General features: G+C 36.9%; 4 protein-coding genes across 4 annotated transcripts; 2 read left to right on the top strand and 2 right to left on the bottom strand.

Annotated features, from left to right (window-relative positions):
• Nucleotides 1-22,938: 22,938 nt before the first annotated feature.
• LOC132122594 (homeobox protein Dlx4b) lies at nucleotides 22,939-28,949 on the top strand. Its single transcript, XM_059532972.1, has 3 exons — nucleotides 22,939-23,528; nucleotides 24,712-24,905; nucleotides 28,480-28,949. Exons 1-3 carry the CDS (start codon nucleotides 23,225-23,227, stop codon nucleotides 28,729-28,731), a joined length of 750 nt encoding a protein of 249 aa, XP_059388955.1. The 5' UTR covers nucleotides 22,939-23,224; the 3' UTR covers nucleotides 28,732-28,949.
• Nucleotides 28,950-34,981: 6,032 nt separating this feature from the next.
• LOC132121998 (homeobox protein Dlx3b-like) lies at nucleotides 34,982-38,381 on the bottom strand. The gene is made up of 3 exons (XM_059531788.1): nucleotides 37,888-38,381; nucleotides 36,901-37,085; nucleotides 34,982-35,914 (listed from the first exon to the last, which is right to left on the bottom strand). Exons 1-3 carry the CDS (start codon nucleotides 38,204-38,206, stop codon nucleotides 35,681-35,683), a joined length of 738 nt encoding a protein of 245 aa, XP_059387771.1. The 5' UTR covers nucleotides 38,207-38,381; the 3' UTR covers nucleotides 34,982-35,680.
• A 21,350-nt stretch (nucleotides 38,382-59,731) lies between these two features.
• Nucleotides 59,732-102,219, top strand: LOC132121997 (integrin alpha-3-like). Its single transcript, XM_059531787.1, has 25 exons — nucleotides 59,732-60,114; nucleotides 75,015-75,151; nucleotides 76,920-76,996; nucleotides 82,954-83,200; nucleotides 83,301-83,405; nucleotides 84,508-84,712; nucleotides 85,202-85,395; nucleotides 85,911-85,999; nucleotides 86,189-86,325; nucleotides 88,880-88,963; nucleotides 89,097-89,164; nucleotides 89,243-89,379; nucleotides 90,648-90,794; nucleotides 90,869-90,966; nucleotides 92,285-92,441; nucleotides 93,481-93,561; nucleotides 93,747-93,826; nucleotides 93,973-94,050; nucleotides 94,244-94,346; nucleotides 95,667-95,843; nucleotides 95,933-96,247; nucleotides 96,332-96,430; nucleotides 97,896-98,021; nucleotides 98,837-98,997; nucleotides 101,367-102,219. Exons 1-24 carry the CDS (start codon nucleotides 59,942-59,944, stop codon nucleotides 98,945-98,947), a joined length of 3,225 nt encoding a protein of 1,074 aa, XP_059387770.1. The 5' UTR covers nucleotides 59,732-59,941; the 3' UTR covers nucleotides 98,948-98,997; nucleotides 101,367-102,219.
• A 743-nt stretch (nucleotides 102,220-102,962) lies between these two features.
• ace (angiotensin I converting enzyme (peptidyl-dipeptidase A) 1) lies at nucleotides 102,963-133,508 on the bottom strand. Its single transcript, XM_059531786.1, has 25 exons — nucleotides 133,166-133,508; nucleotides 124,310-124,480; nucleotides 124,139-124,226; nucleotides 120,210-120,353; nucleotides 119,939-120,130; nucleotides 118,928-119,025; nucleotides 118,674-118,846; nucleotides 117,528-117,751; nucleotides 117,314-117,458; nucleotides 115,677-115,775; nucleotides 115,459-115,581; nucleotides 115,132-115,343; nucleotides 114,083-114,219; nucleotides 113,850-114,008; nucleotides 113,500-113,587; nucleotides 112,126-112,269; nucleotides 111,760-111,951; nucleotides 108,854-108,951; nucleotides 108,255-108,427; nucleotides 107,114-107,337; nucleotides 106,883-107,027; nucleotides 105,465-105,563; nucleotides 105,245-105,367; nucleotides 104,932-105,119; nucleotides 102,963-103,398 (listed from the first exon to the last, which is right to left on the bottom strand). Exons 1-25 carry the CDS (start codon nucleotides 133,373-133,375, stop codon nucleotides 103,199-103,201), a joined length of 3,849 nt encoding a protein of 1,282 aa, XP_059387769.1. The 5' UTR covers nucleotides 133,376-133,508; the 3' UTR covers nucleotides 102,963-103,198.
• Nucleotides 133,509-144,179: the final 10,671 nt, after the last annotated feature.

Below are 144,179 nucleotides of genomic sequence, written 5' to 3'. Positions count from 1 at the left end.
GGCCAGTGTACAAACATCTATGATGTCACGGATGCAAAATGATGGCGGGTTATGATACTGAGTTTTTAGGGAGTTTATTTGCTTCGGCTGCAGGCCACGGCAGCTCCACCCTTCCTGACCACAGCTCTGAGGCCCGATGGACATTTTTCTGTAATCCCCAAAGCCTCGTGCTTTGTATCGGATATTTAGTTGAAGGGGCAGATCAGACCTATTCATGTGCTTAACTTGTATAGGTGGACTAAACCTTACCTGAGGATAGTTCCAAATCTACTGCTTTAACACCTGCAGGCATCTGTAAAAACACATCTCAGTGTACTGATTTCAAGTGAAGCAGTTTTGTACCTTGTCTGTCAGGATTTAATAAAAACTTGAGAGGTGTGAAGTACCTGTTACTCTACCTTGCGAGTATGATTTTGAGGAATTTGTAGCTACTTTATTCAGGCACAACTGAAAAAAATTTCACCCATCCACTTATTTGCAAACTTATTTACTTACTTGTTTATTTCCATCTTACTACTCTGAAAAAAACGGTAGTAGTACGGTAGTATTTCAAATATAATACTATTTTCACATATAATGTCATATATAAATAATTACAGATTCAGCAAGTAACACATTGAATTAAACCTGAAACAGCATTTATTTGTAAAACATCCTCCAAATGATCTGTTTTATTTACAACTTCAAAAAATTTTTTACTTTCACAGTCAATGAAATCTAAGCAACATAGAATGTAATGACCTCTACTATTATTATTCATCCCTTGTGAACAGACAATATTCTCATTATCTTCATTAATGATGCCACTCATAACACAGTATTAAAACTTATAAATTTTTTTAATAATTATTAAGAACTCCCCTTCAGTAGAAATTTCTGATTCATGTGACTCAAGTGCACTCCAGTGTAAAACGGTTAAAAATCCCATGCTGATGTATTTAAATACTTACAGTTTCAGTATATAAGATTTAATATTATATATAGTGAGGATATAAAAAAACACTTATTTTATAAGTTGAATCCAAAAAAAATCAGACATCTGATTTTGAAAGTACAATAAAATACACGTTTAAATCCCCAAAAAAGCTTTTAACTTAAATAAAAGTGTACTTGATAAATACACACATAAATTGCAAGTGGACAAGGAAACATCACTCTGGTATAGTATAGAGGCTAAATACAAAGTCTTATCAACATTTCTTCAGTTCCAGACTCCATTCCAGGCATTTCCTTTGCTCTAAGATCAGCATTTCTCATCAACAACTTGGTGTTCTTTGAAGGTTTCGCATTAGTGTGATGATGGATGTATTTGAAACACATATGCTTATGTGGATGATAGAAAGCTTCACAATCTCAAAAGAAGCCCCATCTGACTCTTGGCAATTCAGACCAGCAGAGTCCATCATTTCTGACAAACCTCAAAGCTGAATTCCTGAGCATAAATTGCCATGGGCCATACAATGTTCAAAGTTCATAAACATTGTTCTTCTTATTACTCTGTAGTGTAATTTATGAACTCTTTCTGGCACGGACACTTTTTAGGATCTTGAATTGAATTGTATTTCCAGAGGTCATAATCACCTGCAATGTGGGGTGAAACAGAACCGTTCTGCATCATTTAACCCCCCCCCCCCCCCCCCCCTCTCTCTCTCTGCCAAGTTCAATGTTTTAATGCAATAAAAAGGCCTCTTCTCAGTTAAGGACCTGCTACAATAAAGTCAATCAGATAAGAGTTTTTTCCATTTGCCTTGAGAATTACAGAAAGAGAAGGTTTTCTCTAGCATATTTTAAGTTACCTTCTGTTGTTTTTCGAGTTTGGCCCTTGGGAGCCGATAAATGGGTAATGGGGCCATGTTAATGTGACTGAGAGCAACCGCCCTCAAAGGGGAGGCCGAAAGCTTATCAAGCGATCTCACTGTAGCCCAACTCAGAAAGAGGAAAAAGACAAACCCTCTTGGTACATCAGGGACATATCTTGATGGTAAACACAGGCAATGTTAGGAAAGAGAGCGAAGACCCTGATACAGTACCACACACATACTATTGTTTATTTGCCAATACAAAGATTTCAGTCCACATCCCTTGTGTCCTACCCCAAAAAGTAGAATCAAATGTACATTTGCACCTTGAAATAAACCAGCTTACCTGAAAGTACTGATATATGAAAACGTTACATTCACAGTCCCAACCGTTGCTGGTCATCTTTTTCGTTTGCCAGAAGCGTTTGTGTTTATTTCTTTGTGCTAACCACTGAATTAGCCCTCGAGAGATTGAGAGGTGACATATGTCAAGGGGCTTACAGCATACATGTGGGAGAGGAGAGCAGCAAACAGGTGTTGGGTTTGATTGGAATAATTATCATGGGCAGAACACACCTGTCAACTTCTTCATTTGGCTTTTGGATAGGCAGTGTACTGTATCTTTGTGTTGAAGACGCACAGTTGTAAGGAAATCAAAAATCTTCAATCGAAGCAAGAGTGGCAGGTTGGATCATACAGGCATGATTTTCCATAGCACAACAATTAGACCATTTTTCTCCATTCAAAAAAGAAAATAAGACCAATCTGTAAAAGTAAATAATACTCACTGTTTAAATATTATGGCCACATTAAAAAAATGCTCATAATAATTATTTCTTTGTAGTTATATTCAGTTTTATAACTCTTTTGTCATGATGATGTCTGAAACCCCCAAAAATACCATTAAAAAGGCCTTAACATATTTTACAGCTCAATGAAATGTCTAGTGAGTCGTGCTAATAGGTTAATACTCTAGGAACTGTGCAAAAATAAGTGTTTATTAATCACCTAATCACTTAAAATCTGTCCCACAATCATAATTTGTTCAAAGAAGCAACAATTTGAAGGGTTTTACTGCCACCTGTGTTCATTTCAACTGGAAACTGCAGTGAAGGTTTTCTGTATAGTTACTTTTCTGGAGTTTTCCCAAAATTTTTCAATTCAGTAAATGCATTTTTTTTCTCAGTCCAAAGTTTAAATCATTTAAATCAATTGATGATTTGGCAGTTTGTGGCTTTCCGTCATTTTTGAAAATGAAACCCTGGGGATTTTCTTCATGCTTTTTCTCTTTTTCACTCTGAAGAGGACTCAGGTAGCTTGTAAGCTAGCAAATGTATTATCTCATTAGTCTTGTTTGTGGTTTGTGGCTGACTCTCTCTCTTTGTCTCCACCACATCTTTTTGTGATCTCAACAGATCTTCCCTCTTGGTAGATCATTAAGGCTAATCAAAAGCCACAAAGGCTAGCCACATTCCTCACATCTTCAGACGTTCAGGATTTGGTTATTGCCAAAGATAATAAAAGACAACTTCCTTTCTTTTGAATATAAAGCATTACATCTATAATCCGAACTCCAACATTTCTATTACAGGAAATGTGCTGGATTCTATTCCTCCATGCTAAACCCATGAGGTTAAGATTATGAATTAAGCGCACTATTGTGTGCGATAATGATTTCTTGAAATAATTGTGTTGACTCAGGAGGAACAGACAACAACAGGTCCCCCAGCCCTAGATCATTTATCTCACAAATTTCCCCAGTCAGCATCACAGAGAGACCATTCACAAAAACTTCTGGGAAAAACAGGTGTTGGAATGATGTAAACATATCCCAGTTTGCATTGCTTGTATCGCCGAGCTCTTTACGGGACAGCCCACTTTGTCTGACAAACAGCAGAGCTGCACGATTATGGCATTAACACTCTGTGTTTGCACAGCGCAACTATTTAGACCGGCAAATATGGATCTTTGACGACTTGTTCCCAGAGGAAAGTGATCCAGCTCAGCGAGATGAGGTCTCAGTGGCTCTTCTGTATGTGTTCTGGTGTTTGTTTCATACAGTGGGTGTTCTCAGGAGAGTCTCTGAGCTATTTAGTGGATTTTCTCAAAGTGCTTTTTTGTTGACTAGGATCATGTCCCAGTGCACGTTTGAGGAGCTATTATTCCAAATGAGTGCTTTATCTTTGCCCACTGAAAGCTGGTGATTGGCAGACAATGGCGAAGCAAACCAAATTATGTTCATCAGATTTTGGTTTAGCTAAACTAATTAAACAGTCAACTGAATATTGGCATACTTCCTCAGTCCAAATCCCTTAACTTTCATATGGCTAAGGTGGCACCAAAAAGTTTCATCTTATTCTGGTCAAAATTAGAGTCCAAAGGAGATAATCTCTAAGTGAAGTCCCATGGAGGGATAAGTAATAAAATAGGATATATATTATTTATTTATTTCTTGCATTGCATATAAAGGAAAATTGGTTATTTCAATTTTTAATAGTTGGAGTTTAAAGTTTTGTGGAGTTTAGGCCAAGTTTATGACCAAAAACTGTTAGCATAGCTTCAATGTGTCCTTGATGAAGACAGGATGATTGAATTTGAATGGTTGAAACTGTGCATTTTACAAGTCTATGATATAATTATTCAATACAATACTAGGATACATTCCCGGTTTATCAAGCCCAGGCTTTATCTGCAACATCAGACTAAATGGGAAAACATTACAAACAACAACCTTTAAAAAAGACACTTTTTAAATCAATGACATAAATGAAATAAAAGTCTATGCAACCTCTCATTCACACTGCAATAAATCCAGTTATGGCAAATGGAGGCTTGGTTTTCTTTCTATGCTTTTCTGGGGGTTTTTTTCATTTATGATGCTTCAAAAGCTCTCACATTAATACAGTCAGGATTGTTTCGTTTTTTTTTTTTTGTATTATGTCCAAATCAGAACAGAAAACAACATTATAAACATACTTTAATTTTGTATAATTGTACACTTCAGTATTAAGCCGTTTTCAAAAAAAAAATAAAAAATTATATATATATATATGAAATGAAAATTCACTCAGTGCATGTTATTTACTGCGAATAATTAATCAATGCTTCTCTTTCATTTATTAAACATTTTGCCATTTTCTTGCAATCAACTGAAAGCTTTCAGATTTGCAACTATTTATGAGTGTGATCTTAACCAATGGACAGAACTAATTTCTCGTCAAAAAATTTTGTTCTCCTTTTTCCGTAATCTGTTACATTATGTCACAACTCCTTCATTTCATTGCAACCTTGAGGTTTTGACCACCGTGCCATTGTGGGAAACTTATTTTGTGTGTGGTAGGATTTCTAATGAAATCAAACTTAAAAGCAATCATTACCTAGCATTCAGATACTAGCTTTTAGTTGTAAGATGTTATTTTAATACAATAGACGTTGTATTAGTAAATAATTCTATATAATACTTTTTAATTCCAAAGAATCACCAAGCCAATCCTCTCCAGATTAAAGAATCCTTTCTTTATTACAGTAGATTAATGTGTATTTTGACCACAGCCATTTTTCATAATGACTGATCTCAGTGCATGCATGTAATCATATCTACAGCATTCACCGCGAAACCCGACTCTAGAGGGATACAAAGTTCTCTGCATTCCAGGTGATGTGTGGGACGGTGTATCATCCTAACTGGCTGCATGCCTCAACTTCACCTGAGGTGCATGCAATAAGAGAAACATGCTTTGATCTGCTGCCCCACCCATGCACAGCCTCCTCCAATAGACTAATTCATTACTGGACCAGTCGATGGCTCTGGCCCACCTCTTCAAAGCATGGCCTGTTAGTTGGGCTGAGAAACTCTACATTCTGAGACAGACTTTTAAATACTTGCCCTCCCTTGGGCTATAGGACTGGTATTTAGCGTTAAAGGTTAAAGTGAAACACCTACAGTTCCTCAGGTTGTGGAGTTATTATTGTAAGAACAGCGTTTATGTAGTTCCCACGGGTAATAAACTTCAATCAGCTGACCTTCCAACTTCAGAACAGATTTTTTTTTTTTACTTTTAATTTTCTGTAATTTATTTTCAAGCCTGCATGGCTTCATATTGGTTGCTCATTGTTTTATTTGTTTTCTCCAGATACTCAGTAGCTTTTTACATCTTGAAGTTAGATTTTATTCAGCATACAAATTTGCCACAATACTTGCAAATTTGCACTTCATATCTAGGTACATTTGTAATTAACAGTGGGCTTGCATTGAGATTTGCCTCCATTTTCAGGTGGCAAAACATCTTAACGACTGGACAAAACCAAGTCCCTGTCCCACGTGGCTTTTTAAAAACGTATTTCTATAATTTCCATTAGATTACTTTTTGGGTCTGCATTGCTTCACATTGGTGGTTAGTCATTTATTTATTTTTTTTTATTTTCTTTCTCGAAAGGGTCAGTAACTTTTAATATTTTGAAGTATTTTATTCAGTTCTATAATTATATTACTATCACTCAATACCGTAAAAAAAAAAAAAACCTTCAGTCTAAATAAAAAATGGCTCCAAATTCAACAAAACATTTTTTGCAGTCTATTCCCTTTGGGAATTACAGATGTGGTAATTGCCCTCAATGCAACTTCAAAAAATAAAACTACCACCTTCAATCACCCATGCACTGGAAAACTCTATGACGTCAAAGGTGTGATCACCTGTAACACAAAGAATGTTATCTATTTACTTAAATGCCCATGCGGCTTGGCCTATGTTGGTAAAACGACCAGGCCACTGAAAACAAGAATTTCAGAACACAGATCAAATATTCGCAACCATGACATCAAAAGTCCAGTAGCGGTGCATTTTTCACAAACCTCTCATAACGTTTCCTCTCTCAGATATTGCGGCATTGAACTTGTGAAACAGCCCCCCCACGGAGGAGATGTTAATTGTCTGCTACTCAAAAGAGAAGCATTCTGGATCTATACCCTGGACACTTTAGCCCCAAAAGGGTTGAATGAAGACATTGACCTGAGGCCATTTCTGTAAATAACTTCTGTAATTTTGTTAATATTGTAATATTGTTTTGCTGACTTGATATATGTAACACACTTTTGTGGTACCCCTTATGTATCTACATTCTTGCTCATCTATTACGACTGGCTACAGTGGTAGAGACATTTTTTTTTAAAAACTTTCTAGGCTATGCTTCAAGCACTGCAGGCCTTTTCTTAGCCACTTAATATATTTTTTGTATTACAAATGTCGGTTTATATATATATATATATATATCTGTTTTCCTGATGTAATTGCAATTTAACTTGATTGGTCATGTGATTAATCATGGATGTATGTGATCATGTGATCATATATGGCTGTATATATGGAGGTGTGTCTCCCCACTTGTTTTCATGTCTGATGAAGGGCTTGTGCCCGAAACGTTACACGTGGTGAGCAACCATTAAAATTGCTAAGGAGCATTTTCTGGTGAGCGGACTCATTGTTTACCTATGGTTCCATAACGAACCTTTAACATTTCCACTACATGAAAGGTTCTTGGAAAAGGTGGGAAAGGATCTTAAAAAATTTTATGTCCTTTACACTAAGAAAACATAGAAACATGGAGAACTGTTGACTGGAATGTTCTTTTGGGAACCAAAATTGGTTCTTCTTTGAGATTGCTGCGAAAACCCCCTTTGGAAACATTGACTTTTAAGAGTTAGTGGCACCTAAGTCATTCTTTTACTCTGGAGCCGTGCCTAAGAGATACTTCTTTTTCATCTTGCTGTACTAATAGATCTTCTAGTTTTTTTGTCCCGATTGCCTATAGGAAGACATGAAACAAATGGTATTCTTAAACATGGATCAAGTTGTGTGGAATGTCTTGACCTCGGGCTTCTGGACCACAGTTCAGCATTCAGACTTGCACCCCCCTCAATCTCACCCACGCAGACCCACATCACCCATAACACTTGCCAAGTCTGATGTCAACCTGCTGCACACAAGTCCCTAGGCTCATGTTCCATTTCTGTTTTGACACCAGGCCCTAATTACTGATCTAAATGATTGATCACCTAGATTATGCTGCAAGGGTGTATGGAAGTCTTCTGCCTATCAAGTGAGACTGAGTCTGTTGAACTAGTACGGAGGTAAACAGATACCCGGCCCATCCTAAGAGATGGGAGATTAGGTTCTGAGCACCTGCAAATTGGACCAAAGGCTTTTCCCATTAGCAGACACTCCACTGGCCACAGTACCTGCACAGGTGTTGGGGGATAACTGTGGCCCTTTTGTTCATTCTAATCCCACTCAATTCTGCTATCTGGTTCTCTCCTCCAGGTCTAAGCCCTCTTTTTGACACCTGAAGGATTTGACCATTGGATGGTAAACTCAAGCACTTTTGAAATGTGATTTGGCTAATTGGGTTTGGAGTGGAAGGCTAGAGTGCCTTTGGGGAAATGCTCCAGATGGCTGAATATCTGCAGACCACAGCGTCTAAAGAAACGTGAGATTTCAAAGTTCACTTCTAAAATGAAATCGCTACCCTGGCTCTACCTTTATACTTTCAGGTTGGTTTAAAAATACAACATCATTTTGATCATCATGTGCATTTTCATGAAACTCCTAACTATGTTTACGACTGCTCAGATCAACCCAGGCTCATTGGAAATACCGTATGTGCCTATAAATACATTTCTGCAACACCGTTATTACGTAGTTTCAAAGTAAAATACCAATTAAATGGTGCTAAAACGCGGTTCAGTACGTATTTCTTGATATAGGCATGTATTGCTTTGTTTATATTACGTTGCTTCAGTTACGTGTTGTGGTGGTTGATTATTCAAATATCTGGGGAGTGTTACTAAAAGTTAATGCTCTGTTGTGTTGGAAATATCCCCTGCACCTAAAACCAAGCCCAAACCTAAACATACACAATAGTGTTAATAAATGCAAAAGTGTTATAAAAATGGATTTGTTGATGCAACCATGCCATTCAAACTTCCTTATATGCAGGTTTGAATGTTTAGTGGAACCGTAATTTCACAGCATTTATGCCTGAGCTCAACCTCAATATTGCATGTCATGAGCTACCGAACAAACCTACTGAATATAAAAACCCATGCATATATAGCTGGATATGTTATGCTAATGTTCAAAAGTATCAGTTTTCAAATGTTGCACGTTAAAGCTGTTTTGTATTCATAACATGTAGTTATGTTACAAGTAGTTGTGCGAAAATTATGCTTTATTAATTGAAACTGTTGAAGTACAAATCATACTTTGTGTGAAAAGGAACAACAGTTGCCGGAGTCTTACTGCCTCCAGTGTTTATTTTTACTGGAAACTGCAGCAATTCATATGTGTAGGTACTTTTTTTTTCAGATTAGCATGAAATGTATTTAGAGGCACGTATTTCCAATGAGCCTATGTTGGCTCAGATGGTGGCTGGGACATGATACATGTGACTCATGAAGATTTATGATACCTTAGGATTTATTAAATATTTTAACTTGCAGTAAGGACACTCACAGTGTAAATATATCCCAGCAAACAAAGAATATTACCCTAACATTAGTGTATGATTCCCTTTTGGTTACTTTTTTTGGAACCAATGCCTAGTGTTTTAGAACCCTTCTTTTTAGGTTTTATTATAGAGTAACAATGCATCTGAATGTGACTAGTGTCATAGTATGTGGAAAACCGTACAACAAAAGAGTACTATGCCCAATTTCAATGACAGTTGGCAAAAAGTACCGGATGGCCTACTACTTCCATCGAGATTCTTGTGTGCACATTAGCTTGACACTTTACCACCCATGAAGATATGGAAGAGGCAGTGAAGTGACCCATGTCACATGACAGTGACAACATACCAGATATAGTATGTCCAAATATCCATATTCATACTATATCAAATAAACTTTTATTGAAGGTCAATAGAATCCCCATCTGTGGTACTATTATTCAGCATCCCTAATCCAATATTTTTGCATCATCGTTATAGTCTTCATCAATTTTTCCAGCACAGTCAAACATTTATGTGACATTTTAAGACAAATTTCTTAATTACTAAAACTGATTCAACACGCTTAAAATGCTTCAAAGTTTAATAGTTAAATGTCATTGCAGAATTTCTGTACTTGAGAAGGTGGAGAAAAGTCAGAAGAATAAATATTACAAGGCTAGGAAATATAATAGCATGTTCTGGATTATGACAAAACTATACTGCATTGACCCACACCCCATACTTATCCCAACTTTACACACACACTAACACACCCTTAAGACTTGAAACCCCCATTCATCTGAAACAGGTATGAAGACAATCTTGCCAGTCTTTCTCCTAGGGGCCAGGCGAGGTTTACCTCAATCTTCTCATTTTCCCAGACACACATGGCCCTTGCAGCTGCAGTCCAACTGATCTAGGTGCTGCGGGGAGATAAATTGGAGGGGAAATGGCTTAATTGACCTCACTCTCACTGCTGGAATGCAATAGCTCTTTGTTACCCACCCGTAAGGCCAAATCTTTGCACGTTTAGGTTGCTCCTGTTATGTAGTCAGCAAGAACTTTAATGTATCAGTGGTTTATTGCTTGCTGACAATCTGCTGTGCACTAAATAACAATTTTTGGTTCGCCAAAGAATCACTGAGTAAACAGTTCTTTAAAGAACCATTTTTAGAATGTTCTTAATAATCTAAAGAACCTTTTGTGGAATGGAAAGATTAAAGTTTCTTCATGGAACAATCAATTCCAGTAAAGAACCTTTATTTTTGAATGTTTCCAACAGGTGCATTATGTTCTAAACCTGTTTAATAGCACCTCAATTAGATGTTCATTTTTTGTAAAAGAAAGTATGCAGGTGCATCTCTCAGGCGTCCAGCAGTGGGCTGGATAGATAAACAGGCTCGGGTCATGACTCCCGGAGCTGTGCGAAGATGAAAGAGTTAAACAGGCAGACGTAATGTAACCTGTGTGGCTTTGATCTTGTTCAAAGGTCACTGTTCCATTCACACCAATCTTCATGTGACCCTGAGCCGCTGTAGAGGGTGCTGTCCTTCACTTGAACAATAGGTCAGTTCTTTGTGTGGACATATTAAAATGTGACAGTGGAGACATGGATATCACAGTGAACACACTCACTCAGACATCATAAAAGATCAATCAGTGCAAAATTCCTAGTTTTGATGCACATCTAACTTTGCAATAAACAAAACACTGCGGCTCTGTTCCAAAACCTTGTGAGCTGTGATCCTTTTCAAATAAGCAGCTGCTTTCTAAGATAACATCCTAATAAAAACGGAACCACATTAAATGCACCGCAGACTCAAATAGCAAAAATATTGGGTGAAATATATATTTTTTTTCTTTATAACATGTATGTGTGTGTTTGTGTGTGTGTGTGTGTGTGTATATATGTATAGAAAATTGTGCGTATATATATATATATATATATATATATATATATATATATATATATATATATATACACACACACACATATATATATATGTGTGTGTGTGTGTGTGTGTGTGTGTGTGTGTGTGTGTGTGTGTGTGTGTGTGTGTGTGTGTGTGTGTGTGTGTGTGTGATTTATTGTTCATGATTTATTTTGTAAATGTAAAAAATACAAATTCTATAAATGATAGACAGACAGATTTATAGATAGATATCAAATGTATTTTAAAATTAATTAATTTTTAAATATTTAAAGAAAATTAAAACTGACTAAAGTTGTATTTGTTATCTTTACATGTTATTTTAAAATATTATTGAATTACAGATAATAGAATTAATAGAATTACAAATTATAAAAAAATTATTTACAAATAATAATTAAATAATACAACATAGCCAATATTATTGACTATTTTGTGTTATTATAAATATATCACTATATATGCTACTGACATTTGTTTCACTTTTCTTTTCTTTTTTCTTTTTTTTTTTTTGGATTGTACCTCACTAGGTTTTGGAACTTAACCTACATACACTGTTAGACTCTAGTGCTTGAAGTTTTAAAGAGTGTATATTATTTACAAGCGGAAAGAGACGGATGTGTTTTTGGAGGTTGTCTGAAGTGTCTCATGATGTTCAAATATGACAGCAGAAAAACTGCAGATCCTTTGAAGTCAGTGGTTGTCCCTAAAATTGGAGACAATCTGACGCTTAGCAGAGGGAGGGGAATAGCACCCCCTCTCTCCTTCCTTCTCTTCTTCCACCCAGGGCCAGGCAAACAAGCTTTCAAACATCACACTCCATCCTAAAGTCACCTGATGTTATAGGAGGCACCTTTAACATTGCAATTTATTTTCATTGTTCTGTTTGCCTTGTTGAAAGAACATTTTGCCCGTGTATTTAGCGTTGTGTTGCACATGCTGTTCTGTGGTTTATAGAATGCTTTCCTGTGTTATATGACAAAGCATAATTTGTTTGTTTGTTTTCACCACCATTGGTTAATTTAATTAAGATTTTCTTCACCTAAATGTAGGTGCAGCTTCCTTCTTATTCCATTTGTGGGTGTTTTGCCTTGCATATTACACACTGTCATATACAACAAAAAAATGTATGCTGTCATGTCAAACATGATTACATGAGATTACAAGAACATTTGAAATGTCAGCTCCATCTTTATACTGACTGTGATATGAAAATATCCCATATGAAAATAACCATATTTTGCATATTTCATCTGTGTTAAACATAGTAGATCTGGACATTATTTTGGTGTTTAATTTAAAAATAAATAATTCCCAAATAATTGGATGATGAAACTGATATCATGGTTGTGACATAAAACATGATTACCTAAAGCATGATTATCTAAAATTACATCACCAGAGCCTCGATGACGTTACTGAACTCACAGCTGTTTAAATATAGAAAAGGGAGCTTGTAGAATGTAGAATTTATATATATAATATATAATAATTTTTCAAGTAAATTTTAAAGCCAATGTTTGCTGAAAAAAGCCTCAAAATGAAGACAATTTGCATTATTTTAGCAGAGTAAATGATTGATTGATTGATTAGTTAGTCCATTTTACAGTCGATATTGTCATTCTGTTCAAGTCTATTGTTCACATAGAACACAGTCCATCTGTAGTAGCAGCACATTACACACTGAAGGGATCGTTCAACCAAAAATGAATATTTTCATTTTCTTATTTGAATTTTACTCAAACAATCGACAGTAGCCTTTGACTTCCATAGTATTTTTTTTTTCCATACTAAGGAAGTCAGTTGAGACCATCAACTGTTTGTTTACCAACATTCTTCAAAATATCTTCTTTGGTGTTCATCAGAACAAAGAATGTCATACAGGTTTGGAACAACATGAGGGTGAGTACATTTTGACAGAATTTTCATTTTTTTGGTGATCTATCCCTTTAATTTCCTTGATTTTGTCAATTGTTCAGTGGACAGCTCTAAGTATTGATGGGGTTGGAGTTAATAGGGATAATATAATATCTTAACTTTAATAAAATAAAGTGACAATAGTATGAAATGGAACTTTGTGTGAAGAACTTTCTAGTAATCATCTCTGATTAATTAGTAAAAACGTTGTTCTTTTCTGAACTGGGACAGATATGTGGTCCCATATCTCAGTGATCTGATAACCTGTCCACATCCAGGGCTCCTGTGTTATTCATCAGGCAGCAGGGACAGCCTGGGTGCTGCGAGGGCCATTGTGTGCTATTGTAGGTCACAATGGAACTTAACACTTGACAGAGCCGGGGACTTCTTGTCAGGAGCTGAACTTGATCCTGGTGGTTTGTTCCTATTGAGGAGCTCTGGAGAGAGGGATTTGACCTTGGGGCAGGCACTTTCTTAATATTTGATTCGTGGGAGTGAAAGGACGGAAAAATCATATTCGCCGATTTAGTCCCAAGATGTCTAAAGTATCAGTCGTCATAGAGAGGCGTTCGTTGTTGAAACGCAAATAAGTGAGAAAGTCTTTCTCATGTTTCCCGTGCAGGAAGTGCTCTTGTTTTGCTTAGACAGATGTCAGATTTGCTGAATCTGGCCATACAGATGGACTAAGCCGAGATGGTTAATCATAATGCTCTGGGCAGAGTATACCACAATACCTCGGGCTAGAGGAGTTCACGTTACTGAGGGGTTGGGTAACCCCAGAAGGATAATCCCTGGACCTGGTAAACCGGTCTTTAGAAACTCCCTGTCTGTACCTGGAAACCTCAGGCCGTGTTGCATTGTCTGTTGATTGGATGTGCATGTGCTCTGCTCCAATCCCTTGGGATCAGCCTTCAACCGTAGGCTGGACCGTTTCTCCTCCCGTATGCCGTCCTCGTGTCCTTCATTCTGCAAAGGACAGCACACTGTTTCTAAAAAAGCGATGATGAGATGTCTTGTGAATGGTGCTTAAATGTTCTGTTATATTTGAAAATAACATATTAAGTAAATTTAGCCCTACCCTAAACCTAACCAATATTGTTAACTAAAGCAAACATAAGATAATAACACATTTGCTAAAACAACCATGTAATTTCAGCTCGATTTTATAAGTGTTTGAGCTCTTTTATTGTGACTTTGCACTTCAAGTGCAGTGCTTCCAGGTGCGCTACCAAGCAAGTTTACTATGTTAGAAAAGCTATACATATGCAGCTGATGTGACTCAAGAATCACAATGTGTTTGTTTAGAAATCATGTACTACATATTGTTTAGAATACATTTAAGTTAATCAATAATCTGTCCCCATAATCATAATTCATGTCAAAAGGATTAAAAGTTGGTGTTTTATTGTCACTATAGTGTTCGTTTGTATGGAATACAAACTTATTTTCATGGAATAAAAAAAAAAAAGTAATTGTGACTTATTTTAGTCCCGCAATTCTGAATTACAAGATACTAACTTTCAGTTGCAAATTTATAACTTGCTACTGCGAGAAATAAATCCACAATTCTGAGAGGAAAACTCAACAAACAAAGACACAAACTCAGAATTGCAAGAAAAACTGAATTGTAAGATTAAAAATTGCAATTAACTTAATTTTTTCTTTTTTTTCTTTGTGGAAACATATAATTGTCAGAATTGTTAGATGTAAGCTCACAATTGTGTGAAAAAATGGACCCCACTGACATTTATTATGTGAAAATAGTACAGACTTTTTTCAAAATATGTGTTCCATAAAATATAAACATCCATACAGGTTTAGAACGACATGAAGGTAAATTGTTCCAGATTTTCAGTGTTGAGTGAAGTTTCTCTTTAATTGTAAGCAAAAAAACTACTTTGACATATAACTTATTTATATTGGATTGTTTGTCACGGTGGTTAAAGGAATTATAAATGAATATTTTCATCTGGGTCATTTGACAAATAATATATATAATGTGTGCTGTGGAGTTGTGTTTCAATGTAAATTGTAAACTCTGAAAGGCCACCTCTCATCTCAGAACGTGCCGCTCTGTTTTCAGTGACCTCACCTGATCTGTGCCCATCTCCTCCAGAAGCCTCACTAAAGCGTCCCAGAAGCATCTTCTAGACACCCCCCACCCCGGTCTCTGCAACGCCCCACCGCAGCTCTTAGCTGATCTGAGCTCATTTCTGAACACCATGCTTTTTTTGTGGTCCATGGTGACATTTACAGTGGAAAAAGCCCAAGCCTCCTCCCCCGTGTTGTCTCGTCCTCTGGAATGTGTCTTTTGCTCTGCTGGAGTGTCAAAAAACAGCTCAGTGAAGCTTCTGCGCTCGCTCAACTTCAGTTCTCCTGCCATCCAGATGTGAATGTTTAGCGAGTTGGATAAAACTCGCTCTGTCTGTCAATCTTGTTCTGATTCTTTCTCCTTTATTTTCTTTTTGGTATTTCTCTTCTTTATGTCCTTCATTTTCTGCTGCCCTGTACTTTAATGAAATCAAGTTCTAATGGGATTTTGTTTTGTTTTGAAACTATTAAAACATTACATGTAGTTGCCACAGTACAGATATATTCATTACATACATATATATATATATATATATACTAGATTTGCTACATGGATTAATATGAATTAACTTTTGTGGTGACATTATGTCCAATTTATCTAATTAGCCACTTAGCAGTCAAATGCAAACTATACATTGAACCTTGTTGTCTTTTTTGTTATCAAATCTCGGAAACTGTGGTCACACACATAGACAGTCATTTAACAGTTGGTCATGTCATTCGTGCAGAGAGATTCCAGCACCTTCCCTCACATTTCTGTCTGGCAGCAATTATTCTGGTGATGAATACAGAGCCCAAGCCAAAAACCAGACACACACACACATTTGCGATTCCCACAAAAAGCAAGAGAGGCTACTTTTCAATGGCTTTTCATTGCCTGAAAGGTTTCCTACTGTTTATGTTACTCTTTCGCCTACTTCTGCAGGTGCCCATTGGCTTTTCTTCACTCGAATTAATGAAAATAAAAATATGCATTTAAGGAATGTGATAGGACTATTAACATAGCTTTCATTGCAATAATATGTTGTATTCAGGTTTATTCTATCATATTAGATCATTCATTTGCCTTTGTAGGTCTAACATTTGGAATAATTATTCTCACCAAGCCTGCATTTATTTGATACATTAAAACGGTAATATTGTAAAATATAATCATGTATTCTAATGGGATATATTTTGAAATATAATTTCAGTGATGCAAAGCTGAATTTTCAGCATCATTACACATGATCCTTCAGAAATATTTTCAATATGCTAATACGCTGCTCACATTTCTTATTATTTTCACTGTGGAAAACTGTTGTGCTGCTTAATATTTTTGTGGAAACCACATGGAAACATTTTTTTCAGGATTTCTTTTTTGACTAGAAAGTTCAAAAGAGCTGAATTAATTTCAAACAGAAATCTTTTGTTACATTGTAAATGTAGTTAATGTGACTTTTGATCTATTTAATGCATCATCGCTGGATAAAATTATACTTTTAAAATGTAGTGTATAACGGTTTCCACAAAATATGAAACAGGACTACACAGTGTCTGTTTTATTTGTATGGCAAAACCAAATTACTTTAATCATTATCTAGAATTTAGAAAATTATCTGAGGTAAATACATTTCAGAAGAATTTGAAAGTTACAGTAATATAGTCCTACAAGTTTCTGGTTTTTTTTTTTTTTTTCACTGTCATATTTTTACTGATCATAGTTAAAGTCTTGATTCTGATATGTAGGTCTGAAAGAGCAAAATCACAACAAAACTGAAATGTATGGTAATTCAGTAATGAGCATACTGTTTGTATTAGACAGACTTCACCTTGTCAACAATTAAAATGAGCTATTATTTTCTGCCTTGTGCACATCTCTATTAGTTTCTCCTTATTTCACAAAGGTGTTAGACATGTTTCATATTCACATTTCAGATTCTTCTCTCTCATCATCTTACTGTAATTTTTAACCCTGTAATCCGTTTTAGTCACTCTCTTGCGTACCCGTCAGTGCTGAGTGGTGATTGGACGAGGAGTGACAGCAGACACTTCTTTGATCATTCCAGCATATTATCTCAATGAGTGCTGGCAGCTAAAACAGCATGTTTTTCACAACACTGAAACATGATTTCTAAATCAGTGATCTTCAAGATCTTCATGTGAATTGTCATATATGCATGCAAAGGGCCCTGCCAACATATGAACGCAAGCACGCACCATCAATGACCAAGGACTGTCTACACAAGAGGAATGAGGGTGGACCACAGAAAACAGTCCCGGGTCTTCCAGTAGCCTGGAGCACAGATTAACAGTCTTTATCCAACAAAGCACACCTACCTCTTCCTCTGACCAAGAATCCCCCCTGGCCAAAACATGAGTGGAAAAAGACAAATCCTGTTGTAAACATTGCTGTTTGCAAGATCCAAGCACGTACACTACCTGTCAAACGTTTACAATAATTACGATTGTTTAATGATTTTGAAAGAAGACTCTTATGCTTGCCAAGCTTGCATTTTTTTAAATCAAAAAAATACAGTAAATATTGTGAAAATACCGTTGTCTATTTTAATATATTTTGAAATGAAATTTATTCCTGTGATGGTAAAGCTATTTTTGTTTATTCTATTCTCCAGTGTCACCTGATCTTTCATAAACTGTTTACAAAATAAACTGTTTTAGGTGTTTTGAATGGTAGTGTATCACGGTTTACACAGAAATATTAAGCAGCAAGATCTGATCATTGATAAAATATTAAGCAACAAAATCGATAAAAATATGAAAAGTTTCTTGAGCAGCAAATCAGCATATTAGTATGATTTCTGAAGAACCGTGTGACACTGAAGACTGGAGTGATGGTTCAAAAATTCAGTTTTGCATCAAAATAATAAATTACATTTCAAAATATATTTTAATATAATCACCATTAAAACCGTTTAACTGTATTTTTGATCAAATAAATCAAGGCTAAGTGAGCACAAGAGACTGCTTAAAAAAAACAAAGAACTTTAAACGGTAGTGTGGATAACCACTGGAAATTTGAAGCAAAAATTCTGATTAGAAAATGTAGTAAAAATGCTAAGTAATAGTTCCAAATATTTCTGAATAATTTTGTAAACATTTTGTACATTCCCAGAGCAGTCTATTGAAAGTGTTGAAAAAACCAGTTGATGTTGACGTGGCATGAAGATGGAGCCAGAGGGATAAAGCACAACGGATTCGAATGAAAAGGAATGCCGTCACTCCACATCACTGGACAATGATGGACTTAACAGGACTTTAGCGCTGTCCAAGATTCACACGCACACTTCCACGCTTACCTAGGAAGGTTTTCCATATTTTCTGGTCTCACACATGCACATTCACAAAGACGTACGTGTGCAGGGCAGCAGACGCCAGCCAGTCTGGGCCACGTTCTGGTGTATTGTTATTAACGTTCAGTCTCGTGTGTATTAAGGCACTGTGAGGACACATCCCTGCACTATGACTCCAGGGCTCCGCTTTGTTCTTCTCCGTAACACAGGCATAATTACAGCCTTAAAGAGCGTCTACCTTTCCTTCTCACCCTCTCTCTATCCCACACCCCAGACCGTAACAACAGGTATTCACGGGGATCTGCTCTGGCTACAGCTTAGCTCTCAAGTTCACTTTGCTGCATTGTACTCATGCATGTGATTTGTGAAATACAGTGAGTTCATCAAAACCGCTCTTGCTTAACTTAGAATATGTACAGTGCCTATGAAAAGTGTTTGGACATTGAAGAAATAAACTCAATTTATGAATGACATTGCATTAAATAAATACATCTCAAGCCAGATTGCATTTATTTTCAGGTTTTAAACTTACTTTTGAAAATTAAGATTACTTGGACGTGAAGAAAAGGTCATCATTTTGTTTATATTTTATTGTCAGTGCATACCATGATACAATTGATTTTAACTTATGTTACTATTTTTTATTTAAATATATACACTACTATTTGAAATAATAACGGCTGCATTTATTTGATAAAAAATACAGTAAAAACAGTAATATTGTTACATTTTAATACAGTTTTAAACAGCTGTTTTCTATTGTGAAATATGCACTCTAATTATATTTTATTCCTGTGATGGCAAAGCTAAATTGTCAGCAGCTTTTTTCAGCAGTCAATTTAATGCATCTTTGCTAAATAAAAGTATTAATTAATTTATTTATTTTATATATACCCCAAACTTTTAATTGGTAGTGTATTGTTGTTGTTGTTAGTTTTTTGTTTGTTTTGTTTGTTTGTTTTGCATTTTAAACATTAATAATAAATCTTTTTGAGCAACATATAAGCATATTATAATGATTTCTGAAGGATCATGTGAAATTAAAAACTGCAGTAATGCTGCAGAAATTTCAGCTTCGCATCAGAGAAAAAATTACATTTTAAATGATATAAAAAACCTGTTATTTTACATTGTAATAATGTTAGTATATACACACACACACACACACACACACACACAACCTTGGTTGTAATTAAAAAATAGTAATTATTCCAAAAATTTGACTGGTAGTTTGTAAAAATTTTACTTGCAACAGAACTGATAAAACTCTCCTCTCGATGAAATGGTCATGTTGCATCCTCACTGTAACTTCAGAGAATGTGGTTTAGCCATGACAATAATTTGTGGCTGTGTTTTGGTCCATTGGCCTTGGAGACCACGAGCTGTCATGGCTTGGGTCTCAGCCCACTGTGGTCCCCTTCGGCCCTGGAAATCGCAGCTGGGAAAAATGAACAAGTGGCACACCAGCACTTCTGCAACATATGGAAGTTGCTTCACTTTAATGATCATACTCTGAGACAGATGAAGAGGGAGGTATCGCTGCTGTCTCTTGCTTGTGATGCCTGGGATTTTCAGGGTGAGATTAAAAATCACATGTACTGCAGGTTTTTATAGAAAAGTGAGCAATACAGTAATTATGTCAATGCTGGATGGTTTACCGAGCAACAGCAAAGCGGAAAGATTACAGAATGATTTTGCTCATTGAATCTCTTTTTTACTTACTCTGTTTCTACTGCATGCATGGGACTGATTTTGGATGGTGCTTGTTTTTCAGGCAATTCTTTAATATCTACATTGTAAACATTTATGATTTCCAAATGTTACCTTAAAGAGTTATTTCAACCAGATTTAACACATAAAATGTAGCTTTGGTTGTATAATTCATGTATTTAGGTTGATTCCGCTACAGTGGGGAAAATATTTAGTTGATCACCTGCTGATTTTGTAAGTTTGCCCTCTTACAAAGAAATGAAGGGTCTGTAATTTTTATGGTAGGTTAATTTTAACGGATAGAGACAGAATGGCACAGAGTGGCACAGGAAATTATTTAATTTAGTAGAGGAAAGGAAATGTGCAACCTACTACTGTGTGGTTTTCTTTTGGTCCAGTAGCAGAAGAACCCTGATGATATTTGATATTTCTGTTTTTTGTTGTGTGGATGTTTGCCTACATATAAATATATATAAATATATGTAAAAAATGGTTCTGTAATGTAACACCTAATAACATGGTCACAAATCTGGGCATGAGATTTTAGTACACTATTTTTAAATGTACACATTTTTACACAGGCACCTAAAACATACTGACACCTCATGTTGCCATTTATGGTAATTATTTCACCCCCATGGTTCATTTAAACTGGTTCAGCTGAATCTTAGTATCCAACCCGTCTACAGTTCCGCTAAATTACTAGGCCTGAATTCAAACAAAAATAACTGTAAAAAAATAATAATAATAATACCACTAATAGCATAATAAGATCTAAAATGTCTCTTACAAAGAGCTTAAAATAATAGTGTCCGATTTTGCGTATGAATTCTTCATTGTTATCGGTGTGTGTGTGTGTGTGTGTGTGTGTGTGTGTGTGTGTGTGTGTGTGTGTGTGCTGTCACGCGCTCAAAGGCTTGTCAAACTCTGACTGGATTACAAAAAGCTTTCATCCTCCGCAGAACACACCAGCTCCACTTTTACTGGAGAAAAACCAATGAGGGGATTCCTTATAACTATTTCATTCGTTCGTATTTTAAAAACAGGTTTTATCTCATTCAAAATAGGCATAGGCTATTTTAAATGAATTGAACCTGAATTGAATTTTACGAGGCCTATAGCATTTATATTATACCTTCAACTTAATCAACAATTTAGCTAATTTTGCCTTCGTGTAGATTAAAATAACAATTGCCGACGTGTTTGATTGCACAAGGGAGATCGGGGCAGGTTGTCGGATCTAGGCTCTATGACAAGTTTTAATAGCTCTTAAATACACTCATGAAGTCAGTCAAAACGGGTTAATTTAGGAGTTTAGCTTTAGAGGGATGAGTCCGAGAGGTCACCGGTTCACTTCTTACTTAGTTAAATGTTTCTTTTTCTAATAAACTTTTAATAAACTTGTAATATTTACAGCAGTGTTCCAGTTAATTTATCAGCGCTTGGTTGCATTTTGTGATTTCACGGTCAAATGAAGGAAAACAGCTGCTGTATGACCGTAAGGGAACTTTGTCTGCACTCTTGGGTGATTTTAAAAATCTTAGAAAAACCAGCAGGTCTAGTTTTAATTTATTGATTATTATACAATTAAAATAGTTCGTTGTGTCTATTTGTTTGAAAGGTGAAATTTGCCTGATTTTTATTTATTTTGTTCCTTCTGTTTGACTTATTTCACAGGCCTTTAAATTTAAATGTATTTAAAACAAAACCTAAACTCTAAATTCTTACGTAAACTAAAAGCACACACACTTCCAGCTGATTCGATATTATGTAGACCTGTAGGCCTATAATTCGTATTTTAATTAAACTAACCGCCGTACCCAATACTTTCATTCCCTACCTGTATAAATATTTTAAAGCACACTTCGGAGTTTCTCCTTTTTTAGCGGGTCCACTTGCTAAAAGTAGCAGGAATGTGTATGCTGGAACAAACAAATACTGGACTGGAGGAATGGAATGGAATAACAAACAAACTTCCAATGATTTTAGTTTTCTGAATGGAAGGTGGAACTCCATTCCGGCCAAATATCGCAACGGACGCAATCCACTCAATTTGTTAAAAGTTTTCCTATAAGCAACCACAGTCAGGTGTACCAAACTGATTTCAGTAAACATGGAGAACGATCACATAATCACATTTTCAACAAGACATGCTTTAATAGAAGCATGCATTAATATATTAACATGCATTAATATTTTTATGTATTTTTTGTCTTTTATGGTCGTTGCAGATTGAATGTAATTGAAAAAGAATTCATTTATTTATATTATTAATATAATATAATATAATGTTTAGTAATCAACCATACAATGTGACAGCTTGCTCTGCTGTCGCCATCATGTTTTCATGTTTTCACAAATTGTTTTTACTCATTTTCTAATCATTCTAAATACTAATAATTGTAAAATGTATCCAATATCTTTTTAATTACAAATATTTGTATTAGAGAAATAACTAGCCAACCTTCCACTATAGGCCTATGCAAGAGAATGACTGTAAAGTTGTATTGGATTGAGCCAATTATTGCTGTAAATATTTCTCAGCTCTCTTTTTGCATGTGGTTTGTTTCAAATAATTTATGTTAAGGTAGTGTTTAATTCGAAGATCATTATTATGTGACATGATCGATATGAAGGCTCAGCATAATTCGATAGCAAATGCTCATCAACTTCATTTAGCTCTCCCCAGTGTCGCGTGACACACCAATCAGCGCGCGTTCTCGCGGAGCGCGAGTCAGTCTGAAACACGCAGGACCGCGAGCCCGAGGTGACTTAGATATTGCGCGGTTCGGTCATGATTTAAGAAAGATAGACTCATATTCACCTATGTGATTTGCTGCAGTGACTTTGGGGAACACGTTTTTTGTTTAGAAATTCGTGGTCGTTCGTTTTATCCCGGATTATTTTGGGATGGATCCGGTTCAAGGTGTTTTTCGTGCACAGTGAACATTCAATGCAGCACTCAGACCATCCTCGGGGTTTATGGACTTGACTGTTAATGATGTCTATGAGTTTCATGTCTGATGCGCTGAATAGTTCAGATCCTTCCAAATCAGCATTTTTAGAGTTCGGCCAGCAGCACTTATCCGGATTCGCACACAATATTTACCCAGTACATGGATTGCACTCAGGCGGACACCTCCAGCACGATGCTCCATACCCTTCCACCGCGTCCCATTACAGCCGGCCGCTGGGATACGCCTACCCCGGGTCGGTGAGCGCTCCTGCACCGGGTGCTTACATGCCTTACCAGCCAAACAACCACAGCAGTACTCTGGCGCACACGAGGGCTGAGGAGACGAGTGAGTATCCTCATTAAACAAATGAAAAAGTGTGAGGTTTTGAGACAAGATACTGTATGGGTCTGTTTTGGCATTGGTAATCAAGTTTGCTAATGCACTTTTCAATAGCCTATATCTACAGAATGCAATTGGGGGGAAAAAACGTTATGCATGCATGTTTCATTATTTGATTCATATATGTCATGGCTAATACATTAATTTATTGCATTAATTTATTGCATTTATATCAGTAGCTAATTTAATGCACACTACATTTTAAATAAATAACAGATAAAGTTAAAGAAAAAAGCACACATGGTCTAATTAATTTTAAAGACCAAGGGTTTCAGTGAACTCGGAGTAAATCAATTGCAAATGGCAAACACCAAAGTCTGTGTATTGCAAGGTCCTGCCCCTTTATTTTAACAACTTTCATAAAATATATATATATTCTTAAGCTTGTGGGGGATTTGTATTTTTAAGCGTAATTAACCTCGTTTTTCCTGGTAGGCCTCGAACTTGATTTAAAAACAACATTAAAACGTTTATTTCTTAAAGGCAACATAAGGCTGCCATCAAAGCAGTCGTCAGAAATGTCATTTATATCGAGATTGCACATTGTTCACATTGTTGAAGTTCATTGACATTAGAGCTATACACACAATATATGTAGGCTAGGGTATATCCATTATATCAAAAATATATATGTTATGTAGGCCTAATTACGCACGTAGACTGCTAGATTATAGCTGCATATGTGCACGTCCACCTTTGCCATATAGCGAAGAAGCCTTTCAAATACTTTTTCAGGAATATTATTGAATCTAACAAAAATGACGTTGTTGTTATAATTATTATTATTATTATTATTATTATTATTATTATTATTATTATTATTATTATTATTATGGCTCTTGCAGATTGCCATTGTTTGCTAGGTTCAAGTTTAGGCTCGTAAACATTAATGACTTTAAAGCGACATTAATTATGCTTTAGGCTACTGATGTTGAAAATGATGACCCAAAATATCAATGTTCCCCCTAAAACACCTGATAAATCTTCTATTTGGCAGCTGTAAATCAAACAGACAGTTACAGCTCTGGTGCGTCATTATTTACGATTTTACTTGCTTGTTTGCAGACATTTCTCCTTAGCGTTTACTGTGTCATAATGCTGTCGTTTTATTTCGTCTGCATGCCCGAAGACCACGAAAAGCCAGCGGTCATTGAGAATGGTGAAATTCGCCTTAATGGCAAGGGGAAGAAGATCCGCAAACCGCGAACCATTTACTCCAGTGTTCAGCTGCAGGCTCTGCACCAGCGCTTCCAGCAGACCCAGTACCTCGCGCTGCCCGAGCGCGCAGATCTAGCCGCCAAACTGGGACTGACGCAAACACAGGTAAATGTCCAGCATCTCCACTTCTGCTTGGGACCATATGACTGTAGCGTGTTCCTCCTGCTCGCCACGAGGCCTTGTTAACACGACAGGTCGAATTCTCTGTTGAGGAGAGCAGATGTGGAACAAGATCACGGGTACATTATATTAAGTTATGTACAGTAAGATCTGTTGAAGAACCTCATTAGGGTGAAGTCGGCATTGGGGGATTTGTCATATGCCCAGCTAACAGTACAAACGTAACATAAATAGAACGTACGTTCAATGATTGTCTTTAAAATAATTTTCAAGCACAAAAACATGATCTGTACATCACTGGATATATTATTAATTTTTTCTCAAACGCTTTAGTTTTTAAGTTTCAGAATGTTCATAGAGCATTCAAACGTATAACGTTCCCATAATGCTTGCAAAATGATAACATGGAATGTTTACATAGCCTAATGTTGACAAAAAGCAGTTTTTAGAACATTTTAAGAATTGGACGTTTCGAATATTCAGAAATAATATTTTCTAACAAAATGCTCGTAGAAAGTATGCTGGGTGCAAGGGCGCCGCTTATGAACCACGGGAAAACCGGAAAAAATAAATCTGCATTTGAACATTTTCTGTGTTATATGTTGTTTTAGGGTTGTGTCCAAAACATTTAGACACTTGAGCATGCGAGTTTAAATTATTATTATTATCATTATTATTATTAATATTATTAATATTATTATTATTATTATTATTTTTATAAAATAAATATTGCTTTAAAATATCAAACCAAGTGGCATTTATAAAGAAATAAAGCACTAACACCCTTGATATTATTTGGAAATTATTCAGTTTTTGAAAAGTACACTTGGTATTGGTATATGTTCATAGTTAATAATTAATGTGATTACTCTGATAGGACACCTGTGTGAACTTGAGAGGAACTGACCTCATACATCCACAAGAAATCACCAGTCATATTGAAAGTTAGTTCTGTGATAAAGGTCTAGCGCAATGCAACTGCAAATGCCATTTGGTTTGATATTTTCTATATAATTCAATAATGTCCAAAAGTTTTTTAAGCCAGGCTCAAGTGCTCAAATACCTACAAATCTGTCTGAAAGTAATTATGCTGAGGTGAGGCTTTAAGTCAGTATTATACTGGATGAGCATTCAAATGAGACTATGATGAGTCATTCAATACTGGTTTCTGAGCATTTATGTGCTTTGTGTCATGTATACGCAAGTAGGCCGATTTGTTTCACTATATTGTTAAAGCTAAGTGAGGATTTCGTTTAATCCGACCTTTACATTCAGTTTGCAGTTAGTACACTAGCTTTTGTGTTCTTAGTCTTTACAGTACGAGATAATATTTTATCCCTAGAATGATTTAGTCTTGATTGCTTAAGCCTTATGCTAAATAATAGATATCCAACCACACACTCATGTGATTGATTTCACAAAATGCGGTCATTTCTGGGCCAGCGGATGAGATGAATGAGCGTTGATGAGTTTTAGGGCCATTTGCTCAGTCAGAACCTTTTGTATGCGTTCTCTTAGTGAAAGCTAATTGATTTAAAAGTCATATGCCTTTGCTTGTTATGTTGATGTCACACCCTTTAATGGGTTCCTGTTGGGTGGTGTTAAGGACATTGATTTATTTTTATAAAAATCCCTTCTGTTGACACACACACATGCAGGAATGAGAAGTAAAATATTAAAGCATGCATCTGAAATGTGTATGTGTGTGGAGAAATATGGAAACCTAACATAAGCCTGGGTGCAGCCATATTACCCATGAGCATTGCCATTATTCCTGTACTGTTTTTCATTCACAGCTTTCCTTCTTCGTTTCTGTCCCTCCCTCTATATCTATGTTAAACACTTGCCACCCTTCGTGTGACAGGTTGCACCTCATTTTTGGCCATTGGACCCCTCGGTTTTCATCAAAGTCACTGGTTGAGGAACGCTTCTTGCAAATGGTTGCATATTCACTGTTTGGAATTCAAACCTACTACAGTGATACAAAGCGTATATATGCAATATCAGTGGCAGCGATTTGAAGTCCAGAGCATCGCTGCCAGTTTCCATTTGATCCATAAATGTGACTGAAAGCACATAAACAAGTGCCACACATCATAAGTCCCTCCTTGTGCATATAACATAGGTCTGGAATCTATCACCTCACCATAAAAGCTGTTTGGCAAACCTATCTTTGGAAATAAAAAAGAAAATCCTTTTTACATGTGTTTATTAAATCTGTTGACAGCCAAACTAATAACATTGTGTAAAAACCCAGTGAATAGATTGTGATTGTCTGAGGTTATGGAAACTCCGTTTGGTGGGCTCTCTGACTCAGCCTTTCAGCGTGGCTGGTGTTTTTCACGCACACGTTCAAGATGAATTCTTCCGAAGGCACAATTTCGGGTCTCGCTCTTTAAGGTGTTTCTAAATTAAGTCCATATTCTGGCAAAGGAACCATAAACTCCCACATCATTAAGGACACTTCTCAAACATTGTGTGCGAGTGTATTTGCAGTGAAATAAATAGATTTAAAGTTATATGTTATATTTCAATTCCAGAAAACCTTCACCACTATAACCATCTGGTAAAAATTATTATTTTTTTTTTTTTATTGATTAATTAAAACCTGAAGTGAAAGGGGTTAAATGAAATGAAAAAGCACATTGAATGAAATGTTATGTTTAAATATGCAAAGCAGGCATTATTTCATTAAATCTGCATTCATTTCCAGAAGAGAAATCCAGAATTTCATTTTGATGACATTTTAACTGAGGCATGCATTGCCGTTTTTAGGAATAACATGTTGTATAAATCCAGCAAATGAACAAACCTCTGTAAAAAACCTTCAGAATGTAGATAGGAACATTTGGTGTGTTTAAGTGCTGCTGAAGTGAGTAAATGATGACTGTCATTGTTTACTCCTTCTCAAGTTGTTACAAACCTGTATGAGTTTCTTTGAAAGTATATCCGTAACCAAACAGTTGACGGTTGACATTTTGACCATTGTATTTTCCATAGTCAATCGCTACCGTCAACTGTTTGGTTATCTTCTCTTGTGTTTAACAGAAGAAACAACTCATGCAGGTTTGAGAGTGAATAAATTATGTGAGAATTTTCAGTTGTGGGTAAACTATTTCTTTAACGTTTGGTGGGTGGCTTTAGCATCAATATGAACCAACTCCACGCTAAATGTATTCCTGATTCTTTTATCAAAATCTGCCAAGCAAACTCTCTGGAAGTCATTGCAGTTCAACTCAATCTAAGCATTTTTTTACGCTGTGATAGTTGTTGTCAGACACACACTTCACAGCCTTCATAAAAATGGCAGGGTGGAACAATTGCTGAGTACGTGTGTAATGAAACGCAGAAATGTCACTGAGTCCATCTCAACAAAGACCGTTCAAGCTGTCTGGCAAATTCTTCAGAGTTTCAATATCATCCTAAAAAAGGGGGTGTCATAAAAGCAGACCTCTGTTGTCTTGAAAGCTGTTTGATTGATTGTAAAACATGTGGCCTGCATTCTAGTTGCAAGTATTGTAATGTACATTTTTTTCTCTCTCTCTTCTGTTTGCTGAAGGTGAAAATATGGTTTCAGAACAAGCGCTCCAAGTATAAGAAGATCATGAAGCATGGCTCCAGTGGACCTGAAGGGGAGCTTCTTCACACCACCTCCTCATCCTCTCCATGCTCTCCAAGTCTCTCTCAGCTCTGGGAGGTCTCTATGGCCAACAAAGTGCCACCCATGCATCCCAGCAGTTACATGAACAATTACGGGCACTGGTATCCCCCGCACCACCAGGATCCTGTGCCCAGACCTCAGATGATGTGATTGAAATTGGAAACACAGAGCCAGAGAGACTCCATTCCGTGTTGACACCTGCCTAACCTGTGAACGGTTTTTCCTTTAAGGTGTTCGTATGTGTTTTATTGCTTGGTGTGTTTGAAAAGGACTGTTTAACTCCCCTGACTCCCCTATTACACTTCAGTAGCTTTTCGACCTTTTCAGATCTTTTACAATGTGCTTGAAATAAAGGATTTATGACTGTTTTGAATGATTTCTAGAAATGTTGATATTTAAATTATTACGTTTTTAAAAAAGGCCTGGTGCCTTCATATGGTATATTCAAAACAAAATTAACGGTGTTTAATAATGCCAATCATGTTTGAACAGCAGTTTTAATAATATTGTTAATAATAAATGTTAGTTAAAAATAAATCTATGAAGGCCTATAAATTAGCCTTCTGGAATAAATAGAAAAAAATAGCACAGAACTAATGAGATTTTTGAGATTAAACGAAGCTGCCGAAGCTTTCCCTATATGTGCAGGTGTGAGAAAAGCAGAGGTTGAGATTTGGCTATCAATTAATTATGATGAAGGCACATGAATGTAAGACGATCTGTTTTACTCGGCTCTGACTAGGATTTTATATATGTGTGTGTGTGTGTGTGTGTGTGTGTGTGTGTGTGTGTGTGTGTCCACCTGAAGCACGTCGGGTTCTGAGCGCTTGTTATTTTACTTTAAATATAAATGGAATTGTGACTTGTTTTAAAATTTAAATGATCCTATGGTTCTGTATAGACATTTCTGATATTTTTTCCTACAAAATAGCAAAAATATCAGTATAGATACAGCGCTTAATTAGCTGTATCTGTACGGGAAAGTACGTAGCCTACACAAAAATATTTCGGGTCACGAAGGTCCGATTTAAATCAATTTAATTTTGGAATATTCGGAAATATTGCCAATGTAATTGTTCTGCTTTCTTGCAGAAAGAAATTGCGCGAACAGCTGGATAAATGAGCTAACAGCTAAATTATAAATAACCATTAACAATTAGATGCTCAATGCAGCAGAAAATATGAATTCTGAAATACGTGTTTCTATTCAAATATCCTTAATATCTTATTTAGTCAGAATCATGGAAATAAAATTTGATCAGTTCAATTATACGCGGCTAGTTGTTGAATTCCAAGACGCTAGTAACAAATCAGAAAACATCTGCTTTTCCACAGCTTGTTTTCCTCTCTTTCTAAAGTAAAACTAATTCAAAGTACTGATTGAGGTGATGTCGTAATGCCACCATGATAAATCACCACAACATTCAATCAAATACAAGAGAGAAAACATAATTAGGCTAAACGTACATTCAGTGCTTAACTATCTAAATACCGCAAACAAGATGTTTGTTACGCATCCCAAATTACGCTGATGCTTATTTAATATGATTCCACCATGATTTATGCTGTGCTCATTCCTGTAGTGGTTATTTAGCAGGAGATAAGTTTCGTATCCATTCATTTTGCGAAAAACACGACGCCACTTTTTGATATTAGGGTCCCATTTTTGGTTCCTCAAAGAACCGTTCAGTCAAAAGTTATTAAAAAATAACCAATTTTGTAGGCTATATATATAATGCTAAGTCTAAATACAGGTTTTTGGCCTTTGCAAAGCAAAAACGTATCAATAAAGCTCATGAACCATCACAAAATAAAGGGTGCAGATTTGTTCCACTGTAACGATGCCACCTGGAGGAATGCGGGGTCCACTTGACCTGACTTTGACCCGGCTTACTCAACAGGGTCATGTCTAAACAGCCTTGTTTAAACAGCCATATAACAAAGCATCTCTGTCATTTCAAGCTCTTCGGATCCCACACAATTCAGAACAGTGTGAGGCTTTTTTGCAGCTTGGAATAAATCTGTTTTAATCAATCACAAACTCCAAATAATGTAAATTAAATTGCTGGGTAGATTTTATTATATGCCCTATTATAAGATAAAATAATGCATGCCACATGCAACTCTCATGCACAGAACAATAATGACAAAATTCTTCCAAAACCTTCAACTGCATGAAACTCTTAATATCTTGTACAATAATACGCATTTATGAGCCTCCGCAACATCTGTGGGAGATTTACTGCGATGACTCTACAGTCCCACCATCAGTATTTTCTTGCTTCCTTCCACAGTCCTAGTCAGAATCACTAGCGCAGAGGTCACTTACCTGTTCTCCCTCGATAGGTGACAAGCCACCCTTAAAAATCCACCACTCTTCTGTAAATGGAAAACATCTCTCTGCACTTAAACCATGGAATGATTTTAACATGCACCTCTTTATATACTCCCATCCCAGAGTTTGATTTGTGGAGTTTATGTTGCTCCGTTTAGATGACAGTCATGGGAAGAGAAGACAAGTGTTTTTAAATGAAGTAGCGAGCCCTCACAAGGGAAATTATGGGCAATTTTACATCTCAAGATTAGAATAATGGGTGCTCAAGTCGGACAAGCAGAGAAATGGGCTTTCAAACAGGGCAATTACGTGGGAAGCTGATTTGGGAGAGCACTAAAGGGCGATGGGATGGACTGATAGCAGTTTAAAGAGATTTCCAGCACTTCGAGGTGCCTGGCAAGATTTAATTGCAGTGCATCAGCGTTTGCAGAAAAAATCTTCGCGAATGGATTTGGAGGCCTAGAAGAGATTTGAAGGACAAGGACGAAACCGGTTCCCGAAATCTTCCCTGGTTTGTGGGGTGAAAGAGAGTTCAGTGGTTCACAGCTGTCAAGAAAACCTCTCTCATTTGATCTTATTTACATTTGGAGCAGAACGATGCTGCTGAGTGAAGCCTGCGGAGCTGGGCTTGGAGCGGGTGTCGGGCAGCTGCCCTCTGTCTCTGCATGGCAACACATGCATGTCCCAACCGCAGTTGACCTCCTGTTCAACCACCCCAGAGGCCTCCAGTGCCATTTTTTGGATACGGTTTCTCGTCAAAAACGTAAAGATTGGCCCTGCCTATCTTTATTTAGGTGTTGCGGTGCACTGAATCATAGTATCATGTTCAAGTTCAACAGTTCAGGCACGGACGGAGCACACGGGCCGAGGTGACCATGTCAGCCCACACACCCAGCTTCGCTACGGGTTTCTCTGAATGAGCGATGCGTCCCAAGACGACGCCACCTAGATCATAGCCCGTAATTGAAGGCCACACACCACGAACAAGCCCAATGGAAAACAGATACTTTACACATGGCCCAACTACAACTGCAAATATTGTATCAAACAGATAGCAGCCCTTTCTTTATGGACCCTATGACATAGCTTCCTCACACGAAAGTGGTAAACACATTAGAGGGGATAAAATGTCTTAGGGTTTGAACTTTGGTCATTGTACACAGATGACGGGATTATCATATTTTAAGGAGAACTAAGTGGCCTGACAGGTTTTAGGTGTGAATATGACTCTTTCTTCTCTATTGGAGGTAGGAGAGTAACTCAATCGCATGCAACAGCAAGGCGGGTATTATAAGATCTTCATGACTAATTCCACAGCTATGAAATGCCCAGAAAATGACTCGCAGTTAACCAACCAACCATCTTAACCATCTCGATCTGTTATGCTATTAATCTAACTATAGTGGCATCTCACGTGTTTTTCTTTTCATCCCTGTCAGCATCAGCATCCACATCCACCTATGCTTTGGATATCACAGCAGTATTTTTGGATGCAAGATTTACAGTGCTGGTCACGCAGATGGACTGTTTATGCTTCTTGTTACTAAAGCCACAACGGTTGCTGTTAAACAGAATGACGATTTCCATGTGAAACACCTCTGAATTTTTGAAAGTATTCAAGCTACTTTATTTCCATAAAATTCCAAATGGGGGTTTTCAAACCATTTTTGGTTCCTTGAGGAACCTTCATTAAAAAGTTCTTTAATGAACAAGGTTTTTTTCTGGTTCCTTGAAGAACCTTTCAGTGAAAGGTTCTTAAAAGAACCATTGTTCCTAGTGTGAAGAGCATTTTAAAAATCTAAATAACCTTTTCCGTTATAAAGAACCTTCTGTGGAATGGAAAGTTTCCACAAAGGTTCTACATGGAACTGCCCATGCCAATAAAAGACCCATTGTTAAGAGAATATTTGACTTTTCCCAACGTTTTGTCCTAAAGAAGCACTGCTGTGATTGCAATGAAGTCCATGTTAGTGCCCAAAAATTACTCAACTCCATATTCATATTCCCAAGAGAACGGTGAATACATTGATATTCCAATAGCATTGCCTACTTTATAGGAGACATTGAAAATACGTTAATTAATAACCAGCCGTAAACACGTCAAAACAATCTATGAAAAAAGTTTGTTCTAAAATACATCACTGATGAAAACATACATAAAGCTCTATTTATGATTCCAGTCATGAAAATGCAACTTTTTTTCATGTTGGATCACGTTTTAGTCACAGTCCTCGTAAGGAGAATGAATGATGAACCGCATTAGCGGTTAGTCATATGATTTCTGCATGAAACCAGATTATTTATGGTTTCTGTGGTTAAAATTATGGTTTTGCGCCCATTCTGCGTAAAACCAAAGGGCATGTTCCACGACCTACAAACTTGAATTGAGTCTGTTTTCCGTTTTTCAAAGTCATGATACAAAGAAGCCTAGATTTTTAAGGCCGTTCATCATACCGTCCCTTTTTCTGTGAAGTGGCAGATTGGTTAATTAATGAAACTACATAAAGCACAAGGTGTTCAGACAACACCTAGCCTACAATTAAACATTTAAAAATGTCTGATATGCTTATCCTACCGTCTGTACCTTATTTGTCAGTTGTAATAAAAAAAAAACACACAAAAAAGCCGACAGTAAACAAGATGTCTGAGACATTAAAAGCACAACACAAGAAAGAGAACACTACGTGCTATAGGCCTACTTACGTTTAATTATACAGGCATGACGCTTCAGAAATGCATGCATCTCTATCATTTCGCCATCGTATTTTTTAGTCGTGGTAACACTTTACACAATAATATCTTTTAAACATTAACAATAAATTTTCCATTATACGATTATTAACAGATCATTAATGTCCACTTAAATAATTACAAAGGTCATAAAACCGATTTCCAGTTTCATAAATGAATGTAGCCTACATGGTAGCCTAACGTTTGTATGATGCAGTCTTTAAGTTAGCCTACTATAAATTGTTACCCAAAACTTTAATGATCAGTTATGAGTAACTGACCACTATGTACGTAGAGCACATAAAACGACAATTATCTATTTTCACTTTTTCATTGTATTTATTCCATCTGATTTATGGCAACCTAAAAAGCCTTTAAATCCTCATGACGGATAATATAATTTTTCACACCTAATTTCTGCTTGATGCTTTGGCATCGGCTGAACGATTTCCAGCCAACTTCCCAGAATAAACATCAACAACACGTGTTTTCAGTAGGACTTACAGGAAATAAATTCTTCCAGAAAACATCTGATGCTGGTAAACTCGAGACCACCAGAAACACAGCGTCCCAGCAGACATAGGCTACCTGAGACCATGCAAACCATTTCACATGCTAATTGAATTTGTGGTCTAAGAGACAAAAGCATAAAATAAACATTCTATTGCTTCGTCTGTCACGTGGAAGTTGAGTTTAAATAGTCTAAATTCGAATGGACCTTAACTTTTAATGTGTTAGCCTAAAGGCTATTTATGTGGATATTTTACATGCAATATTACATAAAGTCGTTACACGGTCTGAAAGAACGATAATATGTAGGCTATTGGTACGAAAAAGAAACCAAAACCGCGGGAAGGTGGAATCTGGGAGGGAACATGTTAAATGCCGCTTTGAAATACCGTCGCTCTGTAATTTGCATATACCTGTAGGAACCTCTTGGGGTTTTTCTTGGCTTACGTCTGATGTCTTTGTTTGCTCTGTCGATTCTTGTTGTGACCGACTATGCCTAAAGCTCAAGGCTTTATTTCAGTAGTCACCCCCTCCTTCGCTGTAGTCTATCTTGTTATCTGCCAACAGAATACTAATAAAATCCAGTGACTCCAACATGTCTGCTCGCCGGTCGCCTCCTACAGCCTCTTTGCACGCAGCCCTACCAGGCTTATGCATGCAAACACATCACAAAATAACGTCTGTCTGACTTAACCCTTTCCTAAGAGTCCAAACAGTGCGATATCATTGCAAACCTTAGATTTGTAAATCATTTGAAAAGGAATTTAGCAAATTCGTTAAGATAGATAGGCTGTGAAGGAAAGACAAACAGAGGAAATGTTGAAATATTTTCAATTCGCATTTATTCATTTTGACAGCATAACAATAGAACTACTACAACAATAGATAATAATAATAATAAAAAAATGGTTCGAGCACCCGCGTGCAGTCTCTGTCTTAAGTAACACGAATTTAGTGGTTCTGCTTTATTTAAACACATATGTACAGCTTTCAACATTTTGTACAAGTCTATATAACTTATGTCCTGAGTCTCTGACGCGCGCGACACCAGCCCACACTGTGGGTGGTGAGGCTGATAACGAAACAAATTGGGGTTCAATCGTTCTTTAAAAACATTTTAATATTCGCCTCAATGAACAAAACATGAAAATAAAGAAAGTCATAAAACATAATAATTTAAAACCACTCTAAACCTCCTTTACATTGTTTCACCTACACCTATGTGCATATGAGTAGCCGGGACACATTGAAACATTGTTATTATTAATATTACACTACTGTTATTTCAACACAAAGCATTCATATATCGACATATACGCGTTTAAACAGTACACAGAACGCCAACACATGTGTGCTGTCCCACTCCAGATACTCGCGGAGCATCTCTCAGCTTATTTATATTGAGTTTTTCAAAAGTCTTCCTCTTATATTAAACTCTTCCATCAGTGTCTATTAATACACGGCCCCCACGCTCTGAGGTGGTCCTGGGTGGTGCACTGGATGCTGTAAATGTGATCCCTGCTGCTACCAGTGATTGCTGTAATCTTCCATGTAGGGGGGTGTTGAACTGAGGGGTGTCTGGGGGATCTGCCCCCGGTTGACCTGGCTAGAGTGCGCGTTATTGTCCCAAACAGCCGGGGATGGAGGCGAGTTGCAGGCCATGGAGTCGCTGGCGTTCGGGCTGTGCTCCAGCGGAACCTCGCCGTTCTTGTAAAGTTTCTTGAACTTGGATCTCCGATTCTGGAACCAGATTTTGACCTGTTCAAAAAATTGAAAATAAATAAATGAGTAAATTGCTGCCTAACGATTTGGAAAACTAAAGTCGTGCTACAGTTTCTACTTTGAACTGGTTACGACAGGTTTGAGGGGATATAACAACACGTTGGGAGATCTTGGTAGCTACATTGTTTATGTACTTTTTTACATATAAAAAACAACACGGTTTGATAATTTCAGTAATATTTCAGAAACATAGATTACAAGTTACATTTCAAAGCACGTTCACCTTTTGATAACTAGAAAACTAGGGGTAACTTCTGATCATTTTTGACCTTTTATTTTGCATGTAACATAATTATACTTATACAGATCAATTAATATGCGACAAACACTTTGTGTACACACAAACACAAAGACAGACAGCGCCATGAAAATACCTTAAGGCTTCATTTATAAAATGAATATAATTTTTAAATCCTCAACAACCCCCAAATGATTTAAAACAGTCGCTGTGTAATGTATAAACGCTGATATTTTGAATCAAATCATTAAATAATTTATGAAGAAAACTGAGATGAAAATTTCTTAAATGAATAGAAGCAAAGATGTCATTAGAAAATAATGATGGCAATATTTTTGACAGTGCGCATATTGCACATATTTTTGCAGACAAAAATAAGACGTCGATTTGTAATTTCCTGTAAGCTATAACACTTTGCATGAGGAAAAAATAACGAAATAAAGTGATTTACAAATATTTTCGTTGCAAATACTGCAAATAAATAACTATTATTAATGTATTATTATTAATGTATTACTTACGGTGGTAAAAATATGAGCAATAACATTTCAACACATCTGACATGAGAAATGCTTTATGACCTGATAAGATTGCTATTTATCCTTATCTCAGTGTGCTCAGTGTCAGCGATAGCTGTGCTTTAAGCTGTAAATGCAATAATGTCAGGTGGCAGCCCATTAATTATGTTAAGAGTGTTGTAAATGAATTAGCGCTCCAGTGTTACCTGTGTCTGCGTGAGCCCCAGCTGAGCGGCGAGCTCGGCTCTCTCCGGCAGCGCCAGATACTGCGCCTTCTGGAAGCGGCGCTGCAGCGCGGCGAGCTGGTAACTCGAGTAAATGGTGCGCGGCTTGCGGATTTTCTTGGGTTTTCCGTTTACCATCCGAACTTCAGTCTCTAGTTCCTCTTTGACTGGAAAGAATAAAAGTATAGACCACGTTATGGCAAAGTGGGTTGGTTACAGGACCTAAAAGAAAGCCGAAAACCGACTGGTTTCATTTTGGCATCGTGACGCAAATTAAAAAGTCACTGAAATTCATGAATTAAACAAATCTTCCTCTTGAGAATTAAACAAGCGACATCAGATGAGTAAAATAAAATGTATGTCAGCCGTGGTAGGCAGTACCTATATCAGAAAAAGAAATGCTAGTTTGACAAATAGCTAAATATGCTATAGTTAAATCATCTTCAAGTTTGTAGGAATGGCTGTAAGCATATCTAGTGATTTATAGGTCTACTTCAACAATAAAATATAACGTGACATCTAGCCTAGACTCAGCACTATGTAATAAAGATTAATCGCGTTACATATGCAAAAAAAAATGTCTTAATTGTTTTACAGCGACCGCGAATGTCTTGTGATAGAGGCAACTTTCTACCCTGCTAAAATAGATTTAATGTGTAACAACCCTTTAACTAAATGACTTCAGTGCGATAATAATACAATTAAATGTTCAAAATAATAATAATAGTGATAATAATAACAATAATAATAATGTTTTTTTTAAAAGAGAATCGCGAACTTATGCTTCTCAGTTGGCTAATGGAGCCTTCAAAACACTTTTTTTTTTACAATTTTATCATCTTTAGAAGATGCCTATTTTACCGATATTAAGAAGAAAAATTCTGCCGATTATTATTATTTTTGAACTGCATATAGCCTACCTCTGGCATATTTAAAAATAATAATAATAAAAATGCTTCAAAATCTCACCTCCGCTTTGAGGTGGCGTCTGCAGGTCTCTGTTGTAATGTCCATACTGTCTGTAAGTATTGTAAGGGTACTCTGTCTTAGTGGGGTAAGGTCCGGCTGATGCCCCCATCCCTGCCAGATTAAACTGATGATATGAATTCATGTGTTGAGGGTATGGAGGACTCTGGTAGTACTCGTGATGGCTGCTGTAATAACCCATGTCTGTAGCCGAAGACTCTGGAAGAGTCGGAGAGTCCTTGGAAGTCGGATGGCAACTCATAGAGCCTGAAAGATCGGTTGAAAAACCGGGTATCTTCCTGTCATATGTCGGTCCACTCATCCTTTAGAGTGGGGGATCAAAAAAGCAACAACGATCTTCCACTTTATTTCCAGGGCAGACTTGAACAAAACATGCAGACGTTTAGTTCAGGACGCTGCCTGTTACACAAAATCCTAGACGCGCTGTTTCTCGAACTCCCTCGGTAGAAGCACTGGAGGTAAATGGCAGGGATCTAGTATGAGAAACTCTGAATTATAGGGCACATGGGTGGACACTCGGCTGCTATTGGCTCCTCGCTTCTCTGTTTCTTTTTTTCTCTCTCTCTCTCTCCAGCCCTGAGGGCGAAGCAAAGGCTGTTCTCCGCCTCGCGCCTTAACGTCTCCAAACTTTCAGCATTTGTGGATTTGGGCTTTTATAGTGATAATGAAGATATATTAATGAAGATTATTAGAGCTGCAGTGGAGTAGGTTGCGTGTATGTGTAAGTTTAATTCTAGTTTCATGTACATTCTGTTATTTAATATGACTGAATGCACTAAGTGTATCACACACCCTTAAAAATAAATGTTCAAATTAGAAAGAAAAACTTTATAAAATAACTGTTTTAATTTTCCCAACGAGTTGTATGAAACAAACCAGTTTAACAGTGCTTTAAAGAACGAGAAACCAATACATATATCTGAAGAAGCAGTAATGGAACGTAATGGAACTTTTGAACCATCCAGCAAACTTAAATTAGTTCTTGTCCAGAAAATGGTTCTTTGGTGTACCAAAGCTGTTGCAAAGAACTATTCAGTAATATTGTAATATATTCGTGTATGTGGAAGGCCAGACGTGGCTGTTTTAAATATTAAATGCATAAACAATAATTGATTTGTAAATGTAGTGAAAACCACTGTACTGCGCGACACGTTCTGATCCCATCAGTTTGCTCTTTTCTGATTCAGAGTGGCTTTGGTGAAAGAGGCTGGAGGAGTTTATCGGGTCCACTGATCACCCCCGAGGCTCTCACTGGTGTGCCCTCTTTATTAGGACAGGGCGTGGTACCAGAAGTACGTCTTAACCTCTAGCACCCAAATAACCTTTATCAGCCACTGCCCTGTAAATGTAAACGAGGAATAGAGGATAGGACGACATGTTTACTGCTGCTCGTTATCAATTGTCAGTAGCATATGCAAATGGTGTGCAGCTGAAGGTGCTGGTTGACGGTAAACGTGCTCCTCCCTGTGTGAACTTCTGCCGCAAGATATCGGTTTGTCACATACCTGATGTGCACAGTCGTAGCTTGTAGTCAAATTCCATAAAGTCTTCTGAGAGACATGCAAACCATTCTTGAGATCTGGAACATTCTGTCCAATTTGAGTTTCTGGTCTGGTAGTTTTATTAAAATATAAAATAATCGTCCGATTTTTTATTTTGTCAGTCAATCGGCTTTGCAGAGCTAATGCATCAAACACTTTCAAATTACCATCATTACTTACTGTATTTCTTTTAAATGGGTAGAGTGTTCATACATTCTCATTTAACAGTAAAATCTAGATTTATTGGATACATAATGTGACATTAATATTGTTTTGTGGCAGCTGTGTTTTCAATTTAAAATCCTGCGGGTGAAGTAATGGTACAGTCTTTGGTAGTTTTGGTGTGACACTGCCTCCTTATGGCTATAGTGCAATAATTCATTACTGTTCCTGATTGAAATTAGTTCGAATTATATTCCTCCTTAAGTACAGGAGACTGAATTATTGTATGAAAGATCCCATTTCTGCTGAAGGCCTTTATTTGCAGGAGAGCCCTGATTTTAAAATCAATAAGCATAGTCTTTTAACTACCTTCATATTTTAATTTATTACATTTAATTTATATGTATTATTCTTTATTAAGAATGATCTTTGTTAATAGTTAATGATGTCCTATTTATTGGTCAGTTTAAAAAAATATTTGTATTATTATTATTATTACTAATCTACCTCACTACACAGTAAAAACCAGAGTTATCATGGTAAAACATAAAAATATACTTTTTTTAATGTTACTTGGAATTCAATAAATGTTATGTGAAATATAATAAAAAAATATATTTTAATTCAGCTAGTTGCCATGGTAAAATTATTATTTTCAATTAGTTTAACTTCGTTTATGTAAAATAATAAACTTAAACTTAACAATAACTTAAAACTGAATTTATTCATTTTTATTATATACACGTTAAAAACTAACATTAACAAATTCAAATGACAAAAACACACAACAAAATTACTACAGCTAACCTAAATGAAAATGAATAATACAAAAATAAAAACGAATTCAAAATTTTCTCAATTATGCAAACATAACACTGGCAGAAACATTTTTTAAACAGCACTAAAAAACATGATTGGAGTTCATCATTGGAAAACACTATTTATTTATTTATTTATTTATTTATTTATTTATTTATTTATTTATTTATTTATTTATTTGTACATCAAAATGTAATGTTTAAAATTTAATATAGGCTGTAATTTCCTTGTAATTATCTGTGAAATTTACTAACAATTTTTGAGTTACAATTTTTTAAATTAAATCCTACACCCAATTATTTTCAGTGTACATTGTTACAAACACACACACACACACACACACACACACATACACAAGAATAGAATAAAATAGAATTTTATTTATTTATTTACTATTATTTTTATTTCTATATTATTTAAGCTAGGTCTCAGGGTTTTTTATATATATATATATAGTTTTTCTATATGTAGATCATTGGTCACCAGACAGCCCTGGAGTTCCAACCCTAATTAAACACATGCACCTGAATCAGCTAATCAAGGTCTCACTGTAGGTATACTTGAAACTTCCCGGCAGGTGTGTTGAGGAAAGCTGGATCTAAACTCTGCAGGACACCAGCCCTCCAGGACTGAGTTTGGTGACCCCTGATGTACCGTAGACTGTAAAAAATGTGTGATGTAATACTCTAATCAGCAGGTGGCGCCAGTAACGCAGTTTCTCTGTAATCTCACCAGCACTGTTTTATTGTAAGAGTTTTAATTCAGGAACTATGAATTATGCTTTATCATTATAAGGAAATTTATGATATTAAGGCATAGTGGTTGTTTCTGTTGTAGACTTATTTGTTCCATTACATTTAAGAACATGAGTAAAAAAAATCCTTTCCCTTCTTTACATCGGTGTGGCTGTTATCTGAGTAAAGTAAATACACACACACACACACACACACACACAAACGTTAGCGCGCGCCTGGAATGAGACTGGCAGATGATTAAAGATACATTGTTCACACTTTCCCTTTCTCAGGAAATCAGAGCTGGGGATTTCTCTGATAAATCATGAGCCATGACATGTTAAAAAACGCAACACAGACTCTTTTGAAAGTCCTGGGTGCTCTCGTAGATCTTCTTTGTTTGATGTCGGAAGTGTGTAAACCTCTCATTTGTGGCCTGGCCCAAGCATTGAAGTTCTCCGGGAAAGCCTGCAATTACATGATGAGTGTACAGTTGCACTGGTCAGTCAGGTTGAGCGCAGTCTTTTGTTGGCACGATTACAAATGGTTCCGTCTTTCCTCAAAGTGCGTAATTTCCATTAAGCGCTCGCAAATCCGCCGGAAAATGCGCGCAGCTGCGGCCTTTGGAAGGTAATGGGTGTTAAATTGTTGATGAATTATTAAGCAGTGCTGTTCAGATGAAAACAGTCTCTCTGGATGCTTTAGAAATATAAAACTTTCTCCAAAGTAGGCTACATAATACATGCATGAAATATATTAGATTACAATGACAATACGTTTTAGTTAGGCTATTGTAAATGTTGTCTACATATGTCTGTATTTACATATGTATACGTATGGCTTTTCGAAATTTTCTCTATAATAATGCGTTAAAAAGTGTGTAAAAAGTAGAAGTGAGTTGTTCTTCCTTATCTAACTAATGAAGGGAGGACGAGAGGAAGTTTGGTTGCAAAGGCAGGCAACAATAGCCCTCCCACTTGTGCTTTTCCCTCTCTTTTTTCTTTGAGTAAATCATCAGAGAGCTCTCTGGGGATGATGAAGTTCAAGGTTCCCCACACAGACTGAACAACAGGAGCTCTGCACGTCTCTCAGAGCGCGCTCATGAGGGAAGCATCCCTCAGTCTCTGAGCTAGTGTAACGCGAGGGTTCGGTATGTGGTGGTAGATCACTCTTTATAATAATGAACAGCAGAATGGAGACAGAAGACTTCAGTCAAGCGGCACTTTTACTGAACACCGTCACATCAACAACACTTTCTTCAACACAGCCTTTCACGTGACATCACTAACCAATCAGAAGCAAGGACTTAGACTGAGATAAACGTGAGTGAATCAGATAGGCAGCTTCAGCAGAATATCCTTACTGCATTAAATATGTAAACACATAAAGGTGTAAATAATTAACTGACTAAACATTGTAAATATACTTCTAGTATCTTAACTCAAATATAAATCATATTAAATTCTAAGCATTACAACTTTCCAACATAAAATATGAACTCCACTTCTAAACCTTACACTAGCATTAATTCAGCTATGAAGATATTTGAGAAATGTATACAACATAAAATATGTTATATCTTTTAAATGAATTAACCCAACTGGAAAACAACATATATATATATATATATATATATATATATATATATATATATATATATAGTACAGACCAAAAGTTTGGACACACCTCATTCAAAGAGTTTTCTTTATTTTCATGAGTATGAAAATTGTAGATTCACACTGAAGGCATCAAAACTATGAATTAACACATGTGGAATTATATATGGAATTCTATACATAACAAAAAAAGTGTGAAACAACTGAAAATATGTCATATTCTAGGTTCTTCAAAGTAGCCACCTTTTGCTTTGATTACTGCTTTGCACACTCTTGCCATTCTCTTGATGAGCTTCAAGAGGTAGTCACCTGAAATGGTCTTCCAACAGTCTTGAAGGAGTTCCCCGAGAGATGCTTAGCACGTGTTGGCCCTTTTGCCTTCTGTCTGCAGTCCAGCTCACCCCTAAACCATCTCGATTGGGTTCAGGTCCGGTGACTGTGGAGGCCAGGTCATCTGGCGCAGCACCCCATCACTCTCCTTCTTGCTCAAATAGCCCTTGATGCCTTCAGTGTGACTCATAGTCATGAAAATAAAGAAAACTCTTTGAATGAGAAGGTGTGTCCAAACTTTTGGTCTGTACTGTATAAATATATATATATATATATATATATATATATATATATATATATATATATATATATATATATATATATATATATATATATATATATATATATATATATATATATATATATTCAGTTCATTTGTTTTAATAAACTTTCAAAAAGCATGTTTTTATTGTTTTTTGTGTTAGTTAGCTGTATTATGTGGTTATTATTTAATCAAAACAATCCAACTGCAATTTGATTGTGATTAATTGGAATGCAGGATTAAACAAAAAATTGTTAAAAACAAAGTTATCTACACTTCATATATGTATGAATGTATGTATGTATGTATATGTTTGTGTGTGTGTGTCTAATGAACATAAAATGGTGAAATTGTGGACTATTGGTCAGTTAAAAGATTGGATGGCAAATACTATATTTCACATAATTTTTTTGCCATTAAACAACAATAAAATAATTACATGTTCCATTTTTTTACTTGTTAAATTACTGTCAGTAGATATTTAATCATTCAAAATATATACCACACACACACAAATATATAATATTATTAATATTCTATATTTTTGAGCTCATATTTACAATATATTTACAAAATATAACATGCATGCTTCAGTATTTTATATAATATCTTCATGCTATTGAACTTTTTCACCCTTGTATTAGAAACATCAACAAAGAAAAAAAAGGAAAAAGAGGAGAACTTTATACTATACTTACTATATCTTTATGAAAGGGTCAAACTTGATGTGAAAGCAGAATCTTTAAGTGTTTCACATAGACATCTCTGCTGTTTCCAAATACAAATAATATCTGTTGGTGTTCTTTTTTCTTTTATTGACATCTTTGTTTCATTCATGCTGTAAGGTAGAGTGTTGTAAGGCTGCTGTGGGAGGCAGTGCTGGGGTTATGAGCTCAGTGCATGGGTGTTAAAGGAAAAGCCCCCAGTAATTCACTCCCAGAGGACCACAGCTGTCAAAGGAGTCAGTTAGCAAATGACTGCCAGCTGTGGCTGGATGTTGTGAATGAAGCCTTTGCTTGATGCCACAAAAATTGATTCACCCTTTTGCTTTTTTATCCACAAGCACATATGTAGAAAAATGACGAGTGTTTACCATCTGTTTACAGTAATCTAATAATTTCTGGGGATATTTTGCATCTCGTGCGTTAATCTTTAATCCCTTCATAAGTACAGCTGACCTCTGACCTTTAGCCTTACATCCTCTCCACCGAAGGATCCCAGTTCACAGCAGGTGCAGCTCTATACTGCTGCATGTGCTTCTGCAACAATAAATAACTCTGCTAGATTATAAATTCACTTCTTTAAGATCAGAAACTGATTTTTATTTTTTAAATAACATTTTTGGTGCTGTAAAACATCATTTCCATTACTCCTTAGAAACAATGTGTTTCTTTGGTTGCTCCTTCCCAAGAAATTAGTTTTTTTCATTTAAAGGAATATTTCACACCCCAAAAATAAACATTTGCTGCAAATTAACTCACACTCAAGCCATCCAAGATGAAGATGATTTTATTTCTTCATCAGAACAGATTTGGAGAAATGTTACATTACATCACTTGTTCAGCAATCTCTGCAGTGAATGAGTGCCATCACAATGAGAGTCCAAACAGCTGATAAAAACATCACAGTAATCCACAAGAAATCCAACATCTTGTGAAGTGAAAAACTGTCTCAGGTTAGGAATGTAACCATAGTTCCCTGAGTAGGGAACGAGACACTGCGTCCTCTAGTGGTCGCTTTGGGGAACACCTCGTCGTGACCCGTGTCTGAAGCATACATTCTTCGTCTGAAGCTTGCGTCCGAAGCACGGCAGGGAGCTAGAGGACGCAGTGTCTCGTTCCCTACTCAGGGAACTATGGTTACCTTCGTAACCTGAGACAGTTCCCTTTCGAGTGGGCTTCGAACTGCGTCCTCTAGGGGTCGCTTTGGGGAACAGTATACCCACGCCGCCATGCTGAGGGGAGTGCAGGCCAGAATCATGGCAAACACTAAGTACCAACTCAAAGGCCTAAGCTGCATACCCAGTTTATTTGTTAGGGCCTCGGCCCATGGTAGAGCTAAAGGCTTTGAATCAGGAGGGATTCCTTTAAAGGGATACGGCTAAGAACCCAGTATTTATACAAGGTCTTGCCTGTCACACAGGGGCTACCGCTTGTTCTCGCACAAGTTTGCTGAAGGAGCTGTCTCAACAGATCCCTGGTAGCAATACCCTGCTTAGATAGGTATTCGAGGATACATAAATGGAGTGGCGCCCAAGATGAACGGGGCTTTTCACCAACTCAAGAAAGGGCACGAAGCTTACCATAAAGGATTTTTAGAAAGAACGCAGAGCACTAGCGTGCGAACTTACCACGGTGTGGATTTCAGAAAGTGCGCAAAGACTTCACGTGCACACTTACCATAATATGGATTTTCAAAATACTGTTCTAAGGAGGGGCTCTCGTGGCACTCTGATTGAGCAGCTCACAGATGGAATGATGTATGTCAAAAAATATGATTTGAGAATATCAACTCGATCTGTGGAACTAATGGTGGAGCGCTCTAGGGAAAAAACAGAGAACGCAGTCTCATATGAGAGGAGAACTCAGAATTTAGAGTAGCGTACTCATACGTGACCCTTCCTGGAAAGGGGACCGCTGTAAAACTACTGCGAGAATCGCCCAGATATCCCTTTTATGTTGAGGGAAGCAATGCTTGAAGTGTATAAACAAATACACTCCGGCTGAATGTAGCCAAAGGAACCAATGTCTAACCATCTCGAAAAGGGAACGAAGCTGAGCACGTAACCCTTACCGTACAAGATTTCAGAAAAGTGTGTAGAGTCTTGCGTGCACACTTACCACTTTAGGAAGTACACAGAGCATAGCGTGTGTACTTAGAGGTTCTGCAGAGGCGCTGAACCGCACGCGAGAGGCAAGCTCCAATTTTACAAACCTCTGGCGAGGGGAGCATCACCTGAGGCAGTATATACAGGAAGAATTCTGTAACTACCACCTCCACCTGCCCGCTGGATGTGACAGCGCATATAAGCTGCCAAGAGGCCCCATCAGGGTGACCTTACCGGACATTCATGAAATCCCCTGCAGTGCTGTGTTCTAGTTCTGATGATCAGCGAGGATCCCGCAGAAGCCTGTGATCTCGGCCGCCTAATACCAGAGCACGAGTCCGGAAGGTCGGTGCTGACGGGTGTTAGTAAATGCCATGACTGAGCACTGTAAAAGAGACTCACAGAGTGTTAGTAGACACATAACCATCAGCAATTTAACCCATAAGTATATACAGAAAGGGTTACATACTCACCCACCCTCCTGTACTGGAGCCCCGCTCACGGGGCGCCTCCTTATAGTCCGGACCATCAGTAAGGTGGTTACTATGAATATAGAACCAACCAAATACATCATAGGTCCAGCATAGGAGACTGTTATGTGAGAAATTTTTCCACCTAACCTCAATCAGGTGGAGAGCTGGTGGTTACAGGGTAATTAGGCAAGCGAGGATAAGAGCAGAAGTTAAAAACATCCAAAGGGCCTGCCTCGTCTGAATCACATCCCTCAGGTCCTGCTTACCTCCTCGTGACCCATGATTTCTCTTGCCCCTCCCACAGGTGGGGGAGGAGCACGAGCCACAACACTAGCCTTCTGCGCCGTCTTTGATCCTCAGAACGAGTCGGGCCAGGACCCCTATGTTGTCCTTTATCCAGGTCCTTCAACAGGTCAGCATGATAGGCCTGAAGCACTGCCATCGTGTGCAACGAAGCCACAGCCTGACCTGCTGCTGTGTATGATCTGCCATTTAAGTGGGATGTATCCTGGAGGGGCTTAGATGGCAAAGAGGGAGATTTAAGAGAGGATGTTTCCCCCACAGAGAGATAGCTAGCCAGCGTTTCTTCTACAGGGGGCATCTTCTCATAGCCATTTTCGCGCATGCCCTCGATGTTAGCATAACTCGTATGCTGAAACCGATGGATGTGAGAAGAAAATTGCCTCTTCCATTCTTTTTTGACTTCTGCATGTAAGTCAGGCAAGAATGGAAGGCTCCCCTGGGCTGGAGGGCTATGGTCAGATAAATAATCGCCCCCTCAAGGACATCGCGCACGTGCTCTTCGCCCAAACAAGAGACGCAAAGACTGTGATTTATCAGGTGTCAAATAATGCAGACACAGATGTAAACACTGTTAAAACGCCTTGCTAGTGGATGCCATGATAAACAAAGAAACATTGCTCTTATCGTGGTCGTTTCTCAGTTGCACGCCTCAAACAAAACAGTCAATGAAGACGAAGAAGATGATGTGCTCTCCGGGCGCTTATTTATAGCACGGGTAGTGACGTCAGAGGCTGTCGCCGGCCAATGCGTTGGTGTTTTTCAAAGTATGCTTCAGACACGGGTCACGACGAGGTGTTCCCCAAAGCGACTCATAGAGGACTCAGTTTGCAGTTCCCTCGAAAGGGAACTGCATGTTTGCAATAAACTAATTCATGATTAAGAAGTTTTTAATTTCAAAATGTGGCAGAAATATAAGTTCTCTATCCATAATATTGTTTTCTCCAAGTGGTCTTACCTGACACATTTTATAGCTCAGATAATAGAAAATGTAATAGTTTGTTCATATTAAGATCTCAAGAGTATTGAATATAAAAATCTGAGCAGAGTTTGAGAGATTGTTGTGAGATTACATGCACTATTAGCTAGAAAAATTAAATCTAAGAAACCGAAGACCTCTTCATTTGCTTTCTGTCCAGGGTAAACAAATGAGATGTTAAGGAGGTCATATATGTGATATTCCTTTATCCCATATATGTGATATTCTTTTCTTTTCTTTTCTTTTCTTTTCTTTTCTTTAAAAACTTAGCTGGCTTTAATAACTACAGATCTAAAAAAGCCACAATCCACATGGTTGCAAAGATTTTTTTTAAAGATATTTGATATGCATCTAATCTGAGAGTCTATTTATTAATAAATATCACATGTCCTCTCTTCAGTAAGAATAGGATCTGTTGTTTTCTCTGAAGCTCTTCTGTACTTGTGTTCTATGCTCTGGTTGTCCAGCTGGTGTCTGTAGGAATGAGCGACACAGAAGCAGCTGGTTTCTCTGGGTGACGGGAGCGGGCTTCACAGGAATGTCTTCATTTCGCAGGACAGACTTATTCTGAACTGCTGGACAGAACAGCTGTGGTGGGAGTGAAGGGGGTCCCTCTTCTCTTAATGAACTCCATCATTGCATTCAATCTCTCCTCATTCTTCAGCGCCTCTCAAGCTCTCAGCAGCTACCATGGTGGCATTCTGTGCAGCAACCGCTATACTGAAGAGCTAAGAGTTCGAACTTTTATTATAAATGAATTAACAAAACCTAGTATAGAATAAAAACAGAGTTTTTATCAGAGTATTTATTCAAAGAACAGGAGTTACAATGCCAAAAAATAAATAAATAAATAAAATAAAACTAGATAAATGAATAAAAAGTGCTAGTAAAAAATATATAAATAATAATTTTTGAAGGTTAATAATAATAATAACAATAATAATAATAATTAATGTGTTTATTTAGTTGTTGATTTTGTTAATGAAATTATAATAAAAAACAATATATTTTGTAATGCATAATAGTAATGTTAATAATAACAATAATAATAATAATAATAGCCAATATGATAGTAATGTGCATGCTAGTTAATAGTGAGAATAAGTACCTAAACTAAGGTGCTACGGATTATTATTATTTATTTATTTTTGAGCACATTTAGATATTTATGGAAATATAATTTGCCCTGTAATAGATTCAGCTGGGGAAGTATTATATACAGTCTAAATAATGTCTGTTTCCTGCTAAAGATAATAAACGTGTTATTTGTAGAGTGTGACATCTGGCCTCCCAGACTGCTCTGTTGTGTTTGCTTTTTTCCAGGCTTTGGCCTGTTCTCCCGTGCTAATGAATGGACATAATTATCTGAATGAGAGATTCAACTGAGTGTGAAACGTGCAGGTTTGTGGAGCGCTGTTCTTTCTCTTCAAAGAGAACAAAGACCCTTTCTAATACGTAACTCTTTCCTTCCTTCTCTTTTAAAAGCACTTCAAAGTCCTTGGGATTTCTCAGACCTTAAATCTACTTTTGCTGAAATTCCACCTCAAGCATTACATCAATGAACATGGAATTGCCCCACTTCAAAACAGAGCCAAATACCTGCTTTTACATCCCACAGACATTCTTTAAACTCCCAGCTAACGTGAACCATTCTACTTGAGAAGAGGTTAGCAGTGCAAGAGATACCTGGAAACAACACACACAGAAAGAATCCCCTGGAACATAAAGACAGCTGTGATAATGCAGGAGAGCTGGCAGAATCAGAAGCAAGCAGTTTTGAACTGTTTTCGGGGGAATTAGGCTTACTATCAAAAACAGGTTTCTGCTTTTATTCCACCAGTACTATCACTGGAGTCGTTCCTAAATCACTTTTGCCATTATACAGTCCCAAGTATATCATTCTTACTGTCCCAGCAGTCAAAGAACCTGTTTCCAGCTCTTCTATGAAGTGAAGCATGCCGTGATGTCAAGCTGTGGTGGGACTCGATCACTCCAGTGAGAAACTACAGTTTGATTTATTACAGGACAAGCACACGGATTGAAAAGACACACTATTAAGGATCTGTGATCTACGTCCGTGATTCTTAACTCATTTTTCTTTAGGAGACAGCTTTCTCATTATACTAAATGTCCATATGATGGAATTTTCAGAATTGCTTTGAACAGATGTTGTGTTTTGCAGTTAAAGTTAATGTCTTTAAACTTAACGGATAATGTCCTGGCAGAAAATTTCCAGTACCTTTTACTTTTTATTTTATTTTTATTTTTTAAATGTAAGCCGACATTAAACAAAAATGAGAACATAAGGAAATTGAAATTAAAGCACAAAATATCAAGTCAAAACAAACTGAGCTAGTGACTAGAGTCTCAAATAAGACAAAGACACCAACACTTCAGTTTTGCACTTAATGTCTTTGTTTTTAAATATGAAGGTCAGACAAAGTCACCTTTGTTATCAACACAATAGAACGTGCACAACATGAGATAACGCAGATCAAGATTTTATTATTTTAACCCAGTACTGACACTGTAAATATTGGTAACAAGTGATTGTTATTATAAAGTGCTTTTTTGGTATAATAGAATATATTTATGTTGATTCAGTGCTGTTAAATAATATTGTAAACTTTAATAAAACCAGTTAATTCAGATCATATTTAATAAATAATGATGGCTAATTTGAAATGCATTTAAAATATTTTGTACGTGACTAAAATAAAAAAAAAAGAGTCAATCCTCCCTCTCATTCAATCCGTATTGAATAATAATGACTATAATTCATTATTAATGTACTAAAAAAATTATTCTGAAAAGTACTTGGGTCTTTGAGGCTTTAGCAGATTACATCAAATTATGTATGAGATCATGTCTTTCGTAGTGCCTACATTCCTCTCTAAGTGAAGACCCATACACCGATTACACATAGAGGGGGGCTGAGTCGGAAATGTAAGGAAAGTGGGTTGAAACAGTGTGATGTGATTTTCTCACACAGTTCTTACAACATGTATCACATAACAAGCCCCTATTGTCCAATATCTGATATGTTAAACACATGTTGCACACACCCAGAGCTGAGAGCCGGTGGGAAACTAGTCCAAGTTACCACCAAAAACATCAATAGGTACATGTATGATTATGAAAACTTTAAAATGTGTTTTTGTTGTTTATTTAATGCTTGATTTGTTCGTTTCGCTCAATGCATTTTTTTATTGCACTAGATTAAGTGTTGAGCTTAAGTTTTGAAATTGTTTTATACATATATACAAATAGTTTCAGATCATTATAAACTGACCAGATGTTACTTAAACAAATAGTGGTTAATAGTTAATATTAAAAAATATCTGTGTTGTTGTCGTGAACTAAAACTATATATATATAAAAAAAAAAAACTTAGAACAAAAAGTAAAAATGAAATAAAATGAGTATGAGCTGAAGTACTAAAATTACTAAAAGTAAAACGATTATTAAAAAGTTGTAAATTGAAATGAAGGTGAGGTAAAACAAAATGTAAATATTAGATGAAAACCAAACTTAGAAAAAAAATTAAACAATGAAATAAAATAGATGAAAATCTTAAACTTAAATCTTAACTAAAACGAAAAATTATTCATTGAAAAAAGATAAGATGAGATTTTTTCAGGAAGGTTGTATCAAAATTATAAAGAGTCATAGTAAATAATTACATTGTTGGAAAATATTTCTGTTTTGAATAAATTATGTTCTGGCAGACTTTCATTCATCAAAGAATCCTGCAGCACAGCTGCTTCCGATAATCAAAATCAGTATATTGTTATATATATTAAAACATTCTATTTGTGTATTTTGTATTTTTCCTTTTGTAGGAAACACAGCTGGTCAAAGAGGAACTCAGGAGCATTTCTTCTTTGATTGACTTAAGACCTATCTGATAAAGACAGTTTGAACCAAAACACAAACTATTTTCCAAATAGAGCATTATCTTTCCCATGCAGAAACTTGAAAGCCTCTAAGCTCTGAAAACACTGCTGACATTTTTGTGTTTTGCCTTCCTTCACTGCCTTTTTTGTTCACAAATAAAAGCATGAATTAAGACACGGAAGACATGGATTAGACATGTCAGAACAAGAGCTGTACCATCAACAAAACCTTGTGTGTTCATAATAAATTATGGTTGTGCACTTGGATTAACTGTGAGGTAGCATATGCTCAGTTCCTGTAAAGTTGCTCACACAGTCAAGCATGGCACTAACAACTGCACAATCAATGGCATGCGTTTGGGAAAGGACTGTCTCACTGGCCAACCCATAGCAGACCAAGTGAATATTCAGGAAACCAATAATAATAATAATCAAGGAACCAGCATTATTTGAGAGCTATTTAACTTATTAATATCTTATTTTCATTTAAAAAATAAATACAACTTCTCTCTCCTCCTATGCTTCATAAAATATTTTCATTGGTCCTTCATTTCTTTGATGCTTGTTTAAACTATTTGCATTGAGGGTAGGGGGGTGATATGATGTTACAATTCAGTGAGGCAATATTTTTGAGATTAAATCAATGCTATCAAAAGTGAGAATTCATCTCTTAATTCAGAATAAAGCGCAACTGGTTGGTTCTCTTTTAACACGATGCAGAAGTTGTTGTTTACACAAACACACAGAAAGGAAGCACAGGTATTTATATTATTTCGACATTGTCTACATGCATATGTGAGAACTTTTTGTCAAAATAACATATGAGTAGCACTCAGTCAAAAGTCTTTGTCTTTAATTCATTGGATTTATTAGATTTGATACGACTTTTAGATTTTAAGAGCAAACATTTCTTGCAACAGTCTTAATGTAATGAATTTAGGCCACAACATCTGTTTTTAACAGATGATACTGTGTATCATATTACCATTAACATGTTATATATTCTGATATATTATCCAGAAGTTGCCATACTGTTTCTGTGATCCAGCATAATGAAGCAGTAAATGTCACACTAGAGCTGGAAAACTTGGCAGGGCTTTAAAAGAACTGAGTGTTGTCCTCCCCTGACACACATTTGGAGAGCATTGTGCACATAGCAACCAGGGTCTCCATGACAACAGCAGGCCTTGTCATCTAGGTGCAGAGAGGAGTGAAGCCACGGACCGAAATCCCAAAAGCGTTACGCACTGCAGATCTGCTCAGTGAATCTGCACTGTAATAGATTAGTCTCTCCAGCACTACATCACTGATTTGCACTTGAAAGAACTGGACTAAAGTCAAGCAGGTTCACACAGGTTATTTGCACTTCAGCCGATCCAGACTATGTTTGCTTTATTATTGTTTGAGAAAGCCGCAATCTGTCTTTCTTTTAATAGACATTATATATTGTTCTCGCAAATATTTACTGTGGCGATGAATGATTGCTCAGTCTCGAGTGCTTTTGTCAGTATTCATACTCTTTTGTTTGGACAATGTTTGCCCAGCCTGTTTACGCCGACTGACAAAGTCTGAAACTGATCTAGAACTGATAACCCTTAAAGACCTGAAGAAATAGTCAGAGGCCGTGGGGTTCAAGAGTTAACAGGACTGTGCCGTTTAAGAACAACTTAACAAGCCTTCAAGTGATCGAGGATCAGATTTTGCGTTCTCATGTCCATTTATCTTTAGTGCCTGAGCTGAGCTGATTGAGTAAAGCCTTGAACATTGCAAATCAATCTTTATTTTGGGTGGACTATGCATACATAAGCATCATCATATAGTCCACGTATGCTAATTTTGTCACTAGAATAGTATGTGCACACTGTACTGTATCTGATTTAGCTGGAAGTGCTGTATGGCACTTCACACTCCAGACCAGTAGGTCCTCAAACACAACAATCATATAATCTCAGAAGTCTAAGGTCTGTACACACAAACATGAATGTTTACAAAATTCGGTCTGATTTTTTAACATAATTAAATGGCAGGTTGGCTGAATGAAAATGCAGATTTACGCTTATTGAAAAGCAAAGTATCTTGGTTACACAGTCTGTTTTTTGAGCACCAAGTTGCCCTTTTATGCAACAGCAGCAGCTCTCTGGCCACGTGACTACAAGAGCAAATCTTATTGGGTGGCCAACATTTTTTTGTAGTGTGATGGAAAATAAATTCTGAATAGATGCATTAACAGAGATTAATTTGTAAAAAAAAAAAAAAAAAAAAAAAAGTTTATTGCTAATTTGCGACTGAACATTCATTTTGGAGTGAACATGCCTGTGTTGCTTTGTCACATTTAAATTGTTGTGGTGCATGAAATGATTTTAAAACTTTACTTTCGTGTTCCTTTTGCTGGTGTATAATGACAATATTTTATTTTAGGGGTAAAACTGATTTGTTAATTTGTTGGCAAATAGCACTGTTCTATTGCATTTGCATAGTTTTGAGTTAAAAAATAAGTTAAATAAGGAATATGGGCTCTTTGGGGTATACTGTATCACACATTACATGTGAGTATGTACTGTGGTTGGACTGAAGGCTTTCTGTGGTGAACCTCAGGGCACTAGGGGGCTTTGTTTTCCATGAGAAGTCAGACTGGTGTTGGTTTACCCAGGGTCTCGGCCTGGAACACATACAACTGATTTTGAAATCTATTGTTACAGCACCACAGAAAAAAAGGTGATATACCGATCTATATAATTGACATATTACTATAATATCCCACTTTTTATCTCTCCAGGATATAAACCCACGAGTCATTTGTGTCGGTAGGTCTCATTTGCTGTGTAATATTCACACTCACGGATCTAGCTCAGCGCTCCCGTCATGCATATGTAAAAATATTCATGTCATGTACAAGAGAAATATCTGTGTCCACAGAGAGAACAGATCCTGACTAGATTTACAGAGCTCATGGTATCGTCTGTCAGGCTGAATTGACGCAGATATATAAGTGTGGTTGCTTCAGGTGTGCTGAGGAGCTAGAGGGGGTGTACTGTATGCTTTACTGACAAAGACACTGGAAATACAAAGCCAAAGGATCCAGTATAGGGGGAAATCCCACCTGGAGGAAAATAGTCATTAAAACAAGATTTAAATGTGATTTTCTGAGGAAAACGTTAGTTACCAGCACAATGATGAGGCGGCTGCCAAGGCATTGCGAGAGTGTACAGGGGGGTTTCTAGGGTGTTGCTAGGTGGTGCCTTCCAAGTCTCTGGGATATTCCCATCTCTTGTTATAGCTCACGTGCAGTCTATTGGACGTTTACAACTCAATTTCAGCAATTCATAACTCTTTTACATTTTGGCAAATAGGTGGCTCAATTGATGAATCTAATCTGTTTGGTCTACTAAAGTATCGTTTGGTGAACTATTAATTGCAGCTCTTATCTCATTAAACTCCAGATTTGCTGCTTATTGAAGGTGCACTAAGCGATTTTTGTCAACTATGTTGATATTTGAAAGCACCAAAACAGACACGTCCATACCCCAACAGGACCTCACCCTTATTTTGAAATCTCCACCCCACACATACGTACACCATGGCAATGATGATCACAGAAACAAGTGAAGATGACGCACAAGCATATTCAAACAAAATCCAACAAGGATAAGTTGTGTGAAATGAAACAAAATCAACATTACTCACCTTTTAAAAAGAAATAGTCCGATTCCAGACCTTCCTGCTCACTAAGTTCTCTCCACTGCTGGGAAACTGCTCCAAAATTTACTCTTGCCTGATCGTAGAAGACACGCCCCTTACTGCTGATTGGCTACAAGTGATTCTGTCCGACTCTGTGGTCAAAACCTTTTTTCAGAAATCACTTGATGCACCTTTAATACAACCCGAATTCCGGAAAAGTTGGGACGTTTTTTTAATTTTAATAAAATGAAAACTAAAGGAAATTCAAATCACATGAGCCAATATTTTATTCACAATAGAACATAGATAACGTAGCAAATGTTTAAACTGAGAAATTTTACACTTTTATCCACTTAATTAGCTCATTTAAAATTTAATGCCTGCTACAGGTCTCAAAAAAGTTGGCACGGGGCAACAAATGGCTAAAAAAGCAAGCAGTTTTGAAAAGATTCAGTTGGGAGAACATCTAGTGATTAATTAAGTTAATTGATATCAGGTCTGTAACATGATTAGCTATAAAAGCTTTGACTTAGAGAAGCAGAGTCTCTCAGAAGTAAAGATGGGCAGAGGCTCTCCAATTAGGGATGGGACGGTATGAAAATTTAATATCACGATTATAGTGACTAAAATTATCACGGTTATCAATATTATCACGGTTTTGTTGAAACGAGATGAAAGTGTTCAAAAATAGTTGATGCTCACACTGAAAACATTTCAGCAAGTTTTATATTTAATAATCAACAAACAACTAATAAAACAAGCAACTCTATGCACTTAATTTAAAGAAAGATTAAATTCTGTGGCATTTCCTTCCTTACAATGAAAAGTGTAGAAGCATAGAAAAGCATAGAAAAGTCACTGACTTTCGCCATTCCTTCTCGAAAAAAAACAAAAAAAACATTGTGCGCTGCGCTTGCGTCAGACTGTTGCTGGCTGGACATGATTTAATAGTGAGTTATTAAAACCGCGATAATCAAACACGGTTTTAATGATAATTCATTTTTAAACGATATTACTAACCTTCAGCACATTTTATCACGGTTATCAATAAAACCGGTTATCGTGCCATCCCTATCTCCAATCTGTGAAAGACTGCGTAAAAATTTTTTGGAAAACTTTAAAAACAATGTTCCTCAACGTCAAATTGCAAAGGCTTTGCAAATCTCATCATCTACAGTGCATAACATCATCAAAAGATTCAGAGAAACTGGAGAAATCTCTGTGCGTAAGGGACAAGGCCGGAGAATTTATTGGATGCCCGTGGTCTTCGGGCTCTCAGACAACACTGCATCACTCATCGGCATGATTGTGTCAATGACATTACTAAATGGGCCCAGGAATACTTTCAGAAACCACTGTCGGTAAACACAATCCGCCGTGCCATCAGCAGATGCCAACTAAAGCTCTATCATGCAAAAAGGAAGCCATATGTGAACATGGTCCAGAAGCCCCGTCGTGTCCTGTGGGCCAAGGCTCATTTAAAATGGACTATTTCAAAGTGGAATAGTGTTTTATGGTCAGACGAGTCCAAATTTGACATTCTTGTTGGAAATCACGGACGCCGTGTCCTCCGGGCTAAAGAGGAGGGAGACCTTCCAGCATGTTATCAGCGTTCAGTTCAAAAGCCAGCATCTCTGATGGTATGGGGGTGCATAAGTGCATACGGTATGGGCAGCTTGCATGTTTTGGAAGGCTCTGTGAATGCTGAAAGGTATATAAAGGTTTTAGAGCAACATATGCTTCCCTCCAAACAACGTCTATTTCAGGGAAGGCCTTGTTTATTTCAGCAGGACAATGCAAAACCACATACTGCAGCTATAACAACAGCATGGCTTCGTTGTAGAAGAGTCCGGGTGCTAACCTGGCCTGCCTGCAGTCCAGATCTTTCACCTATAGAGAACATTTGGCGCATCATTAAACGAAAAATACGTCAAAGACGACCACGAACTCTTCAGCAGCTGGAAATCTATATAAGCCAAGAATGGGACCAAATTCCAACAGCAAAACTCCAGCAACTCATAGCCTCAATGCCCAGACGTCTTCAAACTGTTTTGAAAAGAAAAGGAGATGCTACACCATGGTAAACATGCCCCGTCCCAACTATTTTGAGACCTGTAGCAGAAATCAAAATTGAAATGAGCTCATTTTGTGCATAAAATTGTAAACTTTCTCAGTTTAAACATTTGCTATGTTATCTATGTTCTATTGTGAATAAAATATTGGCTCATGTGATTTGAAAGTCTTTTAGTTTTCATTTCATTAAAATTTAAAAAACGTCCCAACTTTTCCGGAATTCGGGTTGTAGTTAGTAAGGTAGCTGTTAAGTTTTTAGGTATCATTTAAGTTTGTAAAAAAAAAATTGGCTGAGCAATAATAATTATGTTTTTGTCTTAATCACCACTAATTTACAGACAAAGCTGAAAGCTGTCGTATATGGAAATCTTTACTCCAAATATATTTTCTGTAGCTGAAAAGTATCTCATAGTGTGATTGACTCTGGCTTTGTCATTTCCAAGGCACCGAATGTACTGTGCCATTTCCATTTTTGCCCAAAATATCTGAGTGTTTTCATTACATTGCCCTAAATGGATAATTCTAAAACGGTCTAATGATTTCCATGGTCATACAGTGCAAGGCTCAAGGAAAACCCTGGAAAACATCCCAAAAGCACATCTATAGGGATTATGAATTTAGTAGCAGAAATAAATAAATAAAATAACAATAACATTTCCAAGCCTTTTTAATAGATTGAGATCTGCTTGGAGACTCATATCTGCTGTTGGCGTCTTCCTTCCTCTTTCAGAAGCTGGGGCAGTCTGTCATTTTCCTGTGATCTGCTATCTACAAACATAATATTTCGGTTCAGTGGATGTACCCCCTAAAACCATCCACACATCCATCCCCCACCTCTCCTGGAAAAAGGGAGGAGGAACTCTGAGGCATGACAAGGCCGATCATAGTGGGAGGGTGATGACGTAAGGTTCCATGATACAAGTGGAATCAAGCTTTGACCCAAATGCACAAACAGGCGAAATAAATGATAAAACTAATATAAATCTGTGTAATGTTATTTGAAAGTTAGAAAGAGTTCATGTAAGGTCACTGATTCGTTTGAGTCTACGTTCAGTCCATTCATGTTGTGATGACCTGGGATCTGTTTTGAGTGCTGCTCTTATGTGATGGCAGTTCTGCTCCAGTCAGCTCATCTGAGGGAGTCAAGAGTCTGGATTCTCGTGAGGAGCTGAACAAACACTTTTTCAGACTGATATTTAATCATATTTATATTTATAATTCATCTTAGGAGAATTTACATTGAATTTCCAAAACAAAGCTTTTCAGACTGTTTTCAAAAGGTATTTTAGGGGGAATGGATACATTTTTGTTAAGTCTGTCAGTAAATGAGTAAATCACAAAAACCTGTCAAAAAATCATACATAACCATTAGAAAAAAAAAAGAAAAAAAAAAAAATTTTCCTCGCTTTGCACCTGCGGTGCTGTGGTGACGTCCGAATCGTGAATCATTTGCCCTGATTCTGTTGAATGATTCAACTGATTGCGAACTGTTTGTAGACTATTTTACTTTTCTTTTCTTTTTTTTTTGAAAATACAGTTTTGCTTAAAAATAAAACCTAATTAGGAACATTCCATGGTGATATTTTATTGACATTTTCACCCAAATCAGAAAAAAAATAGGCCTACTTCTTTATTATTGAAATGTAGAAAATAATTACATTTCTATAGGCCTACATATTTAAATCAAAAGTGTTTATGCATCATGATAGCATTTGTTGTACTGACTTTAGACTGATTTTACTGTAAAAAAAAATTATAATATTATCAATAAAGGACACTAAAAGCTAGCTTAATTTTTAATGTTTGTTTTTCTGTAGATTTTGTTGTGAAATGTGAACTGGACATGTTTTCTCAGGATTCATTCATGCACAGCGCGTGAAAATTTGAATAAAAAAAACTTAAAAAATCTTAAATCTTATGTGCAGCACAGCAACAAGTGAAGGCTTGTGTGTAACTGTGTGTGTGTGTGTGTGTGTGTGTGTGTGTGTGTGTGTGTGTGTGTGTGTGTGTGTGTGTGTGTGTGTGTGAGAGAGAGAGAGAGAGAGAGAGAGACAGCAAGACAGCCCTAAAGTGCAGTAGTGGTTTCTCTCTCTCTCTCATCAGACTTGTGGGACATATATCTAGTCCTCTATTTGGGGAAGCAGGACTGAGGGCCGGTGGAGTGTGGCAGGTTGGAATTCGCTGTGGAGGCGGGGAACCGAGAACAGTAGAAACACCTTACAGCTCAGTGCCAGAGCGTGAAAGAAGAAGCTTTCCTATGGCGTGCGATTGATCAATTCAATCTCATTGGCTTTGGTTGTGCAAGTGGCAGAGAGAGGGAGAGAGAGAGAGAGGGGAATATTAAATATGGCTGGAAAGTCTCTGCACTTGTGCGTATTCGTGATTTGCGCGATTCAAACCAACACTGGATTTAACATTGACGTGCAGTTCCCCGTCATCAAAGAAGGAAAAACCAAGGGCAGCTTATTTGGATTTTCTGTTGCATTGCACAAACAGACCGAAAAGACAAAGAAGAACTTGTAAGTACCAGATTTATGTTACATATATCGAAAGTTGCTTGTTTTATATCTTTTCTTTCTTTCTGCGCTAGTCTGAAGACTAGAAAAAGGAATGACGATCGCATATTCAACATCACAAAGCTTTAGATATTTATGCTGCTTGGATGGATTAATTCACATGAATTAATATCTAGTTTTGAGCATCCAAATAAACTAATAAAACAACCTCTCTTTCGCACCTGCAGCGCTGATGTCCGATTCGCGAATCATTTAGGCTATTGAACCGATTCTATTGAATGATTCAACTGATTAGAGAAGCGTTTGTAGCCTAGTCACTAGATTAGGCTATAAAGAATGATTCAAGAGTAAATCTAACATAACAATATTTTCTACAATCTTCTATATTCTAACTAGGCTACAAATATTATAATTCATAATAGGCTACTGGAAACTATTGGTATCAGCATGATTGTTAGGTTCTAGCTCGTCTTTAGCTAGTGCAAGCTGGTAGACTATCTTGGCCAGCAACGAACCAACTGCTAGCTGTTAATATCAGCACTGCAAACTTTAAAAGCATCAGTATTGATTGTTCAGTGTATCGGTTCATTGAAGTTTTTTATTTTTTATTACAATCCGAGTTTATCTGTTTTATATAGCCTAATTTAAGTTTTCTTGAAGTAAATATGCTATAAACACTAACAAAATAGCTAGGCTACCTACCACCAAGCTTGATACTGCCTTGGTAAAATCACAGACTATATTTTTATATAATATAAATTATATGAATATAAATATATGCATGTAAATACATATATATATACTCTATGTGTGTGCTTTTATATATATATATATATATATATATATATATACACACACTGTATACGCACACATATTATGTAAACAAAAACTTTTATTTTGGATGCGATTAATCGCGATTAATCGTTTGGCAGCACTAGTTTAATTTTAATTTAAGTACAGTTGTTCTAGCTATACTTAAACAGGACTATAAATGGCACCATTTTATAAGTAGATATCTTCAAAGATACGCAGGTTTTGTACGACAGAGCTTTGTCATGGCCTCATATCCTGTACTGGTATAACCTTGCCTGCAGAATGTTTATGCTACTGATAAACCTATTACCCTCTCGGTGGCTGCTTTCAAAAGGAAAACTCTCAGCAATGGTGCACTGCTATATATCAAAGCATGTAGCACCAGAATTCGCAGCACAAATATGGGTCAGCACATCGCTTTAGTGAGAAGAAGGGTTGAATACTGTATATCATTGTTGCTCGTGTATTTAGCTGTCAGCTATGCCTCTGTTGTGGGAAGGTAGGGAGTTCCCCCAAATTGCTCTTTGTGATTTCCTGCTAATCAAGAGCCTATCATCTAGTTTCATCTCCAGGCCCTGAAGGCACATCAGGGACCGAGGAATCTCCTTTGCGCATGTTTTAGTCGATGACGCTACTTTGAAAGTAATCACCTAAATCATTTCACCTCTCTGCTTCATCAGGCGGTTATAAATTTGCCATTTAATGCAGTGTTATTGTTAAGGACTGGATAGATGCTGTGCCCTCTGGGGAGCGTGATATTGTCCAGGCACTGAAACATGAGAGGTGCCACACGGTCACGGTGAGTGTGTCCTTCGCTCATAGGCGGATGGGGACACTGGGACAGATATGGCATTTAGGATCTGTCTCTAGGATGGCTAGATGCTTACTTTAACAATCTTAGCCACTTAAAAACACCCAGTAAGATGCTTTATATGCTGTAAAACTGTGAAAGGCCAGCTAATAAAGTCAGAATAGTGGACCTGTAAAAAATAAAATAAATAATAATAATATTAAATACAAACAGTATGTATGTATATGTACTGTCAGGGACGAATTATGACACAGCAGTGCCCTGGGCATAGGTCCCCCTTGGTTGAAATTTCTTTCCTTTTTTATTCAAAATGTTCCCATACTTTTTAACTATATAATAAAATATCAAGATTATTAAAAATAAGTAAATACATTTTGTGCCTTTAAAGATCACGTTAGTTTATCTATAATGGGCTATGGGGAAATTAGCCTAATATTAGTGTAATCTATTAACTAGCCTATGCATAAAACCCATCTTTTAACTTGTACTAAATATGGGTGTCATGTCATATAATACTTTTAATAAGAACTGACTTTGTATTTAATATAAATTTAATATTAGTTACTAATTATAACACTTGTACATAAAGAGAGCAAAGAATATTTGCATTATCAAAGAATATTAACTTCAGTCTAGACAGAGTTCAAGCACTCTCAACAACTCCCATTATAATGACTGAAACTGTTTATACTGTGAAATGAATATCTTACTTACATCGTACACACTACTGCACTTTGTTTAGGATGAGGGAACTCTCCGGAAAGCAGCATTCAGTCAGCAAGCACGCACGCGCACTGAAGAAAACACAGGCTTTTCAGCGATGACTCATCTGAATGCCTCTGATTGGCCATTGCATTCATAAACTCAACAGAATCCTTTGTGATTGGTTATTATGCGCAGCACTGTAAAAACCACTGGCAGTATTTGTTTTTAATTACCTGTTAAATTTATTTATATTATGCTGATTTTGATTTTATTATAAAGTTTCTTTAAAATTATTAAAATCAACTAAGTTACAATTAAGTTTCTAAATTCTGACTTCTTGTGTCACTATATAAAATACTTTATATGATAGATAGATAGATAGATAGATAGATTTTATTATTTGTATTTATTATTTTATTTTTCATTTTCACTACTGTGCTATAGTGAAGAGTATGAGGTTTATTCATTTACTTATTTTTGCGGTACAGTAAGTCAAATTTGGAGTAAAATGTGCTTATGGATGTAAATTAAGTTGTAATAAAAAAATTGCAATGAAAGACTGTAATATATCTAAATATGAGATTTTTAATATACATTTTTAATGTATTTTTATAATGTATTTTTAATATATATTTACATATATTTAAAACCTTTTCCTGACATCAGTATTTCATCTTTGGGGTTGATTCTTCTCAGTTGTGTGTTACTGAGGTGCTTTAGAGCTGAACTGAAGTTGGGCTGCATTTTACTGATGCATCATATGAGAGAGATCTAATCAAATCTCTCTTTACTGCTGGCTATGTTTGTCTAAGCAGGACACTGCCCAGACCCCTCTCTTCCCTCCGCATGTCCTGAGAGATGGAATGTGCTGGCTCAGACTGAAGTGTTTTCAGTGTAAAGAGAAAATACATTTCTGCTGTATGTTTTCACTGCTTTTCTGCATTTGTCCACCAAAACCAATTGTCTGCACTGTCTCACCTCAGAGAGAAGAATTAGATCTTGTTTAGTTTAGCATGAGGAGTGTGAACTTTTCAATAATGTAGAAGTGCAAGCGATTGCCCATTTACAACATGCATTAACACTGCTTTAGTGCGTACAATGAAGACGTGCAAGTTTGAAAGAAGCAAGTGAGGTGAAGGATGAACCTTTATAGTTTTTTAGGGAATAACATTCAGTTTCATTAACTAAAACTAGCACTATAAAAAAAAATTACTTGAAAAAAAAACATTAACATTACTAAATTTTCTTTAGTTTTACTTGAAGTACTAAAATAAGTAAAACAAAAAATGTAATAAAAACAATATAGACATTTAAAAAAAGCATAAAATCAAATAAAATTACAAAAACATATCATTATTAAGTTATTACTGTTAACTAAACCTAAAACCTTAAAAAAAATGTAACTTGCAAAATAACAATGAAGTCCTAACATACTAAAATAATGAAAATAAAATTAATAAAAACTATATTGACATTTAAAAAAAAACCAAATCTAATAAAATTACAAAACCACAACAAAATAATTCAAACTTGAACTAAAAAATAAGGTGAAAATATAAAAATATCTCATTAAAATTATTATTAATTTATTATCATTAAAACCAAAGAACATTATGAATAAAAAAAACATACTAAAAATTAGAAAGAAAGAAAATATGAATTAAAAAAGTAAAACAATTTGTAAAAAAACAAAAATAAAAAATTAGGCATTTAAAAAATAAAAAACAAAAGTAATAGAAACACATCAATGATACTAAATTAGCACTAGTCCCACTTCTCTGATCCTTTTGAGTTACAGAGAATTATCTTCATGTCATAATTGTGACAAACTATAACCAAACGAGAACTTAATATGAAAATGAATATCTATTTGGATGATGAGAAGTCGTTTCTAACAGGTGCTGGAGAAAAGAGCTTACAGAAATCTCAGACAAACACTTTATCTTTGGAATAAAGTGCACCAACGAATAATGCACAATAATAAGACCAAGGATATGCTTTAAGGGGTAAAAAGGGTCCAATTTAATATCAAGCCAATTTTAAGCCTGCCAGAGTGAACTCTTCATATCCCGACTTGATCCCTTTGCAGAGATGGCAGCCTTTCAGAGCACAGAACAAATATATAGTCCTCTTACAAGCTCTTTTTTTCAACAGCGAGGAGTGCCCAGTGCTGCTTTATCTTCTCTTCCTGTGTTCAGCTCTTTGATTGGTCCTTCCAGTCCTCTGACCCTGAGGAATCTTGAGAATCCCTCATCCTGCCTTGCTCAAGTGGATCTGCCATGGCTGCAGGTTGGGACAGGACCGAAAGAGAGGCAGAGGCGTTTGGGAACCTCTCAAACAGAGGAGGATTACAGCGCTATTAGAGGCCTGCGAACCAGACATGCACAGTCATTTTCTTAGTTTATTAAAAGCTGTGCCTTTGTTTTTGGATGGAGAGGAAGATCAGATCAATGGGTCTGATTCCTCTGAGTCACACATTTAATTAAATGAAAGAAAATGTGTTGCTGAGCCAGACCATACTGTATCTGTCTGCGATCTATAGCTCAAGGCCATGTTTTTTCATTTGACAGGCATGATCTTCTCTCTCAAAACAAATCCATTAATGAGAGATTAAACTCTTAAACATTCCATGAACATTTCAGCTCCCTTTTATAAAACACCACTCTTGCTCCATAAATAATTCAAATAGTCTTTTTCATTCTCCGCTCCCACAATCCTCGCTGGCATACCTCCCTCTTTCTGATCGTTTACAATGAGATCGAAAAAATTAATGATCTCTAGAGCAAATGTTTGCTTGGGCTTTCACACTCCAAGATTCATTTCATGTCACTGTATTTAAAGGAGAAAAATGCGTTTGTTTATGCGTGATTAAACAGAGAATGAGCTGTTCAGTGCATGGCATGAATCCGTGAGATTTGGCAACCCTCCAGCCTCTCGTCTTTCCTCTGTTTGATTCAGGTGTGGGTCTTTGAAAGCTCCAGCTGTGTACTGGGACGATCCCCTGTGGGATTCTGTGCTGACTTGTTGACTCGTGAGCCTGGGTCGCTGTCGAAATGTTAACATTTATCATTTAGACATTGGAGACATCAGCAGTATCTAATACTTTTCTTCTAAATTTGAGTGGTAAGTCTGTGCCAATTCTATTTTTACAAAATGGAAATGCCTTCAGGGGCCAATTTTAAAGCAGGTTTGTCTAGAAATGATCACTTGCACATCATTCCAGACCAGTAGGATATTTTTTTCTTCCTTGAAAATCACTAAACGTGATTTGAACAGTGTTTTACTGTAATATGTACAGTAGGATACTGTAAAATGTGTATACAGTATTTTACTGTAAACTGCAAAGGATTATGGGACATTATGATAATTATAATACTCTAAGCATAATAGTTTGTCTTACATTGTAACCATGACAAAATCAATTGCCAGTATTATTTAAATATCATTTATATATATTATAGTTTTTGTTAATATTTTGAAATAATTTTTAATATATTTTTAACTTTCAATTTAAATTTTAGAGTTATTTATTTATATATTTATTTTTGCTTATTTGTTGTGTTATGTCATTTTAATTAAGTGTTTTTATTTCAGTTTTAATTCGGTTTTAATTTAATTCTTAAATATTCATATAAAAACATGAAATGTTGCCTTGGAAATTAGCTGAAATAAAACACATTTTTAAAATGTATTTTTTTACACTATTTATTTATTTCAATAGTGAAATCATTTATTGTTTAATAAAGATACAGAAGAGCAATATCACAAGCCTTATGAGCAGCAAAACTAGATTTATGAATTTTCTGATTCAGGAGTTGTGTTTGTCCATTAATCATTTGTCAGCTTGTTCCTATATTGTTGCTAGGGTGCTCAGGACTGTGTTAGGATGTTGCTGGTTTTGTATTAGTAATTATCCTAACAGCGTTAATGGCTCCTAACATTTGGGGCTGAAGTCTGTTTTGCACATCATCTTAAGCTGAGCTGTAAAATATCTGGCCAACAAAAGACCCCTGTCGGGAACATCATGAAGTCTTCACAGGGAACTGGCTTTAATATCTCATCCTGAGCAGATTATATCAGATGAGAAGGAGTGAAGGTGTCTCAAGCTAAGTGATAATGGTCACCTAGGGAGCTGGATATGTCTGGTTCCTTGCTCATCATTACTCAGTGCTCTCAGGAAATGTAATACAAAAGGCCCACCTTTCAACACGTAGAGGAGAATACAAATTAAATGACCTCAGAGTCCCCCTGAGAGCAAACACTGCTCAAAACACAAATGCATCATCAACCATGGGACTATTTTTTTCAACATTTGATTAGAATGAATTGATTTGAGGACTTTAATGGTTTATTAAGATGTTAGCAGCCATGTACTTTCCACAAAGGAGCTTGCTTTTTAACAAAACTGTTGATTTACTTTAAACTTTCTGCTTAGGAATGGTTCTAAACCTCTGAATTTCTGGCAAAACGTTGGCCAATAAGGTCCATTGTTAGTCGTTTAGTGAACATTTCGCACAGAATTCACTTTCAAACAAAGCAGCTTTCTGTCCGTCAACATGGCGAATCCACAAGAAAATGCTAAATCTGAGTGGGGAAGTCTTTCACCCTCGCACTAAATTCTAAAATTTAGTTCTAAATTCTAAATTCTAGCTGTATTTTGATCCTCCTTGCGTATCTTAAGGAAAGAGGTCTCAGTGAAGTCAAGCACACACTTTGGTTTCACATGATGACTGGTCTGCTACAGGAAGTCTCCCCAAGCACTGTAACGTCTATATTTCTATGTACATATGTGCAAATCAACACAAAGGCGACCTTGTTATCTGCAATTTGTTGTGTTGAGAGCTCACCAGCATGGCAGCAGAAAGATAGTGTTTTAAAGGCTCCGATATACTTGATACTGAACTGATATGACGTCATTTCGAACAAAATCAGGCCAAAACGAAGTTCGTTTTGAGTTCATTTAGGCAGTTCGAAACGGCTCACCAAAGCGAACTTTCTGGGAGAGTTCGTTTGACTCCTAAACACCTTTGAGTTTCTATTGGTCCGTGGTGGTTACGCAATGAGTGGGTGTGTTCTGAAACTCCACCTTCTTTGACGCGCAATTTTTTTTTTCTCAGTTCGTTCCTCATTCTAAATGTGCGTATAGGACTGAGGTCTTTAGTTGGCTTTTTCAGCATTTTCTTCTGAACACTACCATCTCTACCAATAAGAGAGTAATGATGCATCCAGAACGAATTAGCTGAACAAGTTTCAGGTCAGCAGCTATTTTAGTCTCCTACAGAGGAAGCGAGAGGTGCTGGATGTGCTTTCTGTGCCCCTCAGCATGAGTTTCTGATCTGTATGGATTAGAGAACTGTTTTCATGGTGATCAGGTCACTGTGGTCGGTCACAGTCTCGTACAGCCAGACTTCTGCATAGAGTCTGGTCAACATTGAATCCTATTCTGGCCAAAAAATGACCTGAGACTGATCACTTTTCTGCATGCATGCATTTATTTATTTATTTATGAAGTAGGAAATAGTTGATAACAATAATGATCTAACTAATGACTTTTATTAGGGCTGCATAAATAATTGCATTTTAATAGCATTTTGCATTTCTAATAAGCCTTAGCATCTGCAGTATTTTCCCACCAGTCAACAATTTTCCCCCCAAAAAAACAACTGCATATTTTCCAGGTTACAGGACCTTTTGAGTCGCAAATACTAAGAAATGTGAATTATTTGAAACTCACATTAAACCAAAAGAATTTAGCCAAATATTGTCCCAACTAGTCAAAGTTTTATCTGAAATATTGCCAAAAATTAAGGATTTGTGACTTACCAGCATGCATTTCATTATTGAGAGCTCATCATTTAGCATTTGTTTGTGATTGTCATAATTATTTTGCGTCAATGATTGTGGTGTCTAAAACTACTGTGCTTTTAGATAGCATAGTTTTTTCACATATTAAAACTAAATATAATGGCTACCAGGATTAATGACTTTGTCTGTGCAACTACGTAATATTATGACACTGATAAAAGAAAGCTAAGAGTTGAATCTGTGGTTTCCTCGATTAATGCAAGAATTATTAATGAATCAATTTACAAAACATAGCAATTATTACAGAATTCTAAATGGCTATTTGGGACCGTTTATAACCATCGTGAGTCAATTAATATAATGTTATAACAGCTGATACAGTGTTAAAAGTGATATTTGTTGATCTCATCTTTCTAATGCGTAGAGTTCAGATGCGGTTGTTTTGGGAGGTTTTCTTCAGGATGTTACATTCTCTGTTGGAGCTGTGTATATTTTAGCCCATGATCATCTCTTTATGGTTGCTGTTGATATTCTGTAATGATCTCATTGATCTCTCGTCAATAGAAATGTGCCTTGTTTTAAAGTTTGAAGAAAGGTTTGAGGAAAGTTTAGCTGAATTTGCAAAAACTGTAAAGCTGATAAAACTACTACGTCATAATAAGATGAAGGATTATACTGTGTTTAACAAAAGAGTTTAGCTACTTGTAGAAATGTTGTTCTCAGGCTAGAGATGATGGGGGGGGGGTGATATAATCTTCTATTATGAAAATGTTATGGAAATCATGGAAATATCTGACATTTTGACACCAATTCTATTTCTTTGACTGGGGAAACCGGTACTTTGCTTTGTGGTAGGCCTACTATTTTTTTTTTTCTGAATGTATGAACAGTTGAATGGCAGTAATGTTGATAGATGCTTCATAATCAGGTTGGGACTCTTCTGCTCAGAATAGTAATTTTGCAATTTACAAAAAGCTAAATAGATTAAAGACTTTGTTCCTGGCTTGTGTTGTCAAATTCAATACGCCTTCTGAGCGGCTGTATTACCCTGTTTACAGTATTTGAATTGAAATGATTATCTGGTCAGCAGGGAACTTCACTGAATAATCCAATCACCAATAATCTAATCCATTGAACAATCTATTTATAGAAAAGAAATGACATCAGCGAGGAGTAGACAAGAAGCGCTGGCGTGACGGTGCTTTTTAATCTTCTTGCCATGCCAGTGAATCTGTCTTAAATCAGTTTTTTAAAACAATTCTCTTAAATATGTGAAATGTAAAAGCAAATATACAAAAATATAAAATGCTGCAAATACATAAACAATTAAAGGTAAAAAAAATAATAAAATCAAGCCACATTAATGTTGCAACAAAAATATTGCATTTAACAAAAGGAAAAAAATTATTAGACTCTTTTATATTATAGTAAAAATAGCCATAATTTTCACAAATTCAGATTTCTTTCTGTTTGAGTTTGACATGTTCTGATATACGTTGTGTGAATAGCCTGATATCAGCTCAATCATGTCTCCATATGGGTGTAAAGATCCCAGTCGTCTGTCCTCCATTCTATACAGGTTAAAGTAAGCTGCACTGTTGTGCAATCAGTGATTTTGAATCATGCGGGTTGTTTGGGTGTTCAGCCTCAAACAAAATGTCTAAGAATCTGCTCTGATTAGTTTAGAACCTAAAAGTTGTCACTTTGTCACAGCATTACCCAAAATTCCCAAATGCGTTTTTAAATTAACAGCACATGTGACAATATGTATTCAAAAATCTGTATGTTTAACCTATTTCAAAAAAACCAACATTGTCCTACAAAGCAAACATTTTAACATCGGGTCTGTAAGTCACACTATATTGTGAAGCTGAAGCTTGTCAAAGTGTTGCCAGTTCTTAATGTCAGTCTCACAGTTCACTAAACAGCTCTGCTCTCAGACCTGCCCTAATTCCTCACAGCATTACTGGGACAAAACGAGGTCATGTTCTTTGTTTCATTTTACCACAGACTGCTGTGGTTGATGGCCAAAGTTACAGGAGTTTCTATTGAAGTTACATGTTGCATAATTACTTTATAGGGACAGTTCACCCAAAATTGGCAGTCTGTCAACATGTACTGTTGTGTTAAACCTGTACAATGTACTTTGTTCTGGTGAAAACACAAAAGAAAATATTCTGCAAAATTGATCTTCTTTTGTCTATAAAATGAAAATCAATATGGCTCAGTTTATTTAAACCCCAGAAAATAAAGTACAGGCTTGGAATGACATGTTCAAGTGCTTTGTTGTCGGAAAGAAGACAGCAGGTTAATCCTTTCATATTTCTTGGGGAAATCTTATTTAAGCTAAAATATAGTCAAGATTAAAATACAGAATCCAATTTTTTTTACCAATTTTTTGAACATTACCTGCAACATTATATTCATAATGTGGCAGCAACATTATTTGTGCTAAAACATTCGTGGTGGCTAAGAATGGTCAAAATATAAAATAGAATCAGGTATGAAGTGTATAATAAGGGATTTTATGCTTTGGTTGCACCCAGATTCTCTACTTTTGTTAATACAGGAGGATTTTTAAGCTGTGTTTCAGTAGAGTAGAAGTGTTGAGGAAACCTGTGAGAAAACAGTCATTATTACTACAGTTTTGTTTGGTATCACTAGTGACGCAGAAATGATCCAATTTACCTTTTTGTGTCTCATTGCTGTCCAAGAGAACCAATTGACATCTTAAATGTATATAATATGTGCTTTTTTTCTGTATGGGAACAGTCATCTCACTGTTCACTTTTCTCTCACACACACATAGCTGTGATGCCCATATCTGTGATCGTCTCCTGCTCTGGGAGTGTCTGTGGAATCTCAGATAAAACTGGTAGTGTGTGATCCTCCTCAGAGCCAAGGCCTCGCTCTTTCATTAAATCAGACTCTTACTCCTGTAAACCCAAACTATGCTTCTTACTGTTACTGCGGTACCAACGTACAGTTTTGGTCTGATGTGTGTCCAAGGTACCTCAAAGATATATGCCATAATTAAAAAAAAACTTTTTGATTAGTGATATTGCCTATTATTGAAATATTTCATGCTCATAGTTAGATTTTTTTATTTATTTTTTGTTCTTTTAACTTAACTCACATAACACATTTTCAGTATTAAATAATATAAAAATATATATTTCACCAAACAAATGAGGATTCTGTCATCATTTACTCACTTTCATGTCATTCAAAACTTGTTGAACCTACTTTCTTCTTTGAACCACAAAAGTGTCTTATTGTTTTCCAATGTAGTCCAATGTAGTTTGGACAAAATAATAGGCCTATCTTTCATGTTCATACAGTCTTAAGTCATACAGGTTTGTGTCGATTTGAAGGTAAGTTAGAAAATTTAATTTTTTGGTGAGCTATCCCTTTAAGATATGTAAAGAATAATGTAACAGGAGCTTATCAGTTCGTCCATTGTCTCTTTGTTTTGGCTACTCTATAATGTCTGAATTGAATGTGTGACGTGTCATAGCGCCACACGTTACCATGTTTTTAGTTAAGTATCAGGTGACTTACATGGTTCAGTATGCCTTCTTGATTTGCCATGTGACTGTGATCATGTGACTTATATCATCCAATATGGTTGATTTAGCATTGTAATCAGGAATGAGAAAGGTCATCTGTGACTGAAATGCACACTTACTGCATATTGTACCTTAATTGTGCATATTTTCTTACAACAGTAATGTGTAGGTTTTTAATATTTTTGTATATTTGTGTTTTTGTGAACTACAACCATAATCAGTTTTTGGCCTTTTAATATAGGCACATTTATTAACTATTTACAATGTTACTGTCTGCATATGAAGCCCAGGCTCAGTGGAAAAGCATGCCTGTTGCAACATTTCTGCAATATGTTGTTATGTTGCCTTTTTTATTAGATGTATTGGAAGCAGGCAAATTTTTATATGGCATTGTTTTATGTATTTGTTGATTGTTATATATCTGGGTGGCACTAAAAAAGTTAATGTTCTACTGCGTTTAAAAAAAGTACCTAAACTAAACCCTATACTACACCTAACCATTGTGACATGTGTTTCTCCAGACTCGAACCCAAGTTCAGTGTACCAGGTGTGTTACCGAGCAAGTTTACTATGTTACAAAAGGCAAAAATACAGAGCTGGTTGTGTGATGCAAATGTAAAAAAAAAGGTATAAAATAGTATTGTCTGAAAAGTAGTCTTTATTGATCGATAATCTGCCCCATGTTCAAATAAATAACATTTTTGTTGCTTTACTACCAATATTGTCAATTTCGACTGGTAAGTGCAGTGAACTGTGTAAATTTGGGGAGTTTTGCCAAAATGTAGTATCCAGCATTTCTGCCGTTGTTTTAGTTCTTTCTGTAAGTGCTTCTCCCACTCCTCTGTGGTTTGCTCAGTGTAAACACTAATGTAAGCAGCAGGGAATCGGTGCTAGTATGAGACAGGTACTCTAAGTTCGGGGAGTCATTCCTTCAAAAACCACTGACAAATATCAGTCATGACTGATTGCAGGTTTGGTTCAGCACTCTCACCTGTGAAAAATTCCTGTAATGCCATTTTACTGTGGGGGTCTTGTCTGAACATGAGTAAACTACACTTCTTTAAGACCCGCAGCCCATTATGGGGGCTGTATTCACTATATGAGTGATACTCAGAATGGAATGTCTTCCACTAATCTCCACTAGAAGATCACGCAACACTACTACTGCTCTTCTAACAACATTTTTTAGCAAAGAACAATCTGACAGCAGATGTTGCACCTCTGATAGTCTAAGAAAAGCTTTGTTCTCTGCTATCAGTGAGGAATGGGCTCCAGTTCAACAACAATGCAAGTCCAAACTATTCTTGCTAAGATCAGCGCACTGACATCTGGTGATGAAGCATGTCCCCGGGGCTCAGAAATAGCTCCCGTCTTTCATGACATCATTCACCCTCTCAGAGGAGAAGCTGAATATCTTAGCTCCAAGGGCCAATACGCTGTGGTTGGCAGCACTGAAGAAGAAGATTAATATGGGAAAAAAGTAGGGAAAATTTACTGTTTAAAAATTCAGTTTTTCTTGTTGATAAGTTTTACACATAATGAGAAAAAAATAATGTTTCAATAAAAGTTTTTAAATAGGTTTTTAAACTTAAGGCTAAATGATAATTTTACATTTATCATGGGGAAGTTCACACCTCAATAATAAAGACACTGAGGAACAATGGTTTTTGCATATAATAAACAGAACACTTTCATCCATTAATGTGAATGTGAATATATTGTTATCGCTTAAATCATCTTAATAATTATCGTTTTTGCTGTGAATGGATTTAGTATATAGTAATTGTGTAAAATGTAGTAGCACGTACGTTTTCTTTGTTTCTTTCCATTTTTTTTTTGTCTGTTTACTTTTTATTTAGGTATAGGTTTTGACCATTTTGATACACAAGCACTTGGTTTGACTCTTTGATACTTTAAATTCATTTATCAGTAGGTAACATTTGAGATATAGGCCTAGAAATCCGCATTTAAAAGTTGTATACAAACATTTAAAGGGAGTTTTTATTTTTTATGATGGAATTATTTATTTATGATTAAAGTTTAATACTGAATTTTGAAAAACTTTCAAGGGTGTCCCAGTTGCTAGACTAATTTTCATTAAAAAAAAATGCATCCTGAGATCAGTTTCATGAACGTTTTCAGTAAGTTCCTCTTTTTTTCTGTTCTAGTTCAAGTACGTTTTCACTGTTTAGTATGTATGCTTTCCACTTACTTGCTACCTAAACAACCTTATAAAAATCTCCCTTCTGTGCCCGTGAAGGCCAAAGCAGCGCACAACTCTGAATCCCTGGGTCATGTGACCAAACCTTAAATACCATTAATAAATCTTACATTCAGTTGCATATAAATTTGTCATTTGTTTTTTTCTACACATGTGTGGGTCCAAAAAGATGTGCAGTTCTATTGTATTATTAAATCAAATACCATGGTGGCAGGTGCTTGGTTACAGGAGGTCTCTGCCACTTTATTGAATCGCTTTACCCTCTTACTTATTCTCATGTATAATAAAACGTGCCAGAGGCGAGGAGAGAAAATAAAAGGAGAAACTACACCTTTCCTTTCAGGTTTGGGCTTGTTTTCTTTCTCTAATCCTCTTTTCCTTCATTCTTTTTCTATACTAAGACCATACCCTTACAGATTTACTCTCAGCGTTAATTTTTTATGCATGGTGCTTTGAGTGCTGGATTTTATCAATAGTGTCCTCATTGAGATCCAAATCAGGAACAAAATGAAACATTTTATTAAAATGTAAGACTTTTAAGATCAGTGGTTGTACAGACTACTTTCTTTCCACTTGCGATTTGGCACTCTAGGTTCCAACATTTAGTTTATTCTGCAACCGAATGAAATGAGAAAAGTTGATTAGCAATTGTGAGAACATGCTGACCACTTTTACATGCATATCATTTAGAGTTAAGGCCCATGTTTTGGTAAAAAGTCACATTGAAAGGAAAGCAACAGATATTTTCTTGAAATGAAAAAAAAAGAACAAATGTGGTCCTATTGGTTGTTGAGTGGAAGCAGGTTAACACACGCGTGTGGTTTAAACAGAGTAAATAACTGGATGAGTCCTGGTCAAGTTCTGTTTAAATGAATCATGCACTGGTGAATTTTTTACAATATAATATGCATTTAGAAAACAGATGAATAATATCTGTTTTTAAAATCGATTTTATTGAGTGTTTGCTGTTCTTCTGTAGGCTCTTAGTCGGAGCGCCCCAAGAAAAAGCCCAGCCCCAACTCAGCAAACTCAACATTAATGAAACCGGAGCCGTGTATTACTGTCCCATAACCATTGACCAGCATGACTGCGGGAGGATGGACCTCATCAGTCCACGTATGTATTCATATGACTCATCAGAAATCTGCTTAAAGCAGGAAAAATCATTTAAAAAAATAAATAAATTCTCTGAAACTTAGACAAATCTTTTGTAATATTCTATATGTATTTAATTAAATGTGTCCTTGCTAAATAAAAGTAATAATTTCTAAAGTATTAATTTAATGATTTTTTAAATTTGAAGTTTGAACTGGAATGTAGATTTGACTTACGATGTCATTTTAGCGTCAGAAGCTGAATGTCATTGACAGTGTTGCTGTAGATCAAAGGACTTAAGCAAATTCAGTTCACAGATTAGATTGTGTCTCACATCCACATATCAGCGCTCAGACAGTCCTATCTATTTCCCAAAATGAACTGCTCCTGTTTTAGACATAAGTGCAAGTTAAAACAAGCCTCAACACAGCAACCATAAAATCCACCAGTCTGAGTGCGGTCTCACTCCATGTGATTCAAGAGACCTTCATCTTCACATTTCCAGCCTCCTCTGTCAGGTCGGCTTGACTGGCTCATGTTGCAGGCAGGTATTTGCTTCAGAATTAAAACGATACGCTCAGCACAGGAAGAGTCTGAGTCTGTGGAACATAACAGTTACTTTGAGCAGACACAGAGCATGTCTGTTCTGGTTTACAGCAGGTTAATAACACTTTAAAAGTATGGACATTTCTTAACTTAGAACTTGTTAGCTTTTTAGCTTTAGTACTTGGTGTGGTGGATAAGTATACAAAAAAACAACAACAACATTAAAATACTTTATTAATCATACAGCAGCACTCTGGCATCCACAAACGTGTCAAAATTTTGTTTCAGCAAGAGCACTCAGAATATGATATCTTTTGAATTCATGGGAAATGTAGACTTCTAGCATTTCAATTTTCGCAGTGTCGCAGTCTTTAAGTGTTGAAGTGTTTAATAGTATTGCACTCTTACTATTTACAAATATAATATTAATAAAATAAAGGGTCGATAAAGTGTGCTAAAAGATAATGCACTTTCATGACAGTATTTCCAAAAACACTTTTTTACTTCAAAGTGCATTTGAAAGAAGTACATTTATTTTGGTGTGCTGACTAACATAATCAACCACAATGTACTTCATTTTAATTTGAACTGTAGTGTGTTATTTGATATTACATTTAAAATTAAATGCACTAAACTTCCTTTCAGATGTATAATTGCAAATATTGAAATATGAAATGCCCAATTCAAACACAGAAGTCAACATTTGAAGTGGATCAAAACCTTTCATCAGAGTTGTCCTAAACCTAAAACAAAAATGCATTCTTGTCTTAGGACAACTTTGATGAATGCTTCTGATACACATCAAATCCTGACTACTATAGTATTATAGTGCAAAGTATTTTTTTATTTTACCATAAATGCTTGTCAATACATTCAGCATAACCATATCTGAAAGACAACAGAAGTAATTATGAAATTACATGATGCACTTTAATTCTACATAAGTGGGTCAAAAAAAGCACTTTTAAGTTCAACCAATTGTATTTAATACAAATTTAAACCATAATACATTTTTATTGCATTGTAAATAACATGCAGCTAACTGTCCGAAAATATTCCCTTCATTTGAAGTATATTAATTCCATTATAAATACTCTTTTAAAAGCATGCTTATGTTATAACTTCTGTTCGAGAATCCCTCTCAAGCTACTACCTCATCAATCAGATTTGGAGATAGAGAAGTGCTCTTTTTGGGCAGACTGAGGTGTAAAGTGCTGTCTAATGGAGTGTGTTTCTCCTCCAGCGCAGTCAACAGAGATGGTGGAGGGCATGTGGCTGGGAGTGACCGTGGCCAGTCAGAGGAATGGAGGACATGTTCTGGTAAAATCAGATGCATCTTTGGTTCATTTATATATGTATATTGAACTCAAAGCTGTTCAGGAGTAGAGTGCATTACCTTAGTGGGCCACCTGATGTCGGTCACTACGAGTCATGTCGAACGACATATGGAGTCTCACTTGGGAGGCAAATCATCTCTGAGTTTAAGAGAAAACGCCAATGAAAATTGGCTATTGGATTTAACATACCGGAGCCACTCCCCGTGCTAACGGGTATAAATAGGGTGACAGGTGCATCCACTCATTAGATTTTTGCTTCAGAGCCGAGTGGTTGTATGAAAGCTGTTATACTCCACAAAGCCACTCATCTGCTGTGTCGGGAAGCTGTTCTGGTTGGCGGTACGGCGCAAACAGCGGTGTCTCTTTCAGCGATTCCCCAGGGCGCTTCCACTAAGAGAGCAGATTTCCTAAAAGAGTCTTCCTGTGAAGTCCTCTAGGAAGACGACTAAGCGGCCCTGACACGGGCAACTCGGAGATGTGGGAGACTGCTCTTCAGTAGCTGGCAGAGACAGCGCCACTCCTTCCCCCGGAGGAGGGCCGGGTGGAGAATCCACAGTTTTTGTTTCTTCTGTTCCGCCACTGGTCCAATGGCCGGTGGCACCCACTTTTTCATAAAAGAGCAATTTCCCTTTCCTCCTAGTTGCAAGGCTCGCGGGTTGACGATGAGCGATGCACTGCATCCTCATTCTCACCCACGATGCCCACTTTCGCCAGCGGTCAAGAGGTCGCGGCTTGGAGATGCAACGCCTCTCCACGCGTCTCTGGCCAGTTCCTCTGGCACAACTCCCGACACAACTCCCCATCGCTGCACCACTGCGGGTATGTCGACTGTCCCTTTGGTGCCACCTGTACGGAGGTTGGGAGCGTGGCTTGCGCTGCCCAACACCTCACACTGGCTCATTCGGACAGTCCTACTCGGTTAAGCAATTCAGTTCGCCCGGCAACCTGCAAGTTCAATGGCATGCTCGAGACTTCGGTGGCAGTCCGGTAGGCCTCTGTCTTGCTCGAGGAGATTGCTGTTCTGCTGGCGAAGGATGCAATCGAGCCGGTCCCTCTAGCCGAGATGAGGACAGGGTTTTACAGCCCTTAATTCATTGTACCCAAGAAAAGTGGTGGCCTTCGGCCTATCCTGGATCTGCGAGTCTTGAATCGGGCCCTGCACAAGCTCCCGTTCAAGATGCTGATGCAGAAAAGCATTATCAAATGCATTCAGCCCCAGGACTGGTTTGCAGCAATCGACCTGGAAGACGTGTACTTTCATGCCTCGATCCTCCCTCGCCACAGACCGTTTCTGTGGTTTGCATTCGAGGGTTAGGCACAGCAGTACAAGGTCCTCCCCTTTGGGCTCTCCCTGTCCCCCCGTGTCTTCACGAAGGTCGCGGAGGGCGCCCTTGCCCCACTCTAGGAAGTGGGCATCAGGATCCTCAACTATCTCGACTGGCTCATTATGGCCCGGTCCCGAGAGCAGTTGTGCGATCACAGGGACTTGGTGCTCCGGAACCTCAGTCAGTTGGGGCTTCAGGTCAACCGAGAGAAGAGCAAGCTATCCCCTGTGCAGAGAATATCTCATTTTGGTATGGAGTTAGACTCGGTGAGTATGATGGCACGGCTCACCAGCGAGCATGCCCAGTCAGTGCTGAACTGCCTGAGTTACCTGAGATGCAGGACAGTGGTACCACTGAAACACTTTCAGAGGCTCCTGGGGAGTTGCTCCATATGAGACCACTTCAGCACTGGTTGCACTCCCGAGTCCCGAAATGAGCATGGCGCCGCGGTACACATCGTGTCACCATCACACCGATGTGTCGCCGCCAATTCAGGCTCTGGTCGGACCTTGCCTTTCTACGGGCTGGCGTGCCCTTAAAACAAGTGTCCCGGCATGTTGTCACAACAGATGCCTCCAACACGGGCTGGGGCGCAACATGCAACGGGCAGGCAGCTTCAGGATCCTGGACAGGACCTTGACTGCTTTGGCACATCAACTGTCTGGAGTTGCTGGTAGTGCATCTAGCCTTATGGCGGTTTCGGCCGCTGTTACTAGACAGGCACGTGTTGGTCCGCACGGACAACACTGTGGCTGTTTCCTACATCAACCGACAGGGCGGTCTACGATCAGGTCACATGTCCCAACTCGTCCGCCATCTCCTCCTCTGGAGTCAGACACGGCTCAAGTCGCTGCACGCTATCCACATCCCGGGGGAGCTCAATCGTGCAGCCGGCGCGCTCACACAACAGCTCTCCTTTCCCGGGGAATGGCGACACCATCCCCAGATGCTCCAGCTGATCTGAAGTCGATTCGGGGAAGCCCAGATAGACCTGTTCACTTTCCACGAGTCCTCCCAGTGCCAGCTGTACAATTCCCTATCCCAGGCCCCACTGGGCACGCATGCACTGGCACACAGCTGGCCTCGGGCTCTACGCAAGTATGCGTTTCCCCCAGTGAGCCTGCTCACACAGATGCTGTGCAAGGCCAGGGAGGACGAGGAACAGGTCATGTTGGTTGCGCCCTCTTACTGGCCCACCCGGACCTGGTTTTCGGAACTCATGGTCCTCGTGACAACCCCTCCCCGGTGCATCCCCCTGAGGAGGGACCTCCTCTCTCAGGGGCTTGGCACCATTTGGCACCCGCGTCCAGATCTTTGGTACCTCCACGTGTGGCTTCTGGACGGGACGCGGCAGACCTAAGTGATCTGCCACCAGTAGTGGTAGACACTTTCACTCAGGCTAGAGTGGAGTCTGTTCACAAATTGGTGTTCTTCTCACTGAGAAGACCCCCGGAGATGCCCGGTCAGAGTCGTGCTTTCTTTCCTGCAAGAAAGGTTGGAGCATGGGCTGTCACCCTCCACTCTGAAAGTGTATGTGGCTGCCATTGCAGCCCATCACGATGAAGTGGACGGCCGGTCCCTGGGGAGGCATGACCTGATCGTTAGGTTCCTGAGGACCTCTCTATTGTCCTGGCATGACTTCAGCGGGGTCCCTTTGAGCCGCTGGATTCAGTCGAGCTTAAGTTCCTGTCTCTCAAGACAGCGCTCCTGGTCACGCTTACTTCCATAGGAGGGTCGGGACCTCCAAGCATTTTCGGTAAGTGAAGAGTGCCTTGTGTTCGGGCTGGCTTACTCTCACGTTGACCTGAGACACATGCCCAAGGTTCCCACCACTCCCTTCTGAGACCAGGTGGTGAACCTGCAAGCGCTGCCCCTGGAGGAGGCAGATCCAGCTTTGGTGTTGCTGTGTCCCGTAAGAGCACTTCGCATATACGTAGACAGCACCCAGAGCTTCAGAAGCTCTAAGCAGCTCCTGGTCTGCTTTGGAGGTCAGCAGAAGGGAAAGACCATCTCCAAGAAGAGGTTGGCCCACTGGATAGTGGATGCCATCGCCTTGGCGTACCATTTCCAAGGCGAGCCATGCCCCCTGGGGGTAAGGGCCCACTCCACACGGAGTGTGGCCTCCTCCTTTGCACTGGCGCACAGTGTCTCTCTGGCAGTCATTTGTCAAGCTGTGGGCTGGGTGACACCTAACACCTTCGCGAGGTTCTACAACCTTTGTGTAGAGCCAGGTTCTTCACGTGTTTTGGGTAACAGGTAATTGGCGGGAAGGGCTGGCTGGGTGTCATGCTTGCTGCGCCATTCCCCCTAACATGGGGATGCGAGCGCCTTTCTTCTCCCAGTAGCGTTCCCCAGTTGGCGTACCCTGGTCGAGCATCCTCCAGCAACCTCGGTGGTCAGACTTGGCGGAGCACTCTGTCGCCAGGCCCAGTACTGGTGTTAGCATGCCCGGAGCTCCGGTCAGCCCCTGTACTGGGCTAGGTGTCCATATGGCTTGATTCCCTATGGGTAATCCCGTTTGTGTATTCTTCCACGGTATGGTTTCCCTCTTGGCAAACCCGTGTCTTCCGTCAACAGACCCGTTCTGTCAGTCTCTTCTGGCAGCTGTTCCATCCCTACTTTAAGGTAGGACCTGCCTCAGAGACCCTTTCCATATGTAGTACTGCCCCCTGGGTCAGTCCATATCAGTATCTCCACATGATACCTCCTTACGGGTAGGATCTGGTCTCCGTAGCGGCCTGTTCCTAGGCTCACTTCCCCATTGTCTTGCCAAGCTGAAAGAACAAATAGGGAATATTTGAAGCAACCTTTCACCGAAGGTTGAAATCCCTTCCATTAACTTTTTAACTTTGTCTGGGCGGAAAAGCAGCGTGGCCTTCTCCAGCAGCGATGCACTCACCCTTTGGCCCCTTCGGTACCAAGGTCAGTGAATTTGTGCTGGGGCATTGGGAAGGTTATGACCTTAAGCGTAGCTTTTGTGGCACGCCACGTCTTGCCGACAATTGCAGCGCCACAGGGTTGTGACGGTGTTCAGGTTGTGGCGTTTTCCATAGGACCCCATATGTCGTTCGACATAACTCATAGTGACCGACAGATAGGGAACTGATGGAGGGAACGGAAACGTTATGTCCCCATGCAACAACCTTGAACCGGTCGCTGTTGCTGTGACAGGTTCTCGGCTCCTCAGCGTAAAACCTAATGAGTGGATGCACCTGTCGCCCTATTTATACCCGTTAGCACGGGGAGTGGCTCAGGTATGTTAAATCCACTAGCCAATTTTCATTGGCGTTTTCTCTAAAACTCAGAGATGATTGGCCTCCCAAGTGAGAATCCATATGTCGTTTGACATAACGTCTCCGTTCCCTTCATCAGGGAATGAGGGTTATGTACGTAACCGAGACGTTCTGTGGACCGGGACAATGTTCATAGCTTGTCCTGTGCTTTTACACTACGAGTCAAAAGTTTGTTATAATTAAGATCTTTTATTAGATCTTGAAAGATCTTATAACCACCGATTCTGCATTTATTTGAATGAAACATACTATAAAAGTTATCGTGAAATATTATAATAATATAAATAATATATTTTCAAATGTAATTTATTTCTGTGAATTCTCACATAATCCTTCAGAAATGATTTTAATATTTGATTATTATAAATGTTGAAAACAGTTTTACTCCTTGATAAATTTGTGAAAACTGTGATACACTCCCATTCAAAAGTTTGGGGTAAGCAGGATTTTATTATTATTATTAGTATTATTATTATTATTATTATTATTATTATTATTTGGGAACTTTCTATTCATAGAAACATAAAAAAAAATGTTTCATGCATGGTTTCCACTAAATATTTAATCACCCAAAACTGTCTTCAACATTGCTAATAGTAATTAAAAATACAAAAAATTGCTAATAATTTAGAAGCAAATCCACATATTACAATGATTTCTGAAGGATGATGTGACTCTGAAGACTGGAGCAATGATGCTGAAAGTTCAGCTTTGATCACAGGAATAAATACAATTTTATAATATATTCAAATAGAAGGCATTTATTCTAAATTATAATAATATTTCACGATACTGCTGTTTTTCTTGTTGTAACGATATAAGACTTCCTAGTCATCGGGAAGAAGGAGGCGGGAACCGGCGGACAATCAAAATGAAACTTTAATTACAAAACAAACACAAAACAGCGCACCAGCCCCTCACGGACGACTGGTGCGCACAAAATAAAACCAAAACACAACTAAAATCCCAGGCCTGGTCCTCTCTCGTCCTTCACTGTCGTCGCTCCAGTTTTATATCCTTCCATCTCCTCCTTGGGCCTCGAGACCGGCGGGTCGAACAGGTGTAGCTCATCTCCAATCACTCCACCGGTCTCGCTGCCATGTCCCTCGGCCCCGCCCCACTCGTCACACTTGTATTCTTGATCAAATGAACGCAGCCTTGAGGATCAGAGACTTCTTTCAAAAACATTAAAAATCGTAATAATTACAAACTTTTGACCTTTTTTTATGTATAGTCTGTTTTTTAAAGACTCAAATAATCATAAAAAAAATGATGGATATAATCAGAATACCTCATGTTTATCTCTTCTTTCATGTTGGCAGGCATGTGGTCATCGCTATGTAAAGAAACTGCTGGGTGCTGAGGAGCAGCAGCGTATGGTGGGCAAATGTTACGTGCGGGGCAACGACCTGACCTACGACCAGTCTGATTACTGGCAGTCGGACACTTACGAGCTCTGCGACTTCAACTATGACCAGAACCTGGAGGGCATGTGTAACATGGGCATCTCAGGGGGCATGACGGAAAATGACGTGTACTTTGGGACGCCCGGCAGCTTTGTGTGGCAGGGTGAGTATGAGAAAACCAACCAAATCTGGTGTGTCACTTCTGGGCCAGATCATCCTTCAGGGGCATATAGTTAATAACAGGGGTTCTTCTGTTCATATAGGAACTGTCCATATGAAAGAGAGAGACTCCAACTCAGATTTTCCTGGAGATAGAAATGAAATAACCTTCGGAAAGCTAGGAGAGGACAGACTCAACATCTATATAGGTATGTACTTTATTTTGGTTTTTATGAGGGGCTGTAAAGCCGTAATTCATTCTGGCGCTCTCACACTCTTGCATTCTCCTTTCACATGCATATATATTTCTGCTTTCACACACTTACATTCATTACTTTACTTTTCAATACATGCATGTTTTCTGACTTTCATGCACATATATTTGCACTACCACACACATATATATATATATATTCTTTATTCTTACCTAAATTAATATATTGTCACTTTCACATATATATACTTCACACTCATGTGCATGCATGTCTCAACTTGATTTTTTATTTGATTTTTTATAACCATTACATCCTCTTCTTAAGGAAGGAAGAGGAAGTAATGGATATTGGGGAACTTAGTAAGCAGGAACTTAATCTCAAACCAAGAAATCCATGTACAAGACTTGCTCAGCTCATCCTAACACAACTCTACAATAATGCTATTCAAAGTCATACTGTATAATATAATATAATAGTTTTAATTTATAATTTGTAATAAATGTAAATGTAATTGTAAATAAATGTTAGTGTTTTTAGTTCAATTATTGTTAATATTTGCAGTATTTATTATTTATTTTAATAATTTGATTAATCATTGTTACATATTAAGTACATTTTTATTTACTTTTATAAATATGCTTTTATAAGTTTTGTATGTAGGCTATGCTTTTTTAAATATGTTTTTAAATAAATGTTGTTTACTATTGTCAATCTATTTGATTTATTTATTTATTTATTTGCTAGATAAATACTGTCAGCATAAAAGAAAAGAAAAGAATGAAAGAAAATAAATAAAAGAAAATAATAAAAGAAAAGAAAAAAGTCAAAGCCGTTAACATCGTTGCACTTCAGTTGTCCCGAGTTCGAATCCCACCTTGTGGTCCTTTCCCAATCCTGTTCCCCTCTCTCTCTCCCACTTGCTTTTTGTCCTATCAGAAAATTTCAAATAAATAATACAATAAATGTTGAATAGCTAACATTTCCTGTTCATTTCTACTGTGATTAAACTTTCTTATATCTCGACAAGCTACAGTCTCAAAGTAGCTTCACTGCTGGTCACACTCTGACGATAAAGTATCTTCTTCTCTTTCTTCAGGTTACTCTGTTCTGGAGGACATAAAGTTACTGGATCGCTCTGACTACACTGTGGTGACGGGGGCTCCCAGAGACAATTTCAAAGGTTCAGTGATCCTTGCAAAAAAACAAGATTTGGTTCTCAACCCAGTGACGACAATCCCAGGGGAACAAATAGGGTCGTACTTCGGCAGCTGCTTGGCGGTGACGGACCTCAACAATGACGAGTAAGTCACTGTGTAACTCAATCAATATCCCTGCTGTAACTGGATAATCTGTTAAACGTGTTCTTAGTATTTGATATTCATAAAATATATTCAAAGGAACACAAAATATACGAAAAATCTATGTCTGTACAATAGAAGTCGATGGGGTCCAATGCATCGCTGCATAAAAAACATAATATAACTTATACAACTTGCCAGTATCACTGATTTCATAGCCAATAATCCATTATCATCACAGAGACTGATCTGTACCACACTTCACTGAGTTTGAAAGTAAATTCAAAGCAAGTAGACCAAAGCATGTCTAACTTTCCCCATGAGCCTTTGCAAAGATCCTGTTGAGCTTCATACTTAAGCTAGTCAACAGATACACGGCTGAATGCTTCTGTATGGCAGATTTCTCCTTTATCAAAGCTATGAAAGACTGCAATGAAAATAAAGAGTGGTAATGTAGACATAACATGTCATTTGTGTGGTTGCGTGTTGTAGCTGGAACGACCTGATCGTTGGAGCTCCGTTCTACTTCGACCGCTACAAGGAGGAGGGAGGAGCCGTTTACATCTTCATGAACGAGAACGGATTCTTCCAGGAAAAAGCCAGCTTGGTTCTAAAGGGTCAAAAAGGCTCCGGGTTTGGATTTGCTGTTGCTGCGGTGGGAGACGTCAATCAGGATGGATTTCAAGGTATCGCCGGAAATACTAGAATAAATCATTATAAATGATACTCTAATACTATGTTATCAAAAAATACTATAATAAATCATATGTAAATATATTAATACACACACACATACTGTATGTGCACTACTTTTCAAACGTTTAGAGATTTTTAAAAAGTTTTTTTTTTTTTTTTACATGACATAAAACAAAATATTTCCTAAGCAGCACATAAGAATGATTTCTGAAGGATCATGTGACACTGGAGACTGGAGTAATGATGCTGTAAATTCAGCTTTGCATTACTGGAATAAATGACGTTTTAAAATATATTCAAGCAGAAAATAGTTATTTTAAATTGTTATAATATTTCACAATATTACTGTTTTTACTGTATTTTCGATCCACTTAATGCAGCCTTGATGAACAGAAGCATCTTTCTGTGGTAGTGTATATGCAGAAATGTGGAATTCCGTGTCATAATGCTGCCATCTGGAGGCCATGATGTTGTTCTGGGCTCTTTTCTTGATTTCTTTGCTCAGATTTCGCTGTTGGTGCTCCGTTCCATGACTCTGGGAAAGTCTATTTATGGATGGGAAGTAAAAGTGGAATAAGTAAAGAACCCAGCCAGGTAAAGTAAAGAATTTTTAGAATGATTTATTTAAGATTGTTGGGTAATGTTGCTACAATTGCTTTCCGTTCCATGTCACTGATAATGAAACAGCAGTCATAGATCAAACACATCTGACATATCTGGAATTGTATTGGATTCCATGAGAACAAGAAGAGAGTGATTTCCTGTAATATGACTTTCTCTCAGGTGATCGAGGGGAAATCATTAGGTCCCAGTGGCTTCCAGACGTTCGGCTACTCTCTCAGTGGAGGAATGGATATGGATGGAAATGATTATCCGGACATTTTGGTGGGCTCCATGGATGACCGCATCGCTCTCCTGAGGTTCAGTCTTTCAGCAGTGCTTGCCATTTATAGATGAACATATTATTCAGAGGGATTTTCAGTTATTCTTTCCCAAACAAAAAACCCACATGAATACACAAATACAGATAATATATATATATATATATATATATTAGTGTATATATATATTTATATTAGTGGTGGGCCGTTAACGGCACGTTAACGAGCTGGGTCTATACTAAGCAAGCTATGATGACTTTCACCTTGATATTTTATATAACCGACTGGCTGAGGCCAGCCTAAAAAGATGCTCAGGACAGTTGATGGGCCACTGCTGCGCATCGTCACGAAAAGCTTATCTTTTTCACGTGATTTTAAGCCTTACTGCTTGTCGATTTAAACATTAAAGCATCCAAACACAAGACGCGGAGAAGCTGAACAGAGCTGGTTACTAGCGCTGTGTTCGGTGCACACGAGATAGAGAGAGAGACGCGTATCACGGACAGCGACACTGGACAGAGCTCTCTTCTGCGAAGTTCTCCTCGAAGTCCCTCCTGCACCTTGAATGAACAAATACTAATCACAGTTTGAACAAACAAAAAGATGTGAAAGAGCCCAATTCAGTAGTCGCGGTGTTCTGTCAGGGCTCACGCAAAGAAAGGCGTCTCAAAACACTTGAACGTCGAATTTGCTTATTTTTGCTCTTGTGCCTGACAAATACATACAAAATATGTCAAAATATCCACCTTGGAAATTATGCTCGAAAAAACTGTCAGTTATTTCTTAAGTGAAAGTAAACAGTTGAGGAAAAAAATGGGATGTGTATTATATTGGATGCGTTCATCGTCTCTTAAAGTGACCGCGCCTAATTTAGCTACTGGCTGCTGTAATGTTAATCCAAGAAAATGAAAGAAAATCACTCACTGCTCTTGACTGAATTACTTTGTAGTTTTAACAGTCAAACCAAAAATTATTCAGACACCAGATATAATTGTTGTTATATATAGCAAAACTGTAATGTGAGAAATGTTGAAGGTATCTGAATAAATGTAGATTTGATTGTATATATTTCATTTTTACATTGAAGACTATCCAGTGCTATTTTACATTTAATTATTTGGTTTCTGTACCTTGACACCTACAAACTTGACAAAAAACGTAAACATTGTGTAAATAGCACAAATAAATAAAAATAAACCAACATTCAAATTAAACAATTTCAAACAGGTCCCACTGGTACAACCTTCACCGGGTCCCCGCTGACCCCAGCTACGGCCCTGCTCACGCCTGTTTCACACATACTCCGTCTGCAGTGCTTATGCATATTTTTTTACGCACCCAATGTGAACTGCAAACGCGTCCTGTGTGAAAGCACATCGAGTCTGTGCTGCACCACATACGTAACGCACACGGACTGCATACGCACTGCAGACGGAGTATGTGTGAAACAGGTGTAAGGTTGTTTGCACCTTGTGCAATGTGGAATCAGTTTACCGCTTTTTCAAGCACTTTGTGATGCATTTTGGAAACAGGAGATGAACCCCTTTTCTAATGCACCACCCAGCTTGATAAACCCCTTCTCAAAGATTTATTGTTTGTCAATTTTATTTGGGTAACACACATATTCTGAATGCCTTCGGCAGAATTTGAATGAGCCATTTTAATCTAGATTAATCTAGATTAATTTCAAAATCACAGTGAGATTAATCTAGATTAAAAAAATTAATCTATGCCCATCACTAAGATAGATATATATATATATATATATACACACACACACACACACATACACTTGACTGAATGTTTGTTTCTCATGGTATTAAAAACCTTTTCAGTAGCTGGAATTATAAATTGTGCCTATGTGCACATTTTTTGTGCTCAAGAATTTCTCTACAAATCGATGATGATTATTAATAATAAATTATTTTAATTAAAGATTTTATTTATTAACTTTAATTTATAATTCCATATAAGTTAAAAATAAACATTACATTACTATTACTATTATAATAGTTATTTATTTATTGCATTTATTTGATATAATTTATTAATGTAATAATAATAAATGTATATAACGTATCATTATTTATTCATTTAAAAATAAATGTAGAATAATAATTATTATTATTATTATTACAGGTGTTCATATTATTCACAATAAATTGTGCATATGTTAGGATTATTATTGTTTTGTTTTTGTTGTTCGTCTATTTATTAATATTGTATATTTATGTATAATTTATTTATATTTGCAAATAAATAATATATTAAATAAAATAAATAATAAATATAATAATCAATAATAGAATATATTGTATTATTATTAGTAGTATTATTGGTGTTGTTCTGTTTTTGTTATAGTTTATTTATACATTGTATATTTTTATATAATTTACATATTTTATATAATTTTTGTATATATATATATATATATATATATATTTGCAAACACATAAATAATAAATATAATAATTAATTAATGTGCATATTGCATTTTATATGGTTTATATTTGTTTACATGTAAACTAATATATTTTTCACCTAATCAGTTCTGCATGCTAACTTCAAAATGTGACATTTGATGTGTTTTCAGGACTCGTCCGGTCATCCACCTCTCCAAAAACTTCACAGTAGAGCCAAAGATTGTGATTCCAAGCCAGTGTGTTGATTCCTGGTGGTAAGGGGCAGAGCACACCTATTTCTATTCTAACATATGTTTCAAGACACATGCATTTGATTTTCCAGTATGAATTAGTTATAAACTTATTATACTTTTCCTATACATAATTTTTTATGTATTATTTTTCTAGCATAAAGGTGACGGTGTGTTTCAGTTACACTCTCAGCAGTGGAAACAGAGCCTTCCAGAAGGCCATCAGTAAGTGTACGCCTGCTTCAGGAGTTTTTGCTCTGTGTTTTATTCAATTAAGTGTGTGTTTGTTTCTCTCTGCTTCAGCTGTGAAGTACACAGTAGACGCTGACCAGAATCGCCGTGGCCCTCGAGTCCGTTTTCTTAATAACAAGCAAAGCACATTTACAAGCCTGCTGTCTTTCTCCGCTCCCGCGTGTCAAGAGCTGGAACTTACTGTTAATGTGAGAAACCAGCTGATCACACCACAACACACACACACACACACACACAGGTTTCCTTGTTTTATGGGTTCGATCCATAGACGCAGAGGTGTAAAGAGAACCTGAAAACCATACTTGAGTAAAGTACAGATACCTTAAAGTGAAAATTACAAGTCATTAATTTAAAAACAACATTAGTAAAAGTCTTCAAGTTGCTGATTTTAACAGTACCTAAGTATTTTACTTATAATATATAGGCTCAAACGAAAAAAAGAAAAAACCATAACATTCAAGAACTCACAAGGAACTAAACTAGCACTAGGGCTTTATATTCTCAGGGGATAACAAGAATAAGACACATGTGGGAAGAGTAATCAAGGGAACCAATGAACAAACAGACTACAGATTGACTACAAACACCACGGGAGACAGGAAGTGACATAAAAGTCCAAGACAAGGCACAGATCACATGTGACAAAAACAAGAAAGTGTTGATTTGTGAAGAGAGCAATCATGTTCATTTTCTAAAGTAAAACTAAACACCTCAAAAAAAAAAAAAAGTTAATTAAAATGAAATGTCCTCATCTATATCTATATATATATATATATATATATATATATATATATATATATATATATATATATATATAACATATATCACAACAACTTGGTAATAAGCTCGCATTCATGTAAAGTAGACTTCTTGACAAGTTTGGGCGAGTATGAGCAAAACACAGAAGATCTAGTTCCTTCAGTGGCCTGTAGTTGGCGATATCACTACTTTTTTGCAGCAGAAATAAACTTCTACATGCAAAATGTAATGTGGAATTGCAACACTCATTACAAATGCAGTGAAGTAGAGAGTAAAAGTTGCTAATATCTTTGATACTCAGAATTTGAGGGTGCAAAAAATCAAAATACTGAGAAAATCACATTTGAAGTTGTCGAAATGAATTTTTAACAATTCGTTTTTTATATATTTACGGTAGGAAATAAACAAAATATCTTAATGGAACATGATCTTTACTTAGTATCCCAATGATTTTTGGCATAAAAGAAAAATTGATAATTTTGACCCAATTCTGTGTTTTTTTGGCTATTGCTACAAATATACCCCAGCGACTTACAGTGAGACTGCTATTGTGCTCAAGGGTGACATATATGTATATATAATGCATGTGCTTAATGCATATAGAATTTGCATAGGATAAGATACAGCTAGTATGTCATTCTGATTCAGTAAAGAAGCAACAGGATTAAAAGAAGCAGTTTTTTTCTCTCCTCTGCAGACACCTGTGAGGGACAAACTTCAGCCCATAGCGTTCACTCTGAACGTGTCTCTAAACGAGCAGAAGGCAGCAGCACAGCAAACACTCCAGAGTCTGGATGATTTCCCTGTGCTGAGCGGCCAGCAGGTCCTGACCGACAAAACCGAGGTACAAACCAGTTCACATTTTCACCCCAGCTGAACAGAAGCGTCTCCTCACAGCTCTGGTGTGTTTGTCCTCAGATTAACTTTCATAAGGAGTGTGGAGATGACAACAGATGCAGCAGTAACCTGCAGCTCAAGGCCACGTTTGCTGATGAGAATCACAATCCCTTCCCCAGGTGAGTATGAAAACCAGTGAATATGGACAAAAGAAAATGTGTACACAAACAGATGAAAATTTATTCATATTTAAGTTCAGAGGTCTTTAGAGGAAATTCAGTTATCATCATTTAATTTTAGAAGCTTATTCATAAATCTAATGATTAATGTAATGTGTGCCATGTAGAACAACGATCAGAGTGGAATATTATTGTTAATAGTATGGTGTTTACTCTATAGTGGCCACTTAATAACTATTTGGTTAAAAGTCTAAAACATGAAAAAGATATTATAGAGGTCATAAGAATATATAAAATGATTACAACTTTGTTACAAATTACAAATATTGTATTGTTATTATGTATTACTTTACACTTATTTTACACAATTTTTAAGAAATAGATTACTAGCAGCTTACCTAATATTATATTATATTATATTATATTATATTATATTATATTATATTATATTATATTATATTATATTATATTATATTATATTATATTATATTATATTATATTATATTATATTTAGCGTAGTCAAGCGATCAATCACTTTCAAAATAAAAGTTTTTGTTTACTTAATATATGTGTGTATACTGTGTATATTTATTATGTATATATAAATACACACACATGCAAGTATATATTTCAGAAATTTTTTTTGTTTATATATTAAATATATTTATATAATATAACTTATATGAATAGAAATATATACATGTTAATAAATGTACATATTTTCAAAATATATACTATATGTGTGTATATTTATATATTCACAATTAATATAAAAAGTACAAACACATATTGTTTAAACAAACTTTTATTTTAGATGTGATTAATAATTTTACTGCCCTAAATATAATATAATATAATGTATAATGGAATTATAATTATTATAATTATTATAATTATAATTATTATATTATAATTAATTATTATTATAATTAAATATATAATGGAATTATATAGAAATCGCGATTAATCTTTTGACAGCACTAGTTATTATATTATATTATATTATATTATATTATATTATATTATATTATATTATATTATATTATATTATATTATATTATATTATATTATATTATATTATATTATATTATATTATATTATATTATATTCAAAATAAAGTATCAGAAACTTTAATTAGAAAAAAAAGTAGTTTTAAACTGAGTTGTAATTATTTTGTGATATTAAGTGTTAAAAAAACAGACTACAGAAACACAAACATCATGCACCTGGAATAAAAATAAAATGTATTTAAAATCTTTCTCAAAAACGAATGTTTAAATGCACATGGGAATTATGGGATGTGCTGGTTTGTTCACAGTCAGACTATGGAGTTCAACAGTAACATTAAGAAGCTGGTGATGATGGTGGAAGTTACTAACACGGTGGATGGAGGCAGGCAGGCCGAGGACGCCCATCAGGCCATGCTGAACATCAGCATTCCCCCCTCACTACAATACTCAGGAGTGCGCCCTCAGGTGAGACCACAAGGAGGCACTGTCTCACTCTTCAACTCACCTCCGCAGAAATGAAAAATCACAAAAGCTGCGTCCCAAATGACACACTTTACACTATACACTCATACACTATGTACGCAACCATGTAGTTTATGAATTATATAAGGTTGCTTTGTCATTCATATTCAGAGTCTGGAAGCCCCTCCCCTTTCGTTACGTTATTAAAGCTGTTACAGTTGAGTGCATGAAGTGTCCAACATTCCACACTTCGTTTTTTTCGGTTATTTAAGTGCATCATCCGGGTGTTTAAAGGGCACTTTTTCTTTTTGAATTTTCTGTGTGAACACACTACTCTCACTATTTATACTACAAAAATGTCATAGAATAGTGCATAAGTGTGCGATTTGGGACGCGCCTAATGATCTTCTCTTTAATATCACAAATAAACGATTGTGCTTGGTTGAGCTATTAAAGAGCAACATTTAAGATAAATTCTCCTGTATTTCCTGTACCACTTTTTTTCTTTGATATGGGGTTCGTTTTGTACTAAATTATGCTATATACTTTTAAATGCATTAGTTTCATAAGTAAAATAGTTTATTTGTAGGTATTTTATATTCTATTCTATTCTGTTTATATTTATAAACAATTATATTTATGGTGTAATGTACAGGTTAGTCAGTTCTTATTGCAAAATGTATTGGTAACTTAACAAATATTATATTATATTATATTATATTATATTATATTATATTATATTATATTATATTATATTATATTATATTATATTAAAGGTGTAATGAACAGATAGCCATTCATTATCGCAAAATAAATACAACTTAACTAAGAAATGAAAGCAGTTTGTGGAATGAAAACAAAATGAAATATGAAGGTTGTTTATAGTCAATAATATATTCTTTTATATAATGTTATATTTATGTTGTAAAATAAAACCTTGGCAGCTTACCAAAAACTGAATTAGAGACTCTTCCTAATAACTCTTTAATTAGATCGTGTTCTTAATGCTGTTTTGAACTTTCTTGGTTTGTCTTTATTACAGCCTGGTTTCGATACGATTGTGTGCAGCGCGAACGAGACTGTGATTTGCGATCTGGGAAACCCATTTAAAAGCAATCAGAAGGTAGCAGTCTGTTTTCTTAATGAAAACGTGCCCAATGTGTGACCTTTCTGAGGAATGTTTGTTAATTAAAACAAGCATCTATAATGGCTCATTTTCCACAGGCCATCGAATAACAAAAGCTAATCAGACTGTACAGCTAATATCTTTTGCTAATTTGCTCTCACCCTTGATATCCGTCTCCACAGGCCTCATTCATAATCATCTTTGAGACTTCTGGTATAACGCTTTACACCGAGCTGATTGAATCTCAGCTTCAGCTCTCCACGTAAGTCTGGACTAACTAAAAGGCTTTTTTGATTATGAAGTTTCCCCTCATTGCACAGTGTTGAACTAATGTGCTTCCTGAAGTCATTTCTGCAGGCCTTTTTTATTGATTGTGACTGACTGAATGGTGTTTGTGTTTGTCTTCAGTATCAGTGAACAGAAGGATCTGTATCCTGTTCCTGTCACCCTCAGCGTGAAGAACACGGTCCTTACCACCTTTTCCTTGTACGTACTTTGATACATTTTTCAAATTACCAAAACATTTGGAAATTTACCAGAAAAAATGATTCATCTGTGCATGCTAGTCAGAAAATGTTCAAAAATGACCATTAAGAGTTAATAGTTTATCAAATGCAAATTTGAAGCAGAAACAGTCCTGATGTTAGAACTCTTCATTCTCTTTTTGTGTCGTGTGCAGAGACAAACAGGTGATTGACACGTCGTTCAGTGGCAGTGTGACTGGTGAATCTGCCATGAACAGCACCAGTGATGTGGGGAGTCTGCTGGAGCTTGTGTTTCGTGTGAGTGTGGCTTTGTCTTTCTTCAGACAGACACCAAAAGATTTTGTTGGGGGTATCTGGCTCAAATCAGTTTAGCTGGTTGTAGTTTGAACAGCCAAATATTTGTACAAATCTGATCCAAACCACTTTTGTTTTCTCTTATGCACACCGAGTCTGCATTTGTTTCATCTAAAATACAGTAAATTATTTTATTTTACAAGTTAAATGTTTTCTGTTGTTATGTATATATAGAAGAGAGTGTGTGTGTGTGTGTGTGTGTGTGTGTGTGTGTGTGTGTGTGTGTGTGTGTGTGTGTGTGTGTGTGTGTGTGAAATGTAATTGATTTCTGTGATAAAATGTCAAAGCTGTCGCTACTCCAGTCTTTGTGTCAGTGATTATCAATGTTTCAAACAGTGCTGCTTAATATTTTGATGGAAACTGAAACACTTTCTCAGGATTTTTTTATTTTGTGAATGATGAATGAAAAGCACTAATATAAAAATATTTAAAAAAAAAAAAGATAAATGTCTTTACTGTCGCTTTTGAATGGTTTAATCCAGCCTTGCTGAATAAACGTATTCATTTCTTTTTAAAAAAAGTTGCATTTTTCTTTTATAATTCTACTGCCTCTGATTTTGGCCGGTACTTAAAAAGTTAATGATGATAAAAAAAAAAGCTCAAGGGTTAAATCATTGCTGCATTAAAAGTTAAGAAATTAGGCAAAATATTTGATTATTATAAAATAATGTACTATTTTATTCTACTATAATACTAGTAAATTCAATATTTAACATTTAATCTTTTATTCACATTTACTTATGACAAATCTGTATGACTATGTTTTTTTTTTTTGTTTTTTTGAGCAACATAAAAGAAGATATTTTGAAACATTTCCATACTGTAAATTGTTTTTTATTCAGACACTGGAAGTCAGTGGTCACCGAAACGGTTAATTAACCACATTCTTCAAAATATCTTTTTTGTGTCCCACAGACAAAAGTTACACAGGTTTGGAATGACATGAGGGTGAATAAAGGATGTCAGAATCTTCAGTTTTGGGTGGACTATTGCTTTAAGCTCCTTTTAAACAGTTCAAAGTGTTAATGCCAGGAACAATAACTATAAACACAACTATAAAGATAACGATATTAGCGTCCACACCAGCGAACGATATCGTCTGTTTATTCTAAGCGCACACGTGTCTGCCTCTTTAAATTCTCAAGCTCATTACAGCAGGATGGATTCCGATTGGCTGTAAAAGATTTTAGCATTCATCAGCTGGATCTTACATATTGTGCCTTTAAAAAAATTAAAATAAAGTTCTTGGTTTCCACTTTCCAGGTGCACGTGCTGGGAGCACCTCTGGGAGATTTGGGAACTCTGATGATTGACTTTGAATGGCCATTTGAGGTAACCAATGGGAAATGGCTGCTGTATCTCACAGAGATCGTGATCAAAGGAGCGTCAGAGTCGCGTTGTGTCCCACCGGGGAAGGTTGTCAACCCTCTCAACCTCACAGTGAGTCTGAGGAATCACAGCGGCCCACCGTAACTCATTTCCAATTTCATTCACTCTATTCAATTGTCGTCCTACATCATCTCTTGCAGCTGTCAGATCGAGCGACCAAACGGTCCAAAAGAGATTTGGAGTCAGGATATCCCCATGCAGAAGCTTCTGTCACCGTCCTGGCACCTCGTAAAGTGTCCCATTTGCTGGTGAGGGAGGCATCTGCTCTGATTTTCATGCTGTCCCACCAGTTTTTTTTAAAAAGTCAAATGTCAAAAAGCGTGGCTTTTGTTCCTGTTCAGGAGTGTTCAAAGCTGACGGCTCGGTGCATGACCTTCTCCTGCCCGCTACAAAACATGTCGAATCAGGCGGAGATCAGAGTCAGGTCACGCGTGTGGAACGGCACCTTGCTGGAGGTTTGCATTAGTAGCTGTTTGGGAAGTACTCACTAAATGGTGCTCACTGAATGACTCAATTGATCTCTTCTTCTTTTCTGCCAGGATTACGCCAATGCCCTGCGAGTGGAAGTGAAGGGCCAGGCCACGCTGAGACTGCTGACAGATAAACCGGCAATCAGAATGGAAAACCAGACCAGAGAAGTCAGAGCTGTTCACATTACAGTTCACCTAATAATGCTTTATCTACTTCATGGTTCATAATCTCCACAGACTCAAACTCCAAAAATGCTGTGTAATGAAATAATAATGAAAGTAGTCTTTGTACTGTACATGGGGAAGTCGTGGCCTAGTGGTTAGAGAGTTTGACTCCTAACCCTAGAGTTGTGGGTTTGAATCTTGGGCCGGCAATACCACGACTTAGGTGCCCCCAACTGTTCCCTGGGCGCTGCAGCATAAATGGCTGCCCACTGCTCTGGGTGTGTGTTCACAGTGTGTGTGTTCACTGCTGTGTGTGTGCACTTTGGATGGGTTAAATGCAGTGCACGAATTCTGAGTATGGGTCACCATACTTGGCTGAATGTCACATAACTTTCACCCACTTTCACACTCACTTTCAAAAGCAACTTTGAAAGCAGTACTGTAAGTCTTCTGAAATATCTTGGAATTTAGTGCACAAAATGTTTAAAAGACTATTAATATGCAGAAATCTCTTCGTTTTGACTGTACTGACACTATTGAAAAAGAACAAAACCCGAGCTGGATAATGATATTATTGTCTTCTATTGAGCTGCTTCACAGCTGAATTTGAAGTTGTTTCATAATTGATGAACTTTGCAATATTGTCCCAGTTATCGAATCATCTCTGTTCAGGAGAGTTCTAGCTGAAAGTGAGCTGAACATTAACACTGTTGTCCCGTGTAGAGCTGCTGTAAATCAAATTGGTTTCATAACTGGTAAACTCTGCAACATCAACACTGTTACTGAACTGAATCAATATTGAACCAAATTAAGCAGAACAATGACGCTGTTGTCTTCTGCAGAGCTGCTGTGAAACAAATATATTTTTGATTATTGATGAATTTTGCATTTAACATCAACAATGTTACTGAACTGAATCAACACTGGATAATGACCGCTGTCTTCGATAGAGCTGTTTTACAGTTTAATATTAATGGTTATTTTCCTGTTTATAACTGGGAGCTGTGTAAGTGTATAAAAATCACTTTTTTTCTGAAACCATTTTGATAACTGTAAAATACAGTGCAAAACATAAGTCATTGCGTACTAATTTTGACACGGAGTCAATGATATGAGATTTGATATAAGAGAAATGAAAAGAAGATTTTTAGTATACAATGACATAAACTGGTCTGTTCCTCACACAAAATGATTAAACGACTTCAGAATACTTGTAATATCATGCACAAGTCATATGGACTACTTTTTATGGCTGAATGCACTATAAACACTTATAGTCTCTATGAACACTTATTTGATGATATTGACTATGAATCAATATTTGTTCTGTGTTCCACGGGTTTAAATGACATTATGGTGAACAAATCATAGCAGAATGTTAAAGTTTGGATAAACAAATCCTTTGAAATTTTCTCAGTGTAACTGCTAATGGCATTGCTGAAAGCTCATCTAATTGAATTGTCTGTAGTTTTCAGTAAACATTGATCCGGTGCTGGGAGAGGAGACGCCATATGAAGTTCCTCTCTGGATCATCATTGTTGCAGCGGTCGCAGGGATCCTGTTATTAGGCATCATCAGTCTCATTCTGTGGAAGGTATTTGTGCTTTTATATTTGGTCAACATTCCATCAAGATAAAAAAAAAATCTACATTTTCACATATAGATCAGGACATGTCCCAATTATTTATTATATTAAAATTGATCATCAAATCCAACGGTCACATATGTATACATCAGACATTTTATGTTCAACATTTTACAATATTGGTTTTATTTAGTTTTTAAGTCAAGTGTTCCATAAGGTTAGGTTAAGCTTTGTTTTTGTGTTTTCACTGATGCCAGATTTTTTTTTGTTATAAAAACATCTATGCTGTGGTTTGCATCCATTAGTTTCCTTACAAAAGAGAAAAATAATGAAAGGAAATGTAAAAATGAAGTTATTTCAGTTTATTGCAAAGCTGTATTTCCAGCCTTATTACTCCAGTCATCAGTGTCAAATGATCATTCAGAAATAATTCTAATATGCTGATTTGTTGCTCCAAAAAAATACAATTTTCAAAAGAACAGCTTTTTTTTTTAATGAAAATCTTTGGTCACTTTTGATTTGAAGGTGTCCTTGCTGGAAAAAAAACAAAATTCTAACCCCAAACTTTTGAAAAGTACCATTACATAAAACTACCCATATCGTGAAAGTGGACTTTAGGCCCTTTTTCTAAAACATTTATTTATAAACTACAACTTAACCAGGGATGGTTAATAAAAGCAAATGAAAGGACAGATTTAAACCACATGCTAGCAGTCCATGAAATCCAGTGTGACCCAGTGCACCCTTGATGTGAAATGTCACTGCCTCTTGTTATTTATATCAGTAATAAATGTCCCGCCTTGGGCTCCGCCCCTCCTCCACAGTGTGGTTTCTTCCGACGGGCCAGCAGGAGGGAGATGTATGAGGCCAAATCCCAGAAAGCAGAAATAAAGATCCAGCCCTCTGAGACAGAGAGGCTGACGGAGGAATTCTGAGCCTGCGGGGGCCCGCTCGGGCCTCTTGGCAGCACTGTTAGGGCCCTTCGGTAAAGCAGACCCTGGTTACCATACGCTTTTTCTGACTTTTCACTTTGCAAATCTTTTTTCTGGCTTACCTCCGTAATTCCATCTCTGCCAGTGTCAAATAACAATCTGTTCATTTCTCATTCTTGCTTAATATTCCCAGAGAAGTAGAGCTCAAATGGGAATCTCAATGCACTTTCTTCACTAATTAAATAGTTTATATTTTTTTACACTAATTTCAATTAATCCTAACTGAAGCATGAAGATTTTAGTTTTTAGTTGTTGTTTTTTTACCCCCAAAAATATTGCCAGATATTTACTCACCCTCAGGGATTCCAAGATGTAGATGATTTGGAGAAATGTAGCATTCCATCACTTGCTCATCAATGGATCCTCTGCAGTGAATGGGTGCCGTCAGAATGAGAGGCCAAACAGCTGATAAAAACATCACAATAATCCATGACCATCAATTAACATTTAGTGATGTGAATATCTGCGTATTTGTAATAAACAAATCCATCATTAATTTTTACTTCTATCCATAATATTGCTTTATCCAGTGAAAAAGCCATTTCTCTGAATCAGGAGAGAAATATGCACAGATCAAGCGATGTTTAAAAGCCTGGGCCCGGTTCCCCGATAACGTTCACTCTTAGCGCGCTAAGAAGACATCGAAAGATATATCTTACCAAAGTTGTTGACGTTTCTAAGTGTGTTCCCCGAAGTGTCCCTTAGGAAGCTTCTTAGCTCGCTGCCTCTTACGTCCGACGTTACAAGAGCGCTGTCCAAAGTCAGGGTGCTGAATTAGTTGGCATCGATTGCTCATGAATCGATTTTCCACTTTACGCGAAGGTGCAATACAGCGTTAAGAAAGACAACACGTTCTATGCAAATGAAACATTCCTCAAATTATTACAGTAACATTTATTTTAACATAGTTTAAGTTATCAGTAAAATATAGACTATAAATTAAATTATCAAAGAGTTAGTAATGTTCACACGATATGTTGTGACGGTAAGACAAACCGGGTATCCCTCGCTAATCATCCATTCCGTTGTGCCAATTGTGCCGCTTCTTGACATGGGTTTAACGACTTATAAAAATTATATAATACACTTTTATATTAATGGCAAGGTACTTTACAATTAGAATTGATTGGCAAGCAGCTGCAGTTACTTCTGTTTAATGCGGTATTGATTGCAATTGGTTTATGTTTTTAATAAAAAGCAACCTATCTACAATGAACAGAGAGAGAGAGAGAGAGAGAGAGAGAGTTAGATACAAAATATGCTGGGGAAGCAACGTAAAAAAGGGCACCAAGCCTCTCGTCAGAGGAACTTGAAGTGTTGCTGGACCTTGCCACCAGGTCAGATATCACACCCCTATGGTCCACTATAACCTGCACATTTATGGCCACGTCTTCCTTTCGCGATAAGTAGCCTATGCCTGATCATTCACTGATGGATTTGTTGAGCCACAAAATTGTCAACATACCATAGTTTGACTTTTACTTCGCTGCGCTGATTTCTAAAGACTGCTGTACAGTAGCGTCATGAGCTCAAATAACGCTAAGAGAGAGCTACGAATGGTCCAGACCAACCTTCCGAAAGTGTGACTTACAGAAGATATACTTAGCGTACGAACGTGTCAGGAACCGTGCCATAAGGTTAAGAGAGAGGTTAAGGAATAGGTTAAGAACTACTTAGCGATAAGAACGTTTTGGGGAACCGGGCCCAGATCAAATATGTCAGTGGATTTTCATGTGAGAGGACAACAGGGGATGGACTTTTTCGCTGGAGGAAGCATTATTATAGACTATAAACAACAGTTTAATGTTAAAACATGATTTATTTCATTCTGACTGCACCCATTCCCTGTAATATCTTCGGATCTCTTCTTATTAAGAAACAAACTCATCTACATCTCGGATGGCCTGAGGCTGAGTACATTTTGAGTAATTTTTCATTTCTGAAAATTTCCATAAATTAACATTCTGTGATCATTTACTCTCTTGCCATATTATTTATTTTCTTCTGCCAAACACAAAATGAGATTTTGCACAATTTCCCTGCTTTTGTTTTTTAAGAAAAGTGGATTTAGATTGATACTGCAAAGCTCCATAAATGACAAAAAGCATCATAAAAGAATCATAAAATTGGCTAGTAAACCGCTTTTCTCATTCGCCACGTGACCAATCACAAGCCAGCGCCATGAGAAAATCTAGCTGTAAAATTGATCAAATGGCTTCAGAAGAAACAATACAAGGTTGTCTTGAGGGTGAATAAATGCTAACATTTAAAATCCTATTACTTTTTTTACTTTTACATTTTCATTACGAAGCCGTCACTCTTACCTGAAACGTCTCTTTGATTCTCTGTCCGTCTCAAACAGTGTGGTTTCTTCAAAAGGACTGTTTACTACAGGATAATGCCAAAGTACCATGGAGTGAAAGTACGCAAAGAGGAACGCTATAACTTGGCCTTTCAGCCTGAGCAAGAACTGAGCAAGAAACTCTGGGTCACCAACTGGACAGAAATGCATGAATATTACTACTGACCTCTTCACCTCTCTCCGTCCAGAGCCAGGGGAGCGTGATGATTGGAGGATGTCTTTTATTAACCCCTTCTCAACTCAACAGACACCAGACACTGCAGTCAATCACGCAGTTGGGAACGTTTCCAAATGTTTGTTGGTCTGTGTGCAATATCATGATTTGTAGACCAGTAAACCGCTTTCAACGAAGCCAGAGGATTTTCTGGGACATCCTTGACTTAGTAGTGAGCAGCTGATTTATTGTCCTAGTTTTAAATCTTTAAATATTGCTTTGTGTGTTTCATTGCATTTTAAATTTCATTGCATTGTAATATTTTTCTAATGTCACTATAATAGATTGAGATAAGGAGATCTTTTCCATCATGCTATAACTGATTTGAAATCAAACAGCACTGAGTAAATAGACTTGATTTTCAAGTTGCTTTGTCTTTGGACGCTTATTTTGTAATACTGCATAAGAACTGCTCCATTTTGTTTTCCAGCTACCTCCTCCCATGGAGAAAGGTGTTTAAGTGTGTCAAATGTTTGCCCAAACCATCATGTTACTGTCAGCATTAGTTGATTGAATCTCTCTCCCTCTCTTTTTCTATATATATAAACATTTTGAATAAAAGCTTAATTTAGGACAGTTTTGTTTTACATTGTGAAGCAATTTTACAACAAATTCTTATTACTGCAATGCAAAAAAGAACATTCAAACTTCACTCATTATTTGATGACTCAGTGTTGATTTTTTATATGATTTTGTGGTGTTTTATGATGTAAGTCACTCTGTTCTTGTCCATTTCTGATTTTCACTATAATACGTCTTTATTTTTGTTTAACTGTCTACTCAAATAGTATTTTATTGACCCTTTTTTGCAGAACAGCAGTTACTAGAAACTGTCTTGGTGCGATTCATTAAACAAGTAAATAATGTTGATTTTATGCTTGAACAAATGCTATAATTTCTATAAAAAAAAAGATGTACATGTACTGACATGCCACACAGTTCGTTGCAATTTTCAATTCCATTCAACTCAGATCAGTACACTTTCAGTGATGGGAAAACTAAAAATTCACATGGTATAATGTTCACTTTGTGAATTGCTTGATGAAGTTTTATATTTTAGTGAAATTTAATATAATCAAATGGTGGATTAGAGTAGTTGTCAGAAAGATGCCCACATTGGTTGACTCGTTTAGTTATTAGAGGGGTGTTGGATACTGAACCACTAGAGTTCATTACGTTCTGAGCAAATGCTGGTGTATACTGTACCTCAGACCTATAGAGCTGAGAAAATATATGTCCACACAGAAAAAAAAACACTTGATGGTCTGTAAGATTTTTTTTTATAGATATTGTACTGATATTAAAAAGTGTTTTTTGTTTTAACTGAAGGCTCATTTTTATAAAATGTTCATGCACTCAGACAATACACAAAGCCAGAACGACTGTATAAATCTTTATATTCTGAAGGTTTACAAGTAAAATCAATCAGAATACAGACTATACAAATAACTGAAAACAGCAGTCAAACATTACAAATAAATTACAAGTCATCTTTCATTGCATAGTCAAACAAATCTGACCAAAAATAATAAATATACATTACATTCAAAAAGAGGTGGATTTTGTCAAAAAGTAAAGACTGCATGGTAACAATAGAATGTGTTCCTTTTGAAGGATTTTACTTAAGCTCCATCTGAGATATTGATTTGCCTTGTAAGCGTTTAGTCTTCCTGTATCTGTAGACTAAATAGATGATGCCAAGCAGGAAGACGATGCTCAGAACCAGGAGAATCCACTGTCCCGCCACAGCGCCTGCCTCATCCACACTCAAACCCAGGAAATTGACTGCTTTCGGCTTCTCTTCCATCACTGAAGTGACTGAAACCAACAGGTGAGATGTGTGTGAGCATCCGACTAGTGCTATGGTCTGGTTATTTGTTATTGATGATAGTTTTACTGTTGTGCACGTTAGCACATAAATAATATATACCATAATTAACCTTGTCATTTCCATCATGAGAACAGAACAGAATGGAATGATACTCAAATTCTTGGTGTGATCAGTACTGGGGACAGATTATTTTACAAATACTTCAAATTGTGAAGATACAGTAAGTTGGTTGAAAACTATATCAAGTTATGAATCTTTTGTTGTATATTTATTGTATTTTATATTATTATACTTATATAAGTCTTGTGTGATGGTAATGACAGCAAAAATGGGACAAAGATTCTGTTGTTATAAAGGATAAAATTGTGCATATACATTGCCAAGTTTAAGTGAAAATGTAATCCTTATGAAATTTTTAAAAACACGTTTTGACAAATGTATTTTATGAATTTTATAAATGTATATTTTATTATAAAAAATTATTAGTGTGATGATAGTAATGACAGCAGTACTGAGGGCAGGGTTATAAATAATACAATTTAACAGAAACATATACAATGTTTATATTTTAATTGAAAATTTGTTCTCTGTATTCTCTGTATTCTTATATTTTTTTCATATTCCTGAAAAAAATAATATATATATATATATATACAGTACAGACCAAAAGTTTGGACACACCTTCTCATTCAAAGAGTTTTCTTTCTTTTCATGACTATGAAAATTGTAGAGTCACACTGAAGGCATCAAGGGCTATTTGAGCAAGAAGGAGAGTGATGGGGTGCTGCGCCAGATGACCTGGCCTCCACAGTCACCGGACCTGAACCCAATCGAGATGGTTTAGGGGTGAGCTGGACTGCAGACAGAAGGCAAAAGGGCCAACAAGTGCTAAGCATCTCTCGGGGAACTCCTTCAAGACTGTTGGAAGACCATTTCAGGTGACTACCTCTTGAAGCTCATCAAGAGAATGCCAAGAGTGTGCAAAGCAGTAATCAAAGCAAAAGGTGGCTACTTTGAAGAACCTAGAATATGACATATTTTCAGTTGTTTCACACTTTTTTGTTATGTATAGAATTCCATATATAATTCCACATGTGTTAATTCATAGTTTTGATGCCTTCAGTGTAAATCTACAATTTTCATAGTCATGAAAATAAAGAAAACTCTTTGAATGAGAAGCTGTGTCCAAACTTTTGGTCTGTACTGTATATATATATATATATATATATATATATATATATATATATATATATATATATATATATATATATATAGAATTTTTATTTTATTTATTTTTTCATTTGAATAATCACCCAAATCCAGTGGTTTACAACTGAGTTGGAGCTTCTTGGAAAGTCATAGGGATTGGCTTACTAACATTCAAATTTTACTCTGCTCCAATTAATTTGACTGAAATCCATCCAAGTTTCCCAGCTGAAGCACATTTATTTTTCAATAAAACACAGGAAATTGAGTGGTAAACCAACATTTGAGTGCCGATTCATGAACTCCAAGCTTACTTTTGTAAGGTGTCCAATCGTACTCTGGCCATCCCAGGACGTCACCGTTCTTTTTGTTCTCCTCTTCAAGCCACTCGATGAGCGGCTGGAAATACTCCATCAGAGGCTGGACTGACATTTTGGGCTGGCCAGTAATCAAAGTCATGGCTTCGGGCCAGGGTTTACTGAAGCCCATCTTCATCACATCACTAAGGAGGAGGGAGTACAGCTCTTTTACTCGGGAGCAAAATTATGAGAATCTATAAAATCTTACTACTTAATTGCTCCTGGTGCTTATAAAAACTGTAAACTCAGTTCTCAGTGATTTACTGACCCCAGGAGTTTCCCTGCTTCTATGGACTTGTAGATGTCACAGTTGTGGAGCGGAGCTGGCTGACCGGCAGCTTCACACAGGGCTTTGTGGAGCTGGAACTGGATTACAAAACTCACAAAGTACCTTTTGGAGCCAAACCAAATAAACGGTCAATCCAAAGGCTTATTTGATTACATAGATGCAAGAACTTTCCACATTAGTGATATATTTCATTGTCTACCTGACGTAGGGCACATTAGCTGGGATGTGAAACTTTGCACCAGGGTCGAAGTCTTCCTCAGTGCGCGGTACAGGTGGACACAATCCCTGGTACTTCATTCTGTTAGTATAATATACACAAATTCAGCTCTGGTACAACTTTTCATACTGCACAACTTTGATGTTAATATAACCGATTAGCCAGCTAGGGGTGTAACAATACCTCAATATAGACCAATGCATCAGTTAGATGACAAACAATATGATGTATCGATGCAACACTTAAAAAAAACATCATACATACAGTATTTTTTAAGAGGCACATTTATTTTAAGACTCGAGTTTGATACATCTGCATTGCCTCTGAGCTGTCATTACATATTTGAGAAGTTTTAAAACTTTCTTTTTAAAATTGCATCCTCTATTTATTTTCTATATATGTATTTTTTGAAAACGTGGATGAAAATTAATCTAGACTAATATCCTTTTTTATGAACTGTATTATTATTTTTGTTATTATTATTCGGAAAGGTACAATTTACTGTACAGTATTAATATATGGTATAATTTCTTCAAGCTAATCTGAAATTTTATTTTCAAGGGTTGTCGTGAAGACCGTTGACAATATGATTTGCAGGCAATTAACCTTTTTGTTTCTAAGTGGTTGAAACTCCACACGCTGGTGACACCTGTTGGTCAAAACTGTTTAACAAAGACAGCTTTAACGACCCCCAAAACCAAATGTATTATTGAAATTATAATATCTTAAATGCATATAAACAAATCATTAACTACCATTAAATGAAATATGAAGAATGCGAACCAATACAATTCTGAAACTTTTGAAACCGTTATGACGTAACAGAGCATCGTTTACGAAAATCACGCAACATTGGCATTTTACTGGTTCGAAAACAAATAACTAGGTGAAGTGACTCTCAGAGAAGGTCTGGAGATGAAGATGTTCATTTTGTGATCTGGTGAATAACACCTCATACTTCTCCCACTAAGCCTTAGAAAAGGCACAAATAAGTGAAGTGAAGTGACATTCAGCCAAGTATGGTGACCCATACTCAGAATTTGTGCTCTGCATTTAACCCATCCGAAATGCACACACACAGAGCAGTGAACACACACACACACACACTGTGAGCACACACCCGGAGCAGTGGGCAGCCATTTTTATGCTGCGGCGCCCGGGGAGCAGTTGGGGGTTCGATGCCTTGCTCAAGGGCACCTAAGTCGTGGTATTGAAGGTGGAGAGAGAACTGCACATGCACTCCCCCCACCCACAATTCCTGTCGGCCCGGGACTCGAACTCACAACCTTTCGATTGGGAGTCCGACTCTCTAACCATTAGGCCACGACTTCCCCGTAGAACCCAATTCATAGAACCCAATTAACGTTAGTTAACTTATGGATGTATAGAAAAACAGTCACCTCATGTTCCACCACTCTTTATTGTACTCTGAGCTAGAGATCCTTCCATCAAACACCTTCCACCTCCACTGGTCCATTAGGTAACCAAAAGGCAGGAAGGCAATCTTATCCAAGGCAATGCTCATCAGGAAGTTGATGGTGCTTTCTACAGACCAGTAAGACACTTAGGGTTTGAACTAGCATTTCATGTGTTTTGATGCAAGCTTTATTTTGTAGATGTATGAGCTGTACCTTTATTGTCCTCCACCTTGTCCAGCAGGCCAATGCTCTGGAGATGTTTAGGTGTGGAAACAGACAGGGCCAGAACGTCACCAATGGCCTCGTGGAATCCAGGGTTGGCGCCGTCGCGGAAAGAGATGGGTTGATCCTTATACTGCAGGAAGTACTGAACGTGGCCCATCTCATGGTGCACAGTGATGAGGTCGTCCATGGTCACCACTGTGCACTGCTTGATCCTTGGGATAATAAGAGAATGGGAAAAGTTAACAATGAGGTTCACAAAATAACGCATGAAAAGGAAAGAAATTGTTGTTTCAGAAGTCTTTACAGCTTTAGCATCCTCCCTTTATCAAATGAACAACAGTAGTGGTTGAAATAAGGGTTTGTTTGGCCAGGGAGACATTTTAGACAGTTCATGAGAAATAGGCTCAATCCAAAACTAGTGAGCTGCCTTGTTGTGCACTGCCTTTAGGAAACATAGTGACTGAATTAAGACACAACCAAACACTCTACTGTCCAGAAAAGCTTTATATGTTAAAAATATATTTTCATTTTTCAAATTGCAATCGCATGTTATTTACAATTACATGAAAATGTATTAGATATTCATTTTATATAAAGAAAAGATTTATATAAATGTAACTTCATTATTAACCCACTTAAGTACATCTTTATATGTAATTTCAAAATTACTCCCTTTGTCCCATTGAAATATGGTTAAAATAAACTTAAACTAATAATGTCACTTCTAGTGAAATTTGTATGACATTTAATTTGTAATTACTCATTTGTAAATAAGCTGCAGTTTACTAACTTTAAATATCAAATAACACGCTAAAGTGAAATGTATTATCATGTACTTTACATTTATGTTAATCCAAATAAGTGTACTTTAAAGCACAAAAAAGTTAATATCTGCAAGTACAGTTTTAAAAACACATACTTTTATTATTTGAAGTACACTACAAATGCACATTCATATCCATGTTTATATCCATTATAATTATATTACACAATTCTCTTACATTGGATAGATTTTTGGACAAACTATTTTTTACTACAAACGGTTTCGCATCTTTCATTATTAAACTAATATATATCAAACCTCTTCTGCCCTAGTATGGACCACCTTACTGTGATATGAGGCTTGTACCTGAAGTCTTTGCGGTTGTAGAAGTCCCAAGCAGAAGCATGGCAGACCACTTCACGTCCGTCTGTTGGCTTTTCAAGCATGGACTTGCTCCAGAACTCAGGAGGCATGGGCAGAAGACCTATAGAAGTGAAGAACCGGTCTGATTCCTCAAACATCCGCTTGGGGTCCCAACCCTGAAGAACCAAAGAGCACCTCACAATCAGAGGACACCATACAGAAATTTTCAGGTATGAGTGCCATTTATGTCCTTCATATGCCATTACACAAAGTCTTCACCAAACAATATATCATTTACATAATAACATCTGTTTGCAACGTTTGTATTTCAATAATCCAAGGAGATTTTGAATACACACAGAGGGATAAAATGTGTCTATCATACCTGTTTGCACTCCATGCAAACAAGATGCTATTTGTTGCTATTTAGGCTTGGTGCAAACAGTATATCAACCACTATTTACACTCAGTGTATACAACATCTACCTTCTTTGACACCTAATGTAAACATCCACTGCTTTCAGAAAACATGGCTTTTTCCAAGAAATCAGACTGTCGGAATAGAAATAGATTAAAGAATGTGTTTTTAGTTGTAATCTTACTTGAGCTATCATGGCTGGCGTGGCATCCACTTGTGTGGCATCGGGGTACGGAATGACAAGGTCCATGATACCAGACCACGTTTGGGCCCACATATTTCCTGGGAAAAACCGAGCAGAGAAAAACATCAGCCAACTGAAAGGCAGGATGTGAGAGATGGTGTAGTATCTCTGACAAGTGGCACTGGAGGAAACCGCTGGGCTTGGAATTCCAAGCCATTTAATCTCCAGCCATGTGGAACCATTGCGTACACACAAACGCAAGTACACACAGTGCAAATGTTGTCACTGATATGTACACACACACACACACACAGAGTCACGCTTGATGATTTTGAAAGCACATTAAATCCTGTCGATTGCTTTGGAGTTGCCGCAAACAACTACAGAATATCAATGTAAACCCTCAAGAAAAAAAAAAGATGTGGACAGTGTTGTTTTTAGCAGATAAAAATAATAATATCCTGGCCATTTTCAGTGATTTTAATCTTTGATAAATTTGACTAATTTCAGTGAATTCAGCAATGAATTTTTTTTTTGTTTTTTTGGCATAAATTATGTTTATTTTTTTTTTGTAGTTGTTCATGTTTAACCATTACTGTGAAATAAACTTTGAGTTTAAAGAATTATGTAGAGATGCATGGTTAGAAAAAGATTTGAAAATGTTCAAATCAAATAATTTTCTATATTTGCATTGAGGTGGCAAAGGATACAGAATTCAGATTTGGCTGACCACCACACCACTCTCGTTTAGATAAAAACATACATTTTGACAAAAACTGCTTGAGGTCAAACAAAATCAAAATATTTTAAGAAAAATAATTTTTCATTGGAACTTTTTAGGGTTGAAAGTTAAAGGCTTGAGGCTGTCATTGTTTGAAATATCATTTATATCACAGTATGCCATTATATCTGCCCAGCACAGGACTGCTCAAAGTATTCTATATTAGATTGATAAAGAAACTTGCATGAATTAGAAAATCAAAAGCTGGACTTGCTTGATGCTAAAATGTGTTATTAGATGTAATGAGCCATGAAATTGTCAGGGTGCTGCTGTCATGCTGATAGAATAAAATATATATATATATATATATATATAAATGGTATCATCTGCTTTATGGATGAATGTCTCAGATCATCTATCATGTCTCAGAGCAGACGAAACAAAAAATGGCAAATAAATAAAATACATTTAAAATGATATCTCAAGATTTGTACGTAGTATTGCTGATTAGTCAAATGTAAAAATAAAATGCTGTATACTTGTCTTCGTGTGAATTAAATATTTTTATTAAAGCTACAGAAGTTATTAAGTCAAAAGCAGTGAGTCATGAGGTTTATTAGGCTGCTGTCAGTTTACAGGGCACCTATTATGCAAAGTTCACTTTAACATATTTTTTATGTGTCTGAGGTTTGTATGTATCGGTGATGCGCGGGTCAATTTATTAATAACCCGCACCCAACCGACGTTTTCAACTAACCTGCCCGCAACTCGGACCCCATAAAAAATGTAATAAAATAATGTACCCGACCCGCTTCTTGACCCGCATTTTTAAAAAGCAGTAAATGCTCATCGTAGCGTCATTGGGCTATAGGAACATAGGCAAAACTAACTAGGCAAAAAAAAATGAAAATAAATAAATATATTATAATTTTGTCAAGAATTATAAAAAATCGTCAGTAAGCTCATAATTTGTACTAAAATAGTCTAGTCTGTCTATTTGTATGTTTCTGCAAGGTCAGTAGACATTGAGGCTCGTTTTTTTTCCGATCAGAGCTCTTGAGCGGAGAGCGTATTTCTGAATATCCCGATCCGCTCGCTCATTCCGTGGGGTCTCTCGCTCAACCCAGAATGGCCTGCTGGTTCGAAAATATGCAAGGAGTCAATATATTGTTTAGTAGTAAACTGGTGTTTTCTGTGTTGCTGTAAAGATGAAGTTGACAATGCAGACTCGCCATGAACGCCAGAGAGAAATGCACATTTCATATGGATTACATCATCAGAGAGTAGCCCATTTATTTTGGTTTGAATATTTTTGTTTAAAAGAAGACATTTCAAGCTTTCTGTAATATATAGCCTATATTTCTCAAATCTGAGGCACACGCTGAGTTTAGTTCACATGCAATGCAAGTGATCCTGCCAGCGCCTTATTACATTGTCTGCTAGGCTATATATTTGCTTCTTATTTATTAAATACGGGTAACTGATTGATAAAACATTGATCAAAATTAAGATACAATTTATACAAAACGAAAATCTTTTAAAAAGAGTTTTCTATAAAACAAAATGTAATGAAGTCGTCAAAATCATGTTTTACCAAAAACAGCGATGTTGCTCCCATTCAGTCTTCTTTGCCGCCTCCATCTCTACGTGCAGACTGAGCTCATGCGTCATCTTCATGCCAGTTATTCAGCCAATAAAGTGTAGGCCTATGTATTTCAAAAATGTGTCTAGTACTATATAAATTTTATTTCAAACGACCCGACCGACCGCGACCCGAATATCATAAAAAATATTTTTGGATGACTCGTAACCGCGGGCAACCGCGGGCGACCGCAGGCACCCGCTCATTTTGGATCAACCCGCGCATCACTGATATGTGTACACCGCTACTCTGTTATGGTAAAAAAAAAAGATTATTTTCTCCATAAATCATAAACAGTTGCTGTGTCCCAATTCACATACTATCCTTCCTAAATAGTATTTAAAATTAGAATTAGTGCATCCAAAATCCTAATATTATTTGAGTGATAAGTATCCAAAAGTTTCCTGGATGGTTTACTATTTCCAGTGGAGATTTAGAAGTGCAGATCTAATATTGCTCACAACCCACTGCGTAGATTCAGTTAATATCGAAACTTAGTCTTGAAAAATAATTTTACTACACTATGTATATTTTATCTCTCACCGAGCAGATGAGCTGGAATTGGTCCTTTGGGGTTGATTCGTTCTGCTCCGTATTTCTTGTACAGTGCCCTGCGCACATAGGCATGAACGTTGATGTAGAGCGGTTCTAGATCTTTCCACAAGGCCTCCAGATCCTCTTCAAAGGTGGGGGTCTCATACAGAGAACGCCAGAATGCCCCATTATCCGTGTGACCTGATATTAGATTTACAATCAACATTGGAGCTTCAAATACAATCAAAACTCTCAGGAACTATTCTTAATGTGAATAAGTTTATAAAATGTGGCCTGAAAATTTAATTCACAGAAACATGAATATCTTTCTCCAGCTGTCCCTTTACTAAAAGTGCTTTATTTTCAGGCACTTACCATTGCTTTTTGCAGCTAAGTTGGCAAGCTCCACGTATCTCTTGTAGCTGCTGCGGAGCTCTCTGCCCGAGGCATTACGCCAACCCTGCCAGGCGAACAGCAGCTCATCGTAATCTCTGGACTCGGCCATGATCTTATTCAGATCTGGAAAACAAAACACAAACACATCAAACAGCATAAAGGGTTATAGTAATCAATTTGGCAGGCTGTGATATGAAAAACAGACTCTGTAAGCACTTTCACTGGTCACTGTTCACTGGTTAGCATAACTAACAAAAGACAGAAAAGGTCACAGTTTCTGAGTTTTTGCACAGCATGTGCATAACTTTTTTTATTATTATTTATATATAATCTTAAAAATCTTAAAAATCTAAAAAGTGTTCAAATTTTTCACAATTTTGAAAGTCTCTTCACTAAGGCTGCATTATTTGATCAAAAATAAAACCGTTTTGTAAAATATTATTACACTTTAAAAGACCTTTTTTCAATTTTGATACATTTTAAAGTATAGTTTATTCCTGTTATGCTGAGCTGAAATGTTAGTGCAGGGGTAGGCAACGTCGGTCCTGGAGTGCCGATGTCCTGCAGAGTTTAACTCCAACCTAGAAAAAAAACTCAATTGTCTGTAGCCTTAGTAATCCTGAAGTCATTGATTAGCTTGTTCAGTTGTGTTTGATTAGGGTTAGAGCTAAACTCTGCAGGACAGCAGCACTCCAGGACCGAGGTTGCCTATCCCTGTGTTAGTGTAACCCCTCTTTCCCGGGTTCTCACCACCACACCTCATTCTTGCACTAACAAGGAGGCTAAATACTGCAACCACTAGCATATCTCTTGAGATCAGAGGAGTGACGTTTTACCTGCACAGCATCTATTCGCTGGCCTCTGTTACACTCACCCCCTAAACCTCACCCCATCTGGGTCACGGCACCAATGTTTATAAATTATTATCAATGTTGAAAGCAGATGTGCTGCTTAATATGTATTTTGTGGAAATTATTATACTTTTTTGGGTTGCACTTTATTTTACAGTACATGTACTTATAGTGTACTTACAGTGTATTTATCTAAGAAAGTTCTGGTAATACAAGGTAACTACATGGGGTAGAGTTAGGGTTTGGGGGTAGGTTCAGGGTTAGTACCTAGTTATTACATAGTTATTGAAATTACTATAATAAGTACATAGTATGTAAATGAGGAACAGGACTGTAAAATAAAGTGCTACCCTTTTTTGGTTAATAAAATATATTTATTTTGTAACGTTCTTTATTGTCCCTTTTGATCAACTTAATGCATTCTTGTTAAATAATAATAGTAATAATAAAACTACACCCAAATTCTTGAACAGTATAGCAAAATGAATAAAAGTGAACTCACCTGGATCTAGAGGCAGGCAAGTTGATTGATTCTTGCAGACTGTGGCTACACTGTACAGGGTCTCCATGGATGCTAGCAAATTATTGTACTATGAACAAGAAAAGTATATGAGAAGTCAAAATGTAGTCTTTCAAAAAATCCAAGTTAAATTCTAACAAAAACAACTGTAACCTGTTGTGTTGCCAGAGAAAAATGAAAAAAATTTAAGAGACAAAAAGAGAAAATGTAAGTCACCATATCTGCAGACATGTTGAGCATTGCATTTAGAACCTATCTATCTATCTATCTATCTATCTATCTATCTATCTATCTATCTATCTATCTATCTATCTATCTATCATCTGTCTTACCTCTATAAGATCTTCTTCAGAAAGTGCAGCTCTCTCAAGGTCACTCAGTTTGGTCAGGATTCTCTTCACCGACTCGTCCTGGAAGTCGCTGGTGTCGAACTTACGGGCCTGTAGTCCATAGATCTTAGTGTGGTTGGCCATCTCCAAGTTTTTTTGCAGCTAAAGCCAAAAATGACAGCATGAGACTCTGAGAATGAGTGGTGTTGTAGATGAGAGAGCAGGCCGGGGCTCACCATGATCTCCTTGTTGGCTTCAGTGATGTCAGTGTTGTAGGTCCAGGAGGCCTCAGTGTAAGCGTTCCAGACCTCCTCCGCCGTGCTGTTGTATTCCTCTAACAACTGCTTGGCCTGCATCTCATCTGTTATTTTACCTGAGGCATTCAAAGAACATGAGGATGAGTTCTGCTAAAATATCAAAAACAGAATCTGAAAAAATAAATCAAGGCTGATAACAACAACATCATGTCTAACTTTCACATCAAAGAGAGAAAAATAAAATCATCCCTATGAAAAAACCATGTGCAAGTATGTTGAAGGACACTTTTAAAGAGTACTTAAGTTGTACTTAATAGTACTTATTAAATGCAAGATTACTTAAAGGTAAAGTTAGAAAGATTTTTATTAATGTTTTTGTCAAACTACAATCCCTTAACCCACTTTATTGGGTTTTAGTAAATAGTAAATGTTCTGCTGTAATGGGTTTAACACCTTCAAAGAAATTAGTATTTGGCTACAGAAGTGCATGTTTGCAAAGGTGCTTTCAAACAATATACTTAAGCGCAGACTTAATGTGATGTTTTTGGATGCTTCGTTGCATTTTCATTTCAATTAATTTAAAATGCATTATATAGTTTATATTATAGTAATATTATTAAAACATAATGACTTCAAGTGTACTTTTAATTAAATAATACTTATAATTTTACACTATTACAGTGCACTTTTTAAGAACTTTAGTCATGAAAGTGTATATTATTTAAGTACACTTAAGTGGCATTTTATTTAATCAATTTCACATTAAAAGTACATTTTTTAAAATATACTTTTAAGGTTTCAAGTACACTACATTCAGTACAATTAAGCACACTTTTTCACAGGCTTGAAAAACATGGATTTGGCAACTCTGCAGCAAAGAGACGCAACATTTCCACCGGGTGTATTTACGTGCAGGCCAGTGGAGACGATTAAATGTGTTATTTGTAACGTATTATGTTATTTTCTTTTTAGAATTAACTAAATTAATTAGCTAAACTAATAAAAAAATAGTTTGCACACATTCTTACCGATGTCTTCAGGGTAGCCTTCTGGTACTGGTGGCACCCAATTAAAATCAGGCCAGCCCAGCGTCTCTCCTGTTTTCTCATTCTGTTCCTTCAGCCAGGTAGTAACGGGCTCAAAATAGCTCATCAGGGCACTGGCGTCCATTTTGTTAGTGCCCAGAGCCTCTTGTAGCACCTCTGTCCAAGGCTTTGAAGAACCAGCCTTCAAGACTTTCCTTCCGAACAGAATAAAGTAGAACTTAATCTCAAAGTACAAATTTTCCGTTCATCATGAAAATACAGTGGTTTCATTCAGACCCCCAGCAGTCGCACTTTAAACTCAATACATACTCTAAAACAGCTCCAGCCTCTCTTGATCTGTAGATATCACATTTGTGCAGAGGTCCGGTATGTCCAGCAGCCTGACATAATTTCTGATGGAACTGGAACTGCAGAATGAAGCTCACAAAGTATCTATGAGAGGTTAAATGAGAGGAAGTAGTTATCTTCTCTGTGTATTGATTATTGATTGCTAATTTAGCACGGGCAGCTCATGGTGATAAGCCCACCTGATGTACGGTGTGTTTCCAGGAATGTGATATTTCGCTCCAGAATCAAAATGCTCCTCTGTGCGTCTGGTTGGTGGACAGATGCCTTGGTATTTTGTTCTAATAAAGGGGAAAATATTCATATTCAATTCAAGAAAGTATACTATTGGTTTAAATTTAAATACAAATACCTTGTCTTAGTTGACTGACAGCATTAAAAAAATAAATATTTACACTCCTATTTAAAGGTTTGGTGTTGGTAAGATTTTAATTTGTTTTATGTGTTAAAAGTGTCTCATTGTCAGCAAGGCTATATTAATTTAATCAAAAATGCAGAAAGGAATCATATGCTAATTTACAACTCAAAAAACATTATTATCTTGTGCCGACAAATACATACAAAATATGTAAAAATATCCACCTTGGAAATTATGCTCGAAAAAACTCTCAGTTATTTCTTAAGTGAAAGTAAACAGTTGCGGAAAAATGGGATGTGTATTATATTGGATGCGTTCATCGTCTCTTAAAGTGACCGCGCCTAATTTAGCTACTGGTTGCTGTAATGTTAATCCAAGAAAATGAAAGAAAATCACTCACTGCTCTTGACTGAATTACTTTGTAGTTTTAACAGTCAAACCAAAAATTATTCCGACACCAGATATAATTGTTGATATATATAGCAAAACTGTAATGTGAGAAATGTTGAAGGTATCTGAATAAATGTAGGTTTGATTGTATATTTCATTTTTACATTGAAGACTATCCAGTGCTATTTTACATTTAATTATTTGTACCTTGTACCTTTGTTCTGTACCTTGACACCTACAAATTTGAAAAAAAACTTAAACATTGTGTAAATAGCACAAATAAATACAAATAAAAGAACATACAAATGAAACAATTTCAAACAGGTCCCACTGGTACAACCTTCACCGGGGCCCCGCTCACGCCTGTTTTACACATACTCCATCTGCAGTGCGTATGCAGTCCGTGTGCGTTACGTATGTGGTGCAGCACGGACTCGATGTGCTTTCACACAGGACGCGTTTGCAGTCCGCTACTCGGTACGTAAACGATCGCTGCACTGCTGCAGACGCAACGCTCCTTGAACGCAACTGGAATCCGTTAACATTGGGTGCGTAAAAAAATATGCAACGTAAAATATATATATTGTACATATATATATTTTTTTATTTTCTTTTTTTTCTCCAGGAATCATTACATAATAGAGTTCAATAGAACAGCATTTATTTAAAACAGATATCTTTTTTAACACTATAAATGTCTTTACTGTCACTTTTGGTAAATTTAATATCCCCTTGCTGAATAAAAGTATTAATTTCTTAAAATAAATACATAAATAAACATTTTACTGACCCCAGACTGTGGAAGTGGGAGTAAGCAGCAACAAAACAATAACAAAAAAACACTAAAAAGGTTGATGTATCATAAAAAGGTACAGTAGGTTACCTAAGCATAACTATCATGACCTGTTTAATATTAAACAGTTGTGAAAAAGAAGTGCACATAATTATGCACTTTTAGTGTATTTCAAGTATATAAAAATATACTATAAAGTACAGGACAGGGATGCCGTAATGGCACAGATGATCGATTGCTGAACTCAGTGTTCCGTTTTGGTTTGTGTTTTACTGTACCTGAGGTGCCACCATTCTGCATTGTAACGTTCAGGCGGTGTTTGTCCACTAAACACACCCCAGCGCCACTGATCAATAAGGTATCCAAAAGGAAGGAAGGCGATCTTTTCCAAAGCCATCTTCAGCAGGTAGTTGATGTCACTCTCTATGGAATTTCAAATACTTCATCAATTGATCTCAGGTTTACGTATCATTCTGAATGTCTTTCACCTACCAGCATCATCGGTCACTTGGTCCAGGAGGCCGATGGTGTGGAGATGTTTGGGTGTGGACACAGAGAGAGACAGCACATCTCCTATGGCCTCATGGAAGCCAGGGTTGGCTCCACTCCTGAAGCTGACCGGCTGCTCTTTGTACTGGAGGTAATACTCCACATGGCCCATCTCGTGATGCACGGTGAAAAGCTGCTCCATAGTCACAGTGGTGCACTGTTTGATTCTGCCAGGGATCACACATTTTGCTATATTACTTAAGAATATGTTTGATGGTGATTTGTTTATTTTTTTTATTACATTTTACAATCCCTTTACAATCCCAATCCCTTCCCAATCTGACAGTATGAAATATCATTTCCGCCACAGAATAAAAAAACTAAATAAAATAGATAAATAATATTATTGTGGCTTTTATTCGCAAAATCATATATTTTTTTTAGAATTCTGTATATCTCAGAATTGCATGATTATATGATCAAATACAAGTTCACAATTATGAAAAAAACATTGGGGAAAGTGTTCAAATGACAAATTTACATAATTTGCAATTGTGTGAAACAGCCATGCATTTGTTGCTGCAGTAAAGCAATCTTTGCTTTTTGTGGAAGTTCGTGTCCGCTCACCAAACTTACAAACTCCCAAAACAGACATTGGGGAAAGATACAGAAGCCGTCCGCTTTATGAGATGTCCTTGAACCATCTCATAAACTCACATTACAAGTTAAAAAACGGACATACAGTTGCTTTAAATTCTGTATTGTTAATATTGTTCATTGTTATTTTATGTGAACTATAGCTAACTAAAATCAACAAACAAAACCTTCCAAAACATTCCAGCTAATTTTGTAACTAGAATTTAATGCAACCTAAATGCACAAATAGATTAAAGCATGATTGGAAATAATAGATATTTATGTACTTTTTTTTTCTTTACACATTCCATGTCTCATCTCCCAATTACTATAATCTCATGCATGCTTTCTAATGACACTGTTGTCTTTTTGGTAACCAACTGCAGTTACTTTACACAAATGCAAAAACTGATTAAGAATGACAGAATACCTCAGGGAATATGCAAGCATTAGATATCCTAAAACAGTTTGCCACTGTACAGTAATATGAACTACTGTACTGAGATAATGTACCTGAAGTCTTTGCGGTTGTAGAAGTCCCAGGCTGAGGCATGGCAGACCACATCCCTTCCGTCAGTGGGTTTCTCCAGCATGGCCTTGTCCCAAAACTCAGGAGGCATTTCGAGCAAACCCAGAGAGGTGAAGAACTCCTCAGCAACCCGGAACATGTGAGTAGCATTATAACCCTATGGGTACCAATCACTTTATCAGTCTCTGGAGTGCTGAGGATATTATTACATTATAAAGATACAGTTCTGTTCGCTTACTTTAGCAACCATAGTGTCTGTCACATCTACATTGGGCTTATTAGGAAAAGGGATCATCATGTTGTAGATGTTGTTCCACGTTTGTGACCACATATTGCCTGAAACAGAAACCAAACACAATAAGAACGTATGATAAAAAACTACAATGTAGAAAACCTGAAAACGTGGTGACAGTTTACTTGAAGCCTGAATGTTTAATATATGAAATTGCATTCATAATGCATTATATTACAAAGTCAGAATTGTGTGATGTAAACTTGCAGTTGCCTGTTGATAGCTTGCAATAAAATAAAAAAATTAGTCTGAATTGGAAGAGGTAAACTAACAATTCAGAAAAAAAAGGTCAGAATTGTCACGAGATGTAAAGAAAAAATTCCACTATATCTTAAATGATGTTCTGTGTCTAATATCATGGTGGAAATTAATAAAATGTTTAACATTATTGGTAAAAATAACGCTAAATAATAACACTTTACAATGAGGTCTCATTACTTAATATTAGTTAATGCATTATATCTTTTCATAAACAATTGTCACTAAAGTTATAATGCATTATATTACTTGTATACTCCTTTTTAAATCTGAAATTGGTTATTTACTGTGTTTCAATGCATTATATAGATTTTATAGATACAGATTTTATCATTGAATTTAGGATAGTTTTATGATGTTTTATAACAGTTTTTATGAGACATACCATGCATTATTAGGTGCAGTACAAGGCACAATTAATGCATTAAAAATTATTTTATAATGCATTATTTATACAGGTTACAAGTGAAATGTTACCAATGTGACAAATTACTTATGCCGCTCTATGGTAAGTTTCTTTGAACAAAAGTGCCTGCTGACTACGCAGTTGTACAGTAAATGTAAGCAATCTGAATCTATTTTCCTGTCCAAGAGGGTTATTTTTGGCCAGAATATTTTGAAATGAGGACCAGATTTTATGCTTTATGTCAAAGTCTGGCTTTGTAGTTGTGTAATATTTTTCACAGTCGAACGACTTACCCAAGAGGTGGGCGGGGATGGGACCCTTGAGGTTGATGTATTTAGGACCATAGTAGTCGTAGAGCTTTCGGCGAACAAAGGCATGCAGGTTTTGGTAGAGAGGTTCCAGCTGTTTAAACAGATTCTCTAGGTCTTGCTTGAAGGTGTCAGATTCGTACCAGGAAAGCCAGTAAGCGCCTGTATCATCAAAGCCTGGGGAGAACAGATAAGAAGAACGGGCATCAAATCTCTTTCTTGATCTTTCTCCCCTCTCTGAGAATTATTCACTCACCGTCCATCCGAGATGCCTTGTTGCTGAGCTCCACAAACTCAGGGTAGAGGGATCTGAGTGGGACTCCTGAGGCGTTGTGCCAGCCTTCCCAGGCATACAGAAGCCTCTTATAGCTTCTTGAGGTAGCCATTATATCTGTGAGCTCTAAAGAACACATGAATGACATAAATGCATAATAATTAAAGAAATATAGTTAACCCCAAATTTACTCACCCTGAGGCCATCCAACATGTACTGTATTTGGAGCAATTTTATGAATGTGTATTACATTTTTAGCCAGAAGCAGTGGTTTGAAGATAAAAATGTCTTACTGATGGATTTGTTTATTACAAACATGCAGCCTTTCGCTTCATTAGATGTTAATTTGGAGACGTGTGGATTATTGTGATGTTTTTGTCAGCTGTTTGAACTTTTCATCTGACGGCACCCATTCACTGCAAAGAATCCATTGGTGTTTAAGGGATGGAATGCTACATTTCTCCAAATCTGTTCTCAAAATCTTGGATGGCCTGAAGGTGAGTACATTTTCATTTCTAAGTGAACTATTTTACAGTAAAACAACTTCTAGTTTGAGATTTAGGTTATGCTGAGTCTTGCAGATGAGCCCCAAATGAAGAAAAGGCGTCTGTTTACAACTGTGTTCTGGATTTTTGTGGTTCATACAAGCTAAATCAGTGCAGTTTCTCAGGAAGAGCCTTGAATAGAAGCACATGTAACACACGTTGATTTTAGCACTGGATCATATGGCTGGATCCATGAAGTGGAGGACAGGAACAGTAGGAAAGAGTTAATGTACATCAGCTATAGTTTAGGGATGTGTATTCATACAGAGTCAGATTTACTGCTGCTTGTTTGTGACTTTTATAGTGTATGTGTGTTTAACCTCTGGAGTCGATTAACGCATATACGCGTTTTGAGTCATTTTCTCCTGATAACCCCGAAAAGAACTTAAATTACACTTTCAGTTTTAATCGTACAGATAAGAGCAATACATCAATCGAATCTTTAAAGGGTCTACTTTTTTTTGGATACAGACATAATAACAACAAAACTTTGTGCACTTATAAAATAAAGATAACAAACAAGGTTTGTTATCGCTGTCTGCAGCCTTTGTCTGCGCTGATCTTCTTTTACAAACACGTCATTTAAATGAACTGTAACTCCGTGAATACTCAACGAAAATACATGAGAGAGATATCTATAGAAAGCTTGACATGTCTATTTTTAAACTAAACAAGTGCCGCCGAAAACAGATATTCTGTGATAAAGTAATCCATATGAAAACAACGCGATGTCTGTTTTTCATGTCTCCCTTCATTATATCTAATGTGACCACGCCCCCGCACTCGCTATTCAGATTCAAACTGAAGCGCGCGGCTTGAATACGCCCATAACAGAAGAAAAAGCAGCGAGACTGTTCAAGTTTTTTTTATTTTACTGTTTGCTTCGCGATGAGAGGAATAACACATAATTCACCCCAAAAAGATGTGATGTGGTTGAGGATTTGAGAAATGGATTTCCTCAGAAAAAAAGAATGAAGCACTTTATTCAGCAGAGATCATAAACATGAGTAAGTCTCTTTTTATTTATTTATATACTTGTACTAGTTTTCACATAACGTGTAAACGTTTTACTAGTTAGACTTTTTCCAAATTATAATTCCTGACTAAATGTATAATCAAGTGAAACATTATGAAGTTTCAATAACAATATACAACACTATACCCTTCGAAAGCTTGATGTAAATAATATAAATGTAACAAATAGATAACTGTAACAAATGTAAAAACAATGCTTTTCTTTCCATTTATTCCCCCTAAAAACCCAGAAAAATATTCTCAGCTCTTTTCAACATTAATAATAATGATGATAATAATAACAACAAACGTTTTTTTTTTTTGTAGAAAATAAGATTGTTAAAAGGATTTCTGAAGGATTGTGTGACTGGAGTAAGCATGCCAAACAATTTGTTTGAAAGTCAGCTTTGATTGTTTCTAATAAACTGTTTAACTGCTCCCCCAAGTGGATATTAAATTATGTTGTGGGATAATTAAATATATTCTTAATAAACTACGAACATAAAATTATATAGATTTATTTTGTTCTCACATTCTCTCTTGTAACTCCTCACTCACAGTGGCACAGATGACTGAATGGCTCATTATGCGGCCCTTTGTCTTCTCAGGTGTAAATCACAATGATATTCATGGTAGTTGACGCCTACTCGCATATGACTTTTACCAACAAAAAGTGTCTTAGAAAATTTAAATCAATATATTGTTTTCTGTGAGTGAGTAAACAAGATGATTTTCACATCATTTAGAAAGAAAAATTCTAGGCTACAAGCTCCAGTTCTCAAAAATCCCGGGAACCATTGTTCTTTATGTGTTTTTTTGCCTTATTCAAGCGTTTTAACATTTTTAGTTTTTCACTAACCACGCATAATATTTTTTTTCTCAAAAACACAATCATGTACATACATGCATTTCACATATTATTACAGCCCAGTTTGTGCTGATTACAGTGAGATTAGTCTTTACCCATTTAGATATTTATAAGAAACTGAAAAAAGCACAAATGTCAAGGCATGACAAAACTTCTCCAGGCCCCAAAAATACCCTTAGACTCCAGAGGGTTAAAGATGGATATAAACACATGTCTGCTGCAGATATAAGCAAGTACAAAGGTATGGAACATTGTTAGAACAAACATGTGATTTCATCCAAATAAGCAGATAGTTTTGGATTTTGAATGTTATAGAGATCAATGATGTTATTAGCAAATGTGAAACTGTTGTGACAGGGATGTAATGGTGCACTCTTCAGATAGAAGCAACCTTTTATGATAAGCTAAACACTTCTAGTGGAATGTTCTGTTTCTTTTTGGCAAAAACCCTAAAACAAACAGTGCTAATGTAAACAAACATTTAGTAAAGTTAATTGTTGAGAGTAAGGCAAGTGAGGTCAAGTGGTGGGGATTTTACAAGAATTCTTTCAGCAAGTTACAAACTTAGATCACACTTTATTTCAAGACTTGTGTCTCAATCAATTTCTTCTTAATAGTAAAGTAGGCTATGTTAAGTTTAGGTATGGGGTTGGACTAAAGGATCTGAAATATGGGCATGCATAACAAGGCATTGATATGCACTTTATAAGTAAAAATCGGGAGGATTCCCGGTGGGCCGGTCTGTTTTCTTTTAACAGTCCCTCTCTGGCTAATAATATGCATGCTACTGTAGTTAATAGAAAGAATCTCTGCTTAAAATAAAGTGTTACCCAAAGTCACACCTGTATATGTGCAACGAGTCCTTATTAGTGAATCTTCAAGTAATTGAAGATACAGTCAGATTAGCTACACTTTTGCTAATTCCGCAGACAAAAAGATTAATTATCAGTTTTGCACTTTCAAACCAAGAAGCTTTCTGTTGATCAATGCTGCAAATTCATTTGACCAGTTTAAACCTGTCGCAAAATCTGCATTGGGAAATCTTTCACCCTTGTGTGAAACTCCAGATTGCTTGGATTCTCATTGTAATTACTGCATTTTGCGTGCAACAATTGGCCAAACAATGGTAAATGTGACCTTAGCGAAAGGAGCAAAACAAATGGCTTTTTTCCATGAGTCATTGAATCATCCACTACTGTATTTATTTTAGAGATTTTGTTGGCTGAACAATTAGTTACTAAGTATTAACTGCTTTATTATTGATAACTGTTGTGTAAAAGCAATATCATACTTGCAATGCGGGTGTTGTCCTGAATGTTGGATGAATAGCAAATGTAAATTTTAAAGCCTCAAGTTCATCTGAAACACAATTCTTTTGTTGTATTGCAAGCCCTTGTACTTCCTTGTGCGTATGCGTGTGTATTTTCACCTTCATTTTGACCTTTACTGACAAACATCAACAAAGTGTTGGGAGCGTTTCTCACCAGGCTCCAAAGACCAGCATTCCTCTGAAGGGGGACACACCTTTGCCTTTGAGTAGATGCTGTCCATCTGGCTCAGAATGGTATTGTACTAAGAAAACAAAGAGAGCGATCAAAACACATCTTGATGGTTCGTCAAGAGCTCTTCTTCCATAGCTCCAGTGGTCAACTCACCCGCTCTCTCTCTGCGGTTGGTAGATTGGCGGGTCCCAGAACATTGATCTGACTGATGATTTTCTTTAGGTCTGGATTAGTGAAGTTCTCCATGAGAGAATCACTGAAGGTAGCCTTTGCTTTTTGACCCCATGCCTCTGTGAAAGCCTGCTCCTCCAAAGACGCAGAAACCTGAAGGAAACAATGAGGAGAGTTTGATTATTCTATGCAAAATTGCCCAAATCATTATTAGGGGGACAAACTATCATTACATCTTAAAAAAAAAAAAAACATTCTTTAAAAAATGAAATTAATTGTCAATAGGGATATCATGGATTTTTCTCATTTGAAGTCAATTAAATTAGTTTTCATGTTTGAATGAAATTCAATATTGATATTTATTTGTTGTTGTATAGAAAATAAACTGTATTTCTTCATTAATTTTTATTATTTTAATGCAAAACTTTATTTCTGAAAACAATACTAACTTGCAGACGTTGGTTTTTCTCTAATAGGTTGAGTTCGGTGAAGGATTGTAAACTGATTCAAACTCATGAACTATCGCTTGAATTGGTCATTAAGAGTCATTTGAGTCAGCACTCTATTCGCACTGTGTGTTTTTAATTCACTGAAAAGAACCGCATCGTAAGAGTCATATGTTTAAGAATCAAACAAGTTGTGCTGCATATTTTGGTTTTACTAAAAAGAACCAGCTCATAAAGAGGCATTTATTTGTAAATCATAATTCACAGCATGCATTTTATGTTTTTGATCCACTTAAACTAACTGACTCATAAGCCTAATATGAATGCACTGATTGCATTGTACGTTTTTGTAATGTGTGTAAAAAAAAATGAATTCTCGTGGGTATTGGAATCATAATTGTACCTCTTTTTTTTTCATTCTCTGTTAATAATAATGTCTGCCTCTTGCTCTAGCCTAGAACAGTGTGGAGTTGTTATGTTATTAGTAAGACCTTGAATTGCTTATGCAGCAACAAGGGATGAAATGAGGTGACTGAGTTCGCACCATCCATCAATTTATTCTTTGGATCCTGAGAGGAAATCATTTCTTTTGGGGAACACAAATAGCACCTGAAACAATCCATACTGAGGTATAAAGCACCTGCTCGCTCATGTGCCATAAAACAGTGGTGTGCCTGCTGTGGTGAATCTTTTAGTCATTACATTTCTCTCAGTTAGACATCATTGAGCTGAGAGTGTGGCTTTATTGTCAGGGACAATGATTTTGCCCACACTCCCTGTATGTGAGATAGGATATTTGTTGGGTAAGGGATGTGGGGAAATAGAGGTGAAGTTGGATATTTGTCATTTGTCGCTTCACCAAATATTTACACGTTCCTCTCTCACCCTCATGTTGTTCAGTTTCTTCCTTCTGCAGAACATAAAAGAAGATTTTGAGGAGCGGTTGGTTACTACACAGTTTTGGCGACCATTGACCTCCATTGGATAGCCAAAAAATACTGAGGCATTCTTCAAAATATACTGTATTATTTTTATTTATTTTTTTATGCTACACAAAATAGAGAAAGTCACAATGTTATAGAATGACATGAGGGTGAGTAAATGTTGACAGAATTCACATTTTTTGTGGTGAAGCATCCCTTTAAGAAAATACTCTGGAGTGGAGATTAGACTATTCAAGACCTCTCATGGATGCATGGCTTTTCAAAGACTGCGCTTCATCGTCAAATAAATCATATACAGTACAGTATAACCACCAATTTGTTTTTTTTGAGTTTTGAGTTCACGTACGACTGATTCTTTTCATGAACCACTCAAAAGAATCACAAGTTACAGGTTTAAATGAATCTGATGAATCCTTCACTAAATGAAGTCACGAACTCTGTTAAAGGGATAGTTCACCTAAAAATGTAAAATACTTCTCATGCCTTGACCGTTGTAGGACCCTTGCTGTCTATGGAAGGTCAGAAAGCTCTCAGGTTTCATCAAAAAATATATGTCTTAGGGGTTTGGAATGACATAAGGGAAATTAATGACAGCATTTTTTACTTTAGGGTGAACTATTCCTTTAATGAATCAAGATCTGATTCATTTGCTGAGCTGCGAGTTGTCATTACTTTTAGATATGTACGTTTACTTCAGGAATATTTCATATAAAAAAAAAATGTAAAAAAGATTCTCCTGGACACACACTAAAAATTACAAACTAAAATAGTGCAATAAACTTAAACTAAACAACAGAAAATGTAACCTCCTATGATGTGCAAAAATGCTCACTAACTATGCATAACTATTTAAATATTATATTCTTTTGGTGTAAATTAAAGGTGGTTTATACATATATAAAAGAAAAAAATAGATCTTTAAGGATAAAGTAAAACAAACAATTATTAAAAAAATAACATTAGTACATTTGTATGTATGTTTTTTTTTTCGTATTTGTTAAAGCAACAGCAGGGTTTAAGCTAGCATTTTTACATTCTTTTTCTGTTTAAATTCCTTAGATTTCTAGTGTACATTCTTCCTAAAGGTTTAAGGTATCCTGGACTTGGGTGCGTCACTCTTTCTGGGTGTTTAACCTCTTCCTGCTGTGGACGTTTGACCCCTGCATCCCTTTGCTGTTATGATAACCGCAGGGCATGATGACCCTGTCACAGCGGTTGCACTCATCAGTTCATGAGGGGTTCAACTTTGTTTGAGGTGAGCTTCCATCACTGATGAAAAAGCTGGTGACATGTGCATTTATCTCTATTATCTCTCGTCCTTCACTTGCATGTTCACACTCAGTTTTCCTCCGAGATAAAGATGGCTAGCTTGTTTTTTCACCTCTTCTTCCAAGGTCCCATTTGTTCTGTCATGTTTATGCAAGAATGTGATGATAAGTCCGAACAGGGTGCAAGGTTCAAGGCTTGACATGAAACAGTAACATCATAACAGCTTGTGACTGACACCATAAAAAGGGTGATGAGCTCAGTCTAGTGTGCTTTAGTTTGACTCGGAAACATCCCTGCAAACCTCCCTAAACACTTCCCCCTCTCTAATCGGCAGATATTGATGAAGGGTATGGAATGTGAGTTTTCTGAGCAGATTGTACTTGTTTTCCACCTCATTGTGTCTCTGAATGGTCTAAACTGTTTTTAAAAGGCTCTTTTCTGAGAGCTTTATTTTTAGAGGCTAATTAAAAGAACTCTTGACTGATTCCAGCCTACTTTTTCCTCTCTCAAAGCATAAATGAAATTATGGGCTACACATGGCCACTCTGCCACAGAAACTTAGTGGAGAGAAAAAAGTATTTCCAATGTATGGGAGTGGCATGAGAGTAAAGCGGATTGTGGAATTCGCTGCATGAATAATGCAGACCATAGGGACGCATTTACATAAACATTTCAGATTTTTTTCACAGATATCTGGCCGTTTTTTGCATCTGATTTAGGCCAATTTCAAATGTGGTTCTACTGGTGCAATCTCTAAAAAATAATTCAGGGGCTTTGTAAGTATTACAATAATAAATAACTATGCTACTTTAATAAAATCTCTAAATATGACTTAAGTTGGAAATCCAGCGGTTAGTTTTCTCTAAATCTGTTGTCTAATTTTATGTATTAGTATGTGACTAATGAATGATATGTTTCGTTAAAGTTCAGTCTAAATATCTGAGAATGTAGAAGACAAATTCAAGAATTGCAATCAATACCCATTTCATATCAATATTCTTAATTTTTATATATTTTATGTTTTTTATTATTCCTTTTTTTTTTTGACTCTAGGGTTGTGGGTTCGAATCTCGGGCCGGCAATACCACGACTGAGGTGCTCTTGAGCACGGCACTGAACCCCCAACTGCTCCCCGGGCGCCGCAGCATAAATGGCTGCCCACTGCTCCGGGTGTTTGTTCACAGTGTGTGTGTGTGTGTGTGTTCACAGTGTTTGTGTGTGTGCACTTTGGATGGGTTAAATGCAGAGAACAAATTCTGAGTATGGGTTACCATACTTGGCTGAATGTCACTTCATAAATTAAATTTAAGTTGCTTTGGATGAAGATGCCTGCCAGATGAGAGAGAAAAAGATACACAGTTCTATAATATTCTCAATGTCAGTTTATGCTGTACATTTAGTGAATGATCAACAGAAAAGCTTATTTTAAAACATTACGAAACTATTTTATCATAAAAATGTAATGCAGTAATTTTGACTCGTTGATGCATTGTATTTGCTTAAAACGTAATCATTGTGTGCATGGGTGGCACCATCTTTACATGGCTTCATGCATCGCATCTCGGTTCATTTGGAGTTGTGGCTTTCCACACAAATTTTTAATTACAATATCCAAGTTTTCCAAGCTGCTTGGAAGTTGGAATTTTCTACTTTCTCATCTAATTTGATTTGCAGACAGTGTTATTCTAAATCATTGCAGTCTACAACAGTGCCTGAAAGGCAAATCAGCATATGCTGCATTAGCATAACCTCTGTCAACCATCTGTTGAATGCACACCAGCAAGATGCCCACGGTCATGATGACTGTGTAACCAAAAATACCTGCTCCAGCAACATTGAGTGGCATCCTGTGACAGCGGTCCCTGTGGAATGAGTGCGACGGGTGTATTGCTTTGATACAGTGCTGCTTTATATTCATACAAAGTAAGAGTGAGTCCCACGCACAGGAACAACCTGGCCTTTTGCCCATCACCTCCAATAGAGATGCCCAAAACCAGATGCTCTTTGATCACCTTGTTTGATGTGTCTGAAATAATAGACATCGCACCAGGCATCGCTCAGGTTCTGCCCAGCTCTCTATAAACTCTTTTTACAGCTTTTTGTATTGAGGTTTGCTTCAGATGTTGAGCGGCGAATTTGAGCCGTTAGCGGTGCCAGCACCCATTTGAAAAGCTGAGTGAGTGTTGAGACAGCTGTGAAACTGTGTTGAAACAGCTGTCTGAAAGAGGCATGCGTGTATGTGTGTGTGTGTGTGTGTGTTTGTGTGTGTGTGTGTGTGTGTGTGTGTGTGTGTGCATTCATCACACTGGCATCCGGTCAAACTTTTATTCAGAGTCTATATCAACTTCTGTTTTTCTGTGTCGAATGAACTGAAGTGCTTTATCATTTAAACACAGATTGGATGAAGAAGCAGATCCAGTAAGCAGTTTGTTTTATCATGCTGAGATGCTAAAACGTTTCTTTCTACCAGTATAACTATTTTAATACTAGTTTAATTACTGGAGTTGTCCCTGACTGCCTAAAAATAATTATAGTAACTCCATTATTAAAGAGGCCTAATCTTGATTCATCGAAATTTTATAATTTTAGGCCTATATCAAACTTACCATTTTTTTCTTTCTAAGATTCTTGAGGAAATTGTTTTGAGCCTGCTGCAGTCCCATTTGATGTCAAATAATATTAAAAAAAATACAGAAGGGTTTTAAGTCTCAACACAGCGGGGACACAGCAGCACTTTTAAAAGTTGTAAATGATATTTTACTAGAAACAGATAAAGGGAATGCTGTGGCTTTGGTGCTTGTGGACTTAAGCTCTGCATTTGATATGGTTGACCACAATACCTTGATTTCCAGGTTGGAGAGCTGTGTTGAGTTACAGGCCAAGGTTTCAGTCTTTTTAACAAACAGAAGATTTAGTGTTTCCACTGGCCAACAGAGTTCATCCTCAAGACCACTTGCTTGTGGGGTGCCACAGGGCTCAATTCTTGGCCCAGTTTTATTTTCTATATTTATGCTTAACAATGGGTGCTATGTTTGAGAAATATGGAGTGTCCTTCCACCTATAAGCAGATGATATAGCTGTATTTTCCCTTGCAGTATAAAAGTAAAGAATTCTTAGGACCTCTGTTGGATTGTCTAAACGAATTACAAATATGGTTAAAGCAGAATCTTGTAGTGTTAAACGAGAACAAAACCGAAATCAATTTGTTTGGTTTAAAGTAATATGAAGACTGTGCCCTTCATTTTGGTAATCTGTCTTCCTGCTTTACACCCTGTGCTAAAAATCTTGGTGTTCTTTTTGATTGCAAAATTTTGGTTTTTGAGGGAACTATCATATTAACTAACAATGATGAATACATTTACTACGGTATTTTTCAATTTTTGTTAATATTGTTACAACTGTTCATTGTTCTCAGGTCCATTGAATAATATTAAGGTATTTTTTATATTAATCATGTATTGTTTTTAAGAATTGGTAAATGCTGAACTTAACAAATAAACCATTTATTGGTTACCACCCATAAACTTGTCCATTAAATAGCTTTCTTTGTGCTGTCTTTATGCAGAGCGAATAATGGTCCATGCAGCACACTTCATATAAGTAGTGCTCTTCTGCTTTCGGTGCATTCATGAATTCTCGTGCGCTATAGAAATGACAATAGACAATAGACAAGCGGTGGGCCGTATTTGGTCCGCAGCCAGAATTTGGACACCCCTGCCATAGGTGCTATTTACAGTGAAAATAGTGATATGTACTATTTAAACTAAGTGAAAATAGCCATTCTATTTACAGTACGTTATGTAAAAGTAGTAGATCTTTTCAAAGTGTAAATAGTAGCTAATTAGATGCTATTTTTACTTATAAATAGTGACGGATACTATTTGCACTTCAGTATTGTTGTATATTAACAGGATGCAATAATAACAGAGTCTAAATGGTTTTATTAATTGAAATTATTAAATAGCCTAGATGCTGCCTCATTGGGAAAACAAAGCTCTCCCTATAGCCTGCTTACCCCTAATCAAACCACAGACTCCGCAATGATTTAAGCTAGGCAGAGGAAACAGCGCTGCCATTCTCAACACCACTGACGCAGAAAACACAAGAAACACTGTGCAACAACAATCCAGTTAGAATACTTTTCAACCAGTCCACAAATTAATATTTACAATACATGTATTGTATTAACACTAGACCTAGCCAATTAATACATTATTATGAAACATTTGTTAGGCAGTTGATTTCCACTTTTCTGATGTGATATGTGATGAGAAAAGGATGAAAAGCGAGTTCAGCAAAAGACAGACCCGAACCCTTGTCAGTCGCATCATATGCTACTCCCAAACACATTACTCTCCCACCTACGCCACTGCAGATGCCATTTGACTTTATGTGAGATGATATTAACCTGACACGAGTGTGTTAATTCTATGCATTTTAATTCAATTTATTTTCTCGAAATTTAGTGAGATTTTACTTTAAATTTAATTACTTTTTCTTGTAATTCAACTCATTTATTCTAAACATTTTTTTTAAACTTTTTTCTCAAAATGTAACAATTTTTTTCTCGTAATTTACCAAACTAATTCACAACATATAATTTCTCATTTGTTTTCAAAATTGAATGTATTTTTTTATTTAACGATTTTTTTTCTCAAAATTTAATGACTTTAATCTCGAGATGGATTTTTTCATTTTTTGCTTGGCCCTAATCTTCTTCAGTATTTATCAATATTGGAAATTGGAAATATAATCTGATTGCATAACTTCTGATTGGGACTTTTGCACTATGAAATGCCCAACACTTGACATCTCATAGGAAAAAAAAAAGTCCCAAATGGGATTTCAACATCTCAATGGTTTCTCTTTGACAGCATTGATATTGACCTGTTCATAATGAATTTAAGTCCCACCTAAATGCCCACTTCTAAAGCCCTTCCTCTTCCACCGGTTCGGTCTGGCTCGTTAGACTCCCCAATTCTGTCCGAAACCCTAGATCCGAGATCCTCAAATCTGGACCTCGAGATCCACTTTCCTGCACAGTTCAGCTCTAGTCCTAATCAAGCACACTTGAGCATGCTAATCAATGCCAATCAATGTCTTTGGGATCATTAGAAAATCACAGGCATGTGACTTTGATCAGGGTTAGAGCTAAACTCTGCAGCGCATTGGACCTCCAGGGCAGGATTTGAGGAAGGGGGCCCTAGACCTTCCTCCTCAGCTAAGCCTGTTCAGCTAGTGAGGCTGCTCTTTGGTGTCACCATGGTCCTCCATTCCCTTGGCTCCACCATTGTCCTCTGTCCCACTTCACCTCAGTCCTCCGAGCCTGTGACGTCACCCTGGTCCTGGCCTTCTTGGCCTCCACTGGCAGCTCTGCTTCAGGTTTACGATTCCATGGATCATCATCATCATCATCATCTTTCCCCTCCACTATTTCCTTACTGGTGTTACATCAGGTCTGGTTTGGTTTAGTTCTTGTTTTCTTAGTTTCTACAGTATGTCTGTACTTGGTTGTTTTTGTGGTTTCTGATTATTAGTGTGTAACTTATGTCCTGTTTAGTTCCTACTTATTCTGTGTATAAATAGGACTCTGTTTGCTGTTTGCTCATTGTAAATACAAAGCTGTGTGCATTTACCGTTACCTTTTTGGATAACTAGGAACTTTTGGATTACCTTCTTTTATTTTCATTTATATATATATATATATATATATATATATATACCCTTTACTTAACTTTACCCAACTTCTCATAAGCTGTGAAAGACATGATGACACACGGCAGTATAGTCTTATAATGATTAGTCACGTCCTTTACCACAAGTGTTACTCAATAATCTCACAATTCTTGCTCACTCAGTTTAGTGAAACTTTACAGCAGTCCCCAAACTGTTTGCAGTTAATCATAATACCCACAATAAAACCAAGTGGAAGACATGTAATTGTGATGTTTTGTCATACTCTGTTAAATTATTAAAGGCAGTTCAAAGAGCTGTTGAAATGGCTGATTTATCAGTCCTTTATGCAAAAAAGGCTTTATAGCAGAACCACGTCATTTTAATTCAACCGTTCCACATGCAAGTCAATCGTGGATCGTGTTGCATTAAGTTTTGTGCAGTGGTAGTTTTTTGGACTACAAGCAGTGTTACTAGGTGTCTGTAAAACTGTTTGTTCACAGTACCTGCAGCTGCGAATTGTGATCTGTCAGGTTGGTGTTGTAGTTCCAGCTGGCCTCTGTGCTGAAGTAAAAGACCTCCTCGGCGGTTGAGTTGTAGTCTCTCACGAAATCCTCAGCCCCGGCCTCTGTCATAGGATAATTCCCCGGAATCCACTCGGGTTTCAGAGCTGCGCTCGAGCTGATGAGAGTCAGCAGCACCACTGCCCGGTACATAATGGACCACAGCTGCGATGTGAGGAACGGAAAGAGTGCAGGAATGAAAGTTCCTTGAGGAGGCGTCTTGCCACGCTTAATGCTGGATGCCCCTGTCCTGTGGTCGTTTCCGATCCTTTTTCCTCTCTTTCCCCTGTTAATCAGGCACAGAGCAGCCACAGTCGGCTCTTTTAAGTGCCAGTTTAACCCAACCCACCCTCTCTCTTGAAAGATACACACAGTTGCTCTCTGGCACTCTCTCTCATTCTGTCCCTCCTACTTTCCCCTTCCTCCTCTCTACCAGGATCTCCCTCTACCTCTTAGTCTCTCTCAACTTCTGGATACCTGGATTTTATAGAAAGAAAAAAAATTTCTTAATATCTCAGTCGTTTCTCTGAAACAGCAACTGTTAAGGTTTCTGAGACATTCAATCAGAAGTCTTGAAATGAACTCAAAGATCATTCATTTTATAGCTCTTCTTACTGTATGACAGCATTCATCTCTGTTTTTATTAAAGAGAAAATATGCTACTTCTGTCATTTACTTACTGTCATGTTGTTCCAAACCTGTATGCCATTCTTTCTTCTTTGGAACATAAAATATTTTGAATATTTTCATTTTAAAAAGAGCCCTGAAGAACCGATTTCAGAACTATTTTAATATTTATACAAACTGAAACCTTTTCCTTTGGTCCACTGCAGCAAAGTCCCTATAAGGCAAAGCAGACATCCTGGTGGCCAAAAATTATTTTTCAAATTGTAAACAAAAGATTACTGAAGTATGATTTACAAGAAAATATTTATACCTTTTCTACTTCAAAAATGCATTTAATTCATTTTGACTCTTGGCAATCCTTTGTAATTATTTGTAAAAAATCTAATCTCAATTTCTGAGTGAAAATTGTGTTTGGAACTAACAAGTTATTCTTAAATTTACTTCATGGAAATCATTGAAGCTTTCACAGCAAAAAGATATCACGCGTGCAGCTATGGCATGAGACAGCTGGTTGTTTTACTTGAAAGGCTTGACCTCTGTTCAGCCGCTATAAAGAGCATTGTGTTTTTTTCTTTTCATACTGTATCTACAAGGTGTCCGTCTCTAATCACTGGAATGGATGTTGTGGCATTGCATACCATTGCATAGAAAATAAGAGTGTTGCATTTTTGGTTTACCTGTAACAATATTGTTCTGAACTTGGCATTGCAGTGAAGTACGTGCAGGAAACTTTAGAGAGAAACGAAGGAAAGATGGGACGATTGTATTGCTCAATCAGAGGGTCTCTGTCAGTTTATTGCTGCATGTGACTTTGAGAACAAGTCTTGTGTTGGGAATGGAAAGAGGCGTAATCACACCCCCAGTTGAGCGTATTGGAGAATCTGTCCATAATCCTTGAGCAAACGATGTCATCCTCCTGGAATTTATGTGATGTGTTCTTTTTTGAGAGGATGGCTTATGGCAGCTTACGGTGTCATGACCATGTCCAGAGTTCTTCGCTGACTGAGCCTGCTCCCAAACAATCTGCACTGCATGACCTCCTATTAGGCATTTTTGGGGGTGTGAAAAATGAAGAAAACCGTATGGTCCTTTAGAGAGTCCGCTTGAATTATCTTGTGCCAAGGGTACTTGGCAAGTTAAACTTTACACACGACAAATCTAAGCCTTCTTAATACACACTCACTCCTTTCTGTCAGCTTTTACGCTCATTTAAGGCAAAGCATTCCGAGCAAAACCAAACTTTACAGTTTTATTCCTGTCTTCATTCTGTAAGGTTTTTTCCAGAGGGGTTGGTTTGTTTGTTTATTATTCGCCTGGTTTATATAGCATAAAACATAGTGAAAATGAAAATCTAAACGTGCATTACTGCCCAACAGAATAGGGTAATAACTTTTCATGAATGTGCTAAAATGGTTTCCATATTATCTGCCAAAACAAGACATAAATTGCTCTTAACATGCTGACAGTGAGATTTTCTGATACGTGTTGCTTTGTGCTGCCAGAGGAGTGTCTTTTATTGCCCCGAAAACACAGTGCTGTTAACTGTTAACCGGTGATAAACTATCAAATGCAAAGGTGAGACTGATATAGTTAAATAATGATAACAGCAGACATCCTCATATACCTGCTGTAAAGGACATCTAAAATAGCATCTGATTAATAAAATATCTGTTGAGTGTTGACAGCAATAAATCAGAAGGTTAAACATTATTCTAGAAGTTAAATATAAAAGGAAGCAAATGCAGAGATATGAAATAATAACAGGGCTGTCAATTTCATTTGTTTATTTAGTGGGATGATTACCCAATTTTCTACATAAACCTATAAACTTACTGTTATATATTACTAGTTAACTGAATGTGTTTTAATGTGTTATTTATCATAAGCAAATCCATACCATTCAAATGGTTTTACTTTTAACTGAATAAATTTCATTGATTTCACAATGAACATTTATGATGAAGTAACTGGTATATTGTGAAAATTGTTGAAATAGTTACTGTGAAAATATGATTGTTTAAATAAGATCAAATAGTTAATAATATACTGTACCATGAATGCAGAAATCTTACCTTTTTCTTATCCAAGTCTGTATTACAAACATGAAATGTGTTAATTTATATTAGTAATCCAAATTTGTGTGTGCAAACACATAAAATACATACTTCATGCTTAAATATGTTTTGACTGTTAATCAACATATCATGCATTCATCTAAACTGAAAACCTTTAATAGACTGACAGCTCTGTAAATAAACATACAACTACACACATTTTTGTGCTGATCTGTCTATGGTCTGGTCTTGTTTCTCTCTGAAGAGATACATTTGTACGTTTGCTGTCCTGTTTCACTGTTATCCATGTGATATGCATAGTTTAGACTCTGCTTTCACATGTTAAACGTGCCTTAGAGGTTAATACCTGCTTCTGGTTTGCGAAATCTACTGTTATTATTTCACAGCAGTAAAATACACCGGCAGTAAAAATGAACAACACTTTTGCAGAAAACACCACAACCCTATAATTTAAACCTCATTAGGGAAACGGGGACTTCCTCCCAAGCTCTTAAAAAAAATGATTGTCTTCAAATGTACCATAACGATGTTTTGGTACATTGGAAGACAATCATTTTTTTTATCGCTCAATGTGAGTGCACTATAAGTGTGTGAGTCATTTGCCATTGTTTTTACCTTAATGCTCTATTTTGCATGCATTGTTAGGGGCATTGGCCCATTCACACCAAGACCATACACCATTAGGTGCAGGGGCGTATATTACACTTTTTCAGTCAAATGTGTTCGCATAGAGGTTTTCAGGAGCTGGTGTGAATATATATATATATAGATTTAAACTCAAAGAGACAGGATAGTCGGCGCATGAACTGATATTTTATTCAGACCCAGAATAAGGAGATGAACTTCACTGAGCGCTAAACACTCGTGCAGTGTGCGTTTCATTCATACTCGAAGCCAGAGGGCGCTCTCGCATAGAAATTCATACCAGGAAATTCCTAATAACAGCGTCCCAAACACAAATAATTTTTGTATATTTTTTTTATATTTATATTTTCATTGTCTGGCTATCTGGGACTTCGGTATGGAGTTAAAGGTTTAGATTATAACTTTTTCGCTAGTATTCTATCACATTGTGAGTTTATATTAGCACCTTTTGTTGTTTTCTCGTGGTAACTGATAGAGCGTTGGACACGGAAGCGCTGCTACGTGACGTCAGACTTAACAAGCGAATGAAAACAGTTGCTTACACAGAAAAACTGAAACTTTTGGAAACACGAAGACATTAAACATAAGATTGTGACAACATATGGTTTTTCAAGTCATCTCCAGCAGGTGATAAATAAAGTATATGAACAATGCAGTACTAATTGACATAGATTTATTACAGTATAGAAACTATTCTGCCTTATGTGATAAAAAAGTGTTTGTAGTATATAAACAAATCGTTATTATTTGTTATTGTCCAGCAGTTATATATTTTTTAAGCCAATTAAAAGCTAGAAATTAGAGAAAAATTTAAGTTGCCTAGAGAATCCACTATCAGTCAAGTCTCTTCTGTTCACCAAGCCTGCATTTATTTGATCCAAAGTACAGCAAAACAGTAAAATTGTGAAATATTTTTACTAGACTATTTAAAATAACAGTTTTCTATTTGAATATATTTAAAAATCTAATGTTTTGAGATTTTTAAGCTTGCTAAATAAGTATTAATTTCTATAATTTATTTTCCAAAAAAAAAAAAACATTATACTGACTCTAAGCTTTTGAGTGACATGTATAATGTATAACTGTATAATGTTGCAAAGGCTTTTTATTTCACATAAATGGTTCCCTTTCAGTCGGTCACTCTCGACGCCTTTGGAAACTCCATGTCTGGTCCCTGGACAGGATGCAGAGGTTCTAGGTGACCTACCCCAGGAGGTAGTGAACACCATCACTTCGGCAAGAGCACCGTCTACGAGACACGCTTACGTCTTGAAGTGGAACCTGTTCATCGAGTGGTGTGCTTCTCGCCAAGAAGACCCCCGAAGATGCCCGATTGCGGTCTCCCTCCACCCTCAAAGTCCAGGTTGCCGCTATTGCTGCGCACCATGAACCCATGAATGGGAAGTCTTTGGGTAAGCATGACCTCATCGTCAGGTTCCTTAGAGGGACCAGGAGGTTAAATCCTTCCCGGCCCCCCTCTATACCCTCTTGGGACCTGACTCTAGTGCTTAAATCACTACAGCAGGGCCCATTCGAGCCCTTGCATTCAGTTGAGCTAAAGTTTCTTTCAATGAAAACTCTGCTCCTGCTTGCATTGGCCTCCATCAAGAGGGTAGGGGACCTGCATGCATTTTCGGTCGACGATTTGTGCCTAGAGTTCGGGCCGGCTGACTCCCAGGTAATCCTGAGGCCCAGGCCTGGCTACATGCCCAAGGTTCCCACTACACCCCTCAAAGACCAAGTGGTGAACCTGCAAGCACTGCCTATGGAAGAGGCAGACCCAGCCCTGGCTTTGCTTTGTCCCGTCCGAGCATTAAGGTGCTACGTAGACTGGACACAAAGCTACAGGACCTCAGACCAGCTGATTGTCTGTTACGGAGGCTGGCAGAAGGGAAATGCTGTCTCTAAGCAGAGGATGGCCCACTGGATTGTGGATGCCATAACCCTGGCTTATCAGGCACAGGGTGTGCCCTGCCCATTCAAGTTGCGAGCTCACTCAACTAGGAGTGTTGCATCCTCCTGGACGCTGGCTCGTGGCGCCTCGCTGACAGATATTTGTAGAGCTGCGGGCTGGGCGACACCTAACACGTTCGCTAGGTTCTATAGCCTTAGTCTAGAGCCGGTATCCTCTTGTGTTCTCAGTGTCAGCTTGCTTAAACTGCTTCAGAGTGTCCGTACTGTAGACCCTGTTGGGATTCTCCATCACCCTAAGCAGCTGGACGCGGCGGAACATCCGGCGCCAGGCCTTCATGATGAATCGTTGAGAACCTTGGAAGGCTGGGTTCCATATTGAAACCTAAGCGGTACCCATATGTTTATACTCCACGGTATAGCCTTAGAGCCTGTGTTTCCCCAGCAGACTTCTGCCTTCCCAAGAGGGTTTTAATCACATCAGATTTCTCCATATACTCCTAAACGGATTCTATATGTGTATTTGCCCCCGAAACCTCCTTCGGGAAGGATGGGGCTTCCGCAGCTTCCCGGTTCCAGGCACAATTTTGTTATTCAAGTTACAGAACAGTTTTCTGAGCTTTATATTATCAAAGAATTCCATGCCATTTTTTAAGAAGGAAATCAGCATTTTGGAGTGAATTGTCAAGGATAATGCATGTTATGTGCTATGCACTTTCACACTATTGCTACAGATGTGTGTACTTTCTACACTCTTCGTATCACAGTTTTGTTCAGAAAGTGGACTGAGATGGGGTTTTTTTTTGGAGCACACTACAGTTTTGAAGCAGCGTTCACACTTATTTAAATGAGCTACACTTACAGAGCAATCACACCAGAGTTTGTTATAATCAAACCAATCCTGCCAAGTGTACGTGCAACTGTGGATAAAGAGAAGCATATTTCCTTGCAATAAATCTGTTGATCGTCTGGCTGACTTGGAGATACTGGAGCATGAAAAATAACATTTTCTCAGAAGCCCTGTCACAGAAACATCCTCAGCTCACTGTCACTTCAGCTGGTAATTCAATTCTGGAGCTGTAATGGAACTCTGTGAAGTGAGTCAGAGCTGTGATTGCTCACAACATCCAATCTGCAGAGATAAGGGAGAGCTGGCTTTGACTAGCACAACGCTGAGCCGGGGAAAACCCACACCGGGTTCATCTGATCGGCTTGATGCACAAAAACCTGCTCCAATATGGAGAACATCCCTGGTTGATTTATTCTGTTTGTGTATGGATTTGTTCTTCAAAGGTCTCCCTTGATGCTCTATAATTCTTATTGGCACAATCCAGATGATTTAATTTCTTAGCCTTTCGTGACTCGAGAGACTTGTTGAACTACTTCCTCAAATTTATTAGGGGACATTAAAACTATCCACAAATGAGACAATTGTTTGTCATGTAGTGAGAGTACACTATAAAACTATACAGCAGCTCAGGCCTTTCAGATTGACTAATAGTGCTTCAAGAACACGCAGTCTTCTACACCATTACCTATCCGAAGCTGCCCATTTCATCCCCTGCAGTCAATTATTGTAACTCTTAAAGGATCACTCCACTTAAAAAAAAAAAAAGGCTCATTTTCCAACTCCCCTAGAGTAAAACAGATTAATTTAATAGTTTTCAAATCCATTCTGCTGATCTCCTGGTCTGGCAGAAATACTTTTAGCTTAGCTTAGCATAGATCACTAAATCTGATTAGACCGTTAGCATCTCGCTCAAAAATGACCAAAGAGTTTAGATATTTTTCCTATTTAAAACTTGACTCTTCTCTAGTTACATTTGTGTACTAATACAGATTAAAAAAATCAAAGTTCAGATTTTCTAGGCCAATATGGCTAGGAACTATAATCTCATTCTGGCGTAATAATCAAGGAACTTTGCTGCAGTACCATAAGTGCAGCAGGAAAATAGTTCCCAGCAACTCTGCTATTGCTGCAACTACACAAACTAGCTGGGTACTATTTTCAGGTGCTGAGTAATATCACTAAAGAAAAAAAACTGAAAGTCATGACATTTGCCAAGTATAGTAACCCATACTCAGAATTGGTGCTCTGTATTTAACCCATCCAAGTGCACACACACAGCAGTGAGAAGTAAACACACACCTGGAGCAGTGGGCAGCTATACAGTATATACATATAACTGGGGGTTCAGTGCCTTGCTCAAGGGCAATTCAGCCATGGGTATTGAAGGTGGAAGAGAGCACTGTTCATTCACTCCCCATACCTAAAACTCCTGCCAGCATTGCGACTCAAACCAGCAACCCTTACATAACTAGTTAAAGTCTCTAACCATTAGGCCACAGCTTCCCCCCAATAAGGACAGGTTCCACTGAGATTTGAAGTCAGATCGCTGGATTCAGAGTCCAGAGTGCTAACCATTACACCATGGAACCACCTGCTAACGGTCTAATCAGATTCAATGATTTATGCTAAGCTAAACTAAATGTGCTACCACCAGACCCAGAGATCAACTGAATGGATTCAAAAACGGTAAAACTCATCTGTTTAACTCTAGGGGAGTTGGAAAATCAGCCTATTTTCAAGTGGAGTGTTCCTTTAAAACTCATCTTTTAAAATATTTAAAAATTATACATATTTAATTTATATTATACATATTTAAAAGTGTTTCCCATTTCTTCATGTTTTAAAATGGCTTAAATGTACAGTACCTCGTTTAGTATACATGGATCTAAGCAAATCAGTCCCTGCCTCCTCTCAACTGCACCAGCTCAGACCTGTTCCACATTCACTCAGTTAGCAGAAATACACGCTGAAGTAAATGCTACACAATGGCAGTGGCCATCTTGGATTACGTCATTATCGTGAAAACAAGTCTCTTGATGAAATCCTCCAACATTTTTCTTACAAATACTAATTTTGTACTTTTTTTTATTTTTTTATCAATTAAATTGTGACCAGTGTTGTGTTTGCTCTTTCCTCTGCACTTCCTTGTTCGCCAACATCCTACATCATCCGCTGGAAAGCCACTCTCTCGTGAATGTACGTAAGACAGTTAGCGGAAGCTAGAGATCACAGTTTTTTTATAAAGTTTAAAATATGGATATTTTTATTACACAAATGCATTGCTTCATTTCAGAAGGCCTTTATTAACCTTCTGGAGTCGAGTGGAGCTCTTTATGACATTTGCATTCATTTGCATCCTCATTCACTGCCTGTCAGGGTTTTGCACTGACACTGTTTGTTTTGTGTTTTTCTTTCTTGTGTCTATGTCTTGTTTCAGCACATGGCCTTGTTTTCCTTGCCCATGTGCTTCCTTAGCCCCTCCTCCTTGTTTCCTCTTTACCACACCCTCTTGTTAGCCTAGTTGATCTAATTGTGCTCACCTGTCCCTCATGTATTTTCCTCCCTATTTATAGTGCACCTTTCCCTTTTGTGTTTGCTGGTCTGTGGTCATTTTCACCCCCCTCTGTCTCTGTCTGAATATGTGCCCGTGTCTCCCTGTCTGGTCTTTTGCCCTCGTTTTGTCTAGTCCTTGTAATTTCATGTTCTTGTCTTGCTCCTTGTTTTAGTAATTTATTTGATCTTGCCTTGTGCTTTTATTTGTAATTTTAGTTTTTTCTAGTCTTGATTCTTGGTTTTGTTTGATTATTCTGAGTTGGTTAAATTGGTCATTTTTTTTTATTTTGCTACTTAACCTTTTATTAGTTCATTGGCTCATATTTTTCCTTGTCTTGAGTTTAATTTGTGTCTTTTGTGGAGCTTTGTCCTGTCTAGTCTTGTATTTGAGTTCCTGACCTGTCCCCATGTGTCCTGCCCTGGTTCTACCTGCCTGGCATTTGGTCTGTCTCAGAGTCTGTGGTCAACAAGTTCCTGAGCTCTATGGTGCCTTGAGTGGTCTTTTCTATCAACCTGGTCTTGCTGTCCCCTCTGTTTGCCAAAGTATTCTGCCAGTTGTTCCCTGAAGCTTTTCCAGTGGCCCTCCCTAGCTGTTCCTGTTTATTGTGTTCCTGTTGTGGTATCTTTTGTGCACTTCACTACCTCTTGTATCAGTCTGTCTTGTCAATAAAACCTTATCTCACTGCAATTGGGTCCTCCTTCCTAGATCCTTGACACTGCCATTATAAAGCTTGAAACAGCCAGGACATTTTTGAATATAACTCTGAATGTATTTGTATGAAAAAGGAAAGTCATATACACCTAGGATGGCTTGAGAATGAGTAAATAATTTTTCAACACAATATTCAGCAGCTAATTGTTTATCCAGACATGTTTTTATACCACTCACCAGATTCCCTATGGAATAGAATTGAATAACTGAAATGTGGATGTCATAAGAAGTTGATTATGCAGGTTGAATTTAGTATGGAGCAGTTTTGACTCGTACTCCAAGTGATATGTGAAAGAAATATTTACTTTTTCATAAAAGCATGAAACTTGGTAAACTTGTATAATTTGTGTCCCTGAACATTTTCAGAAATGGAGCATTGCTTAAACACCTTGTGCTGGCCATGGCAACCATTTTACTTAACCCTATTATCTATTTTATGTCATATCTCCTGAACCAAACATGAGGACAAAGAAAAGGGGATATCTACCACTATGTTTTGGTGGTCAAAGATTACAATGGTACCACATACAACAGGTTTTCAGTTAATGGTGAAATCAATGTTAGAAGGAAATCACTTATACAATGGTCCATATTATTGCTATTATTTTTTCTTTCTTTTGATAATTAACTAATATCTTATTCAATAATACAATAAAACATTGTTTTCAGGACAATCATACAATCATATACTTCAGGGAATTGTCAGTGAATTTTCAGTGAGAAGTCAGTGAAATCAGTTAAAAATATTGTAATCATATTTTGGTAAGAAATACATTATTTGTCAGTCCTACACCCAAAAACAAAATTATCTGACAACAATTCTCTGACTAATTCAAAAGATTATACTCAATTTCTTTGCTTATATTATGTTACATTTATGTTTCTGCTGCACTGTTTTATACTGCTAAATTGTACTCCCAAATTTAGTTATGCTCAAAGGTCAGCTGTATCGTTTTGCAGCACCCTTGAAGGGCCTTTTCCAAACAAAAGCAATATTGTTTCAGGATGGATGTCTTTTTTTCATTGAACTCTCCTAATAGCTCTATATTCTTAAGTCTTCCTGTGGAACAGATTTCCACTTTCCTGGATACAGCAGAAAAAACAGCATGCACTAAACTATCAGTCATGAAGATCTTTTTCTGTCCGCATGGAAGCAGTTAACTGCATGTAATGTTAAAGCCTTGTGGTTTTAGTATAATTGTTACGCATTAGAAATATATAATTTCTCTATATACCCTAAAAAAAAATGCTGGGTTGTTACAACCCAACTTTTGAGTTAAAATTGAATTTAAAAATTTAACCCAACAGTTGGGTTTGTCCATATTTAACCCAAAGGTTGAAACAACCCATTCACTATAGTGAATATGCAGATGGGAGTCTGAAATGCTCTTTACACAGCATAAAAAGTGCTTTGCATGCATAGAAAATGAGAGTATTTGCCTCTGTGGTACAAACATAACTGGCATGCAGATAAGCGATAATAATAACCAGTTATCATCTCACCGCAGTTGCACCCAGACTTTGCTCATTAATATCACTCACGGGCAAAATATGATGGCTAATCTATTAGGCCTCCGTTCATAT

This window comes from Carassius carassius, chromosome 40 (genome assembly GCF_963082965.1).
Source record: "Carassius carassius chromosome 40, fCarCar2.1, whole genome shotgun sequence".
Classification (NCBI taxonomy): domain Eukaryota; kingdom Metazoa; phylum Chordata; class Actinopteri; order Cypriniformes; family Cyprinidae; genus Carassius; species Carassius carassius.
The sequence above is the reverse complement of the archived record's forward strand: the minus strand, read 5'-3'. Positions and strand labels throughout refer to the sequence as shown.

What these genes read in the sequence shown, in the direction of transcription:
- LOC132122594 (XM_059532972.1), top strand. Translation starts at nt 23,225, where the DNA reads ATGATGTCTATGAGTTTCATGTCTGATGCGCTGAATAGTTCAGATCCT. An exon ending in CACGAGGGCTGAGGAGACGA is followed by an intron (nt 23,529 to 24,711) that starts GTGAGTATCCTC and finishes GCATGCCCGAAG; the next exon opens with ACCACGAAAAGCCAGCGGTC. An exon ending in TGGGACTGACGCAAACACAG is followed by an intron (nt 24,906 to 28,479) that starts GTAAATGTCCAG and finishes TGTTTGCTGAAG; the next exon opens with GTGAAAATATGGTTTCAGAA.
- LOC132121998 (XM_059531788.1), bottom strand. Translation starts at nt 38,206, where the DNA reads ATGAGTGGACCGACATATGACAGGAAGATACCCGGTTTTTCAACCGAT. An exon ending in GACGCCACCTCAAAGCGGAG is followed by an intron (nt 37,086 to 37,887) that starts GTGAGATTTTGA and finishes TATTCTTTCCAG; the next exon opens with TCAAAGAGGAACTAGAGACT. An exon ending in TGGGGCTCACGCAGACACAG is followed by an intron (nt 35,915 to 36,900) that starts GTAACACTGGAG and finishes TTTTTTGAACAG; the next exon opens with GTCAAAATCTGGTTCCAGAA.
- LOC132121997 (XM_059531787.1), top strand. Translation starts at nt 59,942, where the DNA reads ATGGCTGGAAAGTCTCTGCACTTGTGCGTATTCGTGATTTGCGCGATT. An exon ending in CATTTAAAAGCAATCAGAAG is followed by an intron (nt 93,562 to 93,746) that starts GTAGCAGTCTGT and finishes CCGTCTCCACAG; the next exon opens with GCCTCATTCATAATCATCTT. An exon ending in TCAACCCTCTCAACCTCACA is followed by an intron (nt 95,844 to 95,932) that starts GTGAGTCTGAGG and finishes CATCTCTTGCAG; the next exon opens with CTGTCAGATCGAGCGACCAA.
- ace (XM_059531786.1), bottom strand. Translation starts at nt 133,375, where the DNA reads ATGTACCGGGCAGTGGTGCTGCTGACTCTCATCAGCTCGAGCGCAGCT. An exon ending in AGGCTACCCTGAAGACATCG is followed by an intron (nt 114,220 to 115,131) that starts GTAAGAATGTGT and finishes TGAATGCCTCAG; the next exon opens with GTAAAATAACAGATGAGATG. An exon ending in TTGCCTGCCTCTAGATCCAG is followed by an intron (nt 112,270 to 113,499) that starts GTGAGTTCACTT and finishes TTTGTTTTCCAG; the next exon opens with ATCTGAATAAGATCATGGCC.